This window comes from Gavia stellata, chromosome 1 (assembly GCF_030936135.1).
Source record: "Gavia stellata isolate bGavSte3 chromosome 1, bGavSte3.hap2, whole genome shotgun sequence".
Lineage (NCBI taxonomy): Eukaryota > Metazoa > Chordata > Aves > Gaviiformes > Gaviidae > Gavia > Gavia stellata.
In genome coordinates this window covers 40,028,196-40,172,374 of record NC_082594.1, presented here as the reverse complement: position 1 = coordinate 40,172,374, position 144,179 = coordinate 40,028,196, and positions in this window count along the sequence as shown.

Below are 144,179 nucleotides of genomic sequence, written 5' to 3'. Positions count from 1 at the left end.
GTACTGTTCAGTATCTCTTCTTTGACAAGCAGGATACAGAACTTGTTTGTATCAGAAGTGGTAGACAATATGTATGCATTAGTTTTATTACAATAGCAATACTAGTTAATATTGTTCACTTAAATTTGCATTATGTTTGTTATAGAACTATATAAGGGATTTATTACAAAATCTTTATTTGAACATTGCTTTATTGTGAGCAATTATCTTTTTCTTTGATTACATAATTCTTATGGTGACATTTAAAACAAAACTCAATATTTTGAAAGAAGACTATACCTTTTAAAAATCTTACACTGTATTTCTTTTGCTTCCTTCAACAGATGCACAATAGTTTTTCATTATACTAGGACTGTGTATAAATTGTTATATTGTATAAAATTTGGCAAGTAACACAAGATAGAACTTAAACTTTTGAAATCATACCACAGTAATTCAGCATAATTCACACTGTTCAGAGACCTCTCTTCATAGTACTTTCTACCAGCCCAACACCTGAAAAAAGTAATCACAAGATACACCTTGTCAATAAGGTTTATGCACAGGGTAGATTATAGTAGGTGAGTCAGTCCTACGTGCATATCTATGACCTAATTTGTTTGGGTCTGCCCTTTGGCAATGTGTCAATGGGTCATCAGGGACAGAGTAGTTTGTGTCCATTCCATTAAATTCTCTTCTTCTCTCAGACAGTGTAACTGCATCCAGATTGTCAGCTGGGAATGACAGCTCCCAAGATGTAACTGAACACCATGTGTTATAAATGCTCACTGGCATCAGCCAAAACCTTGCCAGCAGCTGTTCTAACAAACTAACATTTTAGGGAAATGTGTTGTAGAAAATTCTCAGTGTCCCATTCTTGGGAGATCACCATGCAGAACAACTTACAAGTTCATTGAATCTCTTTTCTGAACCTCCGACACTGGCACAAACAACCATTTGGGGTTGGGGGGAAGTTAGTATCTGAGAAATGTCATAACCTACTACAGAACTTAGATGACTCGGAAAGAGTCATAAGTTGTTTGGTATTCCTTTAAAATCCTGACACAGGTAAAGAAGCAAATAAACAAAACCATACCAGTTATTCTACTCTTGTAAAAATCCAAATCCACCTGAAGAATACTAAACCCCTGAAGGACATCATTAGTTACTGAACTCTTAGAGAAACTATGACTTTTTTTACTGATACTTTGGTGGGCATGAAATAATAATCACCTCTTTCAGAATTTTATGCAACAGCTGGTGGTGGTTCTCATAACTGGTTAGAATGCCACTCTGGGTACTTTTCAAAATGACTGGTAAGTACATGGTACCTAACAGGATTTTGACTAGAATGAGTAAAAGATGATCCTAAAGACTTTTTATGGAATGATGGAATCAATGGCAGGTATATATGCATTCCTAATTAAATAATGTGTTGTGTGATTTATTTCACTTATTTCACTATGAATCACCTTATGTTGTCTTGAATGTTCATTTTCTATTTGATTTTATGTTTGTGCAATGCATTTCTGTTTTCCTCAAAATTAGAAATAAAATGAGAATATAAGTAAGCAATGACAAAACCCCATTCTTTCCCATATGACACTTGTGGAACTGAAAGCATTTCCATTAATCTCATTTTTTATTAATTCAGAAAACAATATCCTTTGGATTTGTTGCATACTTTCAGAATTACAGTCTAACTTATTTAGTGCCATCTCCAGTTACGGCTGACTTACAGAACAGAGGGATAGGGAAAACAAAAAATATTAGTTCTGTCACACTGCAAAACACAAGAATAATGCAAAATATAAAGAAAATATCATTTAAATGCAATGTTTTGAAAGGAAAGAAGGTGATTGATGACAGTTCTAAATTCTACAAGGCAGGCAAACAGTTGGGGTTTTACCAGGGGTTCTGCAATTAATTAGCATACAAATATCAGTATTTCCCTGTGTGTAACATGTGATATAGATTGATACATACATTTTAGAAGTTACAAGAAATAACTCAAAGTCTTCTTTACACTTGGTCCTGGGTTGTCTGTTCATTTAACATAATGCAACTTTCTGATTAAATACACTAACTACAAATTTGTGAAGTATTAGTAGTTTAACGTGTAGCTATTTGCCATATGAGATGATTAGTGTCTTCATTTTTTAGTATATTAAAATGGACTGAAGATGTTCAGCACCTAACAGGATTAACTCCCTCGGAAGTGTATGCATATTGAGGTTATCAGTTACCATCTATATATGTTAAAACTACTCAAACTAACAGATTATTTACAGAACAGAAATACTATTTTGAACAGCTTTCCTTCTGTGCAGCACTGCTTATTAATGTTAACATTTGCATCTAGATCTGAGCTTTCCATTATGACATGCATTCTTGTTAAGAATCAGAGACTGTTCCTGGTTTTTGATTATCCCTTAGTGTTTTGTTTTCATTTTTAAGATTAAAAAAAAAAAAAGCAACCAAAAATAGAGTGATTATTTTTAAAAAGAACACATCTGAAGTTTTGAGATAGCACTGCATATTAATTTGTCGTAGTTTGACAAAAGGTGTAATGTTTAACTGTATAAGGTAGAGAACATTAGAATGTCCATATACTGGGTCAGACCAAAGGTGGATCTTTTTCAGTATCTTGCTTGCAAGGGTATCTGTATACAAAGGCATGGAGAACAGTAAGACAAAAGCAATTCCACAAGATACATCTCCTAATATTCTTTCTGCCTTCAGCTGTTTTCGAAGACATAGGGGAGCTGAACCCAAGTGGACTGTCAGTATTCATGATATTCTTTAGCACAGCTTTACACAGGACAACTACCTTCTGTGAACGACCACCTTCTGTTTTGGATCTGATTCCTATTAATTTTATTTGATGTTCTTTAGTTCTTGCACTGCAAGACAAAGTGAATGGTCTGTCCCTGCCCACATTCTTCATGGTGCTCATGAAAAGACATTCCACACTTGCCCAAGCCGTCTCTCTTCTGGAATGAAGACCTCTTGCTCATGTAGTCATTCCTTCTACAGAAATAATTTCACATAGACTGGAGAAAGAAACATGATCCCTGAGCACCACCACCTGTTCCTGTCACAACACTGAGGGACTGACAGCCACGGGAGGCTCCAACGGAGCCCTGGGCCATGTGCGAGCTGGGGGGAGCTCCAGGGGTGTGGCCAGGGACAGTCAGGCCTGTGAATGCCCTCAGGGCCCTGACACTTCCAAAAAGTTTATTGCACAACGGCCTTAGTACTAGAAATCTTGACAAATATGAAACATTTTTGGAATCCACGTGGAGACAGAGGAGTCAGAAAGAGACAATGCCATGAAATGCTGAACCTAACTACAGTCTGAATCCCATGACTTGGGACCCTTCTCATATACTGAATTCCACTGAAATATTGATTAGCAATTAGCCATTACTTTAAAGAGCATGGTCATCAAATAGTTAATTCCTGACATCATATATTGCTGACTTTTTACTGCCATACATTCTTAGAGTTCAACAAAGATCTTGTTTAATTATGATAATTACACTGCCACTGACTGTAATATAGCTAGAAGCTACAATAAACAGTCTTACTTTTGAGAGAGTTGAAAAGATATAATGAGTGATTTTAATTAAATACTCCTACAGTTTTCTCAGATCTACTGTAAATATCTTCTGGGTTTGTTAGAAACAGTGATAACTTGTTTTTCTTTCTATTTAACAAGTTTTCATGCATTCTATTCACCTTTCTCTAATTTGCCCAAGTTAAGGTCAACTGTGTTGACCTGTGTGTCTTTTATCTGAGACTGCTCAAGAAGGATGAAAGAATCATTTAATTTGTAAGCTTCTATTTTACAGTACAAATGCCATACTTTGTTAATAAAGTATAGCAAAACAAAACAATGTGAATTGCACAGCAGTTCAAGTGACTTTATGTTTACCTTGTCCTGACCCGTCTATTCTGACTCAGTGATAAACTCTAGAGGAAAGGGGAAATTTCTTTTTCCTTGAAGACAACTGATCATCTTCAGATTAGTGTATGTGCATGTGTGTGTTTGGGAAGACATGTCTGAAGTACCAGAGATGTCTGAAGTGCCAGAGAGAGAAAACTTGAAATGAAAGATATTGCCATGCAGCTTTGAAGACCCTCAAAGGAGCAGGAGTCTGTCTGCAATTAGAGAACAGACCAAAGACAAACCTCAGAGGTAACAAAAGAAACTTTCCTGCAAACCCAGAAAGGGAATTCTGTGAAGTTCATTCAGCCCAGCAAGCTACTGGAAATTGTTAGACTGGAAGAAGCAACAGAAGAAAAAAAATTGCATTGTCATTGCAATGGCACAGTGGGAAAAGGAAAATTTCGTATTTAATGACTTCAATCAGAGAGTTATCCCTATTTTTCTCAATCTTTTTTTATAGCATCTGTGTTCTTACAAAATGTTAACTGTAGAGATTGAAATTATTTTGAGCCTTTTGCTGTTCTCAGTTCAAGAAAACAGGGACGTGTGAGTGTGTGCAAGTGTGTGTGCCTGAGAGAGAGAAAGGGAAGGAGAGAGATTCTAGAAAATAGTTTAAGAGTATAAATAAGATATAGTTAGCTTAAATTATCTTCAGTGTGTTATTCTTGTTAGTGACATAGTCTACAGCTACTTTTGAAATCAATGTGGATGAAAAAGAGTTGATGCGTAGAGCAAAAAAATTGTTACAGAGGATATAATCGTCATACTGTATACATCTTAAGGTGTTTTAATTCAGAGTAGCTTCAGTTTGGTCCTATGGACTGAAAGCCCATTTGCAGCTGAAGAGCATTCAGTGCACTCCTGCAACACATCTTCCACTTTACTTTCCTCTGAAAGAAATCCATTTCCTATACAAACTGAAATAGTTTTTAGTAGGGTCCAACGATAAGGAGATTGCTTCAAAAGTTTCCTCCTGACCTAGACTAAAACTTTAATTCAGACATACTAATAGTAGATGCTGCCTATTCAGGGTTTAAGTTTTATTTATTTGCTCTTTTTACTGCTATCCAACTCAGAAAGCTCTGTGAGTAATCTTTGGCCCTATGAGTCAGTTTGATCGTCAGCTGAGGATCCATTTTATTATTTGCATGCTATGTAAACTGTTTTGGGACTGATGCATGAAGAGCATTATTGAGCTCTAAGAATTGTTGTGACAGCATATCTATGCAAATATGTTATGCAGCATGTATATACTCCTACTAATACCGCTATTACTACTACAGATTTCCCATTGTTGGCTCAGAAGTTCAGTATTTATTTGTGTATATGGTCAGGCATATAATCCACACAGCTGATAATCTGCATTCCTATGGTCTGGCTAGGATGGAGTTACTTGTTTTCATAGCAGCCTGTATGGTGATGTGTTTTTGATTTGTGACTAAAGCAGTGTTGATAACACAACAAGTGTTTTAGCTGTTGCTGAGCAGTGCTTGCACAGTGTCAAGGCCTTCTCTGTTTCTCACTCTGCCCCATCCCCAGCAAGTAGAATAGGGATGGGCAAAAGTTTGTAAAGGAAACAGCTAGGAGAGCTGACCTGAACTGATCAAAGGGATATTCCACACCATATGACATCATGCTCAGCAATATAATTTTGGGCATAGTTTTTCCAAAGGAGTTGTTGCTCAAAGACTGGCTGGGCATTGGTCTTTTTGTAGGAGGTGGTGAGTTATTGCCTTTGCACCACTTGCTTGTTGTTTGTGCAGGGTTTTGGGGTGTTGGGGATTTTTTTACTTTTTTTTCTTTTTTTTTTCTTTTCTTCAATTATTAAACTGAGTTCATCTTGACTCACAAGATTTTGGTACTTTTGCTCTTCTGATTCTCTTCTTCATCCCATTAGGGGGAAGGACAAGCGGCTGGTGAGTGCTCAGTTGCTGGCTGGGGTCAGCCCACTACCCATTAAAACTCCCAGTTTGAAAATAAGTCCTAGCACAGCCAACACAGAAGAAAACAAATTCATAAAATGTTATTGAGATAAAAGAAACAAGGCTATAGGTAACATTAACCAGCTGTTGGGAAAGAAGTAACATTTTGTGCAGAACTGAAGGTGAAAGTCTACTGGGGGAAAGAGTTCTTATAATCCTTTCATATTAATACCGTAGGAATATAACTGGAATGTTGAGTCACAGGACATTTATTTTATTGTGTATGACTTGTCATTTATATTCTTGAAAAGACATTGAATGCAAAGCTGATATTTATTTTGGACTGCAAGCTCTGGGTTTTGTCAATCTACATCATAAGGTGCAGGAACCATTAGAGCCTGATCAAAAGTTTGCTGATGAGAAAGTTATTCAGGACTGAGAGAGCAGTGCAGCTCACACTGGATTCTCAGCCTTGGGTCCCTGAAGAAGGTAGGGGAACTAGGGGACTTTTTACCAAGAACTAGAATTGAACAACCATTGCAATTCACATAAAAATAAGGAGTTTTAGAACACAAAATGGCTTGTGTGTATTTTCTAATGTAGGTAATAAAAAGCATTTGGGATTTTTCCCCCAGTAAGTTCCAGGTTTAGAAATTTCAATTAATTAATTTATTCATTTCTACCTATAATGTAGTGAACTAGTTGTTCTTTATTCATTATAAGAAGTTATACTTATTGTTATTGGAAATGTGAACAGAAACCATTATTCTTTGCTACTACAGACTTCCAGATAGAATTTTTTTACCCCAGATTAAAAGGGAACATTACAAATCTTTAAATCATCAACCTTTATCAGGGTTATATGGTCTGTCAGGAGTCATTCTCTCTGCAGAGCAGCCCATCACAAGGGGTTTTCAGTGAAGAGACGCAGTTTCTATAGAAGCTACTGTTAGGGTATAAGAGAGATGATTGATAGATAAACTTTCACTCATTTAGAATTTCTGTAAACACAAACTTCAGCATGATGTTCTATTCATTGTGGTTGCTGAGATTCAATTTATTCTTACTACATCATCCTATCTGTAAGTGTTCAGCTTATTAGGAATGTAGATTTCAACACATTATGTGTCTGATTTTGAAAATTAATAACAATGGTCTACAGACTAATGACATATGGTAATTCTGGGTTTATATAATTCACAAAAGTTGTTCAGAAATCATGTAACAAGTAATTAAGAAAATTAGAATAACTATGTGCACATTGCTCAGCATTTCCTGGATTGGATTAGATTTCATCAAATGAAATGTTAATATTGGAAACAAAGGATAAGTAATGATACATATGTTTATATAAAGTTTAAGCAGCAGATGGTATTTTCAGAGAAATATGGAAAATTGAACTGCCTACTTTCTCACAGGACGTCATGGTTTGACCTTCAGGAGTAAAGTGAAAAACTCTCATTAAAGACAGAGTTTAAAACAGAATTAGAGATAGTATCAACTTTTTATTTCAGCATGAACAAACATAAAAAAAACTATCTTTCAGATATTTTCTTTTCTACTGGTTATAAAATAAAACTTATGTTGTCAAATGTTGTATATTCTTTTGAAATAAACTCTTGTAGCGATATAGCACTTTTTTTTCAGGCACACTCTTTGTTTTTGTTTGTTTGGTTTTTTCTCCACAAATGAATACTTCCCAGAGTGAAAAACTGCAAAATTTGAATTATTTTTTCTTCAGTATGAAGTATGAAGTTTAACAATGACAAGTGCAAAGTCCTACACCTGGGACAAAATAAGCCCAATAAGCCAAAGACCCCAATACAGGCTAGTTTTTGTGTGGCTGGGGAGCTGCCCCGCTGAAAGGGACCTGGGGTTCCTTCTGGACAGCAAGCTGAACATGAGCTAACGGTGTGATGCTGCAGCAACAACGGCAAATCGAATCCTGGGCTGTGTCTGCAGGGGCATTTCTAGTGGAGATAGAGACATTATCATCCCACTCAGCACTTGTCAGGTCACACCTGGAGTTCTGTGTGCAGTTCTGGTCCCCACAATTCAAGAAAGATGCAGACAGACTGGAGAGGGTCCAAAGGAGGGCCACAAAGAAGATCAAAGGGCTGGAGAGCCTGCCCTATGAGGAAAGCCTGAAGGAGTTAGGTGTTTTCTCCCTGGAGAAGAGAAGGTTCGGGGGGACTTCAACGCAGTATTCCATTACTTAAAGAGTGGCTACAGATGGGACGGAGGCTTTCTCTTCACAAGGAGCCACATGGCTCAGTTGTTCATTCTATTGTATATCTGGTAGAATATCATGTCCAAACTGGTATCTTCCACCACAAACAGATTTATATTTCCTTTTGTATACAGCTGCTTCAACTTAATCAAATTTCAAACATATAATATCAGATGTCATCTTTCTGTTCGTCCACTTTTCTGATAAAAATTCCCTTGTGCTTATCATTGTTATTGGAATCTCATCTTAAAGTCAGAATGATTTTTAATCTTTGCAATGAAACATATCTGTTGGTAGTTTATACATGCAGTGACCAAGTCTTGAACAACTATGACACTAGATAAGCTGGAAATCAATCTGCTGAAATAAAACATTGATTTCTATCATTTTTTTCCATGTTAAATTTTCTCAAATATTTGTGAAATTTATGTCTTTTCTCTTAATTTAAATCTTCACAGACTTTTCAGTGTGATAAAAGTCTAGTTTCAGATGAGCTTGTAAAAAACTTTAAATCTTTTGCTTATACCAAACCCCAATAAGGATTTGTGTGAGGGTCCTTCCACATCTTCAGGACTTTGTAACACCTTATTCTATGATATTCAAGAATTTAAAACTATTTTTTATGATCAACTTTCAGATTAATCTTGTCTCTTCAAAAATAAGTTAAATTAAGAATTATTAGAAGGTTCTTTTTCAGGAAAATTAAGCGAATCGGAGCTAAGGATGATACTTCAGAAATTCCTGTTAATGACTATTAATTGTGTTTTTTAACTTTCTGTAGGAAAATATTTTCCAGCATACTTACTTAGCCTCAACACTTTTACTTCATTATTTTTGTAGTTTCCCTCCACTCAAAAATGAATCTGTATTCATACTATTCCTTCTGTTAAGCTTTTGTAAACCTCAACTTCATGCCCCCTGATCCTTTCTTACCCTGTGGAAATGAATTACTTTCCCTCAGAATGCAGATCAGCTCATCAGTTGAAAGTCTGACATCATCTTTTTAATCTTTTATTTCTGGACTTTATACTTTCTTTTCTGTCCTTCAAAAAAGGAAAAATATTCCTAATAAATAACAATGAGTAACTCTGATGAGGAACCAGACTATCAAATAAAAACCACATTCTGTTCTCAGGGAAATGTGTATGAATTTTGTAATTGCCTTCAGTGGCAGCAGAATTCTACTGTTTTCTTTAGAAAATTATATGCATGCATGCATTAAAAATTGTTGAATATATGTTTATTAATGTTTATGTTGGTGCATCATAGCTGTTGTTTTTGAATATGAGTATTCGATCTTACTTACCATAGGGTATGGTGCTAAAATGGAGGCACCATTCACTATTTAAACAGTAGATAGGTGTCTTACATGCATATGGATAATGAAAGCAGATAGCGATAGCTTTGCTGGTAAAAGCTCTGTCTTTTCATGAATGCCTCTCTGTGAGAAGTCATTGCTCATTGGTCCCAAGAGACCTCTGGAGGTCATCTGGTCAAACCCTTCTGCTCAAGCAGGGACCCGTAGAGCCAGTTGCCCAGGACCGCATCCTGACGGTTTTTGAATATGTCCAAGGATGAAGATCCACAAACTCCTTGGGCAACCTGTGCCACTGCTCAGTCACCCTCACAGTAAAAAAGTGTTTCCTGATGGTCACATGGAACCTCCTCTGTCCAGTTTGTGCCTGTTGCCTCTTGTCTTTTTACTGGGAACCACTGAAAAGTGCCTAGCTCTGTCCTCTTTGTACTCTCACTTCAAGTATTTATACACATTAATAAGATACACCCCCTGAGTGTTCTCTTCTCCAGCATGAACAATCCCATCTCTCTCAGCCTTTTCTCATAGGAGAGATACTCTAGTCCATTAATCATTTTTGTGTCCCATCATTGGACTCTCTGTAGTACGTCCATGTCTCTTTTCCACTGAGGAGCCCAGAACCGGACACAGAACTCCAGGTGTGGACTCACCAGTGATGAGTATAGGGGAAGATACTATACTCAACATACATCAAAATTATTCTGCACTTATAAAATGGGAATGTTTTTTCCAGGACTAGTTTTGGTTGGAAGGGACCTTTAAAGGTCATCTAGTCCAACACCCCTGCAATGAGCAGGGACATCTTCAACTAAATCAGGTTGCTCAGAGCCCCATTCAACCTGACCTTGAACGTTTCCAGGGATGGGGCATCTACCACCTTTCTGGGCAACCTGTTCCTGTATTTCACCACCCTCATCATAAAAAATTTCTTCCTTATATCTAGTCTGAATCTACGCTCTTTTAATTTAAAATCATTACCCCTTGTCCTATCAGTACAGGGCCTACTAAAAAGTCTGTCCCCACCTTTCTTATAAGCCTCCTTTAAGTATTGAAAGGCCACAATAAGGTGTCACCAGAGCATTCTCTTTTCCAGACTGAACAACCCCAACTTTCTCAGCCTTTCTTCATTGGAGAGGTGTTCCATCCCTCTGATCATTTTTGTGGCCCTCCTCTGGATTTGGTTTATATAACTTTGGCAGCATTTGACTTACAGAGCAGGCACGCTTCTGTTTGCCATCAGATACATCTTATCTGCTGAAACAAAGAAAATTTCTGTTTAACTGTGGTAGGTTGACCTCAGCCTCAGGTAAACCCCCACCCAAGTCACACACCCACTCTACCACATGGGAGTGGGATGGGAAAGAGATAATCTGAAGGACAAAACCAAGAAAAACTCATAGGTCGAGAGTTTACTTAGTGAAGCAAAGCTGTGCGTGCAAGCAAAGCAAAATAAGGAATTCATTCACTACTTCCCATTGTCAGGCCAATGTATAGGCTTTTGCAGGAAAGCAGGACCTTAACATGCATCACGGTTACCTGGGAAAACAAATGCCATAACTTGGAATGTCCCCCCTTCCTCTTTTCCCTAACTTTTATTGCTGAGTATGATATCATTTGATATGGGATATCCCTTTGGTCAGTTCAGGTCAGCTGCCTAGTTTTGTCCCTTCCCAGCTTCTTGCTCACTCCCAGCCTACTCCCTGGCAGGGCAACATGAGAAACAGAGAAAGCTTTAACACTGTGCAAACACTGTTCAGCAATGGCTAAAAAATCAATGTGTTATCAACACTGTTTTAGTCACAAATCCAAAACATAGCACCATAAGGGCTGCTATCAAGAAAATTAACTCCATACCAGCCAGACTCAGTACTTCCAGTTGGAACACCAAGCTGGGAAAAGTAAATTTCTACTGAAGTGGAAATGTATCATGTATTCTTTTCTTGAAGTGAGGTAATGAAAGATTTAAACTTTTCAAATCTCTAAATGTATGCCTTTAGGGGTTGTAATTGCAGGGACTTGAACATTGTAACTATAGCAAGAAAACGCACACTGCTAGGTATGGCATAGTTTAAGTAAAAGGTATGAATAGAAATCTACATTTCTCTCACTTTTCAGTGCAGGTTCTTTTCTCCAATCAGCCAGCTTCCACTGACTTCTTGGGTTGATAAACCCTTCCAAACTTTCCATGGATCCCTGAAGGACTTGACAGCCTGTTGCAAGCTAGTCCTATATCCATTCATGTGCCACTCTCTGCTCCTGCTACAGGCATCTCCTTTCTATGTCACTGAGTGCTTCTTCACCCTGTCATTCAAAAGCTTCTTTAAGCATATCAGTGAAGGTATCGTACTTTTTTCTCTTTAAAGAGACGCTCCTGATCTGATGTGTATTACGAAAGAAAAGGTGATCCCCTGCTGCCTAGCTTCACCCTTGTTGGGTTAATAGCTTTGCCATCCACCACACTGTGTATCAACTGTTGTTCTCAGAAGAGGGCATTAAACTGCACTGAGCTGTGGTGCAATTACTCTCTGATGAAACAGTTAATTTGCTTTGCATTCCTGTAATAATTCATTTACAGCCTGCAGTGTAGACATGTACAAGGAACACAAACACTTCTGTGGGTTCCTGTTAGAAGCTTTATAAGATCCAAAAGGATAATTATCTGTCTCACTTTTGAATTCAACCTCCACAGAATAATAAAGAACAAAATAAAAATGTGTTAGCAAAATTTCACTGTAAACAGAGTTCTTGCTTTAGGCAGGATAGAGCTACAATTTTATTGAAAATCTGCTTCCAGGTAGGAGTGTAAGAGAGAATGCCCCTCTCTGTCTTTGCAGAACAGAAGTTTCCACAGTCATACTCTTTAAACATCAGAAAATCTAAGCATGAAATGCGACTGTCTTAATTTATTGAGAGACACTATTCATGTGTCACTATTTTAGTGTTTCACAGAACTACTTGCAAACTGTAAAATGAATACATTAAGAGTCTGAGTTAACAGAAATTAAATTATACTTGATTTTCATATGTGAACCACTGGTTCATATTTTCCTACATCGCAGTAACAATACAGTTATTTTGTACGAGGCCCAGGTTAGTAGTGATGAAGTTGCATCCAATTAGTATGTTACAGGGACGGATTTAAATAGAAGTTTACTTTGGGCTGGTCTTTCTAAGTTATTATTTTAGATGAATGTCACATTTAAGATATGAAAACACCTTACAAAAGAAAAAACAATTTGACAAAATGACATACAGTTTAAAGTGAAGCAATTAAGAATTTTCTTTCTGAAATTCTTCATCTTTGTGCTTTTTAACACTTAAGTGGTAAAAATATTAACAATTTTTCTTCAAAAATATCCTCATATACCCCTCTGTTAAACTCACAGATATAGTTCTGGTGAGCAGACAGCTGAGAGCAACTGAGTGTTCATTAGCTGTAGTAATATATTCTTCAGCTAGTTGCTCATGTTTCTCTGTTATTCCTGTATATAACTGAAGTAAATTCCAAGAAAATGCCTGAGAAGGAATAGAAAAAGTGTTGATTTGTATGTATACCTATTAGAAAAAAAATGCAGACAGCTTAATAGACGGATATCTTGCTTCCATAATCTTGGAGACATATGCACATATGCTGGTAAAAACCACTGAACTAGAGAAAATATTGGCCACAACTATATCATAGTTAGCTCTTTCTCTTACTGAAGTCAATAACAAAATGTTTCCCACTTTACTGAAGAAGTGGAAGATTCGCATAGATCCTAAGCATTGTTAGTATCTTACTAAGAGGACAGTTGATATTTTTAATAAACAGAGATGACACTTTATTAAGAAATCTTGTTGTCTAAATTTCACATTTATAAAAGTGTCTTTTCTAATGGGAATATTGTTACGGATATTCCTTAAACATGGAGATAATTCAGCTATTTGCAGACATGCAACAAGTTTATTGTCTTGGGCCAAGACGCAGTGGTTGGAAACTGGGCTGGAGTCAGCTACTCCCATATTGTTCCACTTGTACTTTCTGCTTGCCATTTTATCTCCTTTCTTGATCATCCCTGTCACCACATGTACTGTCCTTCCAAAAAAAAGTATTAGACCCCAATTTACTTCTTTCCTTTAGCTCTAGTTCACTGTCCCACACCCTTATTTGTAGTTGTGTTATGGTTGTCTTTAAAACTCTGACTTAGTAATCTTTGCTTAGTGCTTCCCCCTTTACTGGACATACCGTCATTTGTACAGTTCCAGTCTCCTCCTCCACGAACTTTTTTTCTGGCAACAGGTCACTGTTGGTCAACTGTACAAAATCTCTTATCAGTATTTTGTTAAGAATGAGAGCTATAAATTTGCAGTATTTTAAACTGAATTTTTAATGAAAAACCTGAGATACAAGAAACTTCTGAATGTTATGAGGGCTTTCTTAAATAAGTCTCATCCTTTTGTTTATAGTGTAAGTCCAGACAAAAATATAAAAACCTAGAGATAGATTTTTAGAAACCTAGAAAAAAACCATTAAACTTAGGAATTGCTACTTCTGATCAAGGGTAAAATTCTGTTTTTCGTCTCTAATTCTATAGTTTCATCAAATATACTGATTTCTTTTTATCGACCATGAATCATGTGTTCCCTAGGGCTCAGGTTTGGGGCCAGTCTTGTTTAATATCTTTATTGATGATCTGGATGAGGGGATTGAGTGCTCCCTCAGTAAGTTTGCAGGCAACAGCAAGTTGGGCGGGAGCGTTGATCTGCTTGAGGGTAGGAAGGCTCTGCAGAGGGATCTGGACAGGCTGGATCGATGGGCCAAGGCCAATTGTATGAGGTTCAACAAGGCCAAGTGCCGGGTCCTGCACTTGGGTCACAACAACCCCATGCAGCGCTACAGGCTTGGGGACGAGTGGCTGGAAAGCTCCCCAGCAGAAAAGGACCTGGGGGTGTTGATCGACAGCCGGCTGAAGATGAGCCAGCAGTGTGCCCAGGTGGCCAAGAAGGCCAACAGCATCCTGGCCTGTATCAGAAACAGTGTGGCCAGCAGAGTAGGGAGGTGATTGTGCCCCTGTACTCGGCTCTGGTGAGGCCGCACCTCGAATCCTGTGTTCAGTTTTGGGCCCCTCACTACAAGAAGGACATTGAGGTGCTGGAGCGTGTCCAGAGAAGGGTGACGAAGCTGGTGAGGGGTCTGGAGCACAAGTCTTATGAGGAGCGGCTGAGGAGCTGGGGTTGTTCAACCTGGAGAAGAAGAGGCTGAGGGGTGACCTTATCACTCTCTACAATTACCTGAAAGGAGGTTGCAGAGAGGTGGGTGTTGGTCGCTTCTCCTAAGTGACTAGCGACACGACAAGAGGAAATGGCCTCAAGTTGCTCCAGGGGAGGTTCAGGCTGGATATTAGGAAAAAATTCTTTACTGAGAGAGTGGTGAAACACTGGAATAAGCTGCCCAGGGAAGTGGTGGAGTCACCATTACTGGAGGTGTTCAAAGAATGTGTGGACGTGACATTGTGGGACATGGTTTATTGGGCATGGTGGTGTTGGGTTGATGGTTGGACTTGATGATCTTACAGGTCTTTTCCAACCTTACTGATGCTGTGATTCTGTGATTAAAAGCTTATAGCTATCAGTACCTATAACTGGAATTTTTTTTCAAGACATTTATCAAAAAATATGTCAAGATTATGTAAACCAGCATATTCATTAAAAAGTAATAAGCTGGTGAAGAATCATTGGAAATTGCTTTTTGCTGTCTCTGACTTAGTGCCAAAATTATGCATCAACAGCTGCAGTTTTCTGGCCTAGAACACTTAAACAGCAAAATATCTTCAGTTAAAACAAAATAAAAAAGCTTAAGATCACATTGCAATAAAGTTAGGGAACATGGGAGGTTTAGCCTTGCATGGTATTTATGGTCAAAATCTACCTCAAAATCTTTAAGCAAATGCCATACCTAAGCATGAAACCTTAAATATAGCACCATATTTGACTGGAGCACCCTATCACTCAGTAGTTCACCTGATTCAATTCAGAAAAGCAGTTCTGAAATATATATGTTTTATTTCTAGTTTGCATGAGGGTGCTTATCTCAAACATTTTGATTTTCAGAGCAGGCTGAGTGCTTGCCAAGCATATGTCAACTCTAATACATTGCAGATACTGTGGATGTTGTTATTGCCATGTTATTGCTCAGCCTAGGTCACCTTTTTGTATCAGCTCTTTTAAAATGTGTCCTTAACTTGACAAAGACCTTGCAGATGAGTATCTACCTTATAAAGCTTTTTTGCAAGGATATATTAACCACAAGCTTTTTATTACTTAAGTTATATCACAGTCTCCTTGATAAGCTGGAGGGATACCAACTGTTACTATGCATCTAGAAAGAAGTCTAGTTGACAAGTAACCTCACTGTATGGTTTGTGTACTAAAGATGCAAATGGAATGTTTGGGGTTTTTTTAGTTACTTAATTCTTATTTGGTTCTTCATAATGTTCTAAAACATAGTCTGGAAAATTATAAGCTTAGTAGCCGTGGCATGTCTTGAGCTAACTTACAACCAGGGAGACAAATCTTTAGAGAGAGCATGAATAGGGATGATTTTATGAGTCATTTTTATAGAGAATACCTTTACTGTCTCTGTCCCCTAAAAAACAAAGGACTCGAGCATGGGAACACATGAATAGGGTGAAATACTGTCTGTTTTGCTCCTTCGTTCATTGTCCTCCACAATTTACAACTTAATTCAGCCTGTCAGTTAGCAGTTCATGTTTCTCGTCTGGATAAGTATATATTGGGCAAAGACTTCTGAGACTTCTGGGTTGGACTGTATAGTCTCCAGAGGTCCCTTCCAACCTCAGTTATTCTCTGATTCTGTGCAGCATTACTAGCATGTATATAAAAATATTGATAGATTTTGTTATAGTGTCAATGAGTATTTTTTTCTATTTTATCTGATGGAAAGACTGTATTTCTTTAGAGAACTACAGAATCATAAGTTCTGGGATATATCTTGCAGCCTAGAAGTTATAGAAAGAGTAAGTCATACCTGATTGTCAGCTAATGGAGTCCCTTTCTGTGATGCTTAGCTGATACCAGCCATAACAGACCCAGGATACTAGACCAGATGGGCCATTTCTGTAATCCAGTCTGCCAGTTCCTATGCTACTAAGAGCACCATTTACTGCAATTTTAGCTCAGGTTTAGTATAAATTTTGTATTCTATACTAATCATATTTGTGGGTTCTGGGTTTTTCTTTTTTTTTCTTTTCTTGAAGCCATAACTGCATTTTGAATTTTTTGTTTCTTTTTTATGTTCTATATTTCTTTTTATTCAAGTTTTTATGTCATCATTCAGTTACTGAGATTTTTGTCTGTAAATTCAGCCTATGCTCTGATAAGTAGAAACATCATCACTAGTAAAACTTACATAGCCTCGTGTCACTCCCAGGGAATCTGCAGGATTTTTCCATGGAAGAGCCCTGTAGAAGGAGTTAAAGTATTGACTTACCCTGCTGTGTTAAAAGTAAATTCTTTTGTTAAATGGTTTGAGTAATTGATGCCAGTGACCATTTCTGAGTGCTTGTACCCAACCAAATAGAGACAGTAAGCACTTACATAATCTTATGGTCCTTCTAGGGACCTTTTAAGAAAGGTTGCTAAAAATATGAAAAGTCTTAACAGATTAGATACAATTAGGTTCAAATATCAGTAATACAGAAAATAATACAAGAGCATTGAAGTAACAAAACCAGTAACAGTGGCTGATATTTAGAAGGGTGGATGCCATGAAGCAGAACTGTGAAATTGGCCAGTAGATTCCTGCTTCCCTTAAGTAATTCTGTCAAGTGGTTATAAAGTTGTAGTTGTGGATCTGTAGAACAATCTTACAATAGTAATCATGGGCAGTTTATTAGAAACTTATGCAAAGCCATCTTGTAAATCCTTCTTTACATACTATGGAGATCAATCAAAGGGAGATCGTAAGCAGTAAGAATTATTCTGTGGCAGCTATTAAATGAATATATCTATCTGGAAACAACTTTTCAAGCATCACTGCTGTGGAAGAACAGGCTGGCTCCAGAAGAATAAAGATTAGCTCAAGATCTGGTACAATGTGTTATGATAGATAGTATGGGTAATGACACTGACAGTTACAAATGCCTGACATTTTACATTACAATTCTATTTCCAGCTGTTTCTTTTTTTTTTTTTTTTTTCCCCTGGTCTGCAAGTATTCTACTCTGGGTATTTTCACACGTCTGAGTTTTCTTGGAGACTTCAATCTGAAACCATTCAGTTGTTTCCCCACTGACATTAAGGAAACACTTATAATTATTTCATTTTTTGAAAAAATAGCTTTATTGTATTTTTTTAAAGAGCTTCTCTGCTCCAAGAGCACACATATGACATTTGGCTGATACTTTGCCAATATATCAAGGAATGTGTTTGCTATTTCATTTAAAAAAAAAGTAAGCTTGAGCTTTTAATTCATACTTGAATCTCACTAGACCTTAATTACAGTTTGGCACCACATTATCTGAAAATCTCTTCTTCTCTGTTCATATTCAACCAAGGCCATATGGGCTGAGCATGATTTTTTTCCTGTAATTGTTACTCCATGATGAAGATGTACATGATTTCCAGAACATCCAAGCAACCGCTTATTTACTAACTCTTTTATTCTTGCTTTGAAGAACAAATTCTCTTAATCTAGCATGACTGTATATTTGTTTTTCTGTGGGGTTCTTCAGTTTATTGTTCTTAATGCAACTTGTCTGAAGGAAACACTGAGAATACTGGGAACTGAAGTGAAAGTGCACCCACTTTGCATTATCCTGTTGTGAAATGCATCTGTACCATGTGGACGGCTAGGAAAGAGCATCTGAACTAAAGAGATCAGATGATGTAAGGTCAGGTTCTGTGAGTGAAGTACCATTTAAACTGTTTCACGCATAGCTCTCTGAGTGTGTGTTCCTTACTCTTATGAACGCCAACTGTTTTCTAGTTTGGTAATTGTTGAGATAAACAGAGATATATGCTGCTGTAGTACTAAATAACTTTTACAATTGCCTCCTCACATGTTACCAGTATGTCTTATTCAGGGCTGATAAATTGTGGTTCATATGAAGTTTTCTTTACAGAAAAAAGGAGAATGAAATGGAAAATACTGACAAATATACAAATTGCAATACTGCTACTGATGTGACACTGCTACAATATGATAGTCCAGATGTTCATTAGTCTCAAAAACTAAAAATAACCTGCTTATTAATGTGTCATTGCCCTTTGCTTCACACAATGTTATTTTTCCTTATAATAAATTGATCTTAAAAAATTATAATCATACTGCGTCAGAAAAATTGTTTGCAAACCTCATCTATGAGTTGTTATTTTGGAGTATTAGAATAGATAGATATAATTAATAATAATTTAATCTTAATTTTAAAAGTCTATTTGCAGTAAGTATATTATTATTACTTCACCACCTTAAAATTAAAATATATTTTAAGTTATCTCTTACCAATTTGCATTTAAAATTAGATAACATGCTATGCATAGTTAATATAGAGGAACATAATTAACCTCTATATGCTCAATGTCTTCTTCAGCATTCTAATCTAAACACATTCAAGATATATAATTACATGCAATTATGAAATAATTAAATAGCTGGTTTTATTATATATTGATTACAACAGAAGCCTACCTATATGGTTTATCAACAACGACAGAATACATCTATTCTTAAGTGAGAATTCTCATGCTTGCTATTCTGAAATAACAGTTATTAAAAGAGAGTAACTTACTAGAAAAACATCTGTTCAGCCTATTAATAAAAATAAATAATCTAGAAAAAATGCAAAAGAATATTCAGGATTCTAAATTTAAATGGTCTTTTAAATTTTTGCTATTTCACACAATAGAAAGATAGCTAGAGGAAGTATATACAACATTACCATTTGAGAATGCTGTAAGGAATAAAATAAAACAAGAGTATGTGGTTATCCCATGAAAAAATTTTTTTCTTTTTAACAAAAACATTTTACAGCTGTGCTGTAATTTGATGTAGTAGATGGTGGGGTTTTTATTTTTGTGGCTCTCCAGAATATGAATATGATTTATACAAATATAGTATATTCTAAGCATTAAACTCTCACATAATCCTATTGAAATCAATGGGATTTCATTAAAAATTACTCTGACCACCCAGAATTTATAGATATTTAAAAGATACCTGGTGATTTTCTTTCATCAAGCTTTAAACAAGAAATGAGCAATATTTACAGGGTAAAGAGGATACACTTAGTATTTGCAATTTGCAGGAAAATACTCTATAATCTCAATAGCTTTCTAAACCACCAACTTTGGTTGTTACAGTGCCCATCTTCTTAGGAGTCTGAGCCCTTCCTGATGGTTACTGTTGGTGGATTCTGCTCCTCAACAGAACTCTTCACACTCATTTCAGATCATGCTGCAATCCAGTTATTTGTCCTCTCGTTTTTAGATCTCCTACTGGAATAGGTCAGAGGTCACATAGGTCACAACAATGGGCATTTTGTTCTGACATAGGCACTAAAGATGGCTCCTATCTGAGCTGTACATTTTTGCAAAAGAGAACCTCCATTCCAGTTTTCAGTGTCAAAAGAGTAACAGAAACATCCTGGTTTCTGTTACACATATTGGATACAGAAAATGCCAACACACCGTCTCTCTGTCTGACCAAAATTCACTTTTGCTTATTAAGAAATAGAAAAATTAAATATTTTCATGTTGGTTTTGGGTCGTTCTTTTTTTCTGCAGGAAAGGCAGAGTAATCGGAAAAAGCAAGCATAATCTATAAGAGCTAGAGAATGAGATCTGAAGAATCAAGCTTATTGCACCTGCTGTCAGCAAGGAGGGAATAGAACTCTGCTGCCACTCCGAGAGGACCCTACCTTGCTCTCCAAGGGCAGACACTTTGTTACACATTGTCACCTTTTGCTTGGTAGCAGCAGGAATTAATGAGGAAAACTTACAATGAAGTTAAGGTACTCCTGAAATAGCAGTGAGAGAAGGAGCAAACCTAATATATACGGCTTGTTTATTACATACAGACCCATCTAAATATTTTTGGGAAAAAATGTCGTTCCAGTTTCATGATCAGGTTTTCTCATGAAACAAAAAGAGATGTAACACAGAGACTTGTGTAATGACAACTTAAAAAGAGTGACATTTTCTATGTGGGTTTTTTTCAGCAGCTTCAGAAAGCATTATGTAAAGGATGAACAAAGGTATTTTGCTTTTCCCGAGATTGGAAAAAGTGACTGTTAAATACAGGAGCATGTGGAAGTGACTATGTCCTCAGACAAAACCCAATCAACAGCAATCAATCCTTTCAATTGTGTAATAAAGTCTTGAGAAGATGAAGCTTTGCCACCGAAATGTGACATTGTTTTCCATTAAATAATGAAGCAGTTATTGCCACAGTAAACCAATGTCAAACAGCAGTGAGTAAGGACAATCCTTCACCTATCATTGTGTAATGTTAGCACATTTTACTGAAGTACTTGAAACACGGGACAACAGTATACATAAACCATAACAACTGGAGTATTACAAAGGATTTACTTTGGCAACGAAAAAATTATTTACTTGGCTTACACACTTGTTTGCATTTTATTCCTTCATGAATAATGAAATGGTTACTAAAATACCTGCCTTTTATTGTTTTAAAGGCTGCTCTGAAAACCAGGTAGAAATTGTGGATTATATACACTCTTTTTCACACTGAGACACATGAAGGAATTAAAAAACTAAAACCAATAGTGCCTGAAAAACTCAGAAAAAAGAGTAGGGATAAGAGAAAAAAACTTCATTGAGGTCCCTGCAATTCTGTAACAATGGATATCATTTATTTCTCATAGGCCCTTATCTTTCCATCTTTCCCTTTTAATCTCTACTGCCTCACAGCTGCTAATGAAATCACCTCACAACACTCAGTATTCATTTTTATTGTCTCCATTTGCATGCTTTTTTGTTTATTTCTTTATACAGTGGCTTTGAAAACTTGAGTGAATGTGCAAGCTGAAAGGATTCCTCTTGTCTACCTTAAAGCAGCCTAGAGGATAAATATCTATGTCTCAGCTAATCCCTCTGTTCTCTTTATAGCCTATAAAGAGAAATAGCCACTTTCAAGGCTTGATTCACCCGACCTTTTTCAGGTGTTTGCTTTGGAATGAGATGAATCGTCTCTTGCAAACACCTATTCTCTCCATTAGTTATGAAGGGAGTATAAATTATTAGCTCAGATGTAGACATCAACAGTGTGAATGTCCAAATTTGGTCAGATTGAATATCTGTCACTGTGGCACAGATATTCATTGCCATTGTCTCCATTTGCATGCTTTTTTGTTTATTTCTTTATATAGCAGCTTTGAAAACTTGATCGAATCGGATAAGTTTACTTCTCTCTCTTACTCTCTCATGAGCTTTTTCCTCTAAAGTATGATGCCTACTGATTGACTAGATGACCTTTAAAGGTCCCTTCCAACCCAAACTATTCTATGATTTTATGACATCTTAAATATTCACCACAGTTACAGGACTTGAATCAGAAGTCTCCTTAATCACCAAGTAAAAACACCACAACGGGAACCTGAGCCAGAGACTAAAACCTAAACTGACAAAGTCACGTTCTCCTCTTATGGTCACTTTTGATCAGAAATCAAATCTGAGAGATTTCATATAAAAAGAGAAGTTTTAGAAAATTATGATCTTAAAACACAAATTCAGAGCAGAAAATTATCTCAGGTAACATAATAAATTTATGGTAGCGAGGAAGACTGTTTATTTATCATTTGTGATATTTGTTGTTATAGAGGAAATTAGCAACCTAGCATTTTCTGAAGAAGTTAATGCTTCTGTCTTTCATTAATATATTTCAGAGTTTCTAGGACAATACTGACTGAAAATGGACCTATGGCTTTATAAAGACATATCGTTACAACACTATGAAATAATCTGAGAAGAAACCTCCTAGCAACTAAAATTTGATACTAATGAAGTTTATTATTAAGAATTTGAGTGAGAGATTTTTGACAGCATTTCATTGGTGAATGTGAAACATCTAATGAGAAGAAAATGAAGAAAGTAAGAACTATGCCTGTCTTTAGCAACAGAAAACAGAGAGAAACTTTAAGAAAGACAATGATCTGTTAAGAAGGAAATGAAATGGAGAACACTGTAACTACTTATACATCTTTCTTGCTACATCTATCTTTTTAGTTATAATTTTATGACCAAACCAAATGACATTTTAAGTACATATCTCTAATATGATTCTCTGTGATAAATGGCTGAAAGTGACAAAGAACTGTGCTTTACTCCACTTGTTATCCACTATGTAACAAGGGATGCAAATACATAGTGACTGTGATTAAATGGTAATGTAAGACCTCTTAAGAAACAGGGAGGATTTGGGTTAGATTTTATTTTTATATTTATTGGCTAAGGAATTATCAGTAGCCTACTAAAAAAAATTAGAAAAAAAAAAGGAAAATGTAAACAGGATGTCTATTTGTTACTGACAGGCTCTAGTTAATCCATTGCTCCCAAAGCAGATAATTAAAGGATTTTAGATGTGTTGCTGGTGAATTCAATTTGACACATTAGAGTTTATAATCCCTGTGACCTCAATTATTGAGTATGAATGATGGCAAACACTACTAATCCAAATGCTTGGTATCTTAATTTCTTTATAAAATCCAATACTTAGTTAACTAGCTGTGAATGAAGGTTATCTGAATCACAAAACACCCCAACCTTCATCTTTCAAAAAGAAAAAAAAAAGCCTATTGTCCTGCCTGTGAAGGTCACTGCTTTAACAATGTGCATTGCCTATGCTCTGAAATATATAGAAAAGAAGGTGCAAAAGGTTTTGTCCTTAATCTTCATCTAAAAAAGGTGAAATTTTAGAGACATACTGATTCCTTATGTTTTCTGTCTTGTAATCTTCAGTAAGTCTACGTGAAATGTTTCTGTTACAGTAAAAGAATCTTTGATAACTTTGAAGAAACATGCAGTAAAGCAGGATTTGCTAGTCAAAACTGACAGTCACACTCTGAAGTAGTAAAAGTTCTATATTTCAGTTAAAATAAATTTCCAGTATATTTCAAATTACTTTCTTGAACTTGGTATTTTCAGACATGAAAATTATTGAAGAATATGAAAAATGTCCAGGTTGGGTGAATGCCTGAATTAATTTATGCTTTCAGTGAGAAGAATGAAAGTTGCTAGTAAATTTTCTTTTATTCTAGATCATGAAGAGAAACATACCCCACTGAATTTACTGAACACTGTACAGTATATGGCATCTATTATATTAATTACATACTAATTGCATTACTCCTTCTAGAATATGAATTGTTGTAATTACTGATGCTAAAGCCAGGGAAGGAATATGATACAGCACTGTTTGTGACATGTTATATACCCTGTTTCTATTTGTTTTGCCAGGAGGAGCTGCTGAACCATTCTCAACTTTCCTCTCATTTGCCACTTCATTATTGAGATTCAGGCTTTTTTGAGCGTGTTTGCATCTCCTTCTGTACTGCATTGCAATAGCTGTCCTATAACCCTGTGTGCCTTTCATATAGGTCTTCTTTGCACACACCATGTTTCCAGCTTGCTTACCTCACCCTACAGCTATACCAGCACATCTTTATGAAAGGCTATTCATCATGTGAATCCTTAGCTATCATTTTGCCACTCTTGACATCAAGATGGCAGTTAACATTGTGACTGAAGCAATCCATCTCCTGATGCTCTGGCTTCCTAGTAATAAGGACCCAAAGAGATTTAAATTAGGCTATGTACTCCAAGGATTAGTCTTCTTCATCAATCACGTGCAAAATGGACCTTAAAGGAAAAGGTGAATGTCATAATTCCTACTCTAGGAGCAGTAAGATCACCAAGCCCCATGTGAGAATTTACTTGAGAAATGGATTGTCCACATGAAATAATGTATCTCAAAGGGAAGTAGGGATTTTCTGGGTTTGAATAGATGGGGAAGGCAGTTCTTTTGTCTTTTTGAATCCACAGCAGAAAGCCCTAGAACAAAGATGGTAAATAATGTGAACCATGACAACACCACCTCTGATAGTCTTTGGCTGTCTCTGACTCTGGGACAGAGGCCAGGATGTCTTAATAGGTTGACTGTACAGCCTCTATCCCAAATACAGCACTGCACAGGGCTAAAGGCTCTGTTGTGGTATTGTGCAAAGATCAGCAAGACATTGGCCCTGTGAAAAAAAAAAAGATTAGCAGAGTATGCATATATATATGACATTGCATGAATAAGGCAACACATATCACTGATCCCTTACGTAGACATCTTTGCCATTTTTTATTTTAAGCAGTGTTGCTTAACTCTTTCCCGAAATCAGCCTTGGCAGTTCATCAACCTTGTTATAAAAGCAAAGGCTCTGGGACATGTCATGGCAAATGAAGACCTGGTCACTTCATGCTTTTATGTCACCTTCCTCACTATAAGCAACTGCCTGTTAACATCTGGTTATAATAAGACGCTATGGTTTTTCATGTGATGTAAGATTATAGTAAGTATAATTTGGGGAAAAGTTGTCCCTCTGGAATAAGGGCTTGACATGAGATATGAGGGCAATTCTTGATGCATTGTAGGATACCTTCAAGTATTGCAATTGCAGAAAGTGTTGTCTTTTGTATGCATACTGTACAAGCCCTGACACAGACTACTTTTTGGTCACTGTCGAGGAACCAGCCATCTACTGGTCTGCAAAATAATGCTATCTGCATACTTATTAATAAGTATTGAAGCCTGAAAGCAAGATGGAAGCAAAGAATGTGGATGCAATGAGTGATTGACTTTGCAATTTCCAGATCAAAATATTTTTACCAGAATATGTCTTCAAATGCATATGTTAGTAAAAATCTTTTCCTTTCTTCCCAGGCAAAACGTCTCTCACTCATAATACACTACATAAAGGAAAATATCATGCTCTCAAAAGGCTGTTATTGGCTATTTATGTGAAACTGTTGCTGTTGTTTTAAATAAATTATGCAAAAAGTGGGTCTATTCCTGCTACACCCGAATTGTTTCATCACACATTCTGAGTTTCTACACTTCAAAGTAAGCAACATGGTTTCTTTGTGTGATAGATATCCACATTTATGCTTTCATATATGTTCCTATTGATGTTGATGACTGCACTGATACACAAAGACTGAAACCATCTTCTAACAAGTTCAGTGAAGATAGCTATTTTCTTGACTTTTTTCACCGTCCTGCAGCTACTGCAGTAAACACAGGTAAACAATTATAAAACATGATAGAAATTAATGTTCACATGAATGCCATTGTGAGCAGAAATCCATCTTTCATCACACTGATTGAGTATTGCTATGCAGCACTAAAAAGTAGGGTTGTCTATTGCACTGAGTTACTAAATTCTTAGCAAGGAAAAAGCACGAACAGCTGGAACAGAATGCTAGTTAATTAAAAGTCCCTTTATATCAATGAGGAATTTTTGAAGTGACTTCAGTGATACCTGAATGAGGCGTAAATGCCACGTTGGCTTCAACTTAATAAAAATTAATAGTAATAACAATACTGTCACTTCAACAAAATATCTCTGGTCCACTGTGATTATATTTATTTCCTGTATTAAGTGAACTTCTAAGCTGAATTATGAAAGACTGTTTTGCACGCTGTTAGAAACATACTGATAAATTAAGAATTTTTGCTTAGATATTATTAGTCCTTGTTAAAGAAACATCAAAGCTATTACTATTATTATTATTATTATTATTGTTGTTGTTATTATTATTATCCTTCATGAACTCATTGTGTATGCCATTTTCATTTTACAGTTTGTGTATCGTACTTTTTGAATACTTCTAGAATCAGATTCCTTAGGCAGCCAAAAATGATCTTTTCATCTCCCTGCCAAGAGTAAGTAGGATGTTAACCAAATGACAGAAAAAATCAACACCACAAGCCCTTTGGTCTGGAACAAGTACATAAGAAAAAGATGATACTAAATTATCTGTGTAGGTAAGGTTTTTGTTAACAGGATGGCAAGGTTGATTCTCAGCTGATATAGATCACCCCTACAACATAAAGCTTTCCATTGGCCTTGACTGGGTCCTGAAAATGGCACCGAGTTGCAGGTTTGTGCTCCTTATTATGTTATGCATAAATAATGTGTTTGTGCAAGATAAATTTCAATAAATCATTTATATTTCATAAAATTTTTAGAATATTTGCATGGGGTTTTATACATGTTTTTAGGTGGTATAAATCTAAAAACTTCATAAAACCCAATATCAAATGAGATATTGCCTTTTACATCCTTTCACTAATGTGTGTATGATTATATAAAATGAAAATCAGAATAGAATTTGACCACAAAATTTGTATACAACAGTACAACATCTTCTAAATAGAAGTATTACATCTTTACGTAAATACATACCATGGAAAGAAATAAGCCTTATAAAGTGTTAGGAGAAAAGTTTTGTAATCATCCGGAAATAGTGCTTAAAGATAATTTTCAGGTAGAAATGAAAAAGCAGTTTGTAAGAAGTAAATGATACTTCTGGATTTTATTTCCTTTTGTTTGAGCAGCTGCACACTGCAAATAAGAATGGTATATTGATTTTTTTTAATACAAATTTGGTTTTGAAAATAATACTAAAGTTCGTAAATATATATGGTTTACAAATATTTGCATTCTATAATTGCTTCTACAGAAGACTTGAAAGGTTGAAATAGACTAATTCATTTTTCCTTCTGCAAAGAGCAGCAGAATTTTAACTAGCTTCTTTTCCCACTGTTCAGCATCTGATATGTGATATTTGATCACACTGCCAATCCCCCCTCAAAAAAGCGCACATGTGAAATGACAAAAAATAAATAACCACTACATTTAGGTAATAGGAATTTCTGAAAGTATTATGTGCAATGCAAGGTTCTGCATGCATACCATAATGGATTGTTAAGCAGGGCTGGATTTCATCATATTGCAATGTTGGATTTAGAAGAGCAGTTATAAAGTTATTTTTGGTGGTCTTTAACACAAATTGCATTGATTTGGGAAAACTCAAGGTTAGATCTTTTGTTTCGTACTACACATGACCTGCTTGTGTGCAAAATGTATATTTATATGTTTAAATGGATGTATAGCAAAAGACTAAAAATGGATTCATTATACAAAAAGTTGTGTGATTCATTTACCATGAACATCTCTCAAAATCTCATCGTAAGTTCAAAATAGGCTGCCTAAAGTTGAGTAAGAAAAATTTGTGCAAAGATTGGTTTTACAGCAGAATCCATATTGATTTATGAAGGCATTAATTTGCCATTTAGCTCTTAAATTTGACTATTAATAATTCTTGACATTCAAAAGATAATTTTTCTTTTGCTATTAAAACAAGTCTTGTGACTTTCTTAAAAATGTGACATTGTACATGTGTGCATTTCTTTAAAGAGCAATGCATTTTTAACTGTTCTTAAAGAAAAAGGACTTTAAATTAGTTTAGAAAATATTTTCTTTTCTTTTTTTCAAATTTATGGAATTTTTATTTCAAATAACTTCCTAATGTCAAAGTTATCAGTCCACTGAAACATTCCATAAGTAATGTTCGTTAAGTTGTCGAGTTATTATTAAAATACCAGTTTACAGAGTCATTGAAAAAGTGTTGCCATATATTTTGGCTACCATATAACTGAGTGATTTATTTGAGTAAAAATCAAAATGTACTAATCTTCATGAAGACGTTGCGTATTTTCCAGCTTTTAGTTGATGTCATACACAAAATTACATATTTTCTTGGAAGCAACTTTAAAAGAATTGTTTAATTTATAGGGTACTTAATTCTTATTTAAGGGCAAAGGGAAGTTCATTTCTGTTTAGAACTTGGTCACAGAAAATAAGAAGAAATAATTGAGCAATACGATGTTAATGATAACTGTGTAAATGAAATGTTTTGGGCTATTGTTGGCAGCCAAAGAACAAATAGAATCACTTGGTAGTTTAACAACAGATATATTGTCTACAGATGACTTTGGGAAAGGAAACATTAAATCCTCTTTTATATATACTTTTATATAGCATGATTTTCTAAGAGCCCTAAAGCTGTTTCAATCTAACCAAATGTATCTCATAATATCCCACTGAGATGGGTAAGGAAGGAATACATTCTATGGATATGTCATAGACTAGAATAAAATTAAAAAAGACTGCAAATAACAACATCAACAACAAAAACAACAGATAAAGATCACACAGGAGAATGAAATGCTTTAACTTCAGAAAAGGAGCGAGAACGCTCCAGTAAGCAACACTAGTTGACACCTGAGGCATAAAATAATATTCAGAGCACCCATCAGAAAGAAGACTGGGAAAGTGAGTGACAGGATAGGTAAGAGTTAAATGAAAGAAAACAGGAGAAAATCATGTGAATAAATACAGAAATACTGGTATACAATAACAGTGACAAAAAGCATATTAAATCTGAAGAGGGTTTCTTTTCTGCTTTGCAGCTTGAACATCTACATTGGGATTTCAAGAAGATATTACGTAGTACGTTTAAACTAAATAATTTTTAAAATATGGGATTTAAATACTTGGTGAAAACTAGTGGATTTTTAATAAAACTTTGTTTTAACATCAATAAAGAAATAAGATTTTCAGCTTTTAGCAATTCTCTCAGTATCTTTAAGGCATTTCAAAAATTTGTCTTCCACATATCTTTGATGATTAGAGACACAGGAAAAAAAAACTTAGCATGAGAAATATTGAAGAATCTTTGACAGAATATCATCTTTATTAATTGGAGGTTGTGCTAGAGAACAAAGTCAGAGACAAAATAGGAAGACTGATTTTAGAAATGGCTTATACTCACACACGCAGTGCAGGAGCAGACAAAAACAATGACAGAAAATTGGCAAAAGAGTGCAGAAATATACTGCTTAATGGTAAAATAACTGGTGAAAATGAAACCCTATTTCTAATTGGGAAAGCTGTGAAGCCTTCAGCATTCAGTAACATTTCAGTTCCAGATTTGTCAGTTACAGAAGGGTTGTATGACATCTGTCATAAAAGCTGAATTTCTAATTTAGTTTAATAGAAAAGTGAGTTACAAGTGCCATCTCCTGCTCTTTAAGTACTGTGTCATGAGTGGAGCTGACATGAGCCTTTTGAATATAGGACTAATCAGACTTCTTGTGAGCACCTCTTGTGAACAGCAGTAGAGGATGGTGTTATGAAAATATTTTAAACTTTTGCTAAAAGTTTTTAATGACAATTCTGATAACTTAAACGGAAACAGCAATATTGAAAGTGCAATATTGCCTAGAAAGCACATCGTGTTTGACCCTTTGCCCTGAGGATGCTCTAATTTGATAGACAGTGAAGACTATGACAATACCAGAATATTTAATTGTAACTTTTTAAAAAAATTGGCCTTGCACTCAGAGCTCAGCTTTAAGACAGCATCACATTATGTGCATTGCAGTGGACAAATTAATAACATAGCAAATAACAACATATCATGACTGATACTACTATTACAGTTAAAAATGAGCTCCCTTTCTGTAAGGAACTTGAAGGCACTTGGAAAAATAGTTGTTTTCCAAAGGTACAGTTTGATATTAAAATATATACAAACCTAAGAATATAAAAGGAAGAAAATAACAATAATGTATGTTAGTGCTTGTCCACTGCTGAGATCTATATTAAAACCTATTTTCTATCAACCAATGTCCAAGATGTTTCAGAACAACAAAGAATTGTCCTTTGATAATTTTAAATTGCAAAAGTGTAAATGATGAATAGGAAGGTTTTATTTCCTCCTGGAAATCCACAGAGGTAATAACATTTTGCAGTTCTGTAGCACAATGAACAAAAGTGAGTGATCAATCAGGTACGAGATGCAACATTATAGTTTGGGGGGGTGGGGTGGGGGGTGTTTCCAGAATAAGGAAAGAAGAAATATTTGAGACATATTTTAAGCTTAATCTTAATGAATTTCATAGGACGTTGAGTATGCAAACCTCTTTCTCCCTTTCTCCCTCAAAGCACAAAGTAAAAGATTAGAAGGTTTGCCAGAAGGTAAAGATTCCATAAAAATGATACAACTCCCACCAAAAAAAAAAAAAAAAACAACCAAGAAAATGAAAATTTGACCAAAAGTTAAAACATAAACAAGAAGTTTTAACTTCTTAACATACAACAATATCAAGTATGATTTAAGAAGAGCACAGTTTTGCAGAAGTTTAAGGGGCTTCTGTTTAATTACTACCAATATGCTTTTTCTGAGGGTTTTTCAATGTATTTAAATGAAAGAGAATGCATCTCCAGTGGGGGAAAAAAATTAATTACTGATTGAGATGAATTTGTAAGCAGTGCCAGGACCTTGGGGGCACTACAGTCATTGTCCCCACTCAGCCTCCCCAGGGCCTGTCCCCAACCTGTAAATGGCCCAGGACCCCATGTTATCCCCCCAGGGTTCCCCCCACTGTGCCCACAGCACAGCACCCCATTTCAGCCCCCCAGAGATGTCAGTCCCTGCCATAGAGGTGCCTGATGCCCAGGGCTGAGGCTGTCCCAGTGCCCACTGGCTGCCTGGATCCTCAGCAGTGGGATGGGTCCTAGCCTTCAGACAAGAGTGCTACCAGCACCCCTGGGAGCAGCAGGTTAAGAAATGGCACTGATCAGGCTTTATTGAGAGGGACTAGATATCCTGGAAAGATACGAAAAAAATATTTCCGTGTAGACAGAAATTAATAAAGACATCAGGGATATAAAATAAAATCATATTACTTCGTTAAAAATTAAAGCTACCACACCTGGTGAAAAATTATGCGAATGATAACTGTCCAACGGTTGGAGAAAAATGAAAAGTCAAAACACTAGGACAGCAAGTTGTGAAAATGCATGGCAAGTTAGACATGTATTTTTTCTGTTATATTCTAGTAAAGAAATCAAAAACCTAGGTGATAGGTTTTTCAGCTAAAATGTAATTACTTTTTATCTCAAAACCTTTTTTTTTCACAGTCATGTGGAACCAATACATTAATTTCTGGGTTTGTTTGTTTTTTTTTTTTCTCTTAGTTATCAGAAAAGTGTTGACCACCTTAAAGTTATTGTGGGAAAAGGAGGTTGACAAAGATATTTTATTTTCTTTCTTTCTTGAAGCTGTTTGAAACATATAGACAACCTTTGATCATGCAAAGTGTTACTTTGGGAGACTATGAGCCATGTAACATCAGAAAACTAAGTTCTGTGGCACAGCATTGATTAGGACAAAAAGTTATATGGAAAAAGGTGGCACTGAGGAAGGATTTAAGGGGCAGAACATTACTTCCTTAATTTACTGGTGTAGATATATACTCTTCAGCACTGTGGCTCCTTTAAAATGTAAAACAGGTACTTGGTTCAATGCACGATAGTATAGAAATTCTGTTATATTACACAGTATTTCAGCATGGAAGCACCTCAGCCTAAAACACAATACTCAGCTCATTTCTGAAACATCTCTGTTTTTGGGAAATGAAAGACCTAGAGAGTAGTGACCGCAGGAGTAAAGGGTTGTGAAGGTGAAGGAAGTTCCCAGACCTCTGTTTCAATAATTACAGATTTATTTTTTTTTTTCTGGAGAAAAAAATTGTGAAACACATCTCAGAGGTACTTCCCGAGGAAAGCTATTTTTTTCCCAGTTTTATACCCAGTGGACACCCAACACTATTTACAACAAATTAAATAATCTTGTGTTGTTTCCTAAACTGCAAATATCTATCTTTACACCTCTTAACCTAAATCTTGCTTTAATACTGACAGCAAAAAAAATACAGAAGGTCCCATTGTATCCTCAAAACCAAACTCTAATATACACTTAAACACCTGCCAGTATACCAATCTTCACTGATTCCTGGAAAAAGCTTTAGGTCAAACTCACAGGATATTGGAAGTGTATAGAAACATATAGAGGAAAAGAAATGTGATACAAAGGTCCTGAAAGTCCTGAAAGACTTAATTTTGAGACAATTTTTGATGTGAGACCCAATGTCATTTCAGAAATGGTATAGATCTGCTTACAGAAAGTCCAAGGGAAGACAATAAGAATATTTAAAGATGTACAAAATGTGACCTGTGAGCAAAACTTGAATTTATTGGTGTTACAATGTACAGAACTGAAAAAAGACATAAGAATGTGTTGTGGTTTAACTCCAGTAGGCAGCTCAGACCCACACTGCCTCTTGCTCATTCTCCCTTATGGGATGGGGGAGAGAATCTGAAGGGTAAGAGTGAGAAAACTCATGGGTTGAGATAAAGACAGGTTAATAGGTAAAGCAAAAACTGTGCATGCAAACAAAGCAAAATAAGGAATTCATTCACTACTTCCCATGGGCAGGCAGGTGTTCAGCCATCTCCAGGAAAGCAAGGCTCCATCACACCTAACGGTTACTTGGGAAGACAAATGCCATCACTCTGAACACCCCTCCTTCCTTTTTCTTCCCCCAGCTTTTATTGCTGAACACAACGTCATATGGTATTGGATAGCCCTTTGGTCAGTCGGGGTCAGTTGTCCCAGCTGTGTCCACTCTCAACTTCCTGTGCACCCCCAGCCTACTCATTGGCGGGGCAGCATGAGTAACAGAAAATGCCTTGATGGTATATAAGCACTGCTCAGCAAGAGCTAAAACATCCATGTATTTATTAACTCTGTTTTCATCCCAGTTCCAAAACATAGCACTATACAAGCTACTGCGAAGAAAATTAACTCTACACCAGCCAAAACCAGTACATAATGGTAAAAATTTGATGCAAAGAGGAATGGAATAAATTTTATTCTGTGGATGCCAGTTTCCATAGAAGACAGAAGACAAGTGAGAAAATTCGACAGATGACTTCACACAGAGACTGTAGAAAACAGTTTTGTCAATTTAAGCACTTCTTGATTTTAATTCTTGTTTATTTTATCTTTTGTAAAATGTTTTCACATGAATGAAGATGCGTTATAAGCACGCTTAGAAAAATACGTACACAGTGCTTCATTTTCATCTGACTATTTATGACCCATCTGGAGTTTCTTTATAGCCCAATGGAGAGAACTCCAGAAATGCCTCTTCTCTTGGTTGGACTACCTCTCTAGATAATGTTCTTTAATTGTTAATATGAGCCTAATATGTTTGGAATGAAATATATGTTGATTTTGTTTGCAATGTAATATATATATTTCTGTGTGCAAGCATGAAAATGTACAAGTGTTCTGTGATATCAGATGTATATAAAACAAAGACTTAAATATATTGATAAATGTTTTTAACATGCACACACAAATACACACACACAAGTGAAAGTTGATTTGCATAAAATTTAAGCTGTGCATGGCTGTTTTTTCTGATAGTTCTGTTTTCATTTGCATACATAATGAATTTCAGCTTGTTGAAATATAGCATAGTTGCGTTGTCGAAGCTCAATAGAGAGTGTTAAAGGGTGTCATCCAAAGAAAATGTGCAAGAGGATGTTTGGCAGCATACCTTTAGAAAACCTATAAAAGAGAAAATTCTTAAAAACATAATAAAACTACCTTTTCCAAGAACATTAAAATATTTTGGTACTTTTTGTTATTCCACCAAAATATCACTCAGTAAAACACTACAGTGGTAATAAAATCCTTTTTTTGTTTGATTGATTTATTTTTCTTTTTTCCATGCTGATAAGAGCTATACAAACACCATGTATAAAATCAGGAGAACAGAAACATTAATGGTAAGATTGACTTCTAGAAATAGTTGCATCTCTTATCATGGCTGATGACTATAAAAAGAAAAATGAACAAAAAGTGGCCAATATTTGTACTTAGTTTCGGAAAATGTATTCTGACTGATTGTAATGGTGTTTTTGTTTGTACCAAACTTTTAGATGATACATTTACATGGAAAGAAAAAAAAACCACATCACCTTTCATTAAATATTTCATACGTACTGCTACTCAGACAGTTGTGTTCTATAATGCTATTAAACTTCCTTAAATGTATTAAAAATGCAGACAGGACTACATGAGGTAAGAGAATGAATATTAATACCATTTGATTATGTAGCCAGTGCAGGTATGTATAGCCAGGATAACTACGTATAGGAAGGATCCTTGGGTGAAAGATACTGAAGCAGGGATGCTCTCCTCCTGTCAAAATCATCCTTACGTGGAAGGATGAAATCCTATTAGAAGTATCATGAAGGTGGGTTGGTTATGAAAAAAGGTGATGCTAAGATAACATTGCCGGTTTTCATTTACTATTATTTAGGAATGTAAATATTCTTTGTACTTAATAAATAACAATAGGTATTCTGAAGGACAATAGGTTGTATTGAATGTTATTCTGTTAATGTTAGAGTATATACATAAAACTTAGCAATAAATGTAGTACCCTACGAGAAGTAATGGAATGCTTTATGAAAATATATAATTACAATATATTATAATACATAATAAGAATAATTCTCATTTTAATACGAATCATAAAAAGATGCTCCTGTAAAATTACAATCTCCAGTAGTACTAAGAATCAAATGTGTATATACTATTAGAATTCATGATTTTACCATGTATGTTTTTTCTTACTCATTGTAATAAACTTGTGGGGAAAAAAAATCATAAACTGGGGAAAAAAAAATCATAAACCACTTCAAATAAATAGATCCAACAGCTGTCATATACTTGAACTTACTATAGTTTTACTAAGTGCATTAATTAGCCAAGTACAATACAGCAATATGATGACAAAAGACAATATGATGATGTTCAAGGGCAAGGAAAGACAAAAATCACATCTATGTAATTGTGCAATTGCATAATATTGGGACATAGAACTGGAACATTCATATCTTGGAATTTATAAGCAAGCTCAATGGAAACGTCATCCTGAATTAGGATCCTTTAAAGCTATTAACAGGCACTGAAGTTTTATAGACTCTTCAAAAGAAGTTTGGAAGTCTGCCATTGAACCACTTTTGCTTAGTTGCAATCTCTCAAATATGGCACTGTCTTTAGGACTCATTACTACTTAAAATGTTCTTAGAATAAGTATCCACCTCTCAGTTGTTGTCGAGTTTGTCATCATAGTTACTAAGTACATACATCTTGATTCATAGATCTTCTATTGCCATTCGAGTTACTTATTTTATTCCTCCTTGTCTCCAGCTGCTGACCCAGTAGGATCTCCTATAAATCCTGTCACAAACCTGTGCAGATTTATCAAATGTTGCTCTGATCTGCTGCAAGATCTTTTTCTAGCCTCTCCATTATAGTAAAAGCACATAGATACTCTGTAGATCATATTTGTGATCCTGTGTCATATTTGCAAAACTTGTGTGCACATATGTGTCACTCGAAGAGAACAGTGTGTGGGCATCTGCATCAAACCTAGTCAATACAGTAAGTAGAGACCAAAGAGCTATTAACCTCCTTCTGAAAGGGACACTTACATCTAGTTAAATGAATTGTAAAACAAACATTACTGACTATATTTGCAATTCAGTTTTATTGTTCAATTCAGTTACCCACAGAAGTGTCATTTGAGATATCTTAGCATACCAAAGTGACCCAAACAGGGTTGGTGGATAAAACACAGGACCAGTGGAGAATGTGTGGTTGCTGGAACCCAAGCAGGAGATCCCAGGACATCTCAAATACCACTAGACAAATTAATCTAGGTTGGGCAACCGAATTAAGTCTTACATCTCCATTAACTGTAATTACCCACTAATTCAGATAGTAGCACTTATACTTTAGACGTCTGAATTTAGGTAAGATGAATCTTTCCCAAGTTGTTCAGGCACCTCCTCAAAAGCTTCATGGCTGTGAACATCAACTGGAGTTTTATTTACAAATGTATCCACTACTACATTAAATAATGGAAGAAATGCATGCAGTACACAAATATTTTAATTCTGCAAAGGAACCAAAGCTGAGACAAATCCTTACTCCCATTTTATATATTATTAACTCCCACTTTTCCAGAAAGTCTTAACATAATCTGACATAATCTCAAGTAGGAACCTGATGATATAAAACCAACCAAGAAAAGGAGAAATCTGAACTTGGTAGATGAGGATAAGTGCATCTCAAAAGCTGTTAAATGAAGTTCTGGAATAACACAATTTCTCCTGGATTGGCTCAACTTCTGTCTACTGAATATTGGGACAGATCAGATGCAGTTGGTAAGTGAGAACTGAAGAAATCAGAGAGGTTCAGATTTTTTTCCCCCTAGAAGTATGAAGACATTAGAGGGATAAGGTAAGAACACAGAAGTATCTTCCCTCTCTTTAATACCTCCATCTCCTAAAGATTCAGTAGGATTTGTGATGCTAATATTATAAAAATGGCTTACTGAAAGGAATACAAAAATAAATAGTGATGTATATTTAGTTATGTTATACTGAACAAATAGGAATCATTACATATGTTGGTGAAAATAAAAAAAAAAAACAAGACAAAGCAAAACAATATGATTGTTATTAATTGAACAATGAATCCAAATCTTTTAAGTAGAAAAAATGACATTTTAATGATATTTCATTATTTCCTTGGATGGACTATACTAACCACAGTCACAACAGCAAGAATATAACTTACAGACACTAGAAGATGGATCTCAATACATATATAATTTGCTTTGAGGATTTTGTTTCAAAGTTATCCTACAGTACTGTTTGTTCTCTTTCATGAATATGATGTTTGGAGTTGGAATAGATGAGAAAATGTCCCCTTCAGGAGAAGATGAAGAATGACGAACATTTGATCAATAACCTCTCTTTAAGCTTAAATAGTTGTTCATTTCTTCACGTCTGACTATTAAGGCTTCTGGGAATCTTAGTATGGTTCTTCAGAAACAACTTATAAATCCACAGAGAAAATCAGAAGCTTGCATTTCTAGGAAAAATTTCTTCTTTAGAAAATATCAATGTTTGCTTAACTTCTCCAAGTATAGAGATGCAAACCCTTATATCTTTGGGCTAAGGTACAGACCTACTAATCTAACTGAGCTAATGATCTGTTTCAAAGATCAGATTTTTGTATTTCAATTTATTTTAGTTCTCTAAGGTAATGGTTGATAATGATGTGTGTGAATTTATGTCAATTTTCTGGTAGTAATGTTGAGCCTCACAAGGGATAAAAAAATCTGCAAGTTACAGAAGATTTACATCTTTCCTCTAACTTAAAGGTCACAAAATTTTAAGACTGTGAGCGATATCTTCTCTCCATAGGCATTTGTGGGAGCTTTGTGGTAATTTCAAAGGACCCAGATTTTCACCCTAAATCTATACCCAAAGACGCATTAGTGGTTTACTGTTGAGCAAGACAGGAAAGTTTACTATCAAGCAAGTTGCTGATTCAGATCTTTACCTTTTTTAAATTGATGCAGTCTTGTAAAACTATGTTGATGTAAACTGTAGAGGATCTGGACTGCTGTTTGTACAAAATTAACCAAGAATCAGCTTATATTTATCACTCTTATAAAAATATCATATATTATTATGGATTTTTTAACTATTTTTCCCATAATAATTGTTAAAAATTAATTGGAAAGACTGCAGTCCATGTAAAATTTCCATGCCAGAAGCTGTAAAAGGTTTTTATGGTTACAAAGTATTCTAGTACATCTATTACCTATTATTATTTTCGTTATATTATTATAACAATACAACAATAACAGTGAAATTTCATAATAGTGTTTTTAAGTTTTCATGTTCCCTGCCACCATCATGTGAACTTCAAAAGGTATGTACGCATTTGTTTGCTTGTCTTCTTACCCTCCTTCAGATGTTTTGGGAGGGGTAGAAACTAATGCAGTATTATTCAAACAACACTGCAGACTCCACAAAGACTGATCATTCTGTGTGTTCCTTTCAGATTACTGGGAGAAGTCATGAAACAGGGTGGCTGCAATGCGTACTGAAGACACACTGCTCTGTTTTCATCTCAAGAGATATGTACAGTACTTTTACTTACATGTCACTTTGCACAAGAGTGTTAAGCATATAGATGAAATGCAGTTGGCTCAAATTTAACTGAGACACAAATGAAATGGCACCAGCAGGATCTGAAAAATACACTGATAACAGTGTAAAAAACATGCTTCCTTTATTTCCTATTGCAACAGAAAGCTTCACAGTTCTAAACAGATGACAACATAATCACTGAGGTCTCATCACCTTTTAGCTTGAACCTCCACCAAAGGATGAAGATGAAATAAAATCTAAATATCTACTTAGTTTCTAGAACAAAATAAACTGATAAAAGAAGGACACTACAACAATCTTTCTATAGTTTACTACACTGAACCGTGCCAGTCTGTGGACTAGGACCTCATTGGCTTGCTGGCTTACCTCTTTGTGACCCATGGAGGAAAATCAATCAAGACCAGAGTGAGAGGCTTATGAAGCCTAACCAGTAGAGCTGAGCAACCAATATAGCTGTTTATATGGATTTGCATTCTCTATAGTTACATAGAGAAAATACATACTGGTATTGTTTGAATAAATTTAGAATTATCTATATCACTGACACATTTCCCCCACCACCAAATTTTATGATATAAAGAAGGTAAAATATAAATACAGCATGAAACAGAGTTTATAATGGCTTTTCATGAAGGTTAAGATACCTCCTTCCACTTGCAGAATTATAAAACCTGACATTTCAGTGTCTCTAAATATGTAGCTCTCAAAGATTCCACCAGAAAACGAGCTTAAAGAAATTCATAAAGTCGTGGTTTAAGCCCAGCCGGACTAATCACCACACAGCTGCTCACTCACTCCCCTTCCTCAGCTGGACAGGGGAGAGAAAATATGAGGAAAAGGCTCGTAGGTCGAGATAAGGACATAGGGAGATCACTCACCAATTACCATCATGGGCAAAATAGACTTGACTTGGGGAAATTAGTTTAATTTATTACCAATCAAAATCAGAGTAGGATAATGAGAAGAAAAACCAAATCTTAAAAAGCAACACCTTCCCCCCACCCCTCCCTTCTTCCCAGGCTCAACTTCACTCCCGAACCTCTTCCCCCCCGAGCGGCACAGGGGGATGGGGAATGGGGGTTGCGGTCAGTTCATCACACGTTGTTTCTGCCGCTCCTTCCTCCTCACACTCTTCCCCTGCTCCAGCGTGGGGTCCCTCCCACAGGAGACAGTTCTCCACGAACTTCTCCAACGTGGGTTCTTCCCACGGGCTGCAGTTCTTCACGAACTGCTCCAGCATGGGTCCGTTCCACGGGGTGCAGTCCTTCAGGAACAGACTGCTCCAATGTGGGTCCCCCGCGGGATCGCAAGTCCTGCCAGCAAACCTGCTCCAGCGTGGGCTCCTCTCTCCACGGCTCCACAGGTCCTGCCAGGAGCCTGCTCCAGCATGGGCTTCCCACAGGACCACAGCCTCCTTCAGGCATCCACCTGCTCCAGCGTGCGGTCCTCCACGGGCTGCAGGGGAATCTCTGCTCCGGCACCTGGAGCCTCTCCTCCCCCTCCTTCTTCACTGACCTTGGTGTCTGCAGAGTTGTTTCTCTCACATATTCTCACTCCTCTCTTCTCCGGCTGCCGCCTCCCGGTTTTTTCCCCCCTTCTTAAATATGTTATCACAGAGGCGCTACCACTGTTGCTGATTAGCTCAGCCTTAGCCAGTGGCAGATCCGTCTTGGAGTCGGCTGGCATTGGCTCTATCAGACATAGGAGAAGCTTCTAGCAGCTTCTCGCAGAAGCCACCCCTGTAGCCCCCCCTGCTACCAAAGCGCTGCCACGCAAACCCAATACAAGAGTTTATAATGGCTTTTCATGAAGGTTAAGATACCTCCTTCCACTTGCAGAATTATAAAACCTGACATTTCAGTGTCTCTAAATATGTAGCTCTCAAAGATTCCACCAGAAAACGAGCTTAAAGAAATTCATAAAGTATTACAGTGGGGATCTCTGCTTATAAGACAGCAGCATGTCAACCTCTTGCACTGTTCTGAAGATTTGGAACAAAATGCTGTGACAGACTGTGGTGGTGCATTCCTTCCCCCCACCCCTCTCCTGGGCCACTCTATGATCCCAGGTATTCCAGCTAGGCCTTGGACTTTGTGTAATAAGTTGGGTGGTTAAACTTCCTTTGACCATATCAGGAACTCTTGCATGGCTAAGGTAGGGAACAGCACTGACCGTACCAGGCACTCCTGTTACCTGTCCGAAGTGGGTAACGAAAGCAGGAATAATCGAATAATCAGTCATTCCCAGACAAGGAATTAATTTGTTCAAGGTACGTATGGACAAGGCATTGTTGGACATGGTTTAATGGGCATGGTGGTGTTAGCTGATGGTTGGACTTGATGATCTTACAGGTCTTTTCCAACCTTAGTGATTCTGTGATTCTGTGACAACTCTGGGACATTGCTTATATGGATCGTAGCCCAAGTGGAATGACACCATGGTTACTGAAATTCCATCATTTTGCTAATGACTAAAGCCAATCATCTTGCGAACCTAGAAACAGTGATCCTAAGTGAGGGCCTTTGAGCTCTCCTGAACCACAGTGGTCTGTGACCAGCATCTCCCTCTGAGTGGGATGCTTCTCGGAGTTCACAAACTCTTTAGTTTGCAAAATTTGGAGGACTGCTAAAAGCTGGCGACAGCACATGGGCTGAAACCTTCTCCTCCTCAAGGCTCAACCTGAGAAATGCTGAGACATTTGAAGTGAGTATTTCATGGAACTCGAGGAGAATTTTTAACAGGTACCTTTGTACATATATCTATATCTTTCTGCCTGTGTGCGTGCATGTGTGAACCAATCTGAGTACTCAATAGTAAGTATAGTACCATCATTCCAAATCTGTAATCAAGCCACTGTTGTGATTGTAGTAAATTCTATTAACTTGCTTTGCAAATTTTAAACTAACCAATGATTAAGTGCTGTTAAAATCCTGTGATCCACCTTAAACTGTGAATGAACCTTAGATTGCTGCTAAATATATATAATGCTTTAGATAAAAACTTTTGCCCCAGTCTGAGACTAGGATTGGACCTAGCTGCACGTAAACTCCATCAGGACTTTAGAAAGCAAGGCGGTCTACTCTGAACCTCGTGACTCGACTTGGGGGGGGGGGTGTCTTCCCTATTCTTTGTATTTCTTCCACTAGACATAAAATGTTGTCCAAATCTGGGACTAGGAGTGGACCTAGCCGATCGTCTCTGAACCTCAAGACTCAACAGGAGGATTTCTTTATTCCTTGCACCCTCTCCTTTCCTTTAGACATGAACTGTTGACCAAGTCTGAGATTAAGTCTGGATTCAGCTGCAACTAAACTCCTCTCTGAGAAGTTTAGAAAGCAAGGGGATCCATTCTGAACCTCATGACTCAACGGGAGGGTCCTCTTTACCCTTTTGTTTCTCTGGTCTTTCTGTATAAATCATTCTGACTAGATTCTAATTTAATTTTCCGTTATATGTTTTAATAAGTAATAGAGTGATCCTTGCCATTGAATTCTGTTAAGTTGCACTTTTATAAACTTCTATTAAAATCACTTTTGCCAGTAGCCTTGATGGTGATTCTTTAAGCGGCCTAAACCACTCACTTGCAACAAAGATATAATCATAGAATTACGGACATTGGAAGACACCTCCGGATGTCATTTTCTCCATCTTCTTTCTTGTGTTTGGAGAGTTAGATCAAAGTGCTTATGACTTTATCTGCTCAAATTTTGAATATTTTCTGGAATGGAGATTCCATAACCTTCCTGGGAAAACTGTTGCGGTGTTTGACCATCTCATGCCACTTCTTTTAATACACGGTTGGAATTTCCTATGTTCTAGCTTTTGCCCATTGCCTCTTGTCTTTCCAATATGAACCTGTGTAAACAGTCTGGCTCCATCTTATCTACAACTGCCCAATAGGTGTTTAAAGAAAGCAATAAGATCTTCTCCCTAGCCTTTTCCTCTTAAACAAACATGGTTCTCTCAACCTCTCCTCTCCAGCCCCTTAGTCATCTTGGTCAATCTCAGCTGAACTTGCTTGAGTTTATTAATGTCTTTCTTGTACTGAGGATCTCTACACTAGGCACAATACTCTAGATATAAGCTTACAAGTGCCAAATAAATACAAGGGAAGAATTTTTTCCCTTTACCTGCTGGCTGTACTCTCACTAATACAGTCCAATAGGCAGTTGGCCTTTTTTGCTGCAAAGATCATCCTGTTGATTTGAGTTCAACATGTTGTCTACCAAGGCCCCAGATCCTTTTCCAGAAAACTGCTATTTAGTTGTCCTCCAGCTTATTGTGTTGCATGGGGTTATTGTGTTCCAGGTGTAGAACTTTGTATTTTCCTTTATCGAACTTCTTGAAATCCCCTTTGGTCCATTCCTCCAGTATGTAGAGGTTCTTCTGAATAGCAGATCTATCTTTGAGTGTATCAATGCTTCCTCTGGTGTCCTCTGCAAACTTGCTGAAAGTGTACTCTATCCCCACATGCAGGTTGTTATTAAAGACATAAAACACTCCTCAGTATTGATCTCTGAGGAATGCCACTAGTAATGGGCTGCCAGTTGGATGTTTTTGACCAACGTCCAATTAAGTTAAGAGGTTCCCAAATTTAATCTTCCTGTGATATGGGTAATGACTTGTTCCTACAGACCCTGCTTAAAGTCTTGGTGGTTTGGGATGCCCGAAGACAAATGTTATCAGTGAAAACTGAGACAAGAAAGAGGTTGGAATATCTCAACTTTTCCCAAGTCCTTTTTTTTCAATAGATACTCTATCCCATTAAGCAAAAGCTCGCATTCTCCTCATTTTTCCTTGGCTGACAATGTATTTCCAGAAGGTCTTTTTGTTGCACTTCACAACCGTTCCTACTTTCAGTTCCAGCTGGGTTTCACTTCCTTAACTCCAGCCTTGCATGCTCTGGCACTGTCTATATATTCCTCCCAAGCAGATATTCCTCATTTCCACCTTCTTTATAGTTTATTTTTCTTTTGATACATTCCTCTGTTATGGTACACCATGGGGCTTTGATGTGAATTCACAGCTCAGTTTGACTCCACATGCGATTCAAAATAGTCATGTTCCTTTTTATCTCATTGCAAGATACCCATTCCAGATAAAGATGCTAACAGCACTTTCACAATAAAATCAGAACTTGCAAGAGCTTTCAAACCACAGTCTTAAAGCAATAAACAAACAGATTGTGGTTGGTATAAATCCAAGGCTTTGTCAGGGAGGTGGGGTTTGCACAGGTGACGCCTATGAGAAGAGGCCAGAGGCTGCCCTGTGCCAGACACAGCCTGTTCAGCCAGCTCCAACAGACTTACTGCAGGACACATCTAAGCCTGCCAGTGGAGTTGATGGCACCTCTGTGAAAACATAGTTAAAGAGGTTAAACACCAAAAGAACAAAGTATAACAAGGTCATAGCAGTAGGAGGTGCTCCATGGCAGAGCTGGTAACACCCCTGAAGGGACTGCAGCCAATGGATAACCCACACTGCAACAGGCAAACTCCTGAAGGGACTGTGATCTGTAGATAAGCACATGCTGGACCATGTGCTTCCTGAAGAGGCTGCAGCCCATGGATAAGTCCACACCATAGCAGAGGAAAGAGGTAGGAAGGGATGAGTAGAAAGAGAAAAAAGTAAGGAATAAGGAGCAGCAGAAAGAAATTGCTGCAGCCTGATCCCAACCTCCTGCTCAGCCCATTGTCTTACTGAAGGGATTGACCATAACCTGCGTGGATAACAGGGGAGTGGAAATTTGGAAGGGGGAAAGAGAGGTGACTGGAGTAAAGCTGAACATGGGAAAGGGGGAGAAAAGATATTTTCCCTGAGTGTTTAAATATTTGTCTTCTCTGTTTCTCAATATCTAATCAGTAATTAAATATTTATGCTAATTGGCAATGAACTAAGTTAAATTTTCCAAGTCAAGTCAGTAATTGGTGAGTGATTTCCCTGACAAGTTTTTATGCTCTTGTTCTTCCTATTTTCTCACTTGTCCCACTGGCAGGGGGGGAGTGCATGAGCAGCAGTGTGGGTGCTTGGCTGCCAGCTGTGGCCAAACCACCAAACAGACAGGCAAAAAGCCAATTCCTTCTTAAACTTTAGGGCATATAGAAATCCCTGGACATCTTCCTGTACACTATGAAAATTTATTAAGTGTTTGCAGCTGAATTTCTTATTAGGTGTGAATACAACACTCAATCAGCCCTAGGAACTAAATGGGGAAGCATATAATTCCCATGAAAGATTCCATAAGACAGAGAGAGAATGAGACAGAGAAAGAGAGAAGGGAGAAGGAAGAGAGACAGAGATCTTCCCAGACCTTAAGTAACACAAACTGTAAAGATTAGAAAATACTCTTCCAGCTGCTTTCATTAGTATATAGGTAGATGGGAAGGAAGTTCTCACCTATCTAAATACTAGAATCTTTAATAAATTTATTAAAAAACCCATGACACACAGGTCAAAGTCTTTTATTGTAAAAGGAGGTTCAAAGCCACTCCTACTATTTCCAGGAAACTTCTGCTTATCACCTCCTTTAGTAATCGTCTCAGGCATCTACCTCTTCACAGGACATCAGATTTCACAGAATCACAGAATCACTGAGGTTGGAAAAGACCTGTAAGATCATCAAGTCCAATCATCAACCCAACACCACCATGCCCATTAAACCATGTCCCACAATGCCACATCCACATGTTCCTTGAACACCTCCAGTAACGGTGACTCCACCACCCCCCTGGGCAGCCTGTTCCAGTGCCTCACCACTCTCTCAGTAAACAAATTTTTCCTAATATCCAGCCTAAACCTCCCCTGGAGCAACTTGAGGCCATTTCCTCTTGTCCTGTCACTCATCACTTGGGAGAAGAGACCAACACTCACCTCTCTGCAACTTCCTTTCAGGTAATTGTAGAGAGTGATGAGGTCTCCCCTCAGCCTCCTCTTCTCCAGGCTGAACAACCCCAGTTCCCTCAGCTGATCCTCATAAGACTTGTGCTCCAGACCCCTCACCAGCTTCGTCGCCCTTCTCTGGACACGCTCCAGCACCTCCATGTCCTTCTTGCAGTGAGGGGCCCAAAACTGAACACAGGATTCGAGGTACGGCCTCACCAGAGCCGAGTACAGGGGCACGATCACCTCCCTGCTCCTGCTGGCCACACTGTTTCTGATACAGGCCAGGATGCTGTTGGCCTTCTTGGCCACCTGGGCACACTGCTGGCTCATCTTCAGCCGGCTGTCAATCAACAGCCCCAGGTCCTTTTCTGCAGGGCAGCTTTCCAGCCCCTCATCCCCAAGCCTGTAGCATTGCCTGGGGTTGTTGTGACCCAAGTGCAGGACCCGGCACTTGGCCTTGTTGAACCTCATCCAATTGGCCTCAGCCCATCAATCCAGCCTGTCCAGATCCCTCTGCAAGATCCCTCCTTCAGATGTCTATCTACATCCTAATGCATTTTGATTTCTGTTCTGGGGGCTAAGCTTCTAGAAATCAACTCTGCCTCAGAAATGTCTGTATTTTAGGGCATGTAACCCAAAGCCTGCATAGATATTACAGTTTGAGCACAGGTTCAAGCCAGTTGTCCAGTCTAAATTTGATTCATGTCCGTCTTATGAGAAAGGCTTCTCGTTGCTCAGTGCCTTAGATGCATTAGCCTTTGTTTTAGCGAGGGCCTTCCATTTTTAGTTCTGTAAAAATAAAAATTTCTGCATGTTTAAGCCTGTCTTACCATTCTCAGTGCAATAGGTTGCCTTAGGAATTGCTAGTGGTTAAACTTATGGTCTATATAATCTATTGGTGTGGACCATGATTTGCACTTAATTGAACTGGTAGTCCAAATTCTATCTACTCATTAGGCAATATGAGTATGTAGGCCACAGGATTTTATCTTGAGGGGGCCCAGTATTGCTTACCTCAAGAATGAGATATGTGGGTAAATAGGATCTCCATGTTCTATAGACCTGCTACAAGAGACTAAACAGATTTGTAGCATAATGTAAATTATATCTTCACTAGTGCACTAAATGATTTAGTTAGTTAGTTAGTTAGCTAGTTAGTTAGTTAGTTATGTTTAATCTTTACATTCAGGCCAAAAAGGAAACCTACTTAATTTAGTCTCCTTTCCTTGGCGCATCCTCTGTGCAGTACAGATTCTAGCAACAAGCTGGTCATTTGCCATAGGAAAGAGAGAAAAAGCTTGTGAGAGTGGATATGACTGTGGAGCCAAACAGAGGCCTGTTGGTCTCTTAAAAATGGAAGCACACTAAGCAGGATTTAATTAATATTAGCTTGTTTTAACCTAAAATGTGAACACATTGATATAAATAGCTGAGAAACAATAAATTTCTGCAGTCAGTCGCCCAGGGAAAATAGCATTATCATCACTGGGAACAAGCTTTAAGCCCTTATACAAACACTGCTATAGCCCATCCTGACCTCTTAAGCTTGTTATCAATTGTTATGAAACTTGCTGTGTGAAGCAGAGCTTAGCTGACTGTACAGAAATCCAAACATTTTATAAAAAGAGATCTTGAATTAAGAGTGGAGGGATGGTGGGAAAAAGGCATCTGTTTTTCTTCTGGCATTCCTTATTGAAGAGCTCTTAAGTCTGATTATCTGATTTTTGTGTCTAAGATGATTAAGAACAATAGCCATCTGTGCTAATGCACAGCATCAGCCATACTTGTATATGAATGCTTATAGAGGTTCATGTGAATGTTACTTTCAACTAATTTGGAATATGATTGTTAAAGACTAACTGCTTTCTATATGTAGTGATAATGATTGATATGCTTAAGAACTAATCATTAGCAAAGTATATTGTTGCTGACTGTCCTTGTTGTTAGTTTTAAGTTTAACTAGTCTGATTTATGAGTCTTCTAAACCCTCCAATTGCAATCATCTCTGATACCCTTACACACACATACTTAACAGGATGATCTTCTTTAGCAGTTTTTCTTCTTTTTTCCTTACTGTATCATGTTTACCAGGAAAACCCTGGTACCCTGAAGTTATATTTCTTTGCAACATTAATTTGATCTGTATGTTTTATAAGAGGAATTTAACATAAAAAATATAATTTCCATTGCTTTCAGTTTAAGTGAACCTTTTCCTTGGCCTATTTATTGTTCTTCATATTGATGATGAATGGAATCCAGATTAAAAGAATACTCCTTTGTTGCATAATCTGCATAACCTAGTAGAGAATAGCTCTCAATATTTTTTTTCCAGACAAAGATAATAAACTACTACTTTGATAAAGAAAAATATGTGGCCAGCAGAATTACTCTTAGAGATCATCATATGTAAACAGGATAAACTGTTTGAAATATTCCCTACTTGCTATACTACTTTTATATGTTATCTGTATTAACCAAGGCAGCTTGGAAAGCAAGAAAACAATTTATTGTAGATAGTTCTCCCATGCTTGGAGATTTCTGCATTAATCCTAAACTATTCAACACGCCCTTGTTTACCTCTCCTTGTCAGACTGTTTCTTTAATATGCAAGTTTGGTGGTTTTGCACAGAGCGGCGAAACAAATTTCTGGGTTTTTTTTTTTCCCTTCTGCTTGTTGGTACACTTACAAATTAGCCTTTTTTGTCCTTAATAGCTTGTAGTGCTATTTAGCACTTTGGCACATACTTTTCATAATGTCTGTAATGATCCATAGGGGATATTTATTTACCTTGAAATTTCATTTTCATCAGAAGTATATCTACTGTGCACAGACAAAATAAAGTATTCTCCAATGCAATCAGTGCCATCAAACTCCATATAAATCAAATCAGTTCAAAAGTAAGATAATTGAAAAGTCTTAAATTAATGTGAGTAAGGAGCTGTAGCTCTGAAATTCATACGAAGAAAAACCTTGACCAACACATGTTTTGTATATACAGACTCTGGATTAAATTCCATTTTCAGTTACATGCCATTGAGGGAGGGTTTTTCACTTGAGGAAAAAAAAATCATAAAAAACCTACAAAAAAACCCCCAAAACAGGATAGAAATTATGTTTATGGTTTTGTGGAAAACCTTAATTTTCTGAATCAGTTGTTTTTCATAGCACAAGCTGAAAGATAAACTTCCATGCTATAGTTTGTTTTCCAGAGTAATTTATAGAACATACTACCAACCTCACCCTTTCATGTGTGCTAGGCATGAAATCTCCCCGACTACCTGGGACCTTATCATCTATAAGGCTTCACATTGATCCAGATTTACTATTTAATGAATGCAAATTTGCAGAAAATATTGACTTAACTATAAGGAAGGAATGAAGAGCATTATATTTTTATGGAAATGAAACAGAAGACTGAAGAGTGATAGCTCATAAGGGTAATAGGAACCCAAATGTATATTTAATTCTGTTTAAAGTATATTTCCAAACTTTATTTTACTTAACACATAATGCATGACTCTTTCTTCTTTGATTATGTTTTGGATTAACTAATATAGTTTATGATTGTCAAAGATACTTAGTCCTGACACCATGATCTGAATTGAAGAGGAAGTATAGTGCCTTAACCAGAGGGACATGGGATTGTATAGAGTCCCAGGAATATAAACAATGTAGTGTCACTTTACTCCTGATTTTAGATCTTCAAGTCTCCTTCTGACCTTGACAACAAGAAATATGAAATTTTTCAACGGTTTCTTAAATGCCTACTGTTCTGTTGTTGGGTTTTTCAGTGCTACCTAAAGTAGTACAGCATCAAACCATAGAAACCTATTCTGTATCAAAGACCCAGTGGCATTTATGAAAAAGATCATCTGTTTCACAGGGATGATGCATTCAGCACAAGTCCAGCTCACAGAAAACACCTGAGAGAAATATCTTCATTTTCAGGAACATATCAATCATGGTGCAGGACACCTAGTTTAGTCCCAAATCTACTCCTAACATCACAGAAGACAAATTTACATTTTAAAGACTTGCACTCAGCCCGTACAGCTTCAGGAACTCTGTTGGTTTGGGTTTTTTTGGTTTTTGTTGTTGTTGCTTTTTTTGTAGTCAATGTAGAAGTACTGATACCTCCATAAGCAGATTTTCATGAATGATCTCCACTGATTATGAATAAAGTTTTCTTGTCTTTTTAAGTACCAGTGTTAGTGTGCTTATAGAATCCAGATCTTCCTTACTGGTATTACAACAAAGGGGTTTTTCAATCTCTGGTTCAGATGTCATTCAACTTTGCGTAAAACGATAGTGTAAACATAACTGGGTCAAAGAACAAAATATACTGAATGGATTATGGTCCTTCAGGTGGTATGGAGAAAGACTGATTTCAGTTCTTTTACAATGTCTTTGCTACAATATTTCTGTTGTATATGTTAAAAAAATTACCTTCAGTCTCCTTATTGATAGGATCGGCATAAGTCTACAGCATTTTTTAAGAGGTGGGTTTTTTCAATTAACAATTATGTTTACATTTTTCAACAACATGACAACATATATGATAAGAAAAGTAATCTTAGTTCTGGAATAGCCAAAGGTAATACCACTAATCTTTTTGTATTCATTTCACATCATTGTGAAATGTGCGCATTTTGGAATTTCATAGTGTTAATCAGTTTCCAGGAATGGACTACAGTAGTAGTTTCTTCTTGTCTTATAATAAGAGGGTGAAAAATGAAAAGAAAGGAAGAAATTTTAAAAAGGCATTAAAATAAGCCCCAAAATTACTACTGCTTGGAAAAAAATTAGATTCTAACACACTTACGTTAATATCAGCCCAAAGATCCAAACTAATGTATCATTCACAGTTTCTGGACAGCTCTGAAAATTACTAGAAAATAAAACAGGAAGAGGAACGGATTAGGAAGACTTTTGTTGAAATAAATTAATGCAAACAACAGGCAGTACAACGGTCTTGGAAAGAAATAAATGGTCAGGGACTGATTTTATTTTAAAAGCACAAGTATTCACTTGCTATGGTTGAGTAAAACGGTCTTCTGGATACTTCTGCATGAGAAACCCTGACTAGTGGTTCTTGGTGGCAAAGAAGCCTTACTCTTCTCATGGCGGGCAGGGGAAGGAGTTACTCAGAGGAAAGGAGAGAAATGATACTATTGAATCTGAAAACAACTTTCAACTCATCTAAAACCGTAATAACAAAAATTTTCTGGTGTTGCTACTAGAGTAGAAATGTTTTCCAAACCATGCTACATTATCTTGGAAGTATCTATTGTCTCAGAAGTATCTATTGTCTCAGAAGTATCTATTATCTCCACTATCGTTCTCTGTACAACATAAAATGCAGGTTTCCAGGGAACATTTTGCAAAGAAACGATTATTTTTTGTTTCTTTCCTGTAGCCTGTCCTTCTCTTATATAACCAAACCAACGTGTTTTTAAGCAGAAAGAGGGAACTTCATGTGAGAAAAGCAAGTAAAAAGATAAATACAGTATGTTTTCAATTATATTTATTCAGATTATGACTAAAGTTACTGGTTTTCCTTTGCAAAAGTCTCCTCAATAAGAAGTTGTAACAGAGCGTCTTAAGTGAACATTTTCAGTATTGTGACCACGGTTTTAGCCACGCAAATCAAATTAAACTTAATGTCATACAACAGCAAAACTAAATCTCTCTGCACCCAGTTGAAGAACCAAATGTAAGATTAAAAAAAAAAAAAAAGGCTTGAAAAACAGGAGGAAAGACATTTTAGACTAGAGTCCAGAAATAGTAAATGTTTCATAAATGTTTCTGAAAATATATGGACTTATTTGAAACTTTAAAATGGCTTGTCAAATATAGGGTTAAATAATACCTTCCTAGTTAAACTGAATTAGTATCTTTCTCTGCTTTCCTGATTTTTTTCTCCTTTATTGATAGAAATCTAAGGAAAAACTGTTATTGATTTTGGAGCTAACTTAACTTAGTCAGATTCTCATGATCCTGAGAATACATTCCTTAAAATTGAACTATTCCTACTCAAAAAACACCTTGAGGAAATGTAGATTTCACCTCTGGACAGAGAAGAGTTAAGAATTAAAAGTGATACAGTTTCTAAAAGTCATTGTATGTGCATTTAATGGTACTATTGTTTGAATGGAAACAGATTTATTTTGGTAGCTAATGATTAGGTTTCTGTCATAGTGCACAGGGAATTGCTGTCATTTCTGCTTATGTTGATCAGAATTTCACAGATGTTCTGAACTCATAGTTTGCACAATCCTTTTTGAAGTGCTCTCTAAAATTTAAATCATCTGGCCTTTATTCTTCTCCCTTTTTTGGTTTCTCATCTAAAAATGAATGACTGTTTACATACAGAGGTGTCTCTTCTTTCTATGTGTGCACATAACTCCCACTGACATTAAGACAAGTTAAGCATAAATGTTGAAAAAAGAATATATCTCCTAGGATTTTGAAGATATGCATTGCTGCCTCCAAGTCTTCTTTTCTCTTCAGTTTCCTTTGATAACTCACTATCAATTCCACTAACCAATGAAGTAAAATCTTTATAGACCTTGTACTTTCAGTAGATATTCCTCACAGCATAACAGTCCTTGGTGTACAATAATCCAGAGATGCTCTCATTTTCTTTTTTTAAAAAAGGTTTCTGTGTTTTTTACAACAGAATACATACCAATTTTATTTGACATAATACAGTGTATTGTCCCTGCAACTTGATGAAACCCATTCCACTTTTTATATACTTCATGAAAGTTTGTTGGGAGGTTTCCATTCTTAACAGTTTGCACATTTTATTTTCTCAGTAAGCCTTTTTACTAGTGGTAATTGCCCTGAATGGCTGTACATAGCCTTAGCCCTTCTTCATTTATATTGCAGTACCCAAAAGAAAGTTGATGGTAAATTAATTAAGACAAGTTCTCAAAGTATAAATCTGAGCCTCACTCTTTGCTCTCGTGTGGAAGATGGGCTTTATTGATCAAGTTATAAAATCAATGTGTTGGTCATTTGATGGAGGGAGAATAAGACAAAACTTGTTATATTCGTCTCATCACTCTTTTTAATGCCAGGAGAAGTTGCTATGTCTTCTCTATGCTATCCTCCCTATGCTATCCATAAATGTCAAAAAATTCAAGGCAGATCTGCTTTTTGAAGCCGGCACATAGGATGACATTTCTTTTCCAGAAGAGCACCCAATCAATAAATACAAGGAAAAAGCTTGGGGATAGAAAGCGTTACAGCATTCTAGACTATTACTTGCTAATGAGCTTGTATATGTGCTCATTTACAGACCTCAACTCCTTCATTTCTGTCATGTGAGGTATTTCCTTCTGTGCTTCTCTGTGTGAGTAAAGAGCAGCTGCTGCTGGTCTATTGGTCTACTGCATATGCAGATAATCAGAAAATGGCAGGCAGACGAAGAGTTTGGGTTTTTTTTAATTTTCCCAACATACTAGACTTAATTTATGCAGAATTCACTGTGAACAGTGTTAACTGGAAATGAAAATAATTTCTTTCCTAGGTCAACAAGGAACTAAGAACGGAATTCCATTGTAAGCAATATACTGCCTCATAGATCACTTTCATTTGTGTTCCCAGAATAATCCAGTCCATGTAATTTAAACCTTTGATTGCTTTGGTTGTTTATCCAAAAAATGACTGAGGGTGAAATGAAGCAATTTTTCAGGAGGCTGAGTAAGGTACTCCATTTCTGTTTTTTTTCATCTGCATGAGAAATCATTGAGACAGAAGTGTCTGGATTTTTCTTCTTGCTTTGTTTTCATGTGGTTCTAAGACGAGGTACAGATTCATGATGTTGTTGAAAAGCAAACTCTTTCTGGGTATTCAGCAGCTTGGTCTTGGAAAGTGAAGGTTAGAGGCTCAGCCACTCTGAAGCCAAACAGTTTTTACAGCATACAGTTAGAATCTTACAAGAAATTTATCACTTCCATGATATTCAATCATTTTCACACACAACACGTTTGTCAAGCTTCCTTAGAGGACTTCAATGGAGTTCAAACGCCTGTCTACCTTTTCCATGTTTATAGACTACTTGGCAGTAAAGAGGTACTCTTTCCCTTGAGCAGATATTTCTGAGAATACATAGGTAGCTAAAGTTAAGAGCCAGGAAACTTTTAGAATAAACATGACCCTAAGTGAGTTTAAACACTTCTGGAGAGACAGGTTGGATTTATTCCCTCACAATATATAGAGAGAAAAGTGGTATTTTATGTGCCTGAAACCGTTGAAAGAGATAAAGACCATCTAGTCAAAGGTGATAACCATTATCTATTCCAAGAATTTCTTTCTTTTCTATGTTTGGATCCTAATGAGAATCACAAATATCTCAGACATCTCAGGATGTACACTGTTGTATATCTGTATCTGAAAAAAAGCTGAAACAATGTCAACAAATCTTTGAAATAAAATAAAAGATTTTTTTCTTTCTTTGTCTTAATGTGGATACTGTTAATTTTAGTGGTGGTAGATCCTGTACGATTTAGCAGTAAATACAGATTAAGTTTTCTGCTTTTAGTTTTTCCTAAAATAAGGTGAAAGGCAAGGTCAGAGAAATAGACAATATGATGACCATTTGTTCGATGTTTAGAAAATTGCCTTCCCACTCTAGCTACTCCATATTGACATGGCAGAAGTATTTCATTATGATCCTCGTGTTTTAGATGGCTAACAGGGCAATGCTGGCCACTATGCTGGCTACCATGAGTTTATCTTTGTTAATTAATATAGTTACGGAATACAAAATACAAATGAGAAGCTCTGAATTGTATACAGAAATTGTAGCAAAACAGTTTGTTCTGAATTTCTTCCAGTATGACAAATAAGTCAATATGGTGAAAAATATCACAGATATACTTTCTTTTTCTTTCATATATTTCCATAAAAATCAAAAACAGGACAAAAAACAAAACCAATCAAACAAACAAAACTTTCAAGCATTTCTATTTCATCTCACTGAACAAAATACAAGGCTGTCCCCATTCATTTCCATGTTTAATGAAGTAAATGGCGAATCCTGCTGATGAGAGCATATGATAATGATATGTAATCCCAGTATATACACAATCTCTGCTAGAGCCCACACAAAACAAATTGGACGATGTAGTCAGTTTATGGTACAACGCAAGGCTTTCTAGAAATTGTGTAGGCCACATTTTTTCTACAATTCCAGTCACAATTGCCTTTTATAACTCTTTTTGTCTGCTTTGTTGATGGTGGTAGCTCATGAGAAGTTCAACTAGAAACCAAAATAGAAAATAAAATAAAAAAAAAAATTGAATAACTTCAGTAAAAAGTTAAAATTTCACTAAAATATTTATATTGAGAAGCGACTCACGTTGCTTCGAATGCCATGAGGATCCAAGGTTATTTATGCTGTGACAGAGTAGAGGAGATACTAATCCTGTTTTAGAGTAGGAAATTACTTATTATTTTAAATATATTTATTATTCATATTGTTCTCTCACAACAAAGTTTTTTAATAATGGAAAGTTATAAATTTTTCACATACTGTACACTTTCTCAAAGATTACTTCAGAGATTACCAGGTAAACATTTCACCTAAGAACAACCTAGGGTACTCTGAAATCCACTTTACAGTGGATTTGTGTAATTAATTTTTAACTGAGTATAAAGTTCTAGATGGTGCTGTGTGTTAGTGACTTCATCCTTCAGTTATGGAGACTTCAGCTGATGCTAGACATAAGTAACTGTAAGTACAACAAATGTCTTTCTCTATGATAATAGTAACCTGCATGCTGTTCTTCTGTCCTCAGTCCCTTATTAAATTTTAGGTCCTATTTGTGTCCAAATGCTGATTTTGAGGGAATACCCTTTTCATCAACAGAGATTAAAAAGTAATAATTTAAAAAAACCCTTTAGTGGCCTCAATTCTTATGTTAATTTCCATCCAAGTGTCACAGTATCTTGGAAATACAGATCACCATTCTCCAAAGACCAGTCCTTATTATCACTCTTCATCCTAATCTTGTCAAGTGGAAATATTATCTGAAAAGCATAGACTAAACATCTGTATGACCTATTAAGTAACCAACACCAGGCATCCTTCATAATATCTCTGATTAGAGCCTGGAGTAGCAATTTAGGCTTCTACCAACAAAGAAAATTAGGTGTGGCAATGCTCAGCTCTGCTTCCAGGATTGCACTTGCTTTCTTCATTAGTGTGACTGATAAAATAAATACACCGCCTTCAGAGCAGTGACCGAAACCATGTTATATCTTGTATGACGAAAGCTGTAATGTCAGTGTTAGAATCATTGTTTTTCTTGATGATTTCCTTTGCCACTGGGAAGCTTTCATGGGTTTTGGCACATAGCCTGAAGCAGAAACTGAAGTATTACTCCATACGCAGGCTCACTTTTTTTTATTTTTTTCTCCTGGAAAACACAAGAAGTAAGTTTAAGCTCCATCAGGAGGAAGAAGATGCAGAAAATGGAAGTTAAATTCACCTCGCCTAACTTTAGACATCTGCAAACAGACCTCTACATTTGAGCTATTGAGGCTCCTCTTACAATTGACGTAGTTTTATACATGTGGTCAAATGAGTCCTATTTCAGATCTCACACTTCTAATTGCTAGGCTATCATCTAAAATGTGATTATCTCTTCCTTTTTTACTCTCAGTTCTGATTTTGAATGCAAAATCTGTGCAAGAGTCAGTGTGTACTAGGACTTGCTTAAGGCGAGGTACTACACAGGACTATGTTGGCTTGTAAACTTCTAAAGGCAAAAAAGACAGAATTTTTGGCTCTTTGTGAATTAGTGACAGAATTCAGCTCCATCCTGTACACACTTTAGTTTAGTGTAGATATTTATATGAGCTAGTTGTTTTAGCATCTGTTAGATAAGTGGATATGCAATCAACATATTGGTGGAGAGTAAAGGCACTGGTGAGCAGACAACTAAATTTACATATCTACAATATAGAGCTGCACACCATCCCTGGCATCTAAAGCGCATGAGATAAAAGGCCCAGAAAAGTGTTCAGCATCATTGGAGATGCTGTAGGACACTTGAGATGTCCGCATGGATGTAGCAGGTACAGTGCAGCGTGAGAAAATTATAGCCTTCTGGGCCAGAAATCTGGAGGGATACACTAAAGAATTTCACATTGCACTAGATACAAATTGTCCTCTGGACATGCATCTCTCTCCCACTGCAACAGAGAAAAACTAGACTGAATGCCTGCTAAAATTACATAATTTGAATGGAATCCTTTTCCTTTTTTCATGGTTGCATCACATTAAGGAGTGAAAGAAACCTTTAACAAACAGGACATAGATACTCATGACAAGGTAGAGATCACCGGCTCTAACAATCTTGGATGCTATGTTTCTTTCACTTTATTGCTTGTATTGGCCAACATATTAAAGCTGATATGAAATAATAAATATGAATGACTAGATGTTTGCATCCCTTTGAAGTAAGCAAACACTATACAGATCAATGCATTGATCCAATTAGAATTAACAGTACTTTGATGTTCCAACGGACAGAAAGATTTCAAAATCCTCAATTATTACAATAGTCTTTCAGAGCTCCTGGAAGTGGATAATCGGAGGATGAACTTAAAAAAAAATTTTTGAAAGGTATATCATAGCTACTTTTAAAGGAAGAAATGTATTCTGAGAATTGGTGTGTCCCCATTCATTTCTCTGCTTAATGAAGGAAACAGTAAATACTGTTGAGTGCATGACAGCATGAAAATGATACACGTTTTTAGCTATCTATCTTGAGTATTGAAACTGAAATAAAGGAAACTAAGTTGTTTACTTTAGTTACTTCACTTAACTTAGTAAGATACAAACTTTTGTTTTCTTGGGAAGTAAATTCGGAAAATAATGTATACATTTGTCTCTTATATTTTTGTTTGCATTCAGTCCAATTGAGTTTTATGACATCATCTGTTGCTCAGCTTTTTGAATATCACAAGCTATAAGTACCAGTGAAAAACAAATTCTTAGCAGAATTTCCTTGCTATATGGTATTATGTTTGAATATAAAATTATTTTCAACATTGTCATGTGAGACTATTTTTTTCAAGCTATAGTTTCTCACTAATTTAAGCAGACGAGAAAAAGCTGTTGTTTTGATCTTCTGCTCCAGCATGCATATAACACATAATAACAGCATAAATACTTTTAGCAGCTGTGCATGGAAAATATATCAGCATGAAACTTCTTAGGCATTGCACTACTGTACATACCTACATGCTGACCTTCAATTTTTTTTGCTGAATTTTTTCTTTACTGTATCTCACCAACATATGTTTATCTATTAAGTTAAGGTTGATTTCAGGCAAGTGGAAGGTGCAAAACATTCAAAGGATTCAAAATATTAGCAGGCTAGGGAATTTTACTTAGGCCTGTCGCTGTGTGAAGAAAGTAGAAAATAAAATTGGATAGTTGCAGCAGTACTAGGAATTTATTATTAAGTATTCAAGTAGCTGTGTTTACATGACATATAAACAACAGCCATACTCAGGAAAGAAGATTCAAATGATTAATACAAGTTTTCATCCGCTTGCAATAGTTTTTCCCAAAGATGACAAGGTACCTTGCAATCATAAAGATGGAGGGAAAAAGACTGAACCATCAGCTCTTTTTTTAGATCACTGCATGTTAAATACTAGAACTCAAATTGGAAAATAGCAAATGTTACACTATGCTTTGTCTCAGAACAGTCCTTAATTAAAGCTTTCAGAAGTAGCATCTCTAACAGCTTCTGCAACAGACCACCTACATCTCTTCTGAGAGAAGAAAGTATCAGGGTAGAGATCACTTAAATGTGTTTTTATATATATACATATATATATGTATGTATTTCCTGGGGAAAACACAAGGATGGGGATCAGATGTAACTAATGGCAATTACACAACTGTCCAGAGACTAAGCCATTCACAAAAACAATTGGAAATGTAGGTTTTAAACCATTTCCAGGCTAAGATGTTTGAATCCACAATTTCCATGTGTCAGGACATCATTAGGGAGCAAAGAATATAAGCATAAAGGCAAAAGAACAAGTTAGAGGAAGTCTGGCTTTGGTTTAGTACTGTGTCTGTCAGGTTCTTCTTTGCAAATTCTTGTTAATTCTTGCAAAGAAACATATGTTGCCACACTGTTTTTAGTGAAATGGAACTGGGCAGGTCCCAGGTGTATTTTAGCTAGTTCTCCTTCAGGTTTCAAAATTAATTGTGGCTCTCTGTGTGTTTGTGTGTATATGCATGTTTGTTATGATAATGGTATTGTATATTTAAATATTAGAACCCAAAAAATGAACTATGTTCTGGGGCATATTTATTGACGTGGCTCTACTTCTGTCATCTAGTAGTGTAAAATATAAAGGTTGGTTGTTTTTTTTACTGCCATCTGTCCTTGACATCATTAACCCTGATGGGTAAGAACCATTTTATCTCTACCTTTTAAGATACATTCACTGTTCTCCTCTTCCTGTAGTAGTGCTGGATATCTTCCGTATGCTTTTTTTTTTTTTTTTTTTGCTTTCCCCTTGCTTGATCTGACAGATCTTGAATCATTAATCAGAGAGAGAGAGGGGAAAAATATGTTTTTCACAGGAACTCACACGCATAGATGCAATTTCTGAAGGTTTGGGGTCTTATTGGTCAATTGCTTCTGGTTTGCTGTTAAGCAGCAAGTAGCTGCCTTTTAACAGTATGAGTAATGCCAATTATGTTCATAAGATGCTGTTCCAAACATGAAATGATGTATGTTATTAATCTTTGATTGCCAGTACTTTCTCCAAAGGGATACAGAAGGTACTTAAAAATGCTAAGATATTCTCTGTGTTTTTGCAGTCAGAAAAATGCTGATTCACACAGGACCTTTACACACCTATATTTGGTGAAGTCTTTATGACTTTTTTTTTTTTTAATGAAGTCTATTTTAGGAAATAGCATGAGACAGGCTGTTTCTCTGTTAGACAGGCAATAACGACCACAATCCTTTCCACTGCTAGAAAAGCAGTCTCATTTCTGGATTAAAGAGACATGCCTCTTGCTCACTGACTGATTTCATAAATCTATATACTATTCTTTGCAGTAGCCTAGATTTCTCAGAAGGGTTGGAAAAGAACCTCCTTTAAGCGTCATTTAGAAGGTGTGGGTTAGAGCATTCTCCTCACAAGTAGCATTTGTAATTTGTCAAACTGAAGAATTGTTTATGTGTGTGCATTTCCTTTCTTAAGGAAGTGTTCCATCCACTAAAGCATTATGTAAAACCAGTAATGATTTCCTACTCCATTAGTATAATCTGAACAGGTCTAATGTGTAAATTTATTTAGAGAGCTTATTGTGAGAATCATAAAATCTTGAGAGGGAAAAACATCTGTGCCAGAGTGCTCGCAGAGAAATGGAACAAGAGGTGCCCCCAAAATGCTTTCTCTTGAAAGCTGAAATACCTGTATTGACTGAGATGACTAAGGAGATTCCCATTTTAATTGCTTTCATGAAGTTAAGGACCAAGGAGAAACATAGATACCTTTTTGACATTTTGTGGATGAGTTAAGCGATGTTAGGAGCGTGGCTGCCTCCTTCAGCCTCCCTGTCCCAGGACTCTCCTGCCCAGCTGCTGGAACCCATCCTGGTGCCTATGATGCTGGGGTCTCTGCCCAGGCTGAGGGATGTGGCTTCCTGTTTGCAGGTTCAAACAGTAGCAAAACTGAGCATGTATCCCAGAGATACACAGGCACATTCAGAGGACACTGACACTGCCACGGCTGTGGCTACATGGATGACCACAGACAAGGCACTGCCTTCAACAGCATCCACATATAGGACTCAGATTTAATAAGATTTTATAAGAAGATATAAGAAGATAGGACTGACTGCAGTGATCAAGCATAGAGCTTAGCCAAACAAGTGTACCAACTGGCCCTGTTTTACACATGACCAGACCCTTTTATACCACTTCATGTGTACCCCCGCTCTTTGTTCCTCTCTGCTCTGCCTTCCCCTGCACATCCCCCCATGGGTCTGTACAGCTCTATCAATTCCTGCATCTCTCCTAATCCATGTCCCCCCTGGTTTACTATCTTAAAGTCGAGGATGATCTTCCTGGAAGTGGTGCCTGTAGTTTCTGGATAGCCCATCAATGATTGTGATTGACAAGGTTTGTGTCTTGTCATTGTCTCCATGAATACTTTGACAGGTTTGTGTCTGTATATTTTGTTTCTGCTTTCCCCCTTTTCCATTGTTTTCCCAGTTGGTAAGATCCCGGATCAGATAACGTTGCTGGAATAAACATTCTCACACTCCCACGTGCCCTCATCAATTACTGCCCTATCTCATTTGTCAGTCAAGTTTGTGTCCCTGTATGTTCTTGTTTATGGCTTCCTCCTGTTCTTATTATCCTTTGTTGCAGTTAGAAGGATACCCTTGACCAGATACCCTAAAAGGAGCAGACACTCTCCTTCCTCATACCCTGACAAGTTCCATGAAATGGGCGAAGCTAGGACCCAACTTGGATTTAGGAATTTTGCTTGGTAACTTAAAGTTAGATACAAAACACTCAACCAGATCCCACTTTGTGGTTATAGCTTGAATTTGATTGTATTTCAGTGTTTTAGAACTGACGTATAACTTTGTTCCTCTAAGACAATAATGCTTTGCATTTATAGAATGTCTTTCATCCAAAGATCTCAAAGGACTTTACTAGCAACAGTAAAGCTTGAACCATTCAGTAACATCCTTTTTTCATTTTGGATATTGTTTTCCCACTCCTCTATCTCACTCAGGCTATTAAATTTATGTAAGTGGTTTTATTTTCCTTTACAAGCTGCATGGACCTTATCTACCTGACTTAGAGTTTATTTCTCTTTTCAGTATTAACTTTTCAATATTAACTTTAATTACAGGCACACAAATGCACACATACCATCTAAAATACTACCTCACTCTATTGGACTCTTTCCATCTTAAATCAATAATCTCAACTGGATAATAATAATAAAGAAATGCAAACCCAAAGAAATATTATAGGAAATAGAAAAAAGTAAAAAGAGTGTCAGTGTGCTTATTCTGTTAAGACCAAGGAAAGGCAAAAGTAATCAGACTGCTGAACTACAGTCTAGCCAGGGGTAATAATCCCCATTTCATCACGTACATTTAAAAAACTGTTTCACATTCCTCTAAAGCAGCTTTGCACATGTCACAGCACAAATTAGTGAAGTCTAAATTTCATCTCAAGGCTCCATGTGTCATTAATAGCATACACTTGCTAACTGTAGCCAAAAAGCAGGCTTCCATCAGGGACCCTGAAACTCTTCATTTACATAAGAATGGGAAGTTAATTGTGCTACAGATATTCTGGCTTCCCCAAGGAATTCATTAAGCATGCTGAACTTGCTGAGAATATAACTTAACTGTCATTTCAAGGAAATCAGGGAAATTCAACTTCAGAAATGCCACCAATGGAAGTAAAAGAAATTGTTTAATATTAATATGATTAAAATCTTTCTGGACTGTGTCTGGAATACCTACTACACTCTCATTTCTCGAGTTATTTTCTAAATAGTTACTCATAGTAACTATTTCTTCCCTTTTCAGTGCAGGTTCCTGAGCTGGTTTTGTTATTTGGCAAGAGGATTTACACTTATGTTTACCCCTGAAGGATGAAAAAAAAGAAAGGTAGGATGACATTTTGCTCTCATATACACTTCATTGTGAGTAAGCAAGTACTCAGAGTATTTATAAAAAAGTCCAAAAAAATCATTCAAGACATTTTTTTTTAGTCTTAGATAACTATATGAGTTAGTAAAAATATCACAATAAAAATGCTTTACAGATAACATGCAATCTCCAGCAATAGGTTGTAGCAGTTCTTAAGTCGAAAAAGGGTCTGTGAAGGCACTGCACTCACAAACCACCCTACAAGGGTTTTGGTCAATTGAAATAGCTAGAAGAGATTCTCACAAAGAACTTTTTGTTTCCCCTCACAAAACCTGCTTTTTTCTCTGTGAATTTGCATTAGGCAGAAACAAAATATTTGTTTAATTGGGGGGAAGTGTCTGCATGTAAGTTCCAGGCATTTTAGTTAATTCAAGAAACACTGCATTTTTAAAGTTTTTAAGGTTTTGATTTTTTTCTGGATAATGGAGAAACTTTGATGTTATTAATGATCTGTTCTGACAGAGAGACAAATGCTAACTCATCACATCCTGTGAATTGTGGGATTGCAAGGATAGAAGTCAAACCATTGCACACTGTCTTCATTTGCCAGTGTACAGATAATTCTGGAGCTATTCAGATAGCTCAGTACTAGCACATTCAAAAAGAGCATATTGGAGAAACTTGACCTCCCGTTCTAGATATGATTACATTTAAGCTGGGGATGTCATAAGGAGTTATTAAGTTCTACGCTTTTCATTAAAAAAAAAACCCAAACCACAAAAAACAGGTTCTCTAAAAAGTAAGAATATTAAAAAGCTGTAAAAACTTATACTATAACACAGTTTACATCATGTTTCCAAATAAGCTTTAAATAAACTTACAATAAAACTGACACGAAAGGCAAATTCAATGTTAGGAGAACAAAATTTCAAAATTATCATAATTTCCAAGCTTTTATCTAAATTTTGAATACATAAATGCCATTTGTTTAAGCCAATGGGCTTAAATACACCAACGATCCTTCAACATAGATGACATTATTTAAATTGTAAACTCAAATGTTGACTAAATGACAGTAGCACTTTTGGAAGGTTGTTTCATATTCCTTTGTAGAAACAGCTGATGTTTGTATCTAACCTCAGATATTTGTATTATGTAATAGACTGAATTACTTCCTATGATTGTTTAGTTTCAAATGGGTTTGGCAGTACAAGTCAGACCCCAGTGGATCTATGCTAACAGCATGTGTGTCCAGTCAAGTACAATAGTACAATTCAATGCAAGTCCTGTGTCTCCTCAGAAACAGCAATATCTTCTTAGCAAATAAATGCCGGGATGGTATGCCATGAATGCATTGTGCATTATTTCTTAGTTAAATTCAAAGTAAAATTACTTTGCAACATAACATTTATCACATCCTAGACCAGTTCATGTAAGTCATTAAAAGCTAACACATTTTTCTCTCATTGTGCTTATTTATACATACACTATACCAAAACCATTTATATTTACATACATAGAAGAGTCTTTACCTATTAATTTAGATTTATTTTATGTATGTTCGTTTACTGATGAAAGTTTCTAATCAGCTAAAGAATTTTTCCTATGCAATATTATGAAGACAATAGTAGCAATTTGTTGCTGTTATTCCATGCAATAAGATTTGACTTTTTTTAACAACAGATGAGACATCAGCTTAAAACCATGTACTTATGCTTATTTTTTGCAGAGACTTCAACTCTTAATTTAATTTTCATCAGCAGGCATATAGTATTATAACTGCCATTATAAAGGAGGTTTAGGCAGTCATGATGTTAAACTGACTGAATGTTAAAAACCCTATAATTTTGCACAAAAATGAAGACTTTTTTGTTGCAACTAACTGGTTTTATTGCCATTTTAACTGTGGGAATGTATGCTCAAAGATGTGTGTGCATACATAGTGAGTGAGGAGGAAAATAATATACTTAATTGTTTATTGCCTAAAGTTTCCAACTGTATTGTAAACAGATATGTCTTATAACCTACTGTGGTTTCATACCACAGTATGCAAACAAATAGAATATTTCAATATAACAGTATTACTTGTTGTAATATTACATTTCTGAACTAGAGCTTTTTGTGAAAAATTCTATGATAGTGATAAATCAAGTGTACCATGTACTTTTTAATATTTCAAATAATACATTCACAACTTATATCTATAAACCAAAATAGGGGCAGCTGCAGAAGAAAAATAGTAATATCCTTAATTTAGGGAGCAAGGGATATGGATTGAAGGACAATAAAAGGATTCAATACAATTCTGAAAATGTCAGGAGGGATATAAATAGCACAATAACAATAAATAACACAGGCAAAATTAGACTGCCTGCAATGCCAGTTGACTAGCATGAACAATATTAAGTGGTAGAACAGAAGGAAGTCTTATAAGTCCTTTTCTCCAAAGTTTAAAGCCTAAAAAATAAGATGGGTAACCCCAGTGTTTGGCATCAGTAAACAACTCTGAGAAAACAGGTATCTCATAAACCTGCTAAAAGGAAGATAAACAATGGCTTACAGTATTGCCAGGCTGTCAGCTTTATAGGAGTGATACAATAGGGATTACAGTTTGAGGAGTGGCACTGTATGTGAAGGATTGTATAAAGTGGAACAGCACAAAAATTTTACAGGAAAAGAGAAGCTCTTCAGAATCATTATGGGTGGCATTCATAAACAAAGTGGAGTATTAGTATTGGGCTATCACCACCCTAAGCAGGGTGATGATTATGCTCAGAAAATGTGAGATTAGTGAAGTTGCAAAATTAGCATGGGCAGAAACAGTAGTAGTTCTAGCTAGCCACATGTAGGCTGGATTAGTGCCTTGCCAGCATGAGACAGAGATAAAAGTTTTGGAGGAAACTGGCTGCTTTCTACAACTAGTCTTAGAATCCACAAGTAAAGATGCCATTCTGATCTGGTCTTGGGTTATAACATCCAGGATTCAGTCCAAAAGGTATTAGTGGAATACTAATGTAAGAGCAAACACAACAAAATTAGCCTTAAAATTGTAGGAGAAAGTAGGAAAAATAAATTGAGAAAGTTTATACTTAATTTCAAGAAAGGGAACCACATGAAAATTAGGAAGGAAAAAAAAATCTTGATATTCTTGTGGTTAGATTCATTGATTTATTTTTTTCTTATTAATTTTTGCATGTTGTGCAACAGCTTAATCCCTGAAGGACTCTAATTTTTTCAGTTGTATTCCTCATATGTTTCTAATGTCAAACCCATTTCACCTATATACCAGTATCTTGAAGGAGTGATCACATTCCTGTAATCCCTCCTCCTTTACATCAGTCAGCACAAGTAGGTTCTGACAACTAGTGTTTGGATTAAGCACTAAAAACTGAAATAAAATACACTACTTATTTTGTATTTGTACATTTTGGTCAGTAAAGTTCCTAATATTTATTAGAAACATGAAAGTAATTCTCATTATACAAATAAGTAAGCATAAATATGTGAAAAGACTCCCAATTTATGTATAGCTTAACATAGAGCTGTTGTAAATCTGTCCCCAAAATTTATTTTCCTGTGTTTATTTTACACCAAAAAAGACATCAGTAGCTCTTAATCCCTAAAGCTATGTTTGATTTGTACACAAAAATAATAAGCTAAGACAGGATAATTCTGTAAATAAAGAGAGCTCAAATCTTCTGGCTAAGAAATGTTAAATAAATGGCCTAAACGTAAATCTCCTCCTTGTTTAATGTCCTTGAAAACTAGATCTTTCTGTCTTATTCTACTTTCCTGACCAGAAACTTTCCTATTTTGAAACTGTCCTTTTTTGAACAAAGTCTCCAAAATTCTGGGTGCATCTGTACTGATAAATAGTAGAAAATCAGGGGGCAAGTTCAAGCACTGGACTCCTTACATTCCATGCTGCTTAGTTGTTAACTCATGACCTAGTTCTGGTTTGGATAGCTACAGCTATCTTTTTGCCCAAAATTCTTCTATAAAAACAGTCTTTAAAGTTAATGGATGTAGGAAGATCCATACCATCAGCTTTGAAGTACCCTTCCACCTTTGTCCCAATTGTTATTTAACAGCAGAGAAAAGCCAAATGAGAAAGTTAATGGAAAAAACCCCTGATATTTAGTGATTGAGTGTTAATGAAATATGATATTTTCAAACTATGCTATCCTTAATTAAAAATCAAAATGAATGTATTAGAAATGTGTAAGAAAATCACTGGAGAGAAAATAAAGTCAATTGACATGTAGAACAGAAATATGATCTTCCAATCAATACTCAATTTATAAATGAAAAGTAATTAATATATAGTAGTGTGAGCATCTGTGTAAACCATGCTGATTACTCATTCAGATAAAATGAATAAAAATCTGTTTTACAAAACTCTGTAAACCATCAGACTGCATGGTGATACTGGAAAAGACTGAAGAAAGAGTCCAAACAGATTTCATTAGAAAATTTCAGTGTCTTTTCAACGAAGAATCATTTAATAAGATGACAGATGTGCAGGGAATCAGGTAACAGAAAAATTAAATGCCACTTCATGTTTGAGATACTCTTTTAACTAAATGAACAAGTAATGATGATGCATCTCTAGAAATGCTATGTTGAAAAAGAGAGCTTAATATGTAAATTACAGAAATATTTTATTATCACAAATTTTTGCAAGGAAATAAGGCGCAGGGGAAGCATTAGAATGATTACTCCAGAGATTAAACTTAGTTCCTATTTTGGAATAAAGACATTAATGTTAGTGATAACACAACCATGAATGATATGGAAAAAGAGGAAGAAAAAGAGAATGAAAAAGAATATTTCCATTTTTTAAAATCAGATTTGAAATGACACTTTCTTACATGAGAGTTTAACAAATTTGGAATGCCAAACTACACAGAGGAGACAAAAAGGTGTGACAAAGCGTACATTGTTGTTTTATTCCCCTAGTTGTTTATTAGTTTCATTTTTGTCACAAAATAACTGCAGTATTTGTTTTACTTACATTGCAGAGAAAATAATGGCTGTCTTCTATTCTAACTTCACCTAGAATAAGCATGTTATGTATTGTTTACAAAAGAGCACTATTTTAAATTCTAACATAAGTATATTAGTCTTTTACGTTCATTGTTATTATTTGATAGAAAGTGGGTGTATATATTTGCATGTATTTCTGTAATACATTCGTCTTTTAGGTTGCTTCTAAGAAGCAGTGAAAACTGACTGAGAGCGGTGAGACACTGGAACAGGCTGCCCAGGGAAGCGGTGGAGTCACCCTCACTGGAGGTGTTCAAGAAACGTGTGGACGTGGCATTGTGGGATATGGTTTAATGGGCATGGTGGTGTTAGTTGATGGTTGGACTTGATGATCTTACAGGTCTTTTCCAACTTTAGTGATTCTGTGATTCTGTGATGCCCCTATTACTTCAGCAAATTTACTTGAAGATATTTTAAATGTGATTATTAAATCTTGTTTGAAAAACTCCCACAAAAAAGCAAACAAACACACCCCCCAAACATAAAGAACTGTGTCTCCCTTACTTCACATATGATATTAAAATGAAAGGCACCAATAGAGAAAGTATGTAGAATTCTTTCTATTGTTTGGGGGTTTTATATTATGTCTAAGATGGTATAAAATGAGTGAAGTGAATAATCTCTGAAAATTGTATTTGAGATTTCATTTGTACTAGTGTGTCCTGACTCAGTACATAGAATTTAGATCAGGGAAATTCAAGTTTAGTGGTTTCTGTTTCAGTTATTAAGTCTATAATTCTAAAATCTAAGCCATATGGAGTTTTTTTCTCCAGTAAAGATGTGTTCAATGTTAGATGACAAAATATATAGGTTTTGAGCCAAAAATATTTTTATTTCCTAATAAAAAAGCTGTATCTACCTCTGCACTTATACAGTAAAAGTTTTTCCATTTGAGAAAATAAAATCCTATATCTCTGATGATGAGCAGAAAGGAATTTTTTTCTAGATTTTTTCCTAGATTCTAATCTTATCTATTGCAACCAGAGTCTTTGATGCAGTGAAGTATTTTTCAGTGTTGCTTTTTAAATTGATGGTTACACAAATTCAGATCTTAAAAATTATTTGAGATTAATGTATACCGATATTGCTATGTCCAGATTTTAGATTTCCAACTCTGCGAAGGAAATTCATAAGCCCAAGGCAGAACAATGAAACTTTCTGAATATTAGGTAGGGACAGGTTAGGCAGCTGATACTAGAATAGGCAGAATTCTAAGCTTTTCAGAAACTAGATTACAAAAATGTCTGGGGAGAAGAATAAAACTTAAACTCTGCCTCTTTTTTTAAATTTATATAGCTACCTGCACTTCTGAGTTTCTGTGAAGCTGAAGTTCACAGCACAAAATCTCTTCTTACACATAGAAGCTTACATCATCTCTTTCGAAATTAAGTACTGGCTGGTATTTTCTTTGAAAACACAATTGATGGGAGAGGCAGTCACAAACACAGCCTTTCTCATAATGGCCTACAACGAAAAGATCTCTGCAGATATTGAAATCATGTCAAAGGGGTCAGGATTAGCAGGCACACAAACATGGGTGACTTGTGGGTTTCTGCTACTGACCACCTCGTCAGGAAGGAGTAGTAGATGAGGCCTTCTTCAGGCAACTGTAAGAAGCCTTATGTTTGCAGGCTCTGGTTCTCATGGAGGATGTTAACCACCCCAGTATCTGCTGGAGGTGGTTAACAGGATACGAGCAATCTAGGATGTTTCTGCAGAGCATTGATGACAACTACATGACACAAGTGTTTGAAGAGCTGATGAAGGCAGAGGTTGTGCTGGACCTGATACTTACAAATAAGGATGAACTGGTTGGAGGTATGAAGGTCAGGGATGCCCTTGATTGCAGTGACCATGAGATGGTGGAGTGAGGATTCTGTAAGGAGGGATCAGGGCAAAAAACAAGATCACAGATATGGCCTCGGAGAGAAGAAGGTACCAAGAGTGATGGCTGACATTCAAAGACCACCTACTCCAAGCGCAGAAATGGTCCATCCCAACAAGAAGGGAAATTAAGCAAAAATGGCAGGAGGCCTGCATGGATGAAAAGGGATTTCCTGACAAAATTCAAATGTAAAAAGGCAGCATGAAAGAGGTGGAAGCAGCGACGACTGAGCTGGGAGGAATAGAGACACCCTGTCTGACCCTGTCTGGGCTAGGAAAGCTGAACCTCACCTGGAGCTGAATCTGGCAAGAGACATGAAGGGCGATAATAAGGGTTTCTACAGATACATCAGCAGCAAAAGGAAGACTAAGGAGTATGTGGGCTAGTGGAAGAATGGGACAGGAAACCTAGTGACAAAGGACATGGAAGACCAAGGTACTCAGTGCTTTTTTTGTCTCAGACCTTAGTGATACAACAAGCCTTCAGGAGTTCCATGCCTCTGAAATCACTGGGAAACACCTCGGTTGAAGAGGATCAGTTTAGGGAACTTATGCAAACTAGACATGAACAAGACCATGATAAATAATGGGATGCACGAGTGCTAAGGGAGCAGGCCAATGCCATTGCAAATACATTCTCTATCCTTAGAATTGTCATAGCAATTCAGGGAAGTTCCTGAAGACTGGAAAAAGGCATACGTCTCTCCTACTTTCAAGAATGGTGAGAAGAAGGATCCAGAGAACTACAAGTCTGGTCAACCTCACCTCAGTTCCTGGGACAATAATGGAGCAACTATTCTTAGAAACCGTTTCCAAACACATGAAGGACAAGAAGGTGATTGGGAGTAGTCAGTGTGGATTTATGAAGGGTAAATAGAGCTTAACCAACCTGATAGCCTTCTATGATGAGGTGACTGGCTTGATGGTAAGGGAACAACAGTGAATGTTGTTTATCTTGGCTTTAGCAAGGCTTTTGACACCGTCTCTCATAACATCTCATAGGCAAACTGATGAAGTATGAACTAGATAAAGGGACAATGAAGTAGAGTGAAACCTCGCTGAGATGCCAGGCTCAGAGTCTTTTGACCAGCAGCCCAAAATCCAGTTGGAAACCAGTCACTATCGGTGTGCCCCAGGAGTCAGTACCGGGGGCAATACTGTTTAATGTCTTCATTAACAAATCTGGATGATGGGACCAAGCGCACCTTCAGAAAATTTGGAGATCATGCAAAACTGGGAAAAGTGGCTGTCATACTGAGAGAATTGGGAATTTCTCAGCCTGGAGAAGAGAAGGCTGAGGGGCCATCTTATCAGTGTTTATAAATATCAAATGGGAAGTTGTGAAGAATAGAGAGCCAGGCTCTTCTCAGTGGTGCCCTGTGACAGGACAAGAGACAACGAGCATAAACTGAAACACAGGAAGTTCTGACTGAACTTGAGAAAACACTTTTTCGCTGTGAGGATGGTTGAATGCTGGAATAAGTTGTCCAAAGAGGTTGTGTAGTCTCCATCTTTGGAGAAACTGAAAACCTCACTGGTTGTGGTCCTGGGTAACTTGCTCTAGCTGACCCTTCTTGAGCAGGGTTGTTGGACTAGATGACCTCCTGAGATCCCTTCCAACCTCCACTATTTTGTGATTCTGTCTACAACTTCCAAAAAATGTGAGTCACCTAGCCAGAGATCAGGTTATCTAAGGGAAGACTCCTCTGCCCCTCCCTATGTTTTTCTTGCTTTTGTGCTACTCTAATGAAAAATGTAAGAATTTTACCACTGGAGGAAAAAAGAAGCAAAAGGAACATGACTTTCTTTAGAAGTATAAACAGGGTCCAATTCACAGCACTGCTTATGCATTGTATTCAATGATAGCAAATAGAAACCAGAACTTGGCACTCTTCCCCTCTCTCATTCCTTGACTGCAGAGTATCATTTTTTTTCATGTTCTGCTCTCCCATCTCAGTGAGTCTTGAATTAGTTTCTATGCAATGACATGTTTCCAACAGTATCTCATACATCATCTCTCTATTATGCTCATACATATGCAATAAAACTTGCATTGACACTTCCTTCTCAAGTGATGGTATGACCTTGGTCTTCAGCCTGGAACTGGGGACTTAAAGCCCTGACACCCTATTTTCCTATCAGTTTTTTTAGGCATAACATAGTAAGAGAAATGGGACCAGGAACTCATCTCCAAAATGTAGTTATGAAAGAAATTAACCATTATTTCTGTTATATGTAATAAAATCCATATTGTTAGCTTTTGACAGGTATGCTCTGAAAGGTTCCACTGTCCATTTGACTTTAATAGATGAATACTTAGCTTCTAAAATTTATATGGTCTTAGATGTGACAAAAGATACTTTATAAGTCAGGAGATATATTCACTAAAATACTTTTTACTTTTTTTTTTCACTTTTCTGTAAAACAAATTTTTAGGTAGGTAATGAAATTTCTGATCTCTTAAAGATTAGTGGACATTTTAATGAGTCAACATCACAGATTACATGTTTATATTCTCTTTAAGCTACACTGATGGAAACATGCACTTTAAGAAAAGTGTGATTTCTCTCTCTTTTAATTTATATTTATTTTCTCAAACATGGGACAGTGAATTCTTTTACCGTAATCTGCATTTTTTGAGAATTCATACGAATTTTATGGAAAAGTTTGATCATTAAATATTCTATAAATTGAAAGAAATAATGAAAAAAGTAAATTAAAATACGTCAGCAGCTATATTTCAAAATTATGCCTTTAATGTTTAAAATTTGTCTGTTTTGAGGTATAGAGATATTCCCATAGAAATACAGAAAAAATAACAGATATAAAATAGGTAAAGAACCATGAAAGACAGCTCAGTAACAATGTAATGTAAATTGTTTGGGTGAAAATACACTTTAATACGAAAATAAACTTAGGAGACTTCTCTTGCTGCACTAGCTGATGGATTATAAGAATACCTAGAACCTACATGGGGAGTAAGATTCGTGCTGTGCCACTCCATACAAAATTAATATCACTGTTGTATTACTATGCCACTTACATTTTTCAAATACCTGCTGGGAATTAGGAAGGATAAGCATATCAATAAGAATGTTTTCATATTAGGTAACATTTGCTTTGGTCAGATGTTTATTTCAATAACTGTATTTCTCTCCCTTTTTACAGTCAGTGGCTTCAGAAACAACAAAGACAGGATATTTTTGACCAGGCTAATAGGATAAATCATTATGAATTCACATATTTCAGTAAATTAAAACCATCACAAATAGAAAAAACTTCTGAGTAAGAAGTGGAATCTCCTCAAAAGAAACTTTTACATATTTAATTTAATTTTTTTTACTTGGCAAACAATTTGGAGATCTTGTTTCCTGTGCATTTTCTGAGGAAAGAGGTTTAATTATGATTATGCAAATTATGAGGGTTTAAACTGATAAACAAAAAGAGAAGAAAAAACCTGACAGTTAGCTAAGCTACAGCATCTGCCCAGTTGCATATTTGACTTCCTGAAATCCTGGATTGCAAACAGATTTTGAGAACCCCTAAATAATGTAAAATACTGAGAAGATTGAGGTCCACCCTTGTCTTCACATAATTTATTCTTTCTGCCATGATTTGAGCCTTTTCAGGGCATCCGTGTTTTTTGTCTGCATTAAACCATCTTACAGGCTTCACAGAAGAGTCCAGGAATTTAAACAAGGCAGTACTGAATCAAATTATATGGGTTGTAATATTGCTTCCTCCCTTGGATTTTGGTTGGGAGAGTGCCACCAGAAAATGTAGGACTCTGATTCTAGCTGATTATTTCTAGATATTATTTACATTAGACATTTAATGTATTTGAGACTGTTAATGAAAAACAGCACTACAGTCCTGTCTCAACCAGCTAATTTCAGTTATGTTACTACATTCTATTGAATGAGACACACACACACACACAAACAGAGGAAAAATCCATTCTGAAATACTACCTTAGAACCAAGTTAGACTTCTTTCCCAACTTGTTATGTTCAAAATTTTTTTATGGACAAAAAGGCAACACAGCTTATGGATCCAATAATTTGTTGCTAATACAATTAAAGCTAAAACTACTGCTAGTTTGGTTAAAATGGAAGTTATACATCAGAAATCCATAATCCTCCATTAAAATAAATAAAAAAGAAAAGGAAATTAATAATGTAATTAAAATTGTAATATATAGGCTGTGCTATCTTAATACTGCTCCATTTTTCTGACTTTATTTTTAGTCCTTCCAATTGTTGAAGGATCCCTGAGCAGTCTTTCTTAGGCAAAGGGGAGGAGAGATGCCTTCATGGCTGGATGTTAACATCCCAAGTTCCTGGCAAGACAACGTCAATGCTGATGGCATCAGTGTCTTCGTCTGCTGGTTTTCTTCAGTTTTGAGTCCACGTGGGGTTATTCTTTTATCACTGCTTGTCAGTTTTTCAGCTTCTCTCCCATTGCTCAGCAGTTCTATATTATGTTACAGTTTTTTGCTTACTCATGGTTGTTTTCTGGAATTAATAAATCTAAGATTTACTGCCTGTGGTATGGATAAGCGTTAGAACACACATTTAAGAAAATAAATTCTCAACAAGTTCAAAAAAAGTTCCAGCAAATTCAAGGCTTAGCAGTAACAAACAAGGCCTGTGGTTAAGCTATAACCGCTTAAAAATTTGAGTTTATTGCTAAACTTTTTACAACAAACGGCAATCAAGACTGTATTTATTGTACTACAAGACTACACATTAATTGATAAAATGTTATTATTATATTAAATTGGGAAATGGAAAAACACAGGGGCAAAATAACTTCCTTCAGTGATGAGATGGCTCAAAATGTGCGACAGATTTATATCCATGAAGCTGAAAAATTGATGAAATTGAATACAGCTTATATTCACTAGTTTTGGTTTGGTTTTGTTTTGGTGAATGTTTGATCAATATATTGCTAGCAAATAAATAGCTATTGAATGGGGCTTTACAATGGCTGAACAGGATTGCACTGACACACACTGTGAGTAATCAACTACTCATTGTCACACCATACTATTCTTTAGCGTTTATGACTTGCATCAAGGAAATGGATAATGATGATTTACTTTATTAGAGCCTCCAGTCTTTGCCAAATGAGTTTACACACTTAAGACCATATTAGATAATGTTTTCTGTCATGCCAGCTCTCTCAGGAGTTTAAGAATGGCTTAAGGAGTGTGGAGGAAGGCAAATATGACTGTAGCTTTGTCTTTAAATAGCAACAATGTTCAGTGTTGTTCAGTGCCTGACTTCAAGCAGGATTTTTCTGTAGCAGGTATAGTTTATGTGTGAAAGATATGCTGTTGGTATAACATCGATTTCGTATTGTACATCTTTTCTGTGACTTAACTGAAACTGAGTACGTAAGGCTACCATATTCTCTGTGTCTTAAAATGGCCAGACCATCACAAGCTGTGGAAATGATACTTAGCAATATTTACACTCATCAGATTATGGATTCAAAAAAACATGACATCTGGAATAAGCTTTTTTTGCGTTATTTATTCTCTATTTAGGGTAGAATTCCAGCGAATCATTTTTGGTTTATCCAATTTGTTCTGTTGTCCCTTATACCAAATCATGTTAGCAGACAAGGTCATAAGTAGTTCATCATTAGTCTCAGTAATCCTTATTTGAATCTTTCCTTTTCTTTTTTTAATCTTTTTTTTCCCCCAGTCAGAACCTTTGCATATGTATATAAAACTTTTCATATAGTGTGCTGAGTTAGATTTTCAGTTTCTGGAGTAATCTAACATACAGGAAAGTTCACATTTGTGTGTCATCACAGGAATGGGATTCTGGAATAGTGGTAAATAAAATCCAAGGTTTAATACAGATCTGGATACCTCTGTGAGAGTGAATATTTGAAGCTTTTAATTAGGCGGCATGCAACTGGTGTATCTTCTCCCCAAATGTGGGGTAAACTTATGCTCCTCTGGAGAGCAGGCAGTGAGCGTACTGTTTTGCATCTAAAATGGCCCTCATGTTTAGTAATATAATTTATTCATTTTGTGTAAAAAGGTATTTCACTCAGTGACTCAGCTCTGGATTCATAATTGAATTTTGTTGTACCTAAAAAGACAGTCTGAGAATTATATAGTTTATTTAAAACAATCTTTATGGAAAATATAACTACATTTATCTTAACCAGATGCAAAAGAAAGCAGTAGTAAATCACACAGTATTTTATAATTTGTTTGATTGAAAAATTATATAGCATGTAATCATTGTATATGTTTTTAATGACACTAGCTTTTATATTAAGCTTATCAAAAGGTTTTAATGCCATCATCTGTTAACAATTAGTGAATAATTAATTTCCTAAGAAAGTAGGCACATTCCCTAACTATTTCACAAACATGAACATAAAAGCATTTTAAATAACACCTTTATCTCCGTATTCTGTGAATGAATGGCACTAGTCGAAACTGTCATGTCACAAGTTAGTTTTACCATTTTCCCTCAAATTCTATGTGTGACTAATAATTCATGAACAAGCCAGTGCAAAGGGAATGTTTGTTTTCCTTTGTTTGGATCAAGTTACAAGATGTTGCCAGCACCTTCCTGGCTTGGCTCTGCATACTATGAGACAAGAAATTATGGGAATTATGTAAAGTATACCTACATATGTTTTTCAATTCCTGCTTCACAAAATGACAAGTAGGATCGCAACTTTGGACTTCAGGAGGGCTAACTTTGATCTCCTCAAGAAACTGCTTGGAGAAATCCCGTGGGTTAGGGCTCTAGAGGGGAGGGGAGCTCAAGAGAGCTGGGTGATATTCAAGTCCCACTTCCTCCTAGCTCAGGATCAGTGTATGCCTAAGAGCAATAAATCAGGCAAGGGAAGCAGGAGACCTGCATGGTTGAGCAGGGAGCTTCTGAAAAAGCTCAAGTGGGAGAAGGAAGTTTATAGTACGTGGAAGAAGGGACTGACCACTTGGGAAGATTACAAATACGCCGTCACAGTATGCAGGGATGAAAAGAGGAACGCCAAGGCCTCATTTGAATTAAAGCTGACAAGGGATGTCAAGGTCAACAGGAAGGGTTTCTTCAAGTACATCAGAGGCAAAAGGAAAACTAGAGAAACTGTGGGCCTGCTGTTGAATGAGAGAGGTGCCATGGTGACAGATGATGCAGAGAAGGCGGAGTTACTGAATGCCTTCTTTGCTTCAGTCTTTACTGCTTTGTCCAGCCCTCAGGAGTGCCAGACTTTGGAGGTAACAGAGAAGAAGGCAAATGGCATCCTGGGGTGCATCAAGAAGAGTGTGGCTAGCAGATCAAGGGAGGTTATCCTCCCCCTCTACTCTGCCCTGGTAAGGCTACATCCGGAGTACTGTGTCCAGTTCTGGGCTCCCCGGTTCAAGAAGGACAGGGAATTGCTGGAGAGGGTACAGCAAAGGGCTACAAAGATGATTAGGGGACTGGAACATCTCTCTTATGAGGAAAGGCTGAGGGATTTGGGTCTTTTTAGTTTGGAGAAGAGAAGACTGAGGGGGGATCTTATTAATGCTTATAAATACTTAAGGGGTGGGTGCCAGGAGGATGGGGCCAGTCTGTTTTCAGTGGTGCCCAGTGACAGGACAAGAGGTAACAGGCACAAACTTGATCATAGGAAGTTCCATCTAAAAATGAGGAGGAACTTCTTTACTTTGAGGGTGGCAGAGCACTGGAACAAGGTGCCCAGAGAGGTTGTGGAGTCTCCTTCTCTGGAGATATTCAGAACTCACCTGGATGCATTCCTGTGCAATCTGCTCTAGGTGAACCTGCTCTGGTGAGGGGGTTGGACTAGATGATCTCCAGAGGTCCCTTCCAACCCCTATCATTCTGTGATTCTGTGATTCTTGTGAAGGGTGACTATGCTTATATGTGAATATTGCAAATTCTTCAGTGCTAGAAACACCAGCGCTGAATACCATTCCTTTACAATTAGTGTTACTTCAAGCCTGGAGGAGAAGGAGTAGAACTCAATTTCTTATGGTCACTAAGCTCTGTGGTAATTTATGAGGACTGTGCACTACAAAGGAATGCTCCACTTCAAGTAAAGTTCTATAATAACTCCAACAGGCATCAGGCTCTTCATTTTCTAGAATTAGAAGAGGCTTTTCACTTACTGGCCATGGATACTCCTCTTTTTTTTACAAGTGGAGATAGAAGGATAGGTATACATACATACACATGTGAACACATGCACACACATATAATTTCCTGCTGGAGAAAGAACTGTGTCAATTTGCATAATTGAAAGAGGATTGACTGAGGATTTGATAGGTAGAAAGAAATCTTAGGTCAGACTGCACTATCAGCAGTTCCCTCTATCATTACATAATGAGATACCACAAATTAAAAAGGAAAGAACCAATAGCCTGAAATTACAGAAGAGTGATCTTCAGTATATGACAAGGTGAAAAAAAAAACTAAGAAAAATCTGGTCTTATGTCCTTTTGAGAAACTATGTTCAAAGAGGTATTTTTCAGACAAATGTCCAGATTTGTTTGTTTGTCCTGATCAAATTGCTTTTAGGATCCTCCTATGATAAATTTGTACAGCAAAATCCAGAAAGTCTTTGTAGATCTCAGAAGTGCTTTATTTATGTATACATAATGGAATCTTAGCTACTGGGAACTGTTGATAACTTTATGTTAATTTGCAATATGTTCCTCAATATTTTTTTCAATGCTAGTGACTGCTAAAATGAAAATTAAAATATAATATTGAAAGTTAAGTATAAAATTAGCTATGTACTTCCTAATAGTTTATATGGGGTTTCTTTTGGAAAATATGACTACTAGCCATAATTTCTGTGTATTAGTGTTCTGTATATTAACTGTGTATTAGTTTTTGCTTTTTATTGGATAGATTTAATCTTAAGCACACAATTCTCAGAATGAATGTACCACAGTATTTCTAGGGCAGCCATCTCATTTGCTTACCTATGCTGATTTTGAAAGCTATCTATACTTAGTGGTAGGCTGTACTACATCAGCAGTTATGCCTAAGGCTAATATTATGATCATACCTGGTTTTGTATTTGGGGGAACTGAACAACCCACACAATACTTGTCAAGAATTTAGAGTAAAACTAAGGCTTTGTAGATCAGACACAGCTAAATTCTTCTTGTTCTTCATACTATAATTTAAGATTGTGTAATGGAAGCTAAATTCACTCATTCTTCCTGTTTTACAAACCACACATTTTTTCTGCAACAGACACACTTACTGATCCAAACTCTTGAATTTGTACCCACACTTCAGTATAGGCATGCATGAAAGCCAACATTAAGGAACATGCAAGTAAATTTTTAAATTGCAGGAAAAGTCAAGATGGAATTTAGACAAAAAAACCCCCAACATTAAAATATTTATGAATAGGCATACTTTGTGCTTGGTATTATTGAAACAGAGTGGGATCATTTTTGAATGGAATATTGAGATTACCAATTAAAATTCCAAAGTAGGAAAATAGCACAAAAGGAAAATACATTGTGTTAGGGAAAAAACCGCGTGGAATTTTCAATACATATCAAAATACACAAATTTTAAACTATTTGATTTCCTACAATGTAAACATCTACGTCTGAGTTATTTAGTTTCTATGTGCATAAAGTCTCTAAAGTCCCATTACTCCCAGTTCAATATTTACAGACATCTAATGCATTTAATATCCTATCGCATCTGCACCTACTGCTCTAGGGTGTTTTTCCTGGCCTGAAACTACAACTCCAAAAGAACAAAAGTATACCATCTGCATTATAACCGCCAGTCTTGTGGCACATTTCTCAGATAGTCTAGGACACTGATATTTAACCAACTAATCCTGTCTTAAGTGCCTGAAAAATTTAAAAACAAATATCTAGTAAGTTCAGGTAACAGTATGTTATCTCATAGGAGCCAGGGAACTACAGGCTGGTTGGCCTCGCCTTGATCCCTGGGAAGGTGATGTAGCAGCTAATCCTGGAAACCATTTCCCAGCACATGAATGACAAGAAAGTCATCAGGAGTAGTCAGCATGGCTTCACTGGGGAAAATCATGCTTGACCAACTTGATAAACTTCTATAATGAAATGCCTGGCCTGATAGATAAGGAAAGAGCAGTAGATACTGTCTATGTGGACTTCAGGAAGGCCTTTGTCACTGTCTTCAATTAGATTTTCATAGACAAGCTGTTGATGTATGGGCTGGTTAAGCAGGCAGTGAGGTGGATTGAAAACTGACAGAATGACCAGGTCCAGACAGTGGTGAGTAGTAGCATGAATTTTAGTTGGAGGCCAGCACAGTACAACTAGCGCTGTACCCAGAGGCCAATACTGGGTCCAGTCCTGTTTAACATCTTCATTAATGATCTGGATGACGGAGCGGAGTATACCTTTAGCAAGTTTGCCAATGACACAAAACTGGAGAAGTGGCTGATTTGCCAAACGGTGGTGCTGCCATCCAGAGGGATCTCAACAGGCTAGAGAAATGGGCTGATGGGAATCCCATGAAGTTCAATAAGGGGAAATGCAATGTCCTGCACATGGGGAGGAACAACCCCAGGCTGGGGGGCATCCAGCTGGAAAGCAGCTTAGTAGAAAAGGACCTGGGCGTCTTGGTGGAAACCAAGCTGAACATGAGCTAGCGATGTGCCTTTGCTGCAAAGAAAGCTAATGGTGTGCTGGGCTGCATTAGACAAAGTATTGCTAGCAGGTCGAGGGAAGTGATCCTGGAGTGCTGTGTCCAGTTCTGGGATCCCCAGTGTAACAGAGACATGGACATACTGGCGAAAGTCCTGCAAAGGGCCAAGAAGATGATGGGACTGGAGCATTTCTCTTATGAGGAAAGGCTGGGACTGTTCAGCTTAGAGAAGAGAAGGTTTAGGGGGGATCTTATTAATATGTATCAATACCTGCAAGGAGAGTGCAAAGAGGACAGAGACAGGCTCTTTTCAGTGATGCCCAGTGACAGGACAAGAGGCAATGAGCACAAACTGGAGCAGAGGAGGTCTGTCTGAACATCAGGAAACACCTTTACACTGTGAGGGTGACTAAGCACTGGCACAGGTTGCCCAGGGAAGTTGTGGCTCTCCATCCTTGGAAATATTCAAAAGCTGTCTGGGCATGGTCCTGGGCAACCAGGTCTAGGTGGCCCTGCTTGAGCAGGGGGGTTGGACAAGATGACCTCCAGAGGTCCCTTCCAAGCTCAACCATTCTGTAATTCTGTGAATAATAAATTACTGTAAGTAAATGACAATTGGTCATTGAGTATTCTTTGGGGGGTCACAACGGAGTTGCATGTCTATGTGACATTGAAGAGGTTGGCACTCCTGAGGGAGGAAGCAGCTTGGTCATTCATATTTATTAAAACTAAGGGATTTCACTTAACTGCATGACATTTAGCTCTTGCATCTTAGACTATTATCCTGTTGTTATTCACATCAACTCTCACTTTCTTCCATGAGTACCAAAATCTCGGTCTGAGTAAAGGCATCCATCTAGGTCCTCCTCCTACTTTTTTGCATAAAATTCTGCTTTATGTCTTACTGGCTGTGTTAGGGGTTCATTATCATTATTTGTTTTCACTGTTTCATATAAATGTATTCTTGAAAACCCTTTTTTTTTTTTTTTAGACCTATGTCATAAGCATCTAATACAGCCTCTTCATTTCAAATGTAACAGGACTGGCCACATCCTAGTAAATTTGACATGCCTAATACCACAATATGCTTACTTCTTTTCATAAGAAAAGAAAGCTTTTTCCAAGGCCTTTTCAATATGCTATATCATATGTGTATGTCAGGCTCCAGCAGCTGTTTTTACCCATAAAGCAAAACAAAGGTGATAACATAAGTAAATAAACCTAATTTCATCCCAGTTCAAAGTGTCATTAACAGCTGATAATTTATTTTGATGGTTGTCATGCTTTCTTTAGAATATCAGACATTATGCATTTTCCCATCAAAAAGCTTTTTACAATAAAAAAAATCTAGAAGACTTTTAGAAGTCTTTTTGTTTATCGTGATTAATTCTTGATTTACGCTTTGGCAATACAATGACTGAAAAATGAGTTATTGCACTCAGGTATACTTTTCAGTGCTATCTTGAGGCAGGACCTAGTGGCATTCTTGCCACTCATTTAACCGCTTTCTGAATGACAAGCTGGAGATTTGTTGCTGGGGCAACTGTGCCTTCAGTCATCTTTGAATTGTTTTTAAATTTGACCATGAAAATATCTTCAGAAGTATTACACCCTATGTTTTTGGAGTGATTACATTCTCTATGAAGCTTTTGAAATGGAGAAAGGCTTCAGACTCATATAAAGTTCAGATGCCTAACTATCTTCCTGTAATTCTTCCTATAACCTACTGAACATTTATCACTTCTAAGCTAAAATATGCTAGCACCACAGTTCCTGTTTCTATGCTTCTACACAGTATATTTTATATGCTGTCTAAAAAATCGGATTATATACTGTCTAAAAAAATGGAAATTGGGTATTTTAAAATGTGGGAGGTTCCACAATATTCATGTGAATGTACGGCCTCTTCTGCAAAATAGAAAAAGAAATATATCTTATACATTCCAAAGATACAACTAAATATAATTTAAGTAAGTTTACTAAGAACATGATGTATAGAACTATGGGTCTATGAAAATAGCTAGGAGAAAATGCTTCTGACTTCCACAGAGCTGTGATCTTCCCCTTTTTACAGAAACTTCAGTGTAATATAGACAAGATCGTATGGACTATAAAGGGAGATTAAAGTTTAAAATTTCGTACATTATATTTTGATCTATAAAGTACTGTTGAGGTAATATAGAAAGTGAGTATATGCAAAAATCATTCTATGCTATGCTGACATAGCACAAAAACATTTAGCTTGTGGATCCCTACTACCACCTACTAATACATTGACTTTTATTGTAGTGTAAATGTCACACACCTGTATAATTCTTGAGAAAAAAGATAGGAATTATTTTCACAACCTCACATTTTCTTCAAAATTGTGAAGGACTCCCACAAGCTTTAGTTGAGTTAATCTAAATCTGTCTTTAAGGTGGGGGACAGATAACAAAGGAAATCTAATTTCTTGGGAACACTTGTGTTGAAAGTAGTCTTAAAAACCACATACACAAAATAAGTGCAGATCAAATACGCTAGTGCCATGCGTAGTCTGCAAATTCTTGAATAAGAATCTTTGGTGGTAGAGGAGAGGAAAACCTCTCCCTGTTCCTAGAAGGAGCTAGATTAGATAAACTATCACAGTAACTTTGTGCTGTTCTAATAGTACAGTTGGGATCATTATCTCCACAAGGAAGACACAAAGCACAATTATGGATTCTCATAAAATGGTTAAACACTTTTTTAATCATGCAGGTAGCTCCATTATATTTTTTTGTTTGTTTGTTCATTTTTGTCTAGCAAATACAAGTCTCCTTATTACACAGTAAGGCCAGGAATTTGGGATAACAGATCTATTTTTTTTCTTTTTCCTTTTTTTAAAAAATAATTTGAAAGCATAACTGTTCTCATGATTGATTCAAAAGTGAAAAATAAACAAAATGTGAAATCCAAACAAAAATGTATTTGTCTCGGGCACAGAAATAGATCTCCTAAATATTAGATGAACCTCTGTTGCTATAATTCTGACCTTACTGAATAGCTTTTTCTTGATGGAAGTCAGTCTGCTGGGAGTCAGTCCACATATTGTATGCATTTGCTGGCAAGCTTTTACATTCTTGATAGAGATTTCCTTAGTCAGACGTTCTACGCTTCTCAATTCTTAGCAATTTTAAACCTCAAGAGAAGTCTCACAGCCCTCTTGAGCCTTCCACTGCTCAGACATTTTTCTCAGAGATTCCAGTTCTAGTTAAAGCCTTTGTGTGCAATTAATAGAAAGACAGTGAGACCAGGCTTGTAAAAGCATTTCTTCATCTCTGGTGCTTTCACCTTGTATGGTGCTGGCGAGTTACAGGTCCAAGAAAAAATCAAAATCATTAACAGAGCTGATTGCTCTTCAGAATCTTGATCTGTTTTTCCTCCATGTCATAGTGATCCATCCCTTGTTTAGAAAGCAATATCCCTAAATGTTTCCACTGGGGAAATCAAAGGCTCCACTCCAACCCCTGACTTTTATACAGAATATCATTCAAAGTCAACAGCCCAGGCAAAACCCCATAGATTCAGGAGCATGAGTCATTCATCATTAATGACTCTTGATTGTTCCATTACCTTTTCTCAGTCTTTTTATTTGGTGCCAAACTTATAGTACAAAAGTGTTGTACCAAAGCCCAAAGGCAATTTTAGCATGATGTAGAAATAGCAAATGAAGATCGCAACAAAATGTACAGCCTCTGAAACAAGATGGAATTCACAATCTGACAAATAATATTCCCAAACTCTTCATCTTTTCATATTTTTTAAGCTATATTTTCCTTGAATTCCCTATTTCATTTAAAATCCTTTTTTCATATGTTTTCTCTGAGCAGAAAGTATAATTCATAATACTCAAATCTGAACTGAACTTCTGAACTCATAATGCTGGTATTTTGAAGGTATAAAAATTAATCCCTAGTTGACTTGTATAATATTAGTATTATGAGTCAACAAAGTAAGGAAATCAGGTAAGACAATTCATTGTTAATGGTATGAATTACTTTTAATAAAATATCATTTCACAAAGAACAAGGTTTATTTCACTTAGTTTTAATTGGAAGCAGTAATATTTTGTATAAATTTACGATATCGTTCCTCTTGAAGAGCTTTATCATGTAGTTGCATTTAAACTGGAGTCAAGATTTCTTCAAGGATGGAAAACATTACTCAGTAATGATTTTAACAAGCATACATTTGATAAAAACAGAATGAACATTAGCCCTTCTTTACGTAGATTTTTTTCCTTCTTGTTTTTCAGTATCACAGAAATATATACCATTATGTTGTACATGGAGGACTGTACCTCCATTGTCTGTGAATTGATCTCACAGAGCCTCACAGAGCCTGAAAACTGGTTTGTCAACTAAAGTATACATTCATACTCGTATATCCATAAGCATCGTATAATTTACTTAAAAGATTATCTCACATTGCAAATTTAAAAAACTATAGACCTTATTTCTTTTTCCTAGACATCTTTGATAGTTTTCAACACCAATGTAAAACTGATGCAAAGATCTACATAAACAGGATCGTGGTTACCTCTCACATCTAATTTCTACCAACAAAAAGCATTGCATGGTATGTCTGACTGTACATGTCACTGTACAATGTATTAGATCCTTAAAATTATTGGTGGCAGCATAAATTTGGATGGATAGTCTTCTGTTTTAAAATAAAAAACCCCAACCATACTGTACCTAATGTTCAGCTTTGAAGCTGTAGTCTTTTTCCAAAAAACATAAAGTTTCGGTATTTGAGGACAACATTATATTTGGCTCATTCACTGAGAACAATATTATCTCTTTAGCATAGTTTCAACATAAAACAATTTTACGTATGTATATATATAAAAATTTCTGTGATTTTTTAGTAAAGGATTTATTAAAGTTGTAAGAATAATCTGGAAAAAATAAACTTGACTATAATTAATGGCTGAGTCTGAGGTGAATTGCAATACAGGAAAAATTGATACTAACTTTTCTTTTTCCTCCTGGATCTTAAATACCAATTGTTTTCTCTTATCCCATAGTTACACACAAACCACTGGCACTAGCCTCTGCTTGTTAAACATGCTTGGGGCTTGTTTGACATTTTTCTTAGCTGACATAGTGTTGCAGATCATTGCTTTTGAATAGACAATTCTTAAATCACTTGTACCACTTTGCAAAAAAAGCAGATTCAGGTTAATATCTATACTTCATCAATCATCTGAAAGAGCTGTTCAAGCTCACTACAAATGCTGTTTCATTGCCAGAGTAGAAGAATTGTGTGGCATATAAAAGAATGGAAACTTCCATAAGTAAATTGAACTCTTATCAATACAAATTTTCCTGGGTTATACTAACAAAATCTGTAAGTATGCCAATTACTTGATGAAATAACCAAGCCTGAAAAAAATAAAAATTTATTTCATGCATGTAACTTGAATTATGTGAGGGGAAGGGAAGGGAAGGGAAGGGAAGGGAAGGGAAGGGAAGGGAAGGGAAGGGAAGGGAAGGGAAGGGAAGGGAAGGGAAGGGAAGGGAAGGGAAGGGAAGGGAAGGGAAGGGAAGGGAAGGGAAAAAACAATGTGGGTGACAGTTCAGATAGTTCAGACTGATGCTGACTGAGAGTTCTTTTTTAGTCAAATGTAATACCTATGGGGCAAGACATATTATTATTGTTGATTCTTATCAGTACCAGCTTCACTGAAAAGTATCACTATATCAAGGAAAGACACAGTTTCCGAAAGCTATACCTGGCCTGCCATTTCTGTGCAAAACTATTCTGTCCAAAGAAGAGAGTCCCTTATAACAGGACTCAATCTAGCACCAAAGAAGTTTTGTCCAAAAAAATGTGGTAAGAAGGGAGGAGAAGGAGGAGAGACTGAAAAAGTAATGCTTCCTGGAAGACATATGGAGATGCATTGCACTTATTTTAATCCTGTAGTGGCTGGATTTCCAAAATGTAACAGACTGACTGAGTTGATGATTCAGATTTTATTAGAAATGGAGGAATTTCTCCCTATTTCAAGCAAAATGATACTGCCTTCATCTAGGTTAAGGTCATAACGAGAAAAGTGTTTCTCGTTAAACTGCATACTGGAACCTAATGAGTACGTGTCCAGGGATTAAAAAAAAAAAAAAAAATTAAAAAATCACTGTCCTGGAATAAAATACTAATACCATATACAGGGAAAAGAAATTCCTGAGTACTCAGATCAATCCATGCAGAATGTTTCGGCTTTTCAAATACCTTATGATTCTACTTTTCTAAATCCAAAACAAAACACTTTTCTAATGTGGTTTTTAGTTGGTTTTAGTTGTTTACAAATTTCATGATGAAGTTATCTTGGAGCTATTTGAAGCACTTTGCTCTGAATAACTAAATTTAAATGGATTTAGATCTCTTATCCTAAATAGTATAAATAAAGCAGTCAGAAACTCTTCATGAAACAAAATAGAGTATGGCTACAAATGACTGGGAATGTCTAGAATATATTAAAGAAAAACAACAGCAAAACCCAAAAACGAACAAAAACCTTTCCTTTTGGCTATCAGAACTCTCCTCACCATTTGTAGGCCAATGTGCAGAAATTTATGTGTGAATGCACCAGAATATTTCCAGGATTATGGAAAAAACCATGCTGTCACTATCAAGAATATACTTGGTAGTGTTTTTAAAATGGGGACTGAAGGTAAGACCTTTTCTATAGCTGTACCACAGCACTTGGGAGAAATATGGACGGCAACCAAGATGTGTGCCTGCTTACGTGAAGAAATAATGAAATTTAAATATACAGCCTCAAGGATCTAAACAGAAAAGCCACCTCAACTGTTTTCATGGTTATCCAAATTCAAGACATCAGTTGAGTATGACCTGCTGAATCTCTTGTCATGAAAAAGAGACAAAGCTTTTGCATTAAATTTTGAAGCCTTGGGGAATTAAATATCCTGGAAATATGTTCAGATTTAAGCCATGAAGTAGGAAAGTTTATATTAATTTAAGACAGTATGTTAATATTCCCATTTTGCTATGTGAACTATTGCCTGGTGGCATTTTGTGTAAGTGTCACTGGTCTTAAAATCATCATTCTAAATTGTAACAGTTATCAAGATGAGAAAGAATTCCTAGTTCCATAGAAGTGTCCCATTCTGTCCAAAGAAATATTTGGGGTTTTTTAATACTATTTACCTCTAATAAATTCAAAAGCCAACATTCCCATTCATGCCTCCTTAGATCCATTTTCTAATCAACCATGTAAATATGGTTCAGATTGTAGGTGGACTGAATGATCCTATGTGCATTTCTGTCTCTCTCCGTAGACTACAGAAAATGCTCAGGGTAACTCTTGCAGATAGACAGAATAAATCTAGGACCAAATGATGGATTTTGTAATTCACACAGGTAAGTGGACACTCTCTCCATGCAGAATAAATGGGAAATCAGTTTTCTAACTTCTGCTTTTGGTTCTGAATGCTTAACATTTATTAGGAATCTGACTCTGTAGCCCTGCAATGAAGGTGTTCAGTGGGAAAACAGATTTACATGGATTCATCTTCATTATTTATTTCTGTTTATTGTCCAGGATTTGTCTGGAGTCCTGGGAACACTTTCACATTCTCAGTCCCCATTGACAAGTGAAAATCATTATATCTTTAATAAAAAGGGTAAAACAGTTGGAAACAAAACCCATTTTCATTTTTCCTAATGCCTCCCAAGACCTCTCGGTAATCAGTGCATTGTGGCACATCTTGATATAGGAGTCTAATGATTCCCTGTCCAATCCATCAGGAACAAGTAACTGTGTTCCAGTTTGCCTCAGTTCAAGGTTCTGAGTGAAGTAAGACACTATACTGCTCTTCTTTTAGTAGAGAAGGCTTCCTGGTAGAAATGTATAAATTTAAGGGAACCAGGTTTCACTCCGGAATACTTTAAAGGTTTTAAATTATGGGCACTAAAAGACTAGGACAGTTCTTGCCATAAGGCAGAAAGTGAAGTGCATAAGTGAGATGGACTCTCATCTTCAGTGCCTTATTCAATACTGTGAATTCTACACAGTTGAGAACTGAAATTATAACATTGTAATACTTGTGACTGTTCTTTTAATACCTGCCTAAAGCCTATATCTCATTGAATTTTCATGAGAAGATTTGGAACCTTGAATTCTTAAGGTGGTTTTGCTTAATGTTTTATATAGAATAAAATCCAGAGAAGTATGTATATTACTAAATACCATTAGATGCTTAAAATCCCACTGAAATGCATGTCAAAGATACATTCCAAAATTTTAATTTAGAATATTAACCTATCCTAAGGAAAATAATTTATGATATTCTGATTAGAGACTGAAATAATATCAAAACTCAGAAACAGCAGAATGAGACTTACCTACACTTTCCTAGAGTATGAAAAATGGAAACAAATGTGGTTCACGTTTTCATATCTACCGAATAATTGTTCATTTTTTTACTTAGTGCTCTAAGATTTTTTTGGCAGCAACCACACCTATACATACATAAATATCCATTAATTAATTGACATTGTAGACTGCAATGAAAAAGTTCACAAAGGAATATCCTTGTCATAGTATTTTATCTGCATGATCAAAATCACTTGCTATTGTGTTTAGAAAAGAAATATCAAATAAGGAAACTTCTTTTTGTGATGATGAAAAAACCCGATATCTTCAAGAGTTTTTGAGCTCTTTTGTAATATGAAAATTATTGAAAAAAATAGTTTGATTATGAAGATGCTTTTTCAAGAGAATTACTCTGAAGCTTTGACAGATACTTCAAAACATTTTTTCAAAGACAGGAGTTTACTTTGATTTTTTGGTGAAAAACTTATTGAACTCTATAAAACTTCTTAGTGGCAAAAAAGAATTTTTTTTCAAACAAAAATAATCCCTCCATGTCTTCGGTCATATGAGGAAGTGAACATGAACAACAAATTATATGGAATTTATGAAATAACACATTTCTTCCTTTGACTGTATTCTTGGTGCTTTACTTTCCTGATTGTGTCACATTGTCTCAGAAATGTACACTGGCATTTATAATAATTCTGAATTGGTGAGTTGACCCATAATAGCATCATGACAGGCACAGCAAAAGAAAATCAGTAGATGTGTCTATTTCAAATTTTTAAAATATTTTCAAGGAAAGATCAAATAACAAGTGTGAACAAAAACTTCTTGATGTGTGTCTGCAGAGGTATGTGTCATCAGAATCACCACATTGCTTCATTAAGTAACTTACAAACTTACAGTCAGGATTTTTACATTACTGGTTGGAATTGGACTGATATAAAATACATTTGAAACCACTTAACATTGATTATTAAAAGAGAAGGAAGTTCAGATCAAAACCTTTAGGATAAAATATAGGTCTTTTTGCCTACCTCACGTAAACACTAGACATGAATTTTTCTGTTGCTGCAAACAAAATGAGGACTAATCAAAACTGGTTTTGTCTATCAGTATCTATGTATTAATTTTCTTTTATATGCTTATGATTCATTATTACTAGATATAATACTATTACGGTATTTTACAACAAATAAGGAAGCAGACTGTCAGAGATCCGTCTCATGTCAGATATCTGCAGCAGTGATAACATCATCTGAACTAGTCATTTTATGCTCCTTTTTTCATTAATTAAGAGAAAACACACTATGGGTCCAATTCATCTGATTGGACATCTAAAAAGATGTGTTCCTTTCTACTAACAATAACACGAGTCCAGAGACTGCTTTGAATATATGGATATTTTGTGGGCATTCTCAATCCAGTGAGATCAAAATTTTGCTTCTGATCTGTTGTTTGACATCCCATAAAACATGCCTTCACTCTGTAATTCAATTTCCTATCCTGCCCAGTTTTTCTCTGCAATTTACATAGATGTCTTTGAATACTGCTTAATGGAAATAGCCTTAATCTAAATTACTGTTTCAGGTGTCACTGAAATATAATTTTGGCTATCTCTGAATATGTATCCTCAAAACCATTTCTTTTAGAAGAAAACTTTTGTGCATCATATTGGTTTTTTTGCATGATATTGGAGGAGCTATTTTTTCTTGCCTAACCTTTTTTAGAACAATGTATACTGTAATTTTCAAGATTCCACTTATTTCCTACTAGGGCAAATTCACAATTCAGATAAAAGTTGGTTTTGTTTTTTTCAGAAGTCCTAATTGCAACATGGAAGTCCTCCGACCCATTCAAATTAGAGTTTCAATTTGTGATGTAGCTGTGATTCAATAACGTTTTAACTTTGCCCTCATAATTAATGAAATAATAAGAGAGGAAAGAGGTGGCAATCTGACCTGTTTCTGAAATACTTTTCTAAATAAGGCTGCCATGCCATTCTGAAATAAATGACTGAACTGAAATAATATTCACATATATAGTTGGTTTGTTTAAAATTCCCAAGGTGTGTGTTCACTCATCCACATATTTGTGCATCTGAACTTTTTAGATGTGTTGTTCTACCTAATAAGCATCACACATAAACTAGCAAATTCACTTATTTAATTTATTTTACCTATTTATGTTCTGAATTTCTTTAGAGAAAGGATGTTCTGGGCTCTACTTTTGAACAGAGTAAACATAATAATTAAAAATTATATTTTTCTTACCTTCTTTTCTTTCCAGGATACTAAACGCATAACATCTAAGGAATTAAAGAATAACAAATATGTATGCTGATCAGAAATATTGTTACAGAATGTCTGTCTGTTTCCTCTAAACAGTCCTTCCTCTCCCTGTCAGTTGTTTTTTACCTCTGATTATTCAAACATATAATTTATTTCTTTTTCTTCTATCTAGCCGTATTTTGTATAAGTTCAAACAGAAGTGTAGCAGTTTAGAAACAGTCAAAGAGTACACAACAGATAAAAATAGCCTATGTTAGCCCTAGAGGAAATGAAGCAGACAGCTAAAAAAAAATAAGATCTATATGCTGATTCATTGTTTCATCACACTGATCTTCTCCCTCTTCTTTGTTTTGTTCTCTTTTGTTTGATTTTTTACCATGTTTTTATCATAGTAACAATTTAGGGCAATTTCAAAATATACCTAATTTATCATCATATATGCCAATGTATTACTTCCTTTTAATACCTTCATTACATTGGTGACGAATAAATGCATTTCAAAATATTATAACTTTTACTGAAAACTTGATTTCATTTTTATTAAAAAACAACAACAGACCTTCAATGTTTGTTTGGTTGTACAATTTTTTTTCTAAATACCCATCACTTCTTGAATACTTATCAGCCTTTTACGAACAACTGGATGGAAATGAAGACTTAAAATGAAAAAGACAGTCTGTATTTCTCTCTCTTTTTCACCCTTATACAGTATGATGGAGAATGTTACACAAAAATATTAAATATTCAATGCTCATTATTCACATTACATTGAAAATTAGAATCCATAAATCTCTAGCACACAGCTGCTGTAAGTATTTAAAAATACAAACCTGAAATGAAATGTGTGTCAGCTTAATGATCGGTCTGAAGCAGAATGATCTGAAAAATACTCTCTGTGATTTTCACCCTGACAGTTTACCATGATTTATACTGAATATGTTAGGTCTTAGTTCCATGAATTTGAATGTAGATAAATAGTATGTCCTTGTGCTCTCCTTCAACAAATGGAACATTGTTGGACCCAAAAAACTTGAAATCAGTCATAGAATGAATCTCCATTAACAGACTTTCCCTCAACATATTCAGTTCTTGTTCCTGTCTGTCAAATGTGTCTCCCAGATTTCTTGATTCAGCCACTATTTTATTGAAAAAGGTCTTGCTTCAGAAAACCATCCCTATTCTTCAAAGAGCCTAGATAGATTCTTAGCACAAATCATGTGGCTAATTGCCACTGAATTCTGTGGAACTTAAATATGTTTTTATATTTAAGCTGTTGTATACGTGCTTCAGTGAATCAAGATTGATTGAATCATTTGTTGAACTAAGATCCTAAAATAGTATTTGACAACTTCCAAAACACTTTTGGTTTGTACTGTTCTTCATGTTTATTCTACTATTCTTTATATTATTACTATTACCAAACACATCTATGAAAGAAGGAGTAGTTCATTAGCCAGTGTTGTTGCCTTTCTCTTCAAAATGCCCCTTAGGAACTTTACAAAGCTCACAGTTTAAATATTTAAAAGGATTTATTGATATATTTGCTGGCTGTAGAGCATTGAAGTTCAAGGTCCAGTCTTCCTTACAATTCCAGACAGACAAGAAAAACATATATTTACTCTGCATACAACTATAAGCAGAGCTAGTGCTGCTAAGGAACATAAAAAAATGTTGTTTTGGAATGCATTCTTCCTTCTGTCCAATATAAGGTGTGGAGCACAGCTGGCCAAAACTCAGTCTTTTAATTTCATTGGAAATTTCTGTGTTAGCAGATATATTTATTTTCAAATATGATACTTGCTTTCCCCTTCCCCTTCTTATTTTTCCCACTGCGGCAAGAGAGAGAAAACAATCTATTTAGAGTCCACACACCGAAATCTTCTCATCTTGAAATTGAGTGTATTTGTCAATAAACGGTTTGAGAAGCTATTCCATCAATTATCATAGTGAGATTGCATCCTAGCCTGTATATGTAGAGAAACTCTTCTTCATTATTGAACTTCTGGATCATTAACACTGCTAGCTAGTCCAAAAGAAATGGCAGAACAAGTGTGCCAAGGATAAATTCTAGCTCACATTTTACACTAAGCCACAGAGAATTGGCTTACACCTCCAATATGCTTCACCCTCTAATGATTGTACTTTTCCTGAAGACGCTATTTTTGCGTGTTCCCTCCATCACACACACCTCTGTTAGGCCAGGTGTCTGCACCTTATCCTGCCATAGTGATTTATGTCTTCATCATGTCCAGGTCAAAGTACTAGGTGTGAATGCTACACCTCATAGTGCACTTCAGCCACCACAAATGCCAATGTTCGCACTTGAGCAATCTTCCACACAACCTCGACATTCACTATTTATGGGATGAAATGAAAGTCGTCATCATTATCTATATATTTATGAAAGCATTTCCTTCTCCTATATCCTCATTACATTCCCACTTACCACCTACTTCACAATACAGTGACACAGTTATATTCTGAATTCAAGCATTAAATATTAGATGCTTTTGTTTAAAAGCAGAAATAAAAATTAGATATTACAAAATTGCTGATTTTAATTTGAATTTTTTTCCTTTTTCTTCCCACTTCTAATTAAAAAATTAACAAATGTCATGTTTAGCCTAATCTGAAATGTTTTGTTTAATATAAAAAAAATTAAAATAAAAATAAAATCTTATTTAATATTCAAGCATTTTAATTGCTTAAAATATGCCAGCTTCAAAATGCAAATCATATCAGAATAAATTATTTTTTTAAAATACAAACTTTTTGACTTCTTAAACATTATTTTTGTTATTTTTCATTTATTATTATTCCACCAGTTCTACTTAATTGAATAAATACTTTAGTATATCTTTGAGGGCATTTTGGCATGAGTTTTATCATAGGCAAAATCCTATCTCATGAAATTTCTGTAAAACATAGGAGATTAAAAAGATAAGAGAGAAAACATTTATGTTAAATATATACATTTACATTAAAACCACATTGAAATAATTTAATTTCTTATATAATATATCGCTTTATCAGTGTCTTCTATACGCCTTTTTCCTTCATATAGCACAATCCCCGGAATTAAATTTCTCGTCAGCTCAGTGCTACAGTGTTAATGTCTCCTTTATGTTCACCCTTCATCATTAATCTAGTTGGCATAATAAGGCTGTGAATTTCAAGGAGCTTACTTGTCTGTTTTTGCCAGCTGGGAGAGCACTTTGCCACAGTTCTGTGTATATTCAAATACTCTAATATGTGCCATTTATTTTCTCAAGTATTATGGTGTGTCATTGACTCAAGCCAGCTCCATCAAGTACAATATCCTGGTATTTCAAAAGAACCCCCCAAGTCCCATAATGCATCTGGCCAATCCTGCACTGCTATGCTACAGGGAAAAATCTTTCCTCAACAATGTTGAAACTAAGCTATGCCCCAAAGCTTAAAATGTCTTTGCTCTTATTTTAGTATGTATGACTGAGTATTGTTAGTCATAAAACTGGGTAGTTTGTTTTTCAAATCCTGTCACCATTTTTCAGTGTGTGCCTTAGTGAACTCACTACACGCTTGTGAATAAACATTTCCATTGATGCCTTCAAAATATACATATTTTTGATTTATTTTGAGGGCATTTTTTTTTTCTTCATGAGAAATTGCTTTTATGAACTACTGGCAAAACATGTCTTTTCAAAACCTCTATATAAAACCAGAGTTTAATTACCTTATGAACTGTTAACATGACTTTTATACTATTCTATTATTTCAGTCTAAATCCAGTCCAGTTTTGCAGATTACAATTTAAAAATGAAAGCTAAAATGAATGGACAAAGGACATTGTGCCTGGTAGGAGAAAGCACACTTTTAAATCCTTGGTAAATCCAGTCCTTTGCTGCTATTTACACATACTATGACTTCCCATCTAACAAAAAATACCTAATGAAAAGCAAGCAGTGTAAGTGAATAGTGACTAACTGAATAAAGAAAGTCCTTTAGGAATAGCAATATGCAACAAATATTATCTGAAAAATCTCGTATCTTTTTCAGTCTATAGAAAGCCTATAAAACATCACTGTGTATCCATGCAAACAACACTGCAATCCATCAAACAATTAATGGTTTTGTTGGTATGCTTTGGTCCACTGAATATGCTGCAACTGCAACACTTACTTGCATGAATGTGACTTATTTGGAAAATAAACACAAAAAAACCCCAAATGACAACAAGAACAACCCCACCCCCCAAAAAAAAACAGAATACAAAACCCCACAAAACTTGATCTGAACAAGCAGATTATTTTTAATGAGAAATTTTACTTTTTAGTTCCAAAAGCTACAGTTTTGAAGAAGTCCAAAATGCATCTCTCTTCTTATCCTCCAAATAAACTGCAAGCATCCCAAGAAGAGAGGAATAAATCTCACTAACTGGATAGAAATCACTGAAATGCAAATTCTGAGTCCGTTAAAGCATCACAGATAGAAGAGGTAAATCTTGTGGTTGCTTCTGCAAGCACTGTTTGCACAGCATTTACTGATTCCCAGTGTTTAATGACATCTGTTTTGATTGTATGTTTCCTTACCATGGTCAGCAAATAAAAATTTAAAGATTGCATACAATAAACATCTATCATTAAACCAAAATTACATTTAGGCGTGTTCTTGCTTGATGGGCTTAAGATGTCATGGTTAAGATTAAATGGAAATATTGAGCTGGAGACACAAAAAATCAGAAAGGAATCTAAATAACATCTTCATTGTATAAATTTCTGATGATTTAATTTGAAAATTCTGGGTCCTCCTGTAATTCAGCCTTCCTGAATCATTTAAAATATTACTGTATTTAATAAATCATTATTAAATTTGACAGGGTGGCATGTGGAATAGGGAGCACAGAGAACTCAGAGAAATCCAGAAATGTATAAATTTTAAAATCCAGTCTCGGTGTCATTTAAGTACTCTCTTTGTAGAGAGAGAAGAAAAGGATCCTTTTTATTACTTTATGATGCAATCCATTTATAATAAAAAAATTACAAGGCAAAAATATATAATTTTTAAGGATAAAAAAGGTATCAACCTGTTCCTTGCTTAGAATGATGACCATTATCTGAAGAGATAAATAAATGTTGTACATAAATGTCTATGTGATACTGTTATTCAACTTATTATATTTTATTTAATATACAATTAGGCAGAAAACTATTTCTGCTCTTATAATTCTTCAAAATAACTTTCGACTCTATTGTCATTTTATAAGTTAAACAAGCAAAGTTTATTGGAGCTTATTTTATTTTAAAATTCTTTGTGTTTCTGCAATATTAGATCTAAAGGATCTAAAAACTTGGAAATGTCAAAGGGTTTGCAGCAGTGTATTTTTTTTATTTATTTATTTATTTATTTATTTATTTATTTAATTATTTTTCTTGTGGTCTCACAAATATTTCTTGCATGCATAGGACTGAATCTGTAAAGATTTTTTTGTTGTTGTTCACGTCCCACCTGGACATTGCATTTGCATTTAATTATGTATTCCATCTATATACATGCCAGGCAGAACTGCATTCCTTTCACATACTTCCAGTGATAAATATGCTTTCATTTCACTTCCCAATAACAAATGAAGAAATGAAAGAGATAACATAGGTCCATGGTTCTACTTTACATTTCTGCACAAATTCTCCTGTCTCCTTCAAAGAACAAGAATGTGAATATACAGATTTTATCCCTCTTTTTCAACAGTACACCGATGTGAATATTCAAAGAGGATGTGGGAGAACAGAATTAAGTTTATTGCTCTTTCTGAGGAGGTTCAAGCTTGCTTTGGGACAGAGGGAGAATATGTTTATCTGTAATGGTTAAAGTGTTCAACAGAAAGGGGTGGAGTCTTTGCAATAAGTATTTCCTGAACTTCTCCAATGTGGGTCCTTCCCACAGGCTGCAGTTCTTCACGAGCTGCTGCAGCATGGTTCTTTCAACAGGGTGCAGTCCTTCAGGAATGGATTGTTCCAGCTTGGGTCCCCCATGGGTCCTGCCAGAAAACCTGGTCCTGTGTGGGCTATCTCCACAGGCTGCAGCTTCTTCCAGGAGACTGCTCCTGTGTGGGCTCTCCATGGGCTGCAGCTTCTTTTGGGGCGTGTCCACCTGGTCCAGCGTGGGGTTCCCCTCGGGCTGCAGTGTGGAAATCTGCTCCACTGTGAGTAGTAGGGAGCAGATTATCCTTTGCTTGCTTTGACTGGTCTGAGCAGGAGCTATGGAAACAGCAGTTTCTCTCAGTGTAAAATGTCAGGATCTATATGGGCTTGCTTTAGCGTGAGCTGGCTTTAGCTTCTTGTAGCAATTACCAAATGGTCTAATGATATTGTGGACGTCATAGTCTTCTAATGAAGACCTCACGTGTCTGAAAATTTGTATTCAACTTCCCCCATTCTTGAGGAGGAGTGAAATCAGTCAAAGGACCCATAGAAATATTGGAAGAGTGACTACAGCACTACAGAAAATTATTAGATACTAGCAAGATTTTTTGGCATCACAGTTTCAACTGTATTATTCGTGAGGCATTTATGTATTAATTAGATAAATTGGACTATTAAACTATTATAATGTTAATTGGATTAACAGCAAATGTTTGCTTTCATGCTTATGGTGCATTCCCTTTTGCCAGTAACACGATTCTGAGTGCAAGCATTGGGATATTATAGGGACTTATCTGCTTAATATTAATAAAACCTTTTGACTTGCAAATAGAAAAGATATGCCCATGAACAGGACACAAACCTCTAAAATATAAACTTAATAAATTCATATTTTAAGAAATAATTTATATTCTAGATCGAACGCATTACATCAGAACGTGATAAACAGTTATAATAAAAAAGTTAAGCCAGTTATATTACTGTGGTTTTCTGTACATTCTCCCTTGCATTGGTTTAAGTGAGGACTGTCACCAATGAAGTCAACGTAATGGGAGTGTAACTAGATCAGATTACACAAGTTATTGAATCATTATTTTAAAAATAGACTCCATATTTTTAGATATTTTTTCAGTAACATTTGTTGAGAATTATCTAGAATATTATTCTTTTGAATATTAGCACACATTTTAAAACTAGTTTTCTCTAGAGGATGGAAACACAACAGAGCATTTGCCCCGCTTAGAATGCCCTGCACATTAATCTTTCCCATTTATAACTATCATTCCCTTGTTTAACGAAGGATATACAGCTTTAGTAAAGGGTATGTAAAGATTCTTTAACACTTTGCCTTTAGTTTAAGTAATTAATGGTGTTCTGGAAGTCAGAAGTTGTGAGCCTGAACTCCTTCATACTGATGAGGGTAGAGAGACCAAGGGTCCCATCTCCTGGGAATGCTTCAGACGTTAAAATACATAGAAACTTGTTAATCATTCCTGCATTTATTGTTCATCTGTGTTTTAATAAGAAAAGATGAGCCCTACTCTGTTCTTTGGAAAAACAATTGCAGACACCTACCCAGAAGAGGATTTTATGTTTCTGATTCTAAGCACTTGGACAGGACTTGCCTCTAGTTATAACTTTAAGGACTACAAAGGGCCATAGAGGTGTAGGACTTATGACACATATATGTTCTCAGTGTTTCCTGTTAGACAAATACAGGCAGACCCTGCAGGAGGTTGTGCTGGGTTTTTTTGGGGGTGTTGGATAATTTTTTTTAAAGTACTCATCTCTGCCCAAATGGTACATGGGGACAACACTTTCTTTTTTGGGATCTTGCTCTGGGAGCAAGAAGCTAAAGATGAAGTGTCTAAAATTTGACAAAATTATTTCTCATGAGATGTTCTCTTTAGCTTCCTTGCATGTGCAGGATAATTTTTTTATCAGATCAGCAATCAAATAAGTGTTAATAGCATAGCACTGTAAAATTTCTAAATTTTGGCCCATTAATGAATTTGATATGACAGCAAACTATTATCTTGAAAATGTACTCTTAGATGCAGTTTAAACACATACTTGTCTGAACATTAAATTACAGAAATTTATACTAATATTAAAGTAATTTTTTTTTTTGTTCTTATTCTTCATAAAATTACAGACAGCTAGGAAACTCAGAATACCACTTTTTTCACATGTTTATGGATAAAAAGCATTAATTAAGATACATATTTCCTCATTTCCTCCCTATGCAACTTCTGTAATCACTGCCTTGCATTCTTGCTCTGGCTGGACTGAAATATTGGTTGTCTTTCATTGATTATATGGCTTGCAGTATTCAGAAATTAATAGTTTTAGTGTTCTAAGGGAGAAGCAAGATTCTGTATGCTGTTTACACTTAGATAAACAGTTTTTCTTTAGCAATCCTGAAGCAGCCTTCTTTCTTATCAGAAATCGATTATCTAAAGACGAATTTTTTTTCTGAGATTCCTTGGGCACAGCAATTACACAGGGGCCAACCTAATGATTTAGAAATGGAAAAAAATCAAATTAATCGTATATATTGTAATTTAGATTTCACACAGTAAAAGAAAGTAATTTGCCAAAATTGAGCCAGTATGAATTCTTTAGTAGTCCATACTGGTGAATTATAAAACTACCCTTGGCTCTTAATAAAAATAATTTTGAGACAAATGGTAACAATTAAAAGGTCAATCTACATGACTCACTGGATGACTTTAAAGTCAGTAGTCACATAGTTATGTAAATGGCTGGGATGATGCAAAAGAGACAATGAAAAAGTAGGACAAATATTGAGAATTGGTTTTATATATTTTATTAATCTAAATAGCTTCAGTTTCATCATATTCTTATTCCATTCAATTTATATTTGTCTTTTTGAAGTAATTTTTGTTTGTTCTGTTCATAGAATCTGTTTAGAGAAATGCATGTGCATCTCTCCCTGTATATGCTGGAGTTCATGTTTATTCCTGATCACTTATAGTAATGAACATTTATCTATACATCATCATGTGAGAAATATATTCACACAGACTATTTTCACCCAGATTTCTCTGCTAGGGAAATGAGGATGGTATGAAGGATCTTTGACAGTGAGTATTGAAAAGTTGACATTAAAAAAAGAAAGTAATTTGTGGCTCTGTCCCAGCAACATAAAGGTTTAGAAATTGAGGTATAGACTGTTGGGGATTTCAAGTGGATTTCTGTAAAATCCTATATGTAGGATCAGTAGAAGCTGAAAAAGAAAAAAAGAGAAAATGGGGAAAAAAAAAAGAAAACAAGAATATTGCATCTACTAATAAAATATCCATCCCAGACATTGAAGTAAGAAAGCCAAGCCTTGGCTGAGGATGAAACTGGTGAGAGATTTCTAGTACAACAGGGCCTTTAAAAAAATTTATCAGTAGCAAAAAGTAGATCAAGAATAATGTTGAACTGCTGATAAATGAGGCTGATGATCTAGTGACAAGTAAACCAGAAAATATGAGCTACACAATGCCTTCTTCACATGAACTTTTGCTGGCAAGGTCTACTCTGAGGTTTCCCAGGTCTGGAAATTTGGAGGAAGGAAAGACAATCCAGAGTAGAATATAACCAAATTAGTGACTGCTTAGGTACTACACAAGTCAATGGAACCAGACGAGATGCATCCAAATGTGCTGACTAAGCTGGCAGATATCATTGTAAGGACCTTTTTCCAGTTTGAAAAGTTGTTGGTGGTTGGTGAGGTCCTTAATGGCTGGAAAAAGGACAAACATCACTCCCAATTTCAAGAGAAAGGATGCACAGAATTGTAGGTTAGATCCTACAGCTTCACCTTAGTCTTTGGGAACATTAGAATGTCACACCCATGAACAAGAAAGGCCCAAAAGAGGACCCAGAAAACTACAGGCCCATTAGCCTTACTTCAATCCCTGGTAAAGTAATGGAGCAGGTTCTCTTAGAAACTATTACAAGCTAAATGAAGCAGGAGATTGGGAAAAGCCAGCACAAATTTTCCAGTGGCAAATCATGTCTGACTAACCTGACCACCTTCTACAACAAAGTAACTTTCTGTCCATATGGGGAGAGCAGTGGATTTTGTTTACCCGGACTTCAGCAAAGCATTCAACACCATTTTCCACAGCTTGCTTCCTCCTAGACAAACTGGCAAGATATAGACTGAGTGGGTGGTCTGTGAGATGGGTGGAAAATTGGCTAACAGGTCACACTCAGAGTGTGGTAATCAATGGTTTTCACTCAGACTGGCAGCCTGTCACAAGTAGGGTCCCCCAGGATTTGATACCGGGCCCCACGCTCTTCAACATTTTTATAAATCATCTGGATGATGGGATTGAAAGCACCCTCACCAAGTTGGCTGATGACACCAAACTGGGTGGTCAGGTGGATGTGTCAGAAGTGAGAGATATCTTACAGAGAGACCTGGACAAGCTGGAAGAGTAGCTAGCAAGAACAGTATGGAATTTAACAAAGACAAGTGTAAGGCTCTGCACCTGGGGTGACATAACCAAAGGGCCCAATACAGGCTGGGATCTGTGTCCTGGGGAGCAGTCTTGCTGAGAGGGACTTGGGGGTCCTGGTGGACAATAAGCTGAACATGAGTCAGCAGTGCACCAGTGTAGCAACAAAGGCAAGTCAGATCCTGGACTGCATCCACAGGGGCATTATTAGCAGAGATAGAGACATTATCATCCTACTCTACTCAGAGCTTGTCAGGCTACACTTGGAGTACTGTGTGCAGTTCTGGTCACCACAATTCAAGAAAGATGCAGACAGACCGAAGAGGGTCCAAAGGAGGGCCAAGAAAATTATCAAAGGGCTGGAGAACCTGCCCTGTGAGGAAAGACTGAAGGAGATACATCTTTTCTCCATGGAGAAGAGAAAGCTCAGGGGGGACCAGTGCTTAAAAGATGGCTACAGAGGGGATTGAGGCTCTCTCTTCACGAGGAGCCACATGGAGAAGACAAGTTGCAATGTGTACAAGTTACACAAGGGAGGTTTCATCTCAACATAAGAAATTTTCTTACAATGAGAACATTCACTTGAACAACCTCCCCAGGGATGTGGTAGAGTCCCCATCACTGGAGGTTTTCAAGATGCGATTGGACAGGGTGCTAGGTAATCTCAGGTAGGCTCTCTTTCCTACGAAAAGTTTGGACCAGATGATCTTTCAAGGTCCCTTCCAACCTGGGCTGTTCTACGATTATGGAGCAAATCTTCATGGAAGCAATTTCCAGGCACAGGAAAAAATTAAAAATGTGATTGGCTATGGCCAGGGGCATTAACATGGGCAACTCGTGATTCCCCAGCATGATGGTGTGCTGTGAGGAAATAACTGGCCTTCTGGGCAAGGAGAGAGAATTGGCTCTCATTTGTCTTGACCTTGGCAAGGGCTTTGTTACAGTCTGCCACCACTGTTCTTATAGCCAAAGTGGTGGAATACAGACCTGAAAGCTGAAAAGTGGAGTATGGACATTTTGACCTGAAAGGGCTATAGTTAATTGTTCTAAGTATATTTGGCAGCTGATTATAAAGAATCATTACTGGAGTCAGTATTATCTGACATCTTCATTAGAGAGCTGGATGATGGGGTACAATAAGCAGAGGCTGAGAGAACTTGAGTGCTGGACTTGAGTGGGGATTTTATTAATGTGTTTAAATACTTGATGAGAGGGAATGAAAAAGAAGGAGCCAGACTCTTCTCAGTAGTGTTCACTACTAGGACAAGAAGCTACAGTCACAAAACACAAGAAATTCCATCTGAACATGAGAAAACACTTTTTTACTGTGAGGGTGGTCAAAAAGTGGAATAGGTTGCACAGAGAGGTTGTAGAATCTCCATCTGTGGAGATATTCAAAACCCAACTGGGCACAATCCTGGGCAACCTGCTCTAGCTGATTGTGTTTCAGAAAGGGGGTTAGACTGGATGATCTCCTTGTCAATGTTCCCTGTTGCTGAACAGTGCTTGCACAGCATTAAGCCTTTCTCTTTTTCCCACTCTGTGCTGCAGAGTAAGTAAGGATGGGCAAGAAGGTGGGAGGGGCACTGTTGGGTCAGCTGACCTAAATTTATCGAAGGGATATTCCATACCATATGATGTCATGCTCAGCAATAAAAGTTCAAGGAAAGGAGGGGGAAACAGGGACATTAGTGGTTATGGTGTTTGTCTTCCCAAGAAACTGTTACGCATGCTGATGTCATGCTTTCTAAGAAGTTGTTATGCATCTGCCTGTCAATGGGAAGCAGTGAGCAATTTTTTATTACTATTATTTGTTTGTGCATGCAGCTTTTGCTTCACTTATTAAACTGCTTCAATCTATGAGTCTTTTCATCTTCCTTCAGTTTTCTTCCGGTCCTATGGGGGGAGGGAAGTGAGCAAGCAGCTGTGTGGGTGTATGGCTGTTGGCTAGGGTCAACCCAATGCCCACTTTTTGGCACCCAATGTAGGGCTCAAGGGGCTCCAGATAATGATAGCCTTGATTCGAGCATGCTAGACTGCATTTATAGTTACAGTTGCTCAGTTTTTAATTGGCAGGGTCTCTGGTTAACCACAAGGCTTGCTTGCTTTGCTGTGTATTGGAATCCAGGGCTTGTTAGTGGCTGCTTTCAATTGTACAAACACAAGTGTACTACTGCCATTTGAAAAGTTCTATTATATTCTAGGTGGACTGTAGCTGCCCGTTCAGACAGGTGCAGGTTTCCTCTAAATCCTATGTCTAATTTGTCAGAATCCACATACATCTCAGATATCGTATGGTATCTCAAATGGCATAAGACAGCTTCATGTGGACAGATGAAGGCATGAAGCCTGAATTTAATTTGTATTTATTACACATTTTATTAAAATTGTCAAGATTATAATCTTTCTCATGAAACTAATATTAAAATATCACATGTCATGGTTTTGTATTTCAGTTAAATGTTAAGTCTTGGATTCACTTCATCAAACTTCAGCTAGGTAAAAGTTAAGTGTTCAGGATGAACTAGTCATCCAAGCTCTCTTTGTGATCCATGAAAAGAAATAGGCATTTCCAGAGGCAGTTCATCTCCTTTTAAGATTGATGTAGTACACATAAGTGAACTGCCCTGTGGAGGAGACTATTTCTGTCCATGAATGATAAAAACACTTTAGCAAACTACTTGCACTGCAGATCTTGTTTTTACGTGCCGGAAGACAGGCAAGATGAATCACCACACATCTTGCACCTACCCACTTAACCTCTCTTTCCTTTAGTTTGCCATTGGTAGTATGGGCATACTTTGATTGACCTGCCTGCTACAGATCTTGACGTGATTTGAAACTTGCATAAAGGAAAATTATTCATTTGTCTAAACTTAGGAAAACCTTCTGTAAAATATACGAAGAATGATTTTAACTAAAAAAAGCAACCGAACAACAACAAAAAGACCCCCCCAACAACAACAACACTAGTGTTGTCCACAGGGGACAATTTATTTTGCATCATTAAGTTTAGCAGCTGCCAGTGGACCACAGAAAAAATAGTCAGCTCTCAGCAGTAATATCGTGCAGGATGAAATACAGAGCAATTACTCCATCCATGACTGATCGTTCTTAATCATGTACAGTCATTAGAATCACTAGTATCTAGTTTGTAGAGAAAATACATGATAGGAGTATGACTGAAAAAACTCAAAATGTCTTCAAAACATGAAAACAAATAAGAAACAGAATAGTCATGCTTCAATATAGTAAATGGTAGAAAATGATTTGCTAACTAGGATTGGCTATAGCTGTAGAACAGTAGAGAGACAAGTCATTGCTCTATTTGCTTCAGAAAAAATAAAAAAGACAAAAATATGAAAATAGTAAATCAGATTAGTCAGATAACATCTATTTGATATATTTTCTTAAACCCTTAGAGGCTGAGGGGTGGGATATATGTGCTAGCTAGTTTTCCTATTACAGTCAAGACAGATTTGCCCTTGATTTCAACATAATTAGAATTAAAGAATGAAGACTAGGATTCATAATTTATAGATTTAGCTACCTGAAAATAAGATACTTTTCTTAATTTCATCGAAGTTATGCAGAATTCCTACCAAATGATGGATTTTTTAAAAAATCTTCTTGAGATTCCTTTTTAAGATGGGATAAATATCACTTGAGAGATACCGATTTCTTTCCAGGGTTCAAAGAAGACTGAATAACTTAAAGAAAACTTAATTAAATAGAACCTACCTGAAGTACTCATAACATAATAAAACAAAATACAAACAAAACAAAGACAAAAGCAGAAAAGTGAGATGGATTTTTTTTTGTAACATGTATACAGTTTTCTATTTTCTATCTATAACAATACTAGATTTTGATGTCTGTAGTTTATAGCAATAAACAACGGTGGGAAAAGCAAGAGATGTAGAGTGATCCATTTATGTCCTGAAATGAGTGACGTAGATGCTAATAAGATGTAATTCAGAGATGTACTAGCCAATTATTATGCATGTTTTTGTTGGTCCCAGTGAAGCCTTATGGAAGCAGCAGTAATGGAAAAGGCCTCCTGAGAATGTCCATCATTTTCCACTGTGGGGTCTTATTGTAGACGACATTGTAATGACTTAGCATAACTGTTATGCCTACATGAAAATCTAAAAAAAAGTCATCATTTCACTGCCAATTATTTGCATAAAAGTTCTCAAACTGTACCAGGCTGGCAGCTACTTCAATAAAATACTCTTCCCCATTTTTAAAATCTATGGTAGTTTAATATTTAAATGCTCTATTTCGTAATTTATTCATGTACTTTATCAAACCTTAAGTTTTCAAATTTTATGTTTATATTACATACATACCAAAGAGCCATCTTTGCTGGTTTTTAATATGATAGGAAAATTTGTGATTAGACTTACATACATACAACTCAAGAAAATACAAGTGTGATTATTTCTAATACTGTAGTTTAATTGAAAGAAGAATTTGACCTTTCATATTTTTAATCCACAGTACCTCTTTGTAGGGAGAGGGAAGTTACCCTGACTAGAATGGTTTGGACTTGAAGTGGTTAATAACACTTTCTTGATTTGCTGAATTAATTTTATTTTAAACTCTGTCAATAGTTGAATGGAAGCGAGCAACTTTGCTGCAACTTTATTTCTTACTGTTCTTTAAGAAGCCAGTTCTCTCTAGTGGTTTCACATGCTTTCCAGCAGAAAAAAAAGTATTAGCAGTTTAAAGTGATGTGAACTCGAGCAATCAGAAAAATATATTGGATGATGTGGGTGCCATTATGGAGAGTCAGTGAAGGATGAGGGTAATGAATCAATCTGATAAATTGTGACTGGCCTTTAAAAAGAAAAGGTAAAGAAGTAAATCCAAATTGGTTAGGGAATGTTCATAGTACCAAATAATATTACATTGAGGGTGCCCCTGTACACCATTCTATAGAGCTGATCTTACAGGCAGAGTATCATCAGGAAAAACATAGCTAAAATCATAGATTAAAATGAAACCTCAAAAAACCCAAGAAAAAAACCCCACACAACTCTAAAAATAATGGACTGGTGATAGTGGAGAACAGCAGCACACAACATCTTTCACCTTTAAGTGTTTCATGTATATCCAAGTCATAAATCAGTTCAGGAGAATTAAAACCTAACTGAAGATGGCTAAGAAAATAAGTCTGTTGCTAGGGCTTTTGGATCACATTGGTGAGAAGGCTATAAAACATGAGGAAGCCACAATGTTGTAACCAAGTAAATGTGGCTGACTACATGGAAAATGGAATGTCCTCCAATGTAGCTGAGTATAAGATATGAAGGGACTTTTTTGTTAATCAGAGGGAAAACCATGAAACTCTTAAAGGTCCAGGACTTTACAGAGTTAACAGTGTTTCCTGGCTTAAAGAAGATGGTCTGTTCTTATCATATTTTCTGGACTAGGCTGTGCATTCTTCTGACACCCCCCATTCTCTTCACGTCTTCCTTGCCTCCATTTCACTTTGAAGGAAGTTAAATGAAGAATAATTCTTCATTACCTTTTCTGATTTTTTTTTTTTTTTACATCAGATGTTACTATAAGGCTCAAATAATTGATAATCACTAATAATTATAAGGTATAACGAACTTGTTTCTCTACCCTATCCATTGTGAGTGCTGCAGTTTTTAACAGCAACAGGGCTTGGATAAAATTCAAGAGCTCTTCCTTAAAAATAAAAACCAAAACGTTATTCCACATCTCTGTCCAGAAAACTGAAATTAACTAAATTAAGCTATCCAAATACACAATTAATATAAGGAAAGAAAAATGCAAGGAAAGAAAAACATGATAGGCTTGATTTAGTTACCTAAACCTGAGAACATAAGAACTTAGTGCTGTTTACATGTCACAGGTATTCAAGATTTCTGCATGGGAAAGGCTGCTATAGCATGGGGCATTTGTAGGGGACCCATACCCTATCTGGAGTGTCAGTTGGTTGATAGATTACATAACCTTTGATGTTTGAAAAGGCATTAGGAAACTATGGTAAAGCAAATTAATCTAGCCCACTGAATAGGAGTACATTTGATAGTAAATCACTTAAATCTAGATATCTATATGAAGGTTCTGTTTTTTATGTAGCTTCCCATTATAGTGAATGGGCATGAGACTTCAGTCGGTCTTAGGCTAAAACAGACATTTTGTGTCATTTGAGATACCACAGGATAACCCAGCCAACATCTAGCTACCTCTCTAGTACATGAAAGTACATGAAAGCAGATGAAAGTACATAAAAGCAACGTACAGGAAAGTACATGAAAGTGTGGGGATTCTATGTCATACCTGCCAGCTTCATTCAGAAGTCTCAGATTTGAGACATTAAAGATCTGCTTCAGCATGAGTTAAATTCCTCCTGATTTCAATGAATATGTCAATTAGGAGATAAACATAGGTATCTAAAGCCACCCGAAATGCTCTGGGATACTGGAGACAGCCACACAAGGCAGGTAAATAGGACAGAGGAAACTTATGACCTAAGTAGCAGCAAGAAGGTTGGTAAAAGATCGTAAGGCATCTCAAAGAGTGCTAAATGCCTGTTTAAGTAATACAGTCAACACCTATTTAAATTATTCAATCAAAGCCTATGTTTTTCATTATTTTAAAGCATTCAGAGGCTCTTAATTTCTGTTTAGACACCTATATGTAGACACTTCAATTCTGGTGTCTTAATCTGGACCTGAGCTCCATTCAGTAATATCATTAATAGTTCTCAAAAAACAGACATTCCTCTGATAGTGTACACTGGTGGTAATCAAAGTCTACATCCTTAACCTCTGGTTAAGTGCCTGATAAAACAACTTGTCTCTACCTCTTCATCTGATAGTACAGCTTCTTGTTTCTTACAATAGTGCTGAATATTCAGGTTTCTCCAACCTCTCTCCGTTGGAGGCAATTTGGATATTGAGGTTTCACATGAATTACTGCTGATCTTGATGATAATACTTTTTTTTTGCCAGTAGCCACTCCTGCTAAATGTACACATTGCTGATTATGCTAGCTGTGGTCCCATTAATCACATTAGCTGGTGTGCCATCATTAGGTGCTTTTGCTAATTGTATTCTCATTTAGCCATTCCCACTAACCTGTTTAGTGCTAGCTGTCACCGTAGTAGTTTACATAATCCCCATGTATACATGTTGCTAACTGTTATAGTTATAGTTTGTAAACTCTTAGGTAAAAGTAGCACTGGACTCCTCATGTGATCTGCTGGTCTATCTTTTACAGTAATTCCCTTTAATATTTTAGAATGAAGTGAGAACACTAACCAGTTCAGATTCCCTCTTATAACAGCCAGATTTCCCAAGCCTCTCCACTAAAAAACAAAACAAGAAATCCCCAACCCAACCCAAACCAAAAAAACCCCAAAACACTCCCAGAAAGTCAAAAATTTCAGAATCTTCAGTGCTGCAAGTTGTGGTGATTCCCTTATGCTTAGAAAATTGGGCACAGCTGTCATCCATGCTGTGAGCAAAATAATTTTCTCAGGTTAACAAAATACGTTTTTAAACAGAAACCTCTCTAAGCTATTACCACATAACTGGCAATTAACCTTATCCATTTCATTACAGACAGTGCCCCAACTTTTCACTGGAGGCAAAAATTCTTTTAACCTAGTGGGATGTTACCTCAGTCTTCATCTGTAAGTAGCAAAACACTAGGTTTATACTACTTCATATATTTTCATTTGCAGGTGGAATAAGTTTTAAAGTAAATGCCCCTGAGAAAATAATTTTGGAATATGCAATATAGGTAAAATTAGTTTGCAGGATGTATCGGGCACAGGTGACAAAGTGTTGGCAGTGGGGTGCTGCAGGGGTGATTTCTGTGAGAAGGACCATGGAGGACCCACATCAGAAGAGATTAATACTTCCTGAAGGACTGCAGCCTGTGGGATGGACTCACAGTGGAGCCAGGAAAAAGTCTGGGGAGGAAAGAGTGGCAGAGCCAAACACTTATGGACTGACCACAACCCCCCATTCCCCATGACACCTGTACAGCTCGGAGATGAGGAGGAGGTAGAGGACTCTGGAATGAAGGAGTGATATTGAGCCTGGGGAAAAAGAAGGTGAGGGGAGAGGGGAGGGAATTAAATATTTTAGGTTTTGACTTTGTTTCTCTCTATCCAAACCTATTTTATTTGGCAATAAATTAAATTAATTTTCCTCAAGTTGAGTCCATTTTGTCTGCAATGGTAATTGTTAGCTGATCTTCCTGTCTTTATCTCAACCCACAAGCTTTTTCATCTTATTTTCTGCCCCTGTCCTGTTGAGGTACGGGAGTGAGAGAGCAGCTGGGTGGGTGGCCAGAAGCCAGCCAGGGCCAACTCACCACACAGGAATGTGACATATTCTAGTCTACCAGTAACCTGGCAAAATACATGTAAACTTGCTGAGACCTTGTAAGAAGTATAATAATTTTAGATTAAAGGTTGTTATAATATCAAGAATTTTCAAAAATTGAAGAGAAGAACCTTTTACAATAACAGTGATTCATGAATCTATAAACAAGAATCACAACCTCCTGAAACCCAGATCTTGGGTTTAGCTGTAATTGTTGTTACAACTGTAATGCGCATTGAGTTTTTTGACATTTCTGTAATGATATTAAACAACATGTGCCAAGATTAGCATGATCTGACTTTGTTTTTCTCTTACATCCCGTTAAGGAAAATGTAAACATGTATCACTTTCACATCTTTATATATAATTTACTTCAGAAACGAATGGTCAGCAATATAAAAATTTGCTGCCTGGAGCTTAACCAGTCAACCACCACATTTGATTTATTTTATTATTTACTAATTCATTTGTTTGTACATTTTATTCACTAAAATAAGTTTTCTGGAGTATTCAGAATCATATTGTTATTCTCAAAGAATGGATAAAACTAAATGAAACTTCAATTTTTGTAATGGAATGACCAAGTATAGCATTTAATAGCCATATAAAACTCCAATATCTTGTTGGATCATTACTTCAAAATGTGTTCATAGATGAAGAGACAAAGAGAGAAGCTTAAACTGTTTCAAAACTATATTGTTTTCCCTAAGTAATTTATATTCATCAGAGCCAGGTATTTAAACAATAAAGAAACTAATGAAGCATTGGTGACTGAACACCTATTGGTATGTTTCTTATTATTTTTCTCCTTAAATCTTAATGAGGTGTAATTACAGTTTCTCGTATTTTGTCTGGAACATGCATTATTCTAACAGAGAGTAGTGACAAGTAGCTGTGTCTGACTTCATGAGCAGCAAACTTACTGCAAATATGTAAATGAGGAAAAACAAAGAAGAGCCTGGAGATATTAACATCTGTGTGAATGAAGGAACCATTTCACAACTCAGTGGACCTTAAACAAAGCAGACATTGAAATCTGTTCAGTACATGGGGTGGATTTTTAAATATGTTCAATTACTGCTTGTTGCACAGCTGTCACTAGAGCACAGCTTCAGTCACACCAGGGGTTCTGCTTTGACGTTACCAGCATATAAAAATGGTGTTCATGATAAATAGTTTTCTAGCATAGTAAAATAAGCATGTTTCACCCATGTCTATGAGTTAGAGATACGCTAATACATCCATATATTTGGCAATTTAGAAGAGTAGGGATGGAGAAGCATCTGCTAGGAGCAAAATAGCTATTTTATTAATTGACCTAGTAACTACCTGGCTAACTATCTCATTTCTGTGTAATATGTAAGAAAATATATTGCTTTTGAGGAGAATATGAATTTTGAATGAAAGACCATTCATCCCTTTATGAGGAACGGAAGGAGAAAGCCACTCTTTTACTCTCTGGAAAATTAGATTTCTCTAGTCAACTTTTTCCACAGAGTGAAGCAGAGGATAGTGTAAGAATTGTTTTGTGTCTTAGAATATTTTCCTTTAAAATAAGTAGAAACACATGCTACATGTTGGTTGGAGGAGACGCTTGAAGATTCAGCTAAATAATATTTTCAAATAATTATAACCTTTAGATAGTACTCAGTTGTATTATTAATTTAACTAATATTATCTGTAGTACTTATTACTACTCTTACTGGGAATAATACTGGTATTCATCACAGGGAATTACATAAATATTATTTTATGTATGAATGCTACAAATAAAATTTGTTAATATAATTTGCTAGAATATTTCCAGTGTTATGTCATTTAATTAGAATAACTGAGAGGCAAGCAATATTTTTTGGTAATACTTTGGTAAACCCTTATGCTCACCAAATTATCTCCTTTAAGGACTATTAGATATTGGACAAGCAGTTTAAACATGTATTAATAAGAATTCCTGATTTAGACTAGCTAACTCCAGGCATAATTTATTTATATTTCTGTCTGACTGTTTTATTCACTCTTTTGCTGACTTACTCCTAAGTATCTCGTATCTTTATTCACAAAGTACTTCACTGTCACAGCATTACAGTGCCTGTCATTTAAACATCCAATACTAACATCAGCCTTGACTAAAATGTCTAAAATCTGAATACAACACATGGAGAGAATTGGGCACCTCACACGGAATCACGAAGCTATCACACAAAGGGAGGGAGCTGCTTAGGGAAACAAGGAAATGTGCACACAAAATTAGTGCAGATGTATCTCAGTACATAGCTATGGTACTCTCTCTTTTTTCTCTCTTTGACCCAATGAAGAAACAATACTCTGCTTAAGTACCTTTTTAGCTTTGAAAGAATGTTCCTGTGTATCATAAAATACCACATCAAAAGATTGTGATCCACCACTCATCCAGCCAAGCTCATTATATGATGTTTATAATCAGTCAGCTGAGTCAGATAGGATAATTTCTGTTCTATTTATGTCTAAAGCAGGCGAAAAATAGCCAGAAACAGTAAATAATACTAAAATACAGTGGAACTATTTTGGTTTGTGGATTAGTATGTCATTTGCAAATTTATGCATTTAAACACTTTAATTGTAATTCAGATTTCATAAATGTTTGCAAATACAGGACTAGAATCTGTAGTTCCCTGGGGTCACATTTGCCTTTTCAATTTTTGATCACCACTGTACACATTTTTGCTCTGGGAGATCTCTAGTGAAGCAAGCCTGGATTCAGTCTTTCCTGTACCGAACTCTGCCTGAATATTGCACAAAGTGGAGGAGGAGAGATGTAATAAAAGAAATTCCATACAATTCTGCAAGATATCCTACTTCTCTTGTGTTGGTCAAACTCTCCTTTCCTTAACTTCATCTTTAAATTGCTGTAGATTCTCTTGGTGGATACTGAGAAAATTATACCTTTATCCCTGACAGCCCCTTTGCTCAGTGACTAAAAATTAAAACAATACCAGACTATGATCCAGATACAAAGCCCTCTCATTGAAAGGAAGGCCCTTTTGGATCCAGACTCATGCAATATACACTTCTCATAAATGTAATTTAGATAAAAAAGAGCCCATAAATAGTCCCTCCTTTCTCCAATTTTAAATAATGGATGAGGTGAAATAGAAAAAAACGTTGAAATAAATATTTTGATGTGGTCTATCTATATTTCTTGAACTTCTTATTATCATCCAAAGTATGTCAATGTTGCAATTCACAAAGTAATCAAAAACACAACTTCTTGACAATTTCCCTTATTTTATGGTACTTGCTAGAGCTGAATAAACAGACTTCGATAATATTATCAAAATATATGTTCAAGGGTTTGAAAATAAACAGCTCAACAAAAAAAATAATTAATTTTCCTTTTTATAAAAAATAACTAAAATTATTAGTTGATACTGCAATGGACTATTGAGTTAGATCACATCCCAAAGAAATTTTAGTGGATTATGTTTTGCAGTATCTGTGACACACTGGATTTTTAAATTGCCAAATTATTTATTTTAAATATGGACTGCAACAGCTCTGGGAAAATTGTACCTCATTTTAAAAAGTGCTTTACTTAACTCTGAAATCCATAATTAAATGTGGGACAGGAACTACCAGAAAACTGGAATAATTCTGAACATGACTCTAAAGCAGTACAAATCAAGCATTAAGTACAATATTGAATGCAAATGTGGCCTGTCTTGTCTTCTATAATAGTCACTCATAAACACTGTCCAATAAATTCTAGTGTTGATAACCTAGTCAAATATAGTAATCTAATCTCTCTTGAAAGACCTTGCAAAAAGTTATATACTTCTAGATAAAGACATTTTTTCTTTCTTTTGTTTATGAAGCAGGGTTAGATGAATAAGACATAGTGATCAACTTTAAGATGTTGGTAGTAGAAGAGATAACACTGATTTAAGCACCTGAAAACATACTCACAAAATAACTTCCAATTAACAGTTTGGCTACTAGAACTTTTTTTTTCTCTGTATTGAAACCATTCATGACCATATTGTTAAAAAGCTATCTTAAAGTTGTCAGAACTATCTGCATAGAGTTACAAACAATGTTCACATATTTTCTTTCAAATATATTAATTTGAATCCTTCACTGGATAACTCTCTCCTCTCCTCCCTTCCCCTTTCCTCTCCTCTACTCCCCTCTCTTCCCATCCCCATTTCTAGTTGGAATAATGACTAGTGAAATTTGGGTGACAAACAAGGACTAAAATATCCACCTTTTACGACAAAATTTTTGAACAGATAATCTTTTTGAGGCTGAGTTTGTTAAAAGGCTTAGTATTTTGAGCTTCAATCTTCATATGGAGACTTTGGGGCCTATAGTAACACAGGAATAAATAAGTAAATAAAATGTAATAGCAAATCATGAACTGGAGAGATTCTAAAATTCATGTATACCATTTCTTAATTGACATGCCTTTGGCTTATAGTGGATGGATATTATGATTCCTGTCATGCAAAACATTTTTATTTTCAGCCTTTTGTGGATTGTTAAATTAAATGAATTGTTTAGTGGCAAATTATTTGGAGTTAATCAGTTGAGTAAAACTTTGGGAAAGATGTGTAAGCAGTGCTGGATTTGAAGGAGTTTCTATTAAACATAGTCTGAGAGCTGCAGCTGCTGCTTATGTATGCTGTATGATACAGCTGATGAACTGCTGATTTGTGAGACAACCAGGCAAAGGTGTAATATGGAAATACTATTCAGCTAACAATGAAAGTGGTACCAAAAGAAATATAAGACCCATTGGAAGTAGTGCATGAAATACTTGTGCCTGTTGTACAGTTTCAGAAGAAAACAGTACTTTCTTACAGATAAATTATAATAAATGTTCTTCTAATTTTTCAGTTTGTAAGGGGCCAATCAGCAGCTCTGAAAATACTTAACGTTCTCAGTATATCACACAAAAGTTACTAGCAAACTGCAGCACTCTGTATTCAGATGCAAATACATAAAAATGAATTTTGTAATATTTATATTAAAAATTTCTAAAAATATTCTGTTGAAACAAATTTTAGACTAAATAGTTCCAGTAAATTTAAGATAATGAACAACAGCTCTTTATGGCTACTGAAGGTGGAGGACGCTATTCTGCATCTTTCAAACATTAGCTGGCAACCAATGAGAAAGAAATAGACTATATTAGGAAAACATATAAGAAGAAACCCCTAATGGGCCTGAGAAGGGGGGCTAAAGCAGGCCAAAGAGAAAGAAAGTCTCAATATCATGCTCTCCCAGCAAAGAGGAGGAAAAAGCCACCACTGCATCATACTCCTCCTAGTGAAGACCTAGTTCTTGGTCACTCCTTGAAGAAAGCTGAAGTTCAATCCTAGGACCCAGAGGAACACTGGAACAGTGAACATAACACCGAAGAAAAGGGGTAGATATTAGGAAAGAGGGTGGTTTCATTTTTTTCCCTATGTAATCATTTTCACGTATTTATTGAGACTTCTGTGTAGTTATTTGGAAAATGGCTGCATACTATTTTAGGTAGAGCAATATATTATCTGGACTACCGTTAAATTCTTAGCTCAATATATATGGTATGCTAACTTTTGCCCATGACAAGATTTTGAACATAACGTTATAGCAGATTTCTCTGGAAAAGTGTAAGTTGACATAGTCCAAAATACAGCCAGGAAGTCATCTAATAATTAATCAATTTAAATGAACTAGGTTTTAGTGTTTACACTCAAACCCAAGTTCTCCTGGCTTCAGCAGAAAAAGATTTACCTCCATGTATGTCTACAGTGTCATTTAAAACAGGACCAGACACCGCTCTCTGTACTGAAGATGAGGTACATTGACTGAGTCCATTGATGGTACACATACATGAAGTACACATTCAGTCCTGTGTACATGCCTATTTGACACATTTTTTGTGAGTCGGTTTTTATGGTGTTTTTATTTGGTTGTTTTTCTTTCTTTCTCTTTTTTTTTTTCTTTTTTCGCAGGCATCTGAACTATTGTGAGATTTCTGCTGAAGACCCTCAGAGTTACACAAGTATGAAATAAAATTGAGGGTGTTTGTGACATGCTCTGGGGACATAAGGACATGCACATGTATCTGTAGGAGTATCTGAGAATGCAAAGCCTTTTTGGGAACTTCTGAGGACTGTGTAGGTCAAAGGGAACCAAACATGGTGCAGTCTTGCTCACACTGTTTATTACAAACTTCGCCTGGCACCCATTATCTTCCAAACAGCGGAAGATAGTTCTACTATCTACAAATTTTTCTGAAATCTCAAATGTTCATTTCCTTAATTATTTTGAATAATCAGTAAACAATGAGTGGCAGAAAACTTCTTATCCCGTACAAATGCATCTGCAATGTTTCTAAACACATTATTAACAGAAACAGCAGATTCAAGTTATTCTACAGGTTCTGCTTCATCCCTTAATGAGTGTGGAGCTTTCTCCCATCAAGGAGGAAATATTTTGAAGCAGAGATTGAGAAAGCAGTATAAATTTCACAACACAGATCATGAAGAATGTTGTGTTGACATTGGCACGTTCCTTTATTATTTTTTACCAGCAGACTTTAAATGGAAATTATGGGATTTAGTGTTGCTAGTGTAAAATATGACAATTATTGGCAGATCAAGAAATAATGCAATGGACAGTTCTTGCTTTCCTAATTCAGCCTCTGACTTTTATGATACTGTCCTCAAAAGTATTATGAAGAAACTAGTCAGTAAGAACCTCATGAAAGAAACAATGCTGTCAATGCGGGTTGTTTTCAGGTTCTGCTAGGGGAAAAAAAAAATTCTCTCAATTGTGTGAGAGAAGTCTTGCATTTGGCCAGACATGAGAACAGATTAAATTCATTTACTGAAAGAGAGCTGTGCTTTTTAAGGATGACACATCTACTTATAATTTAACAAAAGAAAGGGGAAAAAAGCTTCTTTGAAGATTCTTCCAGAAGCCTTTCATTTCAAAAACTACTCAGATTTAATTACAAAGAGACTCAAAAAAGGATTATGTGTTACTGGAATAGTGTAGAGATAGTAATACAATTAAAAAAAGAAGCCTGTGAATCAGCAATGTTAAGCTGTATACATATGCATAATTATCAGCAAAATCACAGCAAAATGGACACAATTTGTGTCCATTTAATTCATAATTTAAATTTCAAGTTCTAAGTGTCTTCCTGTTGAGCAGATAACTTCTGTTCTTGTGTGAGTTTCTCTGACTGACAAAATTTATCCATCTCCGAGAAAACCTGTGGCTCAAATATATAACAACTTATTTTACAAACATATAACAAATAATTTAAAAGCAATTAGAATGCATGGAAAACACTAGGAAAAAATAGAAAATACTGCTGAAATCTTCATAAAATTAAAACTTAAAGACTAATTTCAGCATCGTGGCAAATAGCTGCTGAAGGGTCATTACACACTACACAGGTCTGTCTTTCTCATTTGCAATAGAGGAAGAACTGAGATTTTTGCTACACAAAGGCAATCTCCACCTAGCAAAAATTGGTTTGCTTATAGAAAAATTCTGAACTTTATTCTATTATTCCCATTCTCCTTAGCTGTACTCTACTTAACATAATGCTATCACTATTTCCTGGAGAGGTATTCATTTAAAGGACAGAAAATATGTGAGCATAACTCTAGTGATTCAGACATTGTGTTGGGTGGCTTTCAACTAACTAATCCACTGAGTCTTTCAGCATGTGATCCCAAATGTACATCCAAAAAACTCTCACTTCTCATTATATGGAACAGTTCATAGGCTGTTCCTCAGCAGATTATAGTGCTTATAAGCAGACCCATTCTTTCAATGACACCTTTTGCCAGCTTTGATGTTCAGGGTTGTCCAAGGATACTATTCAGTCCTCTGTTCTTCCTTTGCATCCTGCTGTTTGATGCTGGTGGTCTCCTCCTCTAAGGCCAAGGTAGAAGCCTCTCATCCTTGACTGTTACCTTCTTTTCCCCTATGGCAAGATAAAACAGGCTCAACAGACACAATGTTAACACTGTTCTTGCCTCCTTATTTCAAAGGTGTCAAAGGGTCAGTTTGGGATGGCACACATTCTCTGTCTGACTATATTTTACTTCTCTTCAGTAGAATTTGTTAAGTAAACACCTTGAGGGTGCAGCTATGGAAACGTAGAGGTGTATAGCTTCATGACAAGTACGTCTCATTGAGAATGCTTCCTTTTTATTGCTTCCTGCAAACTAAGCAGAGGGTATTTCTGAGAGGCAGCTCAGTGAAGAGCCAGTTAAAGAGAAGTCTTGGAGCTCCCTACAAATCTCTAAAACTGAGGAATGTGTAAATTCCTGCCGGAAAGTGATGGATGCCTGGATAGGACTTCAGAAAAATAATACAAACGTCTTTGAAGCTTGGGTGTATAAAGTACACTGCCATCATGTTCATGACATATATCCCATCCTCATTTCTCCTTCCTCATCTGGAACGACTGAAAAAGAATTGGCTTTAGAGTACATTTTACTTTGATTTGGGTGCCATAAAGTACCAGGTAATATGCTGTAAACATAACATTCAGAAAAAGTAAAATAAAATTTCAGTCATGTCAAACTAAATACTTTTAGCATTTGTCTTTAAAGAAATCTACCACCACTAGCATATTACCATAATATTTTTTGTTTTATAAAATTAATTTTGTGATGGAAATCTGCTGTAGTGAAAAAAAAGTGCACCTGCTCTATTCAACACATTGGTAGTCTTTGATCAGGAAAGGTTTAAGCTTAATTTTATGACTACTATACATTTCACAACAATAACTGGTTCTGTTAGGTCACAGCATTTGTATTTCTTCATCAGTTTGCAAGTGTTGATAGTAAGTTAATGGTTAATGTTTTTATTTAGTTTTATTAAATAGACTATAGTCTTTAGGAAAGTACAGTACAGAGAACAGACTGATTTATGAACTGTGTTCTTTGAATCTTATTTTACCAGAAGAAGAAAATTACATAGTGCAAATATATACAGAGATGTGCAAAGAAAACTTTAGATAAAGCTTGATACAAAAATACTTGCTTCTTTATTTTACATTATAACAAAGATATCTTCCTGGTTCCCAAAGGTTGTGGATAAAAGATTGTAGTATTTATTTATTTATTACTTAAATTATATGTTGGAGAAACAGGAAAGAATGGAAGACTAAATTTTTTTCTCTCATCTAATTTTGCAAATTATCAAGATGAAGTTGTTCTGTATTGCATTTGTAAATACTCTCAATTTAGTGAATCACCATGCAACCATCATGCACAAAACAACTGAGGACTACAATAATCTGTAGACTGATGATCCAGTTTTTTCTTCTAAACAATGTGTCTATTCAGTAGCAATCAACTTTTGATATGTTTTATGGATGTTATCTCTGTAAGCATTCTGTTCAAAGAACTGTTCATTCAATCTGTAGTCCTTGAAGAGAATTATAATTTTATTCATGAGACCATCAGAAAAATATTTTCAGTTCCTACCTATCAGTAGCCATTAATGTTTACAAATTTTTTGAGGAATTAGCATCCTTCATGGCTCATTATTTAATCCTGTAGATTTAATTGTGTTAATATTTCCATCTAGGTGGCATAGCATAAGATTTGATTCTGTTTGAATGTAGCTGTTGCACTTGAAGACACTGTCTGGCTTTTATACATAATTAAGATCAATATGTGAGTCTATGCTGCATTTTAAAATCATACAGGATGCTTTCAAGGGCATTAAAGGAAGATAGATTGAGCTACAAATATAAACATACACACACACGCACATTCTCACAAACACATAATTTCTCTCAAAATAGAAACAAAACATTGGAGAAGTATTTCAAAACCCTAGGTTGTGTCATCCCATCAGCTTTTGAGCAAAACTCCCTATTGAGAATTCTGATGAAAAATTTATAATATTATATATAGTAGCTTTCAAAGTTAATCACAAAGATTCAAAGTTTTAAATGACTTTGCAAATAAGTACCACTCTCAGGGCCTTGAGAGACCTAATAAATCCTGACCAACCTCTCCTGAGGCCTCCAACCACACCTATGGGTCAAGAGGCTCCATTTCAGCTCTGCTTGGGGCCATCAGTCCCTTCCCAAGCTGTGCTGGGGGAGTGTCAGTCTCCAGCTCAGACACAGACATGCCTCTACCTGGCCACGGAGCCCCATATCTGGACCCCAACCCATGGACCCCCAAATACTGCTGTGCTCTGACAGTGAGCTTAGGCCTTCTTAAGCCCTGAATTGAGGGTCATAGGGTCATAGTCTCTGGCCATAAGACTACAAACCCTGCTCAGGGATTAGCCTTTCCATGGGCTCTGATCTCCACACAGTGCTGACTCTTCAGTCAACCCGAGGCTCTGAAGTCAAGCCCCCTTTTGCACTAGGGTCTCTGGAGCTTGTCGGGGTGGCCTCAAGTCTCCTGTGCCATATCCCTTTCCTTGATTGTTGTCCTTGCTCTTATTTTGCTCCCTGAAACAGTCCCCTGACACACTCACCCTGCCCACAGCCCAGGTCCCTGTTTCAGCCCCCCAGGACCATCAGTGTTGTCACAGCAGGGCTGCTCTCTACCTCCCCGCAGCCATGCCCTGCCCAGTCATAGGCCTCGCCAAGCCAGGACCACCTGTGGGCCCACACCCCATCCTGGGCTCAGCCCATCCCCAGGGAGGTGCCCACTGCCTGGAGCTGAGTCTGCCCCTGGTGCCCCCCCAAGACAGCTCTATGGGGAACTCCCTTAGCACACAGGCCCTGGCCCACAGGGAGCAGCCAGCCCTGTGGTACTCTGACAGCCAAAAGATACAGGATCCATACACACAAAGTCAATAAAGACAGGACACGCTAATTACTGTAATAATGTATTTGTAATTGCAACTCCTAAACCTGTATATAGGTTAATCACATCCTCATTTGGGGTTAGCACAAAAGATTTTGACTGCTTGTGAATCCGGTGAGTGTATATGATGAAATAACAAGATGAAACAATTCTTTTTGTATGTCTGTCAGAGCTGTATTGCTTGATCAAAATACAGCTCTATTTTTGTATTAAATACAGACTACATTCTGACAGAAATCTGATAATCTATTTGATGATTTATGCAGTCTGACATTCTCCTACAAGCACTTTCTTTTTTTCGGTTTATTTTTTTGTTGGTTTGGTTTGGTTTTGGGGAGTTTGTTTGCTTGTTTGTTTTAGTAACATCCTTAAGGTTTAAGAGAAGTTTTTAGATACACACACATGCACACACACACAGAGGAAGGCAGAGCCCCTACCTTAAATTTTTTACAATTTACAAAAACTACTGAAAACAATGAGAGAAAAAAACCACAGTATTAACCTGAAAATATTTGAGATTCTATCACTCTCTAGAATACTCATGTCTGCCAGGAATAAAAATAATTATTTCTATTTCTTAATTTGCACCAGAGTCCCAAATTATTATTGGGTTTTTTTATTTACATAATTCTTAGTTGAACTAGTTGACTTTAATACTGACTACTTCCTTGGATATCCTTTCAACTTCACAGGGAAGTGTAGTAAATTTGCTACCTGCCCCAGTCAAGATTAAAATAACTCTTTCAGAAAGCTAAAATCAAGCAGGAACATATCCCCAATAAACCTTAATTTAAATAAGAATATATGCAGATTTGGGGTGATTAAGGATATTTTTAGGACACACAAATGCCATAGTAATGGTAATGCAGCATTAAATTATTGGCACAAAATTGCCCCAAGTACCCCCAGAGAAAGAGTTGTATGTCACACACAGTATATTTCAAGTGTAGTAAAGTTTGATGTTTCTTTAGCGTGAAGGACTCTTGTCTGCCCATATTTATAGTGTGTGAAATTAAGAAATCACTGGCAGATGCACCAAGAGACTTAAGTTAATCAATTACTTGATTATGTTGAATTTTACAACTTAGGATTTCTTAAACGGCAATTCCAAAGTAAACTATTACAATCTGAGTGTTATTTGGGTACCTATGGCTATCTTAGCTATTGCTGATGTCTTACTGTAGCTCTGTACTTTAAAGAAAAAAAATAATTCAGAGTAAGGATTTTCCAAAGTATTACTGACAAGTCAGCTTGAAGCAATTAAAACAGCGATAAATCCTCAATAAAAGTTGCCTAATTCCCAAGAACCTTCAAAACTCTGAATGTGATATTTATTTCATTTTTTTTACCATTAATACTTTCTAAATAAACTCACATTCAAAGAAGTTTAATGAAAGAAAGAAGTTGAGAAAGTCAGAGTAATGGAAATGTGATGTCATTAACTTGAGATAAATTAAAATTTCACCTTGTTCCTCTACTAAAAAATTCAAAGTAATTATTTCTGAAACATACTCCTTATCAAAACTGTAATTGAAAAGAAGTAACAAATACCTTAAGTAAAGTTAATCTTTACAACAATCTTAGTTTCCAAGTCTGCAGCCTCAATATAAGTGAAAAATTCTATTCTTCCACTTAAGCTTTTTTTAATACTTATGTCTAGAAGAGACAATATAAAATATTCTACAACAGAGTTTTTAAGTGGCAATCTGGAAAAGATTAAAACAAAAATGTATAAACGTACAGGATCAGTGGACCACAATATTTTATTTTACTGTTGTGGCTTTCTTGGGGGTTTGTGGTTTTTTTTTTTAATATCATGGAATGTAAATGATGATAGAACTTTGTTTGAGATTGTGAGTGACTATTTGCAATCATTATTTCTGAGTTGTGGGAAATACCAAGTTAAATAAAACAATTTCTTGGACTTTTTCTGAACAGGTATCAAAAAGCAAGTCGTTTTAATTAACTACGGAAATACTGTAGATGTTCCCAATTTTTCAAAAAAACAAAAATTCAGCCTCTTTGACCTTATGAACACTTTTCCCCCAAGCATTCTCTAGCTTATTGCTTTCTTCTAATTTCCCAACATGAAATTTCAATAAAAAAACATTTAAAAATAATTTTGTTAAGTTTTATTGCCTTCTTTAAAACTGTACCTTAAAATATATTCAATAGTCTGAGTTACAATTGATTTAAATATTTTGAATTTTTTGCAGAAATAAGCTTCAATTTTGCATGTGAACCATGTAAGCATCCTTCTCTTCTATACCGCAGAAATGAAGCAAAAAATAAAATATCTTAAGAATTTTAACTGAGGGAACTGGTATGTAGTTTAGGAATATTATCTGTGTGGAAATATTAATTATTTTATAATGATCAAGATAAGAACTTTTATCCTACAGATGGTAGAAAATCTTTGGAATTTCCAAGCATTCCAGTTCTGCTAAAACCACAAAAATCAAATATTCTTCCTCTGTGGATATCAGACAAGTTTACAAAAGGGCAACCTTTATCATATCATTGAAATAGTTGGCTCAGAGGTCTAAATGTAACAAGATTTTCATAGGTAAAACAAAAATAAGATAGTAGATAATATGCCTGCTTTGTTATGCCTCTAATTAGCTGATATTAAGCCTCCAATATATAGGATATGGTAATAAGATGTTAAAAACTGTGTCTGATAGATGCTGTGTATAAGAATGAATTAATATTAAAAAAAGAATGAGGAGATAACAGATTATAATTATCCATCTTGCCTACATTCAGTACTCCATCTCAGACAAATTTTAAGTGTCTGAATGAGCCATAAACCCCAAAGATTAAGGTTTTAAGTACTGTGAGAACAGCTTACTGGAGTGAACATTACAAATGAAAATTAAATTACTCTTTACTGGAAAAAGGAATCTTCTGTTAAGCAGGAAAGGATTTACTGATGGGACACTCACCTATCTGGGTGTTAGCCTTTTCAGCAACTTGTATTTTACCCTCTAGATTGAGTAACATGGGCAATAATCTTGTGCCATGTGCCTTGCATCCTTAAATTAATCTAATGTTTATGTCTGTCCCTGTTCTGTAAGTAAACATCACAACTAGGCAGTATATTCTAATTCACAGAGTTTGGTTAGCTTTTCAATTATCCCAAAATGACTATCACATGAGTTCCAAATAAGCAATAATTCAATAAAAGAGAATCCCATTATACTTTTACTCCAAAATATTTGTGAAAATAACTTCTATGTTAATAATGAGGTATCTGGGAAGTACAAAAATATTATTTCATAAGTTATATGGAAGACTCAAGAAGGGATTTAGAATAGGTGCTTTGTGTTTAACTTTCTGAGTTTTTTTAAAATATTATTTGCTTCTCAGTTTTCAAACAAAGCATTTTAGAGGGATAGTGACAGCTGCATATATATTACTTAGGAATCCACACCTATTGCATGTATGAATATTGACATTAGTGTATCGATGTTCAGAAAGAAATGTTTTCCCATGCATTTTAAATCAAAGAAAAGAAAAAAAAGGAAATTTGTCATTAAATGCTTTTGAAGAGCTATATTCATGATGGCAAGTCCTGGCTTTTCATTAAAGGTAAGAGCCTATATAGCTCTGATTATCTTAAATTGTTGATAATTTTAGTATACATTCTAATGTAAAGATGTAGATCTCTGCTGAGATTACTAATATAATCTTTTTTTTAATTATTTCCAGTTAATTGTAAAGTGAAATTGTAAGGTAAAAGCACTGATAAGATTACTGGTTTCCAGAGAATATTTCTGTAGTCATGAGAAAAACATATTTAACACCTTTGTCATCTTCTGGACTAATTTAAAGACAAAGATCCTTTAGTCATTGGTCAGCACTTTCTAACTGTCTGAAATGGTTCAGTGGATTGTTTTCTTCAAAATTACTACTTCTGCTTGTATGCTTTTTTGGAGCATATGTAAAATTGCAAACCTCCATTGAACTCCTAGTTCAGCATTTCTAATTCACCATACTGGGGAAGAAACCAAGAAACCATTCTTTAAATCACAAACAGAAAAATTAAATATCTGACCTGAATTAGATGTCAAGTTAAAGTCATGCAAGATCTTGCAATATCTGGAAGAAAACAAACAGTTGTTTATCTCAATTGAACATAGGTATCTAGAATACGAAAAAATCCCTAAAAGACCAAAAAAGGTTTGCCACCTTGATTTTCCTTTCCTCCACTGTTAATAAAAGGAACATAAGGTAAATCACTGCATATTAGACTTACATAACTTTATGTTCTTATGGTAAAGTAAAAGAATAAATTTCTCACTTTCTGTATCTGGTATGCTGGGTTCATATGAAGGAATCAAGCGATTACTGAGCAAAATGGACTCCTAGACTACTAGTGGAAAGGTGGCAAGAGTTTTCCAAGAGTCACTGACATCTCATCCTCAGTGCTGTGCCTGATAAAGCCAATGGCTTTGTTACATTGAAAGTGGGACCTAGTCAAAACTGAAAACTCTATAATTAAAAGAAATTTCTTAAGTGCTTCACAGAGGAAAGAACTCTAAATCATTTTCTTGCCTTGCAAGGGACTGAAAGCTGCTTTATTGATAATTTTCTTCATCCATAAGATCTGTGGTATCAGAAGAGCAGTCTGCAGCTTTCGCATGTCTTCCAGCACTCTGGTGTAAAGTGAAGAAATGGAAGGCATGAAAGTAGCTGGAATACTCTGGGTTTGAGGATATACTTAGTTCATTTAATTTAACAGTGGCATTGTGACAGAATTATTTATGGATATATAGTAATTACAGTACCAGGCCAGACATAGAAACCACATAGTCAATATTCAATCCACAACAAAGGCCAAGAGCAAACATTTTAGAAAAATGAATACTACTACAGTGGAAAGATATAGGATAATCTGAATTCCATATTAAGTCTTATAATGATTTCTAGTTCAAATATGATATTTTAATCTCTGAAGTATGAAAATTAATAAAGCTTCCACTTTTTAATTATTACTTTAAACTGTGAGTATTCTTGCATATAAATCTGCAGTGATGTTCGTCAGAAGAAAATTATGATCTCCTGAGTTCAAAATTGCTCTCAAATACTCTCAGGTTCATTTAACTTTCTTTGTTGATCTTTGCCAGAGTAAGGCTTATCCAAATTATTTATTTCTTAAACTACACAGGAAAATTTTAAGTTAACCATGTTAACATATAAACATAAACCAAGCTCAGAACCTTTTTATGGAACTTTTAATATTCAGCCCTGTTTTAAAGTTTACTTTTTTGTGTTGACTTCCTGTGGCAATGAATTTTATACTTAGTTAAACACTGTATGAGATAATGTCTTTTTTAGCTGTTTAATTCCAGATTTTAATTCTACTTTTTTGTTTGTTGTTCAGCTTTGAGACAGGTGGAAAAAATACTCTAATCTGTCTTGTCCATACAGCTCATTTATGATTTATTTTTATAATGTTATCTCTGTCCTGTTTTTCTAAGACATACTTTAAGGATAAAAACAATCCTTCAATGTTTATTTGGAAAGATTCCTCCTCTCTTTGGTCATGTCATTGTCCTTTTTTTGAAAGTCTTTTAATTCTGAATAGTCCAATATATCACAAACACCTTAAAACATGTAACCACATTTAAATAAGCTCACCATAATATTCTTTGCATGATTCACTTCTCCATCCCCTATGCATCCCAGTGTCTTGTAAGAGATATTTCATCATATTTGTACAAAGAAAAATGGTTTCGCCTGTGTTGCCAACATTAACTCCAAGGTTATTTTCATGGCTAGTGCTGTTAATTGAAATTCCTGTAGGCTATATGAATAAATTCAATTCTCATCCAGTGTGCTTTTCTTCATTTTTATTGATACTAAAATTCATTAGTCATCCTTTTTTCCATTTAAATGCTGCCTTAAATATTTCAGATTTCTCACAGCTGTAACTGGTCCTAAGTAACTAAATTTTGTGTCTTCTGTAAAGCTTGCTAAGTAGTCTCCTAACTTTTAGACTTTTAAAAAATACATTATCAAAAAAAGACATAACATTGAATCTCAATATTACTTGCTTTTAACTTTTTACAGTGGTGAAAATGGATGGTTCACATTCTATCTTGATTTTTTAAATTTAGGGCATCTTACTCCATAATACTCCTCCTGCTGCTTGTGGCTCTGCTTTCAGTAAAATAGCAAGACTTCCAAACTTGGAAGAATTACTCAAGCCCTAGTATTTGTTATATTTTGTTCATTTATATTATCTCATAATATGTTACAACATATTAGTAAATAATATGTTACAACATACTAGTAAATCATAGAATCATAGAATCATTTAGGTTGGAAAACACCTTTAAGATCATTGAGTCCAACTGTAAATGTGTTTACTGAAAGTCATCGAGTTTTACAAATAAAATATGACAAAAAATTCAAGATTTACTATACAGACTAACCATGATTTCATGGAAAATACAGTGCGTAGACTATCAGTGTTCTACTACACTAGTGAAATTGTATATTTTCTATTTCTGCATGAAATCCACTAAGAGCTTCAAAGTGGTAGATCAACTGACAAAGAAGTTGTCAGTAAAAGGCCTACAAAACTGTAAATAGATTGTCTAGTTAACAAGCCTGTACTGTACTGACATGCTGTTAAGGGATTGTTATGCTTTGTTTTTTTTAAATAGGCTTACTAGTTATGACAAAAATGTTAAGAAATATTAATATAGCTATATGTTTTTACAGCATCTCCATTCTTTGAGCACTCACCACATTAGATAGGAAATTATTGCAAAGTATATGCTATTTAATTACAAAGCAATAGGGGTCTTACCGGATTAGCTAAGCAGGAGGGATTTTAGAGGTTGTGTCTTGTGAATACAATGACTGGGGCCATTTTAAGATTAACATTTGCTGACTGATAATGTCAGAGGTCAATACTGTAGGTCAATTGCATCATCAGTCTTTAGCAATGTGTAGTAATTAGTAACTCTATGTTAAACCACCTTCTGAGCTATATCTAATGTGTGAGGACCTTCATTAGGTGATGCCCTCAAGAGCACCCATGGACTCTTAGAAGATTATGTCTTGAGGGCAGATATTTTCTGTTCAAAAGAAAATGTGTTGGGATATTTTATACAGATGCAGTCTTGTATATGTGAGGATCACAAAGTTTGTTGGGAATATTCATTAGCTATGCATCTTAACATTTCTGCTAGGTAGAGAGAGCAATTGACTTTAAAGATCAATAAAGTTCATTAATTTCACACTAAATATCACACTAAATAATTTTTACTTTTTCTTGGTACTTCTCTAAGCATTTTCTGTTCTTTTAGGATTTTATTTGTACGTTTAAAAAAAATTGTGAATGTATTCAAAAACAAAAGGTAACCCAGAAGAAATGAGAAAACTTGAGCAATATTGAGTTTAAAAAAAATCGAGATAAGATATGAAAGAAAATACACATTACAGTATCTTTGCTGTTCTACGTCCAAGAGCTTTTTTAAATACAGTAAAGTGTAAAAAGTTTGTCACATATTGTTCATAAATTACACATCATCAGAAATAGAAACAATATGTTAGAAACATGGATTTTGCTAGTAGAGATCCTATATAAACAGGAAAATCTCTCTAAAATTACATGCGCCTAATAGTATCTTATCAAACAGATTTTTTAAAATTGGAAGCAGTTTGTTGAAAACTGAAAGCATTTCCTATGATTTACAAAAATCATAGGAATACCATTACATTTTTTTAGTTTATTGGATATTTATACGGAGTTGAAACTAACTGTATCAGAAAGGATATTTTACTGCTTATAGGCATTTAGGCACTGAAATACAAATACTTTGTGTTTAGCAACTTTTTTTCAAAGCAGTTCCAGTCCATCAGTTTCTTGAATGCTTTCACAGTCCATTTTTCCAGACAGAGCACTCCATCTCTGAGCTTCCCTCTGAAAGCCTTGGCATGCAGCTGACCCTTTGGTAGTTGTATTACTCTGCTGCACTGAGCTGCCTGATAAGGAGTGAAAGGGACTGAAAACTTGATTGTATGACAAAAGACTATATAATGTTAAAGCTGTCAAGAAGCTGAAGATTAAGTCAATCTCTCTCTCAATATATGCTATAGTAGCTGAAGATGCAGGCAATCTCTCTTTCTTTCTATACATATACACTAGTGAGTATACACACACATACACACACTAAAAACTTCACCATATACTCCTGGTCCTTCAGAAAAAGTGCAAAAATAACATAAAGCCAATACATAACCTATGGAACTGGATAAATATATATGAAATATGAAACAGATAAACAAAGAAACCCAAATTTTCTGTGAAAAGTTCATCTTGACAAAAACAGCATCCTCATCTCATTTTTGGTATCTTGGTATAAAACTTAGAGAATTTATGAGTCATAGAATCTAAGCCCCACTAGATGAAATAGATAGGTAAAATGAGTAACATCAATATTGATTCAATTTGCACCTTCTTTGCTGTTGTCATATTCTGTCACCATCTCTATTTATTTAAAAAAAATTACATTTTTGCAAGTTTTATTGTACAATAGAATCATATATTATAATAACAAGAATCTTTTAGTAGAAGTCTAATGATGAATGCCAAAATTAAAAATCAAAGGAGAAAAATTCAAATATTCAAAACCTCTGACCTTTGAATGGTACAATATATGGCAATGAATGTTTTTTAATGCCATCCATAAGCATATAATATATATCCAATAAAATGTAAGAATATATTTGTAGAAGGCAGTATACTTTCTTAAAAGTGTGTGTTCCTTTACGAAGAAAAGGGATTTCTCTCCCCAAACAAAATGTTACTCTATTGCACATTGCTGTACAACAGAAACAATGCATTATTCTATCAATTTATCAGCAAACAGTTTTCTAAAGATCTTATATTTGTTTTTTTTTTTTCTCTTAACAGTGTTCAGCAAGCTTGATGTCCATATTTCTAAGTAAGAGGAACATCCCTTGTATGAACCCTTGCACTTTGACTAAGTATTATTAGTTGTTTTCTTTCCCTGGTGCTTAAGAGTTAGTACCTTCTAAAGCAGATTCATTTTGGAGTCAGAATTAGTTGAAATACTCTCAAAAAGGGCCATCAAAAGACTTAAAATTAAATAGAATTCATGACCAAGCTCACTCCCTGTCCCTTCTGTGGTTTAACCTGGTGGATGTATCCATGCTTAGTCATTTTTCACTTTTATTAGTATACTGCTTTTACATTGGTAGCTTTATGGTCTCTCTCCATAGAACACTGGTCACAAATTCCCAATCTGTGTTACACTTCAGTCAGTGACTAACTTCACAACATGAGATGGGTGAGACAACAAAAGTGGGATTTGCACTAGGTTTAGAAATCTGGAAGTTGTTTTCTCAGTGCAAGCTGCTTGTTTTCAGGATGGTCAGGGTCATTCTTTTTAGCTGACTGTTATTAGTGTCCCATCAGTTTTGTGATTCTATATACCTCTACACTGGTGTATTTGCTATTCAGAAATTGTAATGCTAATCTCACTGTACAACACACAACTTCATGCTTGAGTAGCAGATACTAATACATTCTTCTGATAATCCAGCCAATGTGTTAATGCTTATATTGCCCATAAAAAGTCCTTGGCAAAAAATCACATGTTCTGATTTAAACAGAATTTGAGTGGTTCCTTTTATGCAGAGGTCAAAAAAGTCACATACTAGGATACACCTGGATCACTAAATGTATGTTTCCATTTCATTCTTGCTATTGGGTAGTCATACTATCTTTTAGTAAATAACAATTGCTTGACGAATACAGTGATTTTGTCCTATAACTACCAATAATTTTTATTACATTTTACTTGGTGAAAAAGAAAAACAAAACCCAAAGAAATAAAAAAGCCCATAAAGAATAAGGAAATGAACAACCAGATCCAAAATGATAGAATCTAATTGGTAAGCAACTTCTTGAACTCATGTTGTCTTGCGAGATGCTAAGTATCAGTATCTGTTTTCCTGAGCGGAGTAGAAAGTTCTCAGACTAAGATCTTGAGAGAAATAAGCCATGGCTCAGTCAATAACGCAATTAATGACCTAGGTCATTTAGCCTTTTATATTTGCATTTCTTTATATGGGATAAAAGGAATACTAATTTATCTTGTGAGCACATCATGAGATTGTTTTTTTTGTTTTACTCAATGTAAAGTTGGGAGATATCAGAGGGTTGTACATTGTTCTTAAACGTTTCATTAGCACTAGTCTGTGCATTTGCATTTTGGTGAATTGTCTTTATTTACTTCAGAAAGAACATTTATTTTAATTACCAATAACTTATAAGTAAAACAAAGGTAACTGAAATGATATAACATGCAAAATTCCAACATCAAGCCTACTAGTAAACATTGTCACTGAATTTTCATTCTATTTTGTGAACAGTGATTAGCTGACTTTTTTTTTTTTTTTAAGGTTTTCATATCTTGCTTTCTAGCAGTAGGGACAATTAAAATAGCAATTGATTAGTAGAAACAAAAGTAATACAGTGACAAAAGTTTGTCAGCAAATTATGTCAGGACAAAACTCAATTGTAGTGCAACCTCTTGAAAAATGCCTGTATAAATGCATTTTGAAGCATGTCCTGGAGGTCAATAAAATAGGTTATCAGGCGGATAATCTGGATAATCCTTCAGTGGAGGACTTGTCATTGAAAATTTCCTGATTCCAATTGCTAGACTAGGAGCAAAGAGCTTATAACAGATGGAGTTCGCATTGTATCTGGGACTGATCATCTGGGAAGAACAGTAGTACATACTATAATTTATCCACATAGCATTTAAGAAATGCTATGTGGATAGCTATTTTTTTCATTCACTAAAAATTTGTAGATAGCTATTTTTTTCATTCACTAAAAATTTCTAGTGAACTTCAACTCTAGCATACTAAATCATACCTCCAAGGAATAATAGAAAGAATAACAGAGAGCATCCATCTGAAGTTTTACCCTTTGCTTCTTTATCAACAAGAAGTGTAAGAGAACAAATTTTGCTGTTATTTAGGAAACTTTCACACCAGAGGAAAGTAGGGACATGATTTCTTAGAAACTCATGGAGTAGAGAGTTATATCTATTCTCTTCCATCCATGTAAGCAATAGTATTTTAATCATGTACTCTATATGTTATTCCATTCAATATCGTCTATGTATGTTATGTTAAGTATACGTCACAGCTACAAAATCTTAACTTCCATGCAATGTATTGTGTCTGTGGATACATATGCCACTAATCAGCCATCATAAAGGTGAAAAATATCAGTATTGAAGTCCCACACTTCCACTACTGGAATAGTGCCATCTTGAATAGTTTCATGGCTAATACTTTTCAATGCCCTAGTGTCTAATTCCTGTCAAGTATCAGGACTTCAGCATTCTAAGAGCAGAACATAAAAACAGGAAGAAAAAGGTTACATTAAAAGAACAATAAAGTTTCTGTTGAACATTACGTCAAACACCTTGATAATATACAGCCCCCCTGAAAAATACATATTCAAATCTAGTATGTTGTCATTGCATGTAACACTAAAATATTTTAGTAGGTAATAAATAAACTGAGAGCATTAATAGTTCTTTTTTTACTTAATGTTTGATACTCAGTAATATGGTAAAATGAATTTTAAGTATTTGGTAAAGGAGTGTCAAAATCTTTTGGATCAGTTTAGATTAGGAAACTTTTTCAAAGAGTATGTGCAATGAAACCCAGTGTAACTTTCTGGATGTGTTTGTTTTTTTCTTAACTTTCCTTTACAGGAATGCTGTGGCTTTGAGTTGAAACTTTGGCAGGCAGAACGTGAAGTCATTTGGAAAGTCCTATCAGCCATCATAGGGATTAGGCTTACAAAATACACAAATATTGTTACAAATTGATCAACTATTTGTAATGCAAGAAAGTTACATACATGCATATACACTGTAGATACATACAGATGTGTGTATTTGTATCACACATATAGACAAAAGGCAAAAGAAAGGAACAAGGGAAGCAGCAGTTCTTAGCCAAGAGAAATGAAAAACACTAGTCTCGTGAGAGTGTTCAGCTCTACCGGCTATTTTTATTGAGGAATGAGTAGGGAAAAGTTTTAATAAGAATATAATCCTAAGGAAGCATTGCTGTATTTTTATTTTCTTGTAATATTTTAAGACAGCATCTTCTTTTATCCCTAAATTTAGATGAATGCTAAAGCATACATCCCAATAATGTTCTTAAAACATGTATATTTAGCTGTTATGCCCTACTCCACAACACACTTACCCACAAAATTAAAGGGTTTCATTTAAGCTGTACAACTTTTCAAGTTAGCCACCTTGAGCGCTGCAGAAAAATGTCTTGTAGGTCTGTGGTGGTGTGCACATAAGAAGGTGTTCCACTGAGGATACTTTCTGATGGAGCACATGAACATTTTCTATTTTTGAGCACAAATACGCCATTCAAAGAACATTATACTTGTAGCACCTAAGTAAATGAGTAAGGTGAAAACTCATGATTTAAAAATCACTATTAACTTAAATCTATATCTTTCTTGAAAATGGATTTTTTTAAATTCTTTTTTTTTTTTTAAGTAGGGAATAAAAAAAGATATATATAAGGCAGACCAGAGGTAACAAAAGGCTGTGTTTTCCTATGCCTTCTATGCAGATATAAAAACTTCATTCTACTTGCAACATTATGCAATGACCACAATAATTATCTTCCTTTGTTTGATGTTTGTGCAAGCAATTCCATGAGCATAGATGGAAATCAGAAGTTGGCCCAAAAAGCACGAAGAAGGTACAAAGACAAATTCTCACTGTCTTTGTAAAGTAGATGAAGAATGGAAAATAAAATAGTGCTAAGGAATATAGAAAAAAAATTACAATTTTTTTTAATTTATCATGGATACTGTTTAAAAGTGTCCTGCAGTACACTTATTTTGTTGCCATATATTTAACTTATTGCAATAAAGTAAGCATCCAGTGCAGGCATATATTCTTAACGTGTTTACACATTTTAGAATAGTACCAGTACCAATTCCTTGTTAAAAAGTCAGGATTCCAACATGAAATTAATTTCACAGTACAGAGAAGATACACACAGCATTTAAATTTCCATTAGGAGCATTTATTCTAATTTCGCCAAACACCTATTGTAAAAGGTGGCAAAGTCTATAGCCTACATGCCACATGTAAAGCTTCTGATAGAAAGACTAGAAAACAACAAAATGAATGTGAAGATTTGAAGGTTATCCCAGCCAGTTCCAACTTTGGAAATTACAGTGAGAGATGCTTTGCCTATAATCTCTGGCATCATTGAAACAGTCTTATTGCCCATTTTGCTTCATTAGATAGCTCTTTCAGGCAATATGACACATGACATTTTTCCTCTCTAAATATACATTAAAAAAAATACTTTCAAAGTTGGAAACTATATATTTAATTCAAGAATTATGTAAATAGCAAGAAAATCTTTGGGTACCTGTGCTTTCTGTGTATTTCTTCTGAATAGCTGCCTGTTCCAGTAATTACATATAATTAGGCTGATCCCTCTGAGAATACCCTCACTGTTGAGCTTTGCTCTTTACCTTGATTATGTCAATTTCTTAGGGGACATTCCATTAAGAAAGAAAAGAACCTTTCATTTGAGTAATTTCCAGTGAACATGAACAACCCTTATTAGGAATTTTATCCAGCACTGAGGAAGCACAGATAATCAAAATCATTGATTAATTCCAGAGACACGTTTTAAGGGAATATTGATGCTGCCTGCATTTAAATAGCTATATAGTCTACTAAGAACAGTTTCAAAAAACTAGACATTTAGAATATTTTTTTAAACATGGTGAAGTTACCACAGATACAATAAAAATTATACTGTACATATATGCCATTTGTCATTAAATGTGTGCATACACAGCAGCTTAGTATACGTTATTTACGCATATGTGTATGCCTCTATATGTTTGTATATCATAAGAATAACATACATATAATACAATATGTTATACATCTATATCATTTTGTATAGCTACAGAACAGCATTTTTATGTTCTCATGTGAGAATGTGTATGTACTTTAACAGTTAGTGCTATTAAATGGGAAGTCTGTCACTATGTAGGAATACATTTTTATGTCATCCACTGGGATAACATGTGTTTTCTTTTTACTTTTTTATTAATAGCCATAAAAACTGATGTTGACATTTATAGCCCAAATGGTTGCAAATATTCATAAAAACATTGAATCCCCAAGTTTTAAAAAGGGAACTATAAAATAAAAAAATAATCTCTCCTTGTGGATTTAGCCTGTAAACACTAATGAAGCAGTTACAAATCATCTATTAGAAAAACAAATGTAAAAATTACTATTTGTTCCCAATAAGTAAGGAATGAAGTCTATAGTTTGTTAGGCTTGGGTATGATCATGATGAGATTTTCAGAGTACATTGTAAAACTTAAATAAGGGGGAAAACATTTGTATTCCAGAATAAGTAAATAAACAGATTTTTTCTGTGTTTTTCTTTTTGAAATTTTAATTATTCCTGTTTAAAAAAGTACAGAAGGAAATAAACACAAATATTAATAAATTCGGAACATAAATCATTTTCTACACAACATCTTCAGGACCCTAACACTATAAGACTGGCCAGAAGGCCTAGCCTTTGAATTAGATTGGGCCCAATTGCTGTTTTTGAAGATAAGTCCAAGCACTGCTGACCTGTATCCAGATGTGCTCTGTCACTACTGTTACATGTGCCGTGATGCCCTTAGCAATGATTCCTTAACTGTCACCAAAGTCAAGTCAAATCTTTCACATTTACTGTTCTGTGGAGACACTAATTTATTGCCACTGTTTGGAGAAGAGTTGAGTAGAACTGAATATAATATTCATAGTAAATATGGTAAGGAATAAAAACAATCTTTTTTTTTTTGCTTTCCTGTCTTTTGGCATAGAACAGGGGTATCCCATTATTTTCATGGGGGATTTCTGGTGTATGATGGGATTATTAAAATATAATTTTTGTACACTTATTCTGAATTTTTGGGGTTTATTAATTCAAGCTGTAGGGGTTTTGTGGAAATTACTTTACCTGACAGCTGACAGTTGATAGAATCACAGAATCACAGAATCACAGAATCACTAAGGTTGGAAAAGACCTGTAAGATCATCAAGTCCAACCTAAAAACACAAAAAAAACCCAAAAAAAACCCCAAAAAAACAAAAAAAAACCAAAAAACCCCACACCACACAACAACAACAAACCACAACACAACAACAACAAACCACAACACACCAAAAACCAACCCACCCAACACCACACAGCACCATGCCCATCAAGCTACATCCCGCAATGCCACATCCACACGCTCCTTGAATATCTCCAGGGAGGGTGACTCTACCACCTCCCTGGGCAGCCTATTCCAATGTTTCACTACTCTCTCAGTAAAGAACTTTTTCCTAATATCTAGCCTGAACCTCCCCTGGTGCAACTTGAGGCCATTTCCTCTAGTCCTGTCACTAGTCACTTGGGAGAAGAGACCAACACCCACCTCTCTGCAACCTCCTTTCAGGTAGTTGTAGAGAGCCATAAGGTCTCCCCTCAGCCTCCTCTTCTCCAGGCTAAACAACCCCAGCTCCCTCAGCCGCTCCTCATAAGACTTGTGTTCCAGACCCCTCACCAGCTTTGTCGCCCTTCTCTGGACACGCTCCAGCACCTCAATGTTCTTCTTGTAGTGAGGGGCCCAAAACTGAACACAGGATTCGAGGTGCGGCCTCACCAGAGCCGAGTACAGAGGCATGATCACCTCCCTGCTCTTGCTGGCCACACCATTTCTGATACAAGCCAGGATGCCGTTGGCCTTCTTGGCCACCTGGGCACACTGCTGGCTCATATTCAGCCGGCTGTCGATCAACACCCCCAGGTCCTTTTCTGCGGGGGAGCTTTCCAGCCACTCATCCCCAAGCCTGTAGAACGGACATACGTTAAAGGGCATTAAGCTGTTCAAAGCTTTAATGCTTCCTAATACAATAGCATGGAGGATTGCATCTTTCCCAGTATTTTAGCAATGCTGCTTGCTTCCAGAAAAACTTGGACATACAACTGTTATCTCCTCCTCAGTTACAAGAGTTTCTTCCCAGAATTATGACTTTCTCAGTGTGAAAATTCCTCTAAGGAATTTTGGGTGGATGTATTCTCTCTACAACTGAGTTTAATGTCTTTTATGTTCATAGTATCAGTATAACATCATAATAGAATAGGCTGTGAATCCCTATTGTGCATAATTCCTACATTATAATTTCAGTAGACACATTATGTTTGGCACTTGAATGATGGTTATTGCTAGTCTGTGGAAAAACTGAAATGAAAGAGTAATAGAGGCAGCCTTTTCGGAAACTATATTATTCAGTCAAGTTTGACATACAAGTTTTTTGACATTCTTTAGTTCTTCAGCCTACTCTAGGCTTTACAGTTTTTATTTCCTTTGTTTGCCACAGTGTCGTGGTTTAACCCCAGCTGGGAACTAAACACCACACAGCCGCTCGCTCACTCTCCCACAGTGGGGTATGGGAGAGAATTGGAAGGGTAAAAGTGAGAAAACTCCTGGGTTGAGATAAAGACAGGTTAATAGGTAAAGCAAAAGCCGTGCACACAAGCAAAGCAAAACAAGGAATTCATTCACTACTTCCCATTGTCAGGCAGGTGTTCAGCCATCTCCAGGAAAGCAGGGCTTCATCATCAGTAACGGTTACTTGGGAAGACAACCACCATCACTCCAAACATCTCCCCTTCCTTCTTCTTCCCCCCGCTTTACGTGCTGAGCATGGCATAATATGGTATGAGATATCCCTTTGGTCAGTTGGGGTCAGCTGTTCTGGCTGTGTCCCCTCCCAACTGCTTGTGCACCCCCAACCTACTTGCTGGTGGGGTGGTGTGAGAAGCAGAAAGGGCCTTGACTCTGTGTAAGCACTGCTCAGCAATAACAAAAATATCCCTGTATTATCAACACTGTTTCCAGTACAAATCCAAAACATAGGCCTATACTAGCTACTATGAAGAAAATTAACTCTATCCCAGCCAAAACCAGCACACACAGAAATAGAAACCATTTCCAGCTTTTCTTTATTCAGGTCTGTTAATATGTCAGCGATTTTTTTTGTTTTCTATATGAAATATTGCTTCCTTCTCTCCATGAGAAAATTATCTTTTTCTTGAAGTTCTACTTCTAGATCCTTTTGTTAGAATATTTCCTTCTTTTTCCTAATGAAAACCTTTTAATTGTCATTTTCATTCTTAATATGTAAGAGAAATATTATAGTCTTGAAAACTTGAAAATCAGTGTCAATACATAAATATTTTATAGATTACTCAGGAATGTGCATGTTCCATGCTGAAGCCAAGCAAGGCAAGGTCTTCATTTCTAGCAGAGCATAGTAATGGCAAATCTACTCAAACAGCTTAAAAGAGCCTGAAGCGTCTAAAAACTTACCTACAAAAGTATCCAAAAGACATTAGATCAGGAAAGATAGTTCTGTATTCATTAAAATTGGAGATGAAACTTCGTTTACATACAAACTTTCATGTACATAAAAGTGCAGACTGTAGGGAAAAGTGTGTGCCAGAATGGATATTGGGCTAATAGTTCAGTTCTTCATGTTCTTTTGGGGACTGTGGATTCAAACTTCCTGAAGTAGAAGTAAACCCAGTGTCTCCATTTGACTGTGCAAGTTCTGGATCATCAGGAAACTGTGTAGAAAGTTCATAATGCTACCTTATTCTCTACATGTGTTTTTAAGAGGAAAAATATTTTAATATCTAAGGATTTAAATTCGTATCAGTCTCTAAAATGCATTTCCCAAAAATGTAATATCCTATGCAAGAGGTCAACTTTAAATACACATTTGTGAGGTAGAGTTGAGTGATACTGCTAACTGGTTCAGTGTGCTTTCTGCAGTGGATCCCGACACAGGTATCTTGCTGGCATTCTAAATTCCTTTCCTGCAGCTGTGTGCACAATTTGAAAGCATTAAGTAATGACTGACTCATTGCTTACAATTCTTGCCTTTCTATTTGCTTGAGAGAAGAGTTGGTCCTTGGAGCTGGATCTTATTAATTTAATTACAAATCTTATCTATTACTAAAAACCTTCTATCCACATTCTCTGACACTGACCAGTCATATCATAGAATCAAAGAATCATAGAATCGTTTAGGTTGGAAAAGACCCTTAAGATCATCAAGTCCAACCATTAACCTAACGCTGCCAAGTCCACCACTAAACCATGTCCCTAAGCACCTCATCCACAAGTCTTTTAAATACCTCCACGATGGTGACTCCACCACTTCCCTGGGCAGCCTGTCCAATGCCTGACAACCCTTTCAGTGAAGAATTTTTTCCTAATATCCAATCTAAAGCTCCCCTGGCGCAACTTGAGGCCATTGCCTCTTGTCCTGTTGCTAGTCACTTAGGAGAAGAGACGAACACCGACCTCTCTGCAACCCCCTTTCTGGTAACTGTAGAGAGCGCTAAGGTCTCCCCTCAGCCTCCTCTTCTCCAGGCTGAACAACCCCAGTTCCCTCAGCTGCTCCTCATAAAGCTTGTGCTCCAGACCCCTCACCAGCTTCTTTGCCTTTCTCTGGACACATTCCATCCACATCAATGTCTTTCTACTAGTGAGGGGCCCAAGACTAAAGATGTGTTGATGGACACTTGTTTAATGTTTCCTATGTCTACTGTTGTCCCTTGCTTCTGCTCATCCTTAAGAAATAACCTCCTATTGTTCCAAGGTGTTTACTTGCTTTTGTTTTAGATTGTTGAGTAGTGGAGAAGAGAACATTCTCACTCTGGCCTCACTCCCTTTACATTACCAATATTTTGGGATATACGGAATTGTCTCGGGGTTGTTCTATGCTATCCACTAAAGACCATTGAGTTTTCCTGAAATACATGGACTGCTACTGAATAGTATGTAGTACCCACATTTCACCTTAGTTAATACTGTTGTCCCGACCTGTGTGCCTTCTACATACAAGAGACTAGAAAGTGATGGAACTGGGTGAAAAAAATTAACAGGAGGGTCCCTGAATTTTCATATCAGCTTTGAGTCTACTTGTTACCACTCATAAAATATAAAGTAGATTAAAAGATAATATGGGCCAAATCCATAGAGCTATTTTTTTCAGTGGGGCATAAGCTTCTAAATACTTTTGTGGACCTGAGCTTTGGATCTTATATTTGTAGGAAATTGTTTTATTACACTGTCCTTATTGTAGCTTTTAACCATAGTGGCCTGTTCATGGTGCAGTCTGTAGCATGCAACTGTGCTGTATTCTGACTTACTAAAATCTCATTCATTCACAAAGCACTAATATCTGAGAAACAACTTTTCTCTTCAAAAACAAGTGCCTGAGCCTTTGAAATGTGCTTTTGTTTTGATGCTAATGCTTTTAGTGATGATAAAGAATAAAAAAAACATTTCCACAGTGTATTAGGGTATTAGAACATTCGGCTGATGTTACATTTTCCCTTACTTGGAATAAGAACTTGAAATTCATCCTCCTATGTTCTACACAAAACCAAACAAAATAACTAACAAAAAACATAGCCAGCTATTTAATTTGATTAATTCAGTAATTTGTTAATAAAATGAAACAGTTCCAACAGGATATACTGAGGGAGTACAACATTTTGGTTTTGGTTGAATGAACCTCCATAATAAATGTTTTCTGTCATTTCCCTTTGTAGGTCCATGAACTTGCACTGTAAGTTATCATGTGCTATGGTAACAAAATGGAATTATGAATTCAAAACAGCAGAGAAAAACATTATACCAGTAGATTATTTAAGAGTTACTGAATTGACTTTTAATAATAATTCACATAATTTATCATGTGGTTCAACTGTGTTGTAATGTAAATATTGGATTGCCTTGTATTTTAATTTGGAATTTTTCTTAATCGGTATTAGAATGCACATTCATTAACTACACAGAAAAGATGTAATTTTTCCTTTTTACTTGACATGGCTACCATTTTTTGCTATGTGAGAAAACATAATTACGTTAAAATACATTACAGCTGGGAAGACTGAAGTGTAAATTGTCATTTGCTAATTTATCAATATTTTTTCTTCTTCCGTGAAGAATGGATGGGGATTCTAAATATTCCCCAAGCCCATTAGACCTTTTGTTCATCATCACCACTGCTTGCCATCTGCTTTGTCACATTTCTTGTCCAAGCTTTTGGGCTTTGGGTGTAATATTATTGAACAGATGGGCATCAAATGGTATCATTGTGTTCTGATTGGTTAGCAGTTTCAGAGGCTACCCTAACATCTTATGGCAGTGATAAACTCAAATACTGAAAAAGTCTCTGTAAAGGCATGAAGAATGTGAGAGCATCTGCTTCATTAAAGTTATCAGGTCAAAGACCATTTCAGTTCAAAGGCAATAAAAAATGACAGGGAAAAACATAAACAGGACACAGAGACACAAAACTGATAGGGAAGACAATAACAACAACTAAAACTCTTTAGCCACTAGTTCATGGGCCATTAAGAAACTACATGCACAGCCTTGGAGAGGGCCAAACTTGGTTTTCTAACTGATAAGACTGAGGAAACAAGATGAACATGAGCATTATGAATATTTGAGGGAAACCTGTGGGACTATGCAAAACATACTAAGGAATGCTTAGGGGAAGGGTCAAAGGTGGGGAAAAGTGGGGATGGGGAGAGAAAAAGGAGATGGGAAATAGAGGGGAGGAAGGATAAAGAGGGTCAAGCCCACTGCGTGTAAGCTGGCTGCTGGTTGGTACACTTGCCTGACTGAGCCCTGCACCTCATCACCATAGTCTGTCCTTATTTTTTTATTAAATCCTTTCTTAACTATCTTCCTGTCTAATTTCACTTTCACTGTCTTATTTCACCGTGTGAGTGCTGCAAGGTCTCGGTGTCAGCAACTGGAGGAACCAAGGTAAGTGAAAACAAGAGCTATCAACTGGAGTGGGACCTTGGGCCAGAGGGATTGTGAGTCTCTGGTATCTTCCACTGGATGAACTTAGGTGCAAGAGGGGTCTGGATGCCTGCACCTGGAGAAGGGGCCATGTGTGACAGGGGTCATAGGTGTATGTGTCCGCGATTCTAAGGGCCAGTATTCGAGGTGTGGCCTCACCAGTGCCAAGTACAGGGGCACGATCACCTCCCTACTCCTGCTGGCCACACGATTTCTGATACAGGCCAGGATGCCGTTGGCCTTCTTGGCCACCTGGGCACACTGCTGGCTCATACTCAGCCAGCTGTCAACCAACAGCCCCCAGGTCCTTTTCTGCCGGGCACCTTTCCAGCCACTCTTCCCCAAGCCTGTAGCGTTGCATGGGGTTGTTGTGACCCAAGTGCAGGACCCGGCACTTGGCCTTGTTGAACCTCATACAATTGGCCTCAGCCCATCGATCCAGCCTGTCCAGATCCCTCTGCAGAGCCTTCCGACCCTCAAGCAGATCAACACTCCTACCCAATTTGGTGTCATCTGCAAACTTGCTGAGGGAGCACTCAATCCCCTCATCCCAATCATCGATAAATGTATTAAACACAACCAGCCCCAAAACTGAGCCCTGGGGGACTCCGCTTGTGACTGGCCGCCAACTGGATTTCACCCCATTCACCACAACCCTCTGGGCTCGGCCATCCAGACAGTTTTTTACCCAGCAAAGAGTGCACCTGTCTAAGCCACGAGCCACCAGCTTCTCCAGGAGAATACTGTGGGAGACAGTGTCGAAGGCTTTACTGAAGTCCAGGTAGACAACATCGACAGCCTTTCCCTCATCCACTAAGCGGGTCACCTGGTCATAGAGGGACATCAGGTCAGTCAATCAGGACCTGCCTTTCATGAACCTGTGGTGGCTGGGCCTGATCCCTTGGTTATCCTGCACATGCCCTGTGAGTGCCCTCAAGATGAACCTCTCCATAATCTTCCCTGGCACCGAGGTCAGGCTGACAGGCCTGTAGTTCCCCGCATCCTCCTTCCAACCCTTCTTGTAGATGGGTGTCACATTGGCAAGCGTGCATTGAGGAATCGTTCTCATGACCTAAGAGCAGTGATGGTGTGGCAGGCAATGAGAAAGTGCCTGGGAACACTGTGATGGGGGAGGTCCCCACATTCCCCTTGTGAAATCAGCACAATGGGCAGTCCAGTTCAAGTACCTGTGTATATGCATGCAGCATGGGAAACAAACTGTGAATTAGAAATCCATGCACAGTTGCAGAACTATGGCCTCTTTGAGACTAGAGGGACATGGTGGACTTCCTTGCATGTTTGTAGTGTGGCTGTGGGTGAATATAGTCTCCTTAGGAAAGACCAGCTTGGGAAGTTGACAAAGAAGAGGTGCATTCAGTGCAAAGCAGTGGCTGGAATGCAAGCAGCTTTGTGCTGGGACAGGTAATAAGACATTCAAGACCCTGGGTGTAAGGATCCTAGGACAGACAAAACAAGGGCCATTAAGTAGTGAACAGCTAGTATGAACTGCTTGATACAGGATGGTATTCACTTCACTTAACTATTAATGCATAGAAGGTAGATATGTCCTGAGCTACTCCCTCTAGTTTCTAGTTTTCAGATTTCCTTATTCCTGTCTGTATTAATACTTGGTTAGACTGAAATCTAACAAGTCAGAGACTGTCTGTTACAAAGGCAACTTTTCTTTAATGCTGCTTATTTGGAAGCTGTCTGGCTAAGTTTTTATCATGTCTACAGATACATGATCAAGGCCTGATTCACCTCATCAAAAGGCTTACTTCTAAACCAGGTTGGATAGATGGGCTATGCTTCTCTTCACTTATAACAAGCATAGTCTAAATGATTATTTTACCTGTAGACATGTATATTGTAGATACTTACACTACAATGAGATGAATCTCACTTACACTGTTTCCCTAAATTCATGACCAGCAAGTGACACACAAAATGGATGGATACAATAGTCAGTCCAGTGAAGTCCACTGCAAGTAAAACATGAAAATAAAATAAAAATAAAACATTGTCCATCTACAGAGTAAAGGACATTAAGGTTGTCAGACAAATAAAAAGGCATGTTACGGAGGTATGACCTGTTCACCATCCAATTATAAAAATCTACTTTCTGTATAAAACTCAGACAAAAAATCTCAAGTATATAAATGCACGGAATTTTGTTTTGTTTTCATTCTCTTGTGATAAGAGCACAAAAAGCAGAAGAAAAAAACCTGGACACTTGTATGTGAAGACAGTTCTGCTATACATACTGTTCTGAAATATAACAACACTAGTGTTCAGAATATGTATATATTCTTAAGGAAACAGCACTCAGAAAAAGCAGCTGAAAATACAAATATCAGTCCATGCAGTGGAGAGGACTAACAACAGTTCAGACTGAACTTTTATTACTAACACTGATTGTCTGGGAGATAAAAATGCTAGGTGAGATTTTTTGTCTTTCTGAATGGTCTTAATTTTCCAGAGTACCTAGCATCTACCTGAGCAGATAATGAGGTAGCAGCATAACCAAGAAAGCCAAAAGAAATGCTTTTTGAGAAGAAACAAAGAATAAATCTGGTTTTCAAAGATAGAGCTAATACCTCCTCTCCCTTTCCTTGGCAAGAAAAAAATGTTCAAACCTAAGACTTAAAATGTGTTTAAAGTAAGTAAACTCCTCTACCATCACTTCTGTGATTTTAGTGAACAAATTGGAATAAAATTAGCTTTCTCTCAGGAGAAAATTTTTTTTTTTTTTTTTTTTTGCAAAGGCCTATATGATTTACATATCTCTCTTCATTGTATGTAATGTTCTTCTGTCAGGTGATAGAGATAAATTTATTTCACAATCCAAAAAAACCCCAAAACTCTCATCCCTGAACACCTGGAAGAAAAATGTAGACATTTCTAGAGTTCTAGAAGCTTTGAATCCCTTCTCTGCCTTTCAAAGTACAAAATTCTTAATATTTTTGTGCTTTTAATAATTTTTTCCTGACATTTCATTAATGTATGTGATAATCCTTATTATCAGGTTTTATTACATATGAAGAACACTTTTCAAGACATCTAGTAAACAACGGCTTTGAGAAAATGGTGTCTGTACAAATTTGTTAGATCCTTTGCCTAAAAATAGTTCTCTGCATGTAGTCATAATTCATCTGACCCTGAAGAAAACCATTGATTCTGAACAATTATACAGTGGAAGGCATTCAAACCAAGTAAGTTCTCATCACGGATATCTTATTAGGACGTTAAAGAAACAGCAGCAGAGATAGATGCCCCTACAGCAGATAGCAATTCAACACACTCAAATCTACCTACCTACCTCCATTTCACTTCTTCATTGTAACTGTCATTATGTCACTGCCCTCTTTTCAA